The sequence below is a fragment of the Natator depressus genome, chromosome 6, assembly GCF_965152275.1.
Source record: "Natator depressus isolate rNatDep1 chromosome 6, rNatDep2.hap1, whole genome shotgun sequence".
NCBI classification, from domain to species: Eukaryota; Metazoa; Chordata; order Testudines; family Cheloniidae; genus Natator; species Natator depressus.
Genome location: NC_134239.1, coordinates 101,226,518 through 101,370,696, shown reverse-complemented (window position 1 = coordinate 101,370,696; position 144,179 = coordinate 101,226,518). Strand labels below are relative to the sequence as shown.

The following is a 144,179-nucleotide window of genomic DNA, read 5'->3' as shown; positions in this document are numbered from 1 at the left end:
TTAGAGAAAGCAAAGTGCTAGTGTACACTTAAAATTTTAGCTCAAGCTAGTTATGTCACTCAGTGGTATCAAGCCCCGGAGTTTAGCCAATCTAATTTCTGGTGTAGATGCAGCTAGAAAGATGGAAGAATATCCAGGTTGAGTAACTAGATTGCAGGCCTATTTAAACCATATTAGTTTAAAAATTGAGCAATATTTCTACATTTATCTATTAATAAAGTAATCTTATTGCTGCAATCTACAGTAAGGATGTAGGAAAGCAAAGGGAAAAACAGTAAAACACTAAATCTATGGAGCACCATGTTCAAAACTCTAATTTTCAGTGGAGGAAATAAACATACTTCAGATCAAAGAAATTATCTTCATTTTTTCCCACCTGCCTTTGCCCTACCTAGTTCTGTGTTGCACATCGCACTCCCACTCAGCACGGAATGGTTTACATTCTTTTATGTAGTTAACAAAACAGTACTTCACAACATGAGGGGGGGGAAATCAATATTTATGCACTACAAGCTCAAAGCAAGAGTGTCTCTCAGCACTTAGTCAGAACCTAAATGACTTTAACATGTATAAAGCATTACAGCTTGATCTAATAAGGGAGGACTTCACTTTTTGTCACAGATTCTACAAAACCATTGCTTTCAGTAGCTCAACTCAAAATGTTCTGTTTGCAGCAATTTTCCCAGTCCCCTTTAGGCCTGGTCCACACTAGAATAGTAAGTTGGCATAACTACATTGCTCAGGGGTGTGAAAAATCTACATGTCTGAATGGCAAAGTTAAGTAGATTTTAATCACAGTGTAGACCGTGCTAGATTGACAGAAGAATTCTTCTGTTAACCTACCTACTGCCTCTCAGAGAGGTGGATTACCTATGCCAACAGGAGAATCCACTATTGCAAATTTTCTTTACTCTACCACTTCTCCCTTGCCCCTTTCCAGATATTGGTACTGCGTACTACCCTGGGGGCTCTATATGGGTCACTATAAATATTTGAAGGGAACCGATCCAATGTTTAAAAGACCATCCAGATGAAGCCTGAGATCTTTGTGTAGGTGATGTTTATTTGTGAACAGCAGTCACAGATGGACTTATACTAGAGAGTCTCTGCTTCTATCTTTAACTGCCTTCACCCCTCTATCTTGTTATAGTGTTTAAACAGCTAAGCAATGCAAAAATGTTGGTGTAACCTGAATGCCACAAAAACTCACTTATAAGGAATAAAACTATGAAATCCTTCCTTTGGGAACGTACATTCTGCTCAACACAAGTAATTATCAGTCTGTTAAGTAACTTTAACGCTACTATTACCATAGCATATAGGTGTAGAGTATGCAAGACCCAGGCTCTGCATACTGTGCCTCATCCGCTAATTCCTCATGGTCTGGGTCTGGCCCACATAAGATGTTTAGCTTTGCATCATAAAAGAAATGGATGAAAGTTTAAAATTGAGCTCTACTGACTTTCTTATTCTTAAAAAGAAAAGGAGTACTTGTGGCACCTTAGAGCAAGTACTCCTTTTCTTTTTTCTTTTTACGAATACAGACTAACACGGCTGTTGCTCTGAAACCTTTCTTATTCTTGGGCCCTATCCTGTCTTCTTTGTCCCTCCCCCCTCCATTTCAGAGGGAGTTTGGAGTGTGCAAGGAATGTATTTTCAAGCCACTCCTGCATTAATATGTATATCCAAAGAGCTAGTGAAAGTTTTTTAAAGCATTTATTCAATGTCACTTTGAACTTGCTTTGGAGGCTTTTGTATTGATTTCCATTGACTCTATCCATCCTCATCTGCTTAGCTGATGACAAAGCTGTTTAATAAAAGAGGATAACTGTGTCCACAGGAAAGCTGCAGTGGTATGCAATTGAAGGGGGATTTGTTCCAGCAGCGCAAGTTCTGGCTGCCTCCTGGACACATCCAGGACTGCATAGAAATCAGTGAAAATGCTTTCTTTTTTTTTCCTTTGAGAGGGTGTCTCCACCCACACCACTATCATTTTCTTCTTTTACTTAACAGCAGGAATCTGAACTCTCTCGTATTATGCATCTCTGTGGGGATTGCAACTATTTACTCATGGAGACTGACTAAGTTAATAATGTGGAACACAACACCGACAATAATAAAAACAATTGTTCTGAATTCAAAGCAGGAGTGAGCAAAATGCAGGTTGTTTTAGTATGTCGAATTGGTGGTAAACTTAAACCTTTATCTGCACTGGCTTATTAAAGTTCAAAGTGTCATTCTCTGGTAATTTATGCCTTGAAATTTAAGATTTTTTTTTTTAAAATGCAAGTCCTAATATCAACAGGAACACTTTCATACAGTGAATTTCAGAAAATAGCTTGTGTTGAAACGTGGTGTTTTTATTGTACTTATGGTAACATGGAGCTGTCTCTGCCAGCCCCATGGCACAGTGGAATTGAGACAGTTTAGATTTTAATGCCTAATATTTATTATGCATTTATTATTTCCTTTTCAATCTTGGTTAAATGTGTTCTTGAATTTTAAAACCCTTGTTGACCTAGACATAACTTTTAGGGCCTGATATTGTGGTATTCATTCAGGCAAAATTTCCATTGACTCATCTGGGAGCCATCCCTCACCGCCCCAACTCCAAGGGCTGCAGGGCTAGGCCTAGAGTGTCTATGAGTTGACTCAATTATGATCTTTTATTGCACCTTACTGACAGACGGAAACCTTTTTCCTTTACAGAGCTTCCTGCTAGCACATGGGGTTTTCTGAAAAATACATAATCTTGGCTAGTTATGCAATATAGTGCAGTCTAGTGCCAGCTCTTTGTTTAAGAAGGGTGTGAAAGGATTTGACCAACGAGAAGGTGATGCCAAATGTTAACTGCAACGTCATTCAAGCACCTGCCTCGTGCATAATCCCGGATCCTCTCACAGATGTACGTACACTTGGAACGCTTATCAACTTAAACATGAAACCAGCCATAAAAATCACATGACTCCTTTTTATCTTTAGTTACTACACTAAATAAGAACTACTTTTGTTTTATATGAACCTTGAATGAAAAGGACTTAAACATTTAGTACTTATCAAACTGCTTTAAACTGTATGTTCTGGACAAATTCCAACTGTAATAATTACATTTTGCCATTGTAAATTTCTCCTGCTGTTTCATTTTGGTACTGCAATCTTCACTTCCCATCTTAAGCTATTGTGTAGTGTTGCAGGGTACTGCTAAACAACTGTGGTTCACATCGGGGTAGCTGTTCTTCAGTAGTTGTCAAAGTTATTCCTATCTCTTCCTTTCTTGAAGTAAAAAGCTGTCAAGCGCTTTAGTTGTGCTTTACCAATGCAAAATTATTGAGCAAGGCAACAGCTGAGAGTCTTTTTTGAAGGACCTGATGAAAATGGATACTGAGTAGTCACAAGAGATTTTGATTCAAAATTTTATTTTCTAACAGTTTTGGGTCCTCCTGCCTTTGCATGTTTATATTTATCTAGGTTAAAAATGTCAATGGGTCAAATCTGCTCTTAGTTACATTGGTGTCTCTTTAGTAACTTCATTGACGTATAACTGAGTGAGTGAATTTGGCACAGTAAGCAAACTTCAGGTTTTGTATGTGTTTGGGCAAATATGTAGTGAGTACTTTTAGCAATCTTTAAGATGAAAAGCACTATGTGAAGCTAAGAAAATAGTACAGATTTTAAAAGATTTACTTCTGTATTTACTGTCTATCTAGTCAAGGGCTGGGATTTTTTATGTAAATAAAGTTTAGATATGAACAAAGAAAGGGATTTAACAAAACGTTGAGTGTAAGTAAAGCTGCTTTTTGAAATAGTTGGCTTAGAGCTCAGGCTAGTGTTAGGACTCAGGGTAGGGTCCTTCAGTAAACAAGTACTGCCTTCGCTATTCAGTCAGTGATTATGAATCATTTAGAATGGTCAGGTTTCAGAGTAGCAGCCGTGTTAGTTTGTGTCCGCAAAAAGAAAAGGAGGACTTGTGGCACCTTAGAGACTAACAAATTTATTTGAGCATAAGCTTTCGTGAGCTACAGCTCACTTCATCGGATGTTAGTATGCTCAGCAATGTAGAATTCAGAGGAAGAGGGTTCTTGTTGAAAGGTGCAATTTTGTATTACAATTGTTTTTAAAAAACTCCAGATTTATAAAATAACAAAATTTTTAAGATGGGAAAATATAATATAGGTGTGAATTAGTGAAACCATTATCCCCTGATACAACAGTTAAACATGCTTCAAAGGAGACCAAGGTCTGTCATAACTTGTGTTTACACACACACGCACATCTCTGGTATTCTGAATGTGTCAGAGACACTAGGATTCTCTGTTACGAAGCTCTGTGTGTATTTATAAAATGAAGTTATAGGTGGGGCTGGTAGCATTTCCTGTTAAGGTTGCCTGACACTTCCCATTATAAGACCCTGTTCTCAGTTGCTCATAACTTTGCTAAATTTTTATGGGCTGGACTAAAATTTTCCTTGCTGGATGTCTGCCTCAGGCTGAATTTGTTTTAGAAGACTTCAGCTGGTTTCAAGAATAAGGCCAGGGAAAAATACATGTGTTTTGTTTTTTTTTTTAAATGACCTTTTACTTGAAATACTGAAGGGCCCTCTGTTTTAGAGTAAGGACTGGAAAATCGGTAAGGTGGGGTGACCTTTGTATCATGGATGTGCCTTTTGCCATCCCCACAAAGATCTGTCCCAATTTTGACAAGTTATAAGCTTTTGAAAAATCACAATTTGTACATGCCTAGACACTTCTTAGTTTTAACAGCTTAAAATCTCCAAAGTCCATCCCCTCAGCTGACCAGACTGCACAAGAGCAACTGAATATGCTCCAGACCACGGCTACAGAGATGAAGCAAGACTTGTCCTGTAATTGCTGCTACCAGCTGCTCCTGATAACAGCCAGGCACAGAGAATAAGGTGCCTGTCGACCCTGTGCTCTCAATGATCCGCTATCCCTGCTAGCACCCACGCAGTATGGAGCAGGAAGCCATGTAAGAGAGGGAAAGAAGTAGATTTGGAAAAGGGGTCTGATGAGATTGGGGTGGAAAGAGAGGAAGAAATAGTGTTGTCAATTTTGGTTGGATCTATTCCTGGAGGTTTCATCATATGACAATCATTAATTCCTGGAGATTTCAGAACAATCCGGAAGGGTTGGCAACCCTAGGGAGAGAAACTATGACTGACAGTTGGAGGGAGGAAACTGGGCCTGGCTGGTCAGGGAGACTGTGATCAAGAACCAGCAGAGGGGGAGGAGAAGAGAGAGGTCTGAGTAGCAGCAGGGGAGAAACGGAACTGGCTGGGCAAAAAGGCTCCTATTGGAAAAGGGAGGACAAGAGACTGAAGGAGGCGAATAGGACTGGGTAGACTGGGACAGGAAGCTGGTGTGGGGAAGAGACAAGCCTAGGACAGGGACAAATTGGAGGGGATGGAATAAAAAGCGTTAGAATTTTGGAAAAATGAGCAAAAGGTCTGTGTTAACTAGAGCACACTCCCCCCTGGAGCGGACCCCAAGATGCCTGAGTCTCTCCATTCCTCTGCTGCGAGCAAATATCTGTGAAACCCAGTAGCAACATGTGTGCCCCATCCCACGCTAGTGCCAGTCCACATGGAAAATGACAACCTACTATTCCTATCATTTTCTCCTTTAGCTCAAGTCTCCATTAGCTCAAAATCTCAAGCGGAGGTCTGTGCCTTGGATCTAAAGGTTCGAACCCTGCTGATGATCCATGTAAGTGATCCATCCAATAAGATGCCACATGATGGAATTCCTGTGGCTTTTTGTTTTTTTTGTTTTTTTTTTTTCAGTTTGCTTTTATGAAAATCTAGGACACTTCACAGGAAAAATGTTAGAAGAACATTTAGGTTATAAAGTCAAGCACTCAAAAGTTAAGAAATACAAGAATTGAGGTTGCCCAGGTGCATTATGATATCTTTAGTTACGTGATCACATACTAATTTTTTTCCCCACAGGCCCTCCACCTCCTTGAGTACACAAGGTAGACCGGCTTTCAGGATGGATCAAGGTTGTGTAGTGAAGGAGACTGTTGTCTGACTGAACCCTTGCTTTATTTATTGCATAAGATGGAAGCTGTGTAGTGAATGAGGCAGGGAACTACAGAAAGAAGAAAAGATGGTCTCATGGTTAAGGCAGTTGAATGCTGCTCTGAGAAATTGGATTCTAACCTTGTCTCTGCCACACTGTTCCTGTGTGTCAAGTCACTTAAACCAGACTTTTCAGAGGTGGTCATTAATTGTAAGTTCCTCATTTTGTGTGTGTTTGACGTCAGACCATGAGGGTCTGATTTGCAGAAGCTCTGCGCACTTACACAACTCGATCTGATGTCAATGGGAGCTGTATGCTGAACGTAATACTAAGTACTCCAAAAAAATCAGGTCCTAGGTATCTCACATCAGGCACCCAAAATTTGTGGTGCTTTTGACTCTAATTTCCGTTCCTCCACTCATCTGTAAAAGGTGGATGATAATGTTCTGTCACCTCACAGGGCTTTTATGAAGATAAATTGTTTCTGAAGCATTCAGATACTATACTGATGAGTGCCAGAGAAAATCCCATGAGGAAGGGGTGAATAGTGTGCAAGAAATAAGGCATGAGGCCACACATGCAAAAATGAGGATAAAACAAAACATTGAGTAGTTGCTTATTAAATGAGCACTGTCCATCCTATGCACTGAATAAGGCAGCTCTGTAGAAACACTAGAATGTGATCATGTAACTGAAGACTGTATCATATGCATATGCACAAGGGCACAAATTAAGGTTGCCCAGGTAACTTTAATACTGACATTTCCTAGCTTTTGAGGGCTTGACTTTTCAACCTTTAATGTTTTTACAGTGTTTTGTGTATTATATGAATATATGGGGGGTGTCTGTGTAAAAAAAAATAAATAATATATATATATATATATATAGGATCAATAATTTCAAAAGCTATTAGTGATTTGGGGTCCTAACTTAAGACACTACAAAGGGCCTGATTTTTTAGAACATGGCTATTCAGCTCTTTCTGAATCATAGACCCCTTTAAAGTGTCAATCATCTCAAATGGGCACCCCAAATCACTATCTCTTTAACATGTTTGGATTTCTTTTAAATTTAACCTTTAACTCTGGATTGATGATGCTTGGTTTTGTGATTATTACATCATTCCTGTAATAGATTTTACCCTAAATTATTGATCTATATGCTCAACCTACCTGTATCTTTAATATAGTTTTTGTCTGGGAATATAATTGCTTGGGTTGGGGGAAAGCTGTCTGATAAAAATGTTGGGTTTTTGACTAAATGCAAATTTGTTTTGTGAAAGTTGCTTTTCTGTGGAAAATTTCAACTTTTAATTGAATAACCAAATACCCCAAAACTATAACATGTTTGATTTTGGGCCAAAACCTGAACATTTTCTATTTGGAATTGCCACTGTGATGCATTATGGGAGTTGTAATTTGGGTTTATCACTCTCCTCAATGGGCAGCGTTTCTCAGACAGACTACATCTCCCATGATACACTTCAGCAGATAATGAAGATGGGAGACTGTGATGTGTCTTAGTCGTTGTAGCCTGGCCAGGGAGCCCAGGTCATAGAGGAGAATGGGGACATGAGGTATCTGAACTAGACATCCTATGAGGCACCATGATATGTCTGAATTTAAATTTTGGGATTTTGGATGAAAGGTTGTTTTTTTGGGGTTGTGGCTGAAAATTGTCACATCTTGATTTTTATTTTTATAAAAAGTCAAATTTTTCCATCAGTGGGCAGGATTTCCAGCCAGCCTTACAAATCGCAGTGGAAATAATGAACATCACCTCCCTCCCGCTCTCCAGTCCCATCATCCTTACTCTTTCTTTAGATATTGCCTTCTCCGAGGATGTAAGTGGCCCTCATGTGTACATTTTAAGGTTTTCATTGAAGGGACATCCCTTCTAAAGTGTTAGAGTTGAGAGGACTTGGCATCTTTCAGGATTGGTGCCAATATTTTCAGCTAAGAGTTCCTCCAATTGACAACTAATTTTCATACTTTAAAAACCCACTAGTTCAGGGTCTGTCTTATAATGATACTTTTGAAGACATAAAGTGCTACTTAAATCTTAAGCAATGTACAAACATGATCTAATCCTCAGAATATCCATTTATGACTGGTAAACAAATAGTCTTACCCCCATTTTACACTATCCTCTTCATCTACCAGTAAGTCACACTCAACATCTGGTTTCATCTGGAAAGAGCAGACTTATGGTAACCTCTAGAGTCACTTGACTCTGATACAAACAATAATTCATAACAGAACATCTGCCTGAAAGACTCCCCACACTTGATGATGGATGTTTAATGGGCCTTAATATACCTTTTATTTATATATTTCTTACTGGGTGGTGTTTAATCTCTCTAAGTATGTCACAGACATAATTCCCCCAAAATATTAGGCTTTCTGGTTTTCTCGTTGTTCCACCCCTCCCCTCACAAGTACATCCTAGCTTTTTATTACATATCAGAGAAACTGTGACCAAGGTCCCCTGTATCAGAGGCAACTTGGATCTATATTTTGCAATAAAAACATAAGAATGGCCATACTGGGTCAGACCAATGATCCTGTCTTCCGATAGGTTTTAGAGTGGTAGCTGTGTTAGTCTGTATCAGCAAAAGTAACGAGTCCTTGTGGCACCTTAGAGACTAAGAAATTTATCTGGGCATAAGCTTTCGTGGGTTAGAACCTACTTCATCAGATGCATGGAGTGAAAATACAGGAGCAGGTATAAATACATGAAAGGATGGGGGTTGCTTTACCAAGTGTGAGGTCAGTCTAACGAGATAAATCAATTAACAGCAGGATACCAAGGGAGGAGAAATAACTTTTTTGAAGTGGTAAGAGAGTGGCCCGTTACAGACAGTTGACAAGAAGGTGTGAGTAACAGTAGGGAGAAATTAGTATTGGGGAAATTAAGTTTAGGTTTTGTAATGACCCAACCACTCCCAGTCTCTATTCAGGCCTAATCTGATGGTATCCAGTTTGCAAATTAATTCCAGTTCTGCAGCTTCACGGTGAAGTCTCTTTTTGAAGATTTTTTTGTTGAAGAATTGCCACTTTTAGGTCTGTTGTTGAGTGACCAGAGAGATTGAAGTGTTCTCCTACTGGTTTTTGAATGTTATGATTCCTGATGTCAGATTTGTGTCCATTTATTCTTCAATGCCAGGTGCTTCAGAGTGTGTGATATTCTATACCTTGGGGGAGCATCCTGTAACCCGCATATTCCTCATTTATATATAATTGTGATATTGCATATATAGCAGGCCGTGTGAGGTATCAGGGGAAAGGTTATGATCTGCTGAAAGTCATTTTTCTACCTAAATATTTATATCATTAATGCATATGAAGTTATGAGAATGTGTTGTATGGTTGTCACTAAAATATGCTGTGGGTTTGGGAGGCACCCAGATACTAGCTCTCCAGAGACAATATCAAGGGAGGTAACCAACACCCAGGTGGGTGCTGAACAGACATCTCCAGCAATTGTCCAGCAGAGGAGTTACAATTCAGTGACTCACTCACAGGAGAGTCACCAGGGTATTGCTTCATCTTGCGACTCCGCAATACCCACCAGACATGCCTGGACTTGTGTTCTCCAAGCACATGGACTAAGGCAGGGGTGGGCAAACTATGGCCTGGGGGTTGCATTCGGCCCTTCAGACATTTTAATCTGGCCCTCAAGCTCCAGCCAGGGAGTAGGGTCTGGGGCTTGCCCCACTCCGGCACTCCAGTCAGGGAGCGGAGTTGGGGGCTTCTCCCACTCTGAGTGGCTCCTGGAAGCAGCAGCATGTCCCCCTCTGGCTCCTACATGTAGGGGCAGCCAAGGGGCTCCGCATGCTGCCCCCGCCCCAAGTGCCACTCCTGCCGCTCCCATTGGCCGGGAACCACAGCCAATGGGGACTTGCAGGGGCAGTGCCTGCGGACGGGGCAGTGTGCAGAGCTGCCTGGCTGTGCCTCCACATAGGAGCCAGAGGGGGGACATGCCGCTGCTTCTGGGAGCTGCTTGAGGTAAGCGCCGCCTGGAGTCTGCACCCCTGGCCCCCTCCCATGCCCTGAACCCCTTGGTCCCAGCTTGGAGCACCCTCCTGCACCCCAAACCCTCATCCCCAGCCCCACCGCAGAGCCTGTACCCCCAGCTGGAGCCCTCACCCCCACACACACACATCCCAACCCCCTGCCCCAGCCCAGAGCCCCTTCCTGCACACTGGACCCACCACAGAGCCCTCACCCCCTCCTGCACCCAAACCCCCAATCTCATGAGCATTCATGGCCTGCCATTCAATTTCTATACCCAGATGTGGCCCTCGGGCCAAAAAGTTTGCCCACCCCTGGACTAAGGGTATAAAACAGAACACAGTGGGCACATGCTTGGCCTTTCTCCTTCCCCCATCTATGCTGCAAACAACAAAGACACTCAAAGACTGAAGACTCCAACAGAGGGGCCCGGCCCAGGTTTCAGGAGTGAAACCTGGATACTATGAACTGTAATATCCCGTGGGGTGAGAAAAAAAACCTGCTTAATCTAGATGTTGCCCAGTCTAATAGGGTTGAGAGTTTAGACTGTACTTATGTTTTATTTTCTTTTGGTAACTAACTCTAACTTTTTGCCTATCACATATAATCACTTAAAATCTATCTTTTTGTAGTCAATAAATCTGTTTAACTGTTTGTCTTTACTAGTGAGTTTGCATGAAGTGTTTGCTCAGGTTTACAAAGGCTGGTGTACCAATTAATAAATTTGCACTGTTCGTCTTGAGGCTACAAGATGACATTTAATATTATCTTTCATTTTCAGAGTCAGACTTTAGGGGGCAAGTCATTTTTCTTCAGAGCCTTAAGGACTAGAAATTTGTTTTGTTAAATAAGTGATTCTGCAGTAATGAATAGATGCTGTTGCAAATTCTCCAGCCACAAAATTGTGGAATATAGTATAATATTATAAATGAGCAGGGGTGGAAGTAAGGGGGTACAGGCCGGTACGGCATACAGGTAAAAGGTAGCTGCCAGTACCAGCCCATACCACTGACTTTAAAGCGCTGCCGCAGCAGCGCTTTAACATTGCTGCCCCTTTTGCGCCCCCGAGCGGCAGTGCTGCTAGGTCCCTACCAGCAGGGCTGCCAATGTGGGGGGGGGAGGGCGCAAAAGGGGCAGCGATGACCCGGTAAGGCAGCCAATGAGAGTAGGGTGACCAGATGTCCCGATTTTATAGGGAGAGTCCTGATTTTGGGGTCTTTTTTCTTATATAGGCTCACATTACCCCCCAACCCCTATCCTGAATTTTCACTTTTGCTGTCTGGTCACCCTAGATGGGAGGTGCAAAAGGGGCAGTGATGTTAAAGCGCTGCCCCTTTTGCCGCGCCTCACCCTCCCCCAGCTGCCGAAGTAGCTGCCCCGGGGCTGCGATTTACATGTCCTCTCATAGCCAAATAAAACAGTCCCAGCAGTGCAAGACAGAGCCTTATAACCTCTTGTAATGGAGATTAGACTACACAAAAATTGGCTGCCTAGCTCTGGCTGTGGAATTCCAGTACAGGTGCGTGTCTTCAAGATTTGCTCAGGTTGAGGAAGCTGGTTTCTCCACTATGAATAGGTGAAATAGGCTAGCAAAAATCAGTCTCTCTTGATCCTTAATATCTACTACTGGATTTATGTCTGAGAAGACCGGTCCCCAAAGAAATCTTTGTTTAATGATCATTCTGGAGGGAAAAGAGGTGTTTGATGTGTATCGGTCTTGGAGTGTCTGATACACAAAGTTCAGGTAATGCCAAAGTTGGGAGATGTTTGGAGACGGTGTTCCAGTTTTGGCTCATAGAAGAGAACGCAGGGGAAATTTAAATTTGAACCTGGATCAGGATCAGAGTTTTTGGACCCATTGTTCCATTTCAGGCCCATTTCTGATTTTGTTTTGAAGAATTCCTGAGCTTCCCTGAAAATGAGCACTCAAATTTAAGGGCATCCACTCTGCATTCAGAATTTTTCGTTTAATTAACTATGGGATTATTATTTGTATTGCCCAAGGAATTTACAATCTAAAAACATAACTGTTATAGAATTGGTTGGGAAGTTTTCAGTGAATCATTTTATTCAAAAAATGCAAATCTGTCTGTTTTTGAAACAGGGTTGGTTTCAGTGAATCTCCCAACTTGAAGAAAAAGAAAAAGTATCAAAATTGTTTACACCTTCTGCTTTTGATGCTTCCTAAATGAAAAATTCCAGTTTTCCAATTCAAACTGATTTTGTTTTCAAATTAAATTAGGTAGACTGAAAAAATGTTTTGGAAAAAATCTTCAAATTAGAAGCAAAATGTTTTGTAATTCTCAAAACAAAACATTGATGCACACTGAACTCTTTTTTCAGTTTTCGATCATGAACATTTTCAAGATTTTGACTTTCCAGATTTGGGATGGGAAAATTCTTTTAATTGAAAATATAAGATGGGATAACCAGAACAAAAAGTTCCTGTCCAAAAGAGTTTACAACCTAAGCATGAGACAAGAGTCATCTGCTATTGTTCTCTATTCCAAGGAGACAATTTGAGTGCCTATAAACTCAAAACTTAAAGGAAATCCCATTGTATACAGTAGTTTTAATATGATGGGGGTCAGTACACTTATTCTGGATTAGCACAAAAGAAGTCAATGGTTGATGTACCAGAGTTAGTTGTAGAGTAAACTTTGGGGGGGGAAAAATCTTACATAAATCAATTTACCTGGCTGTGTTGAGGTATACAAACCCCACACTGGGATGGAAGGGGTTAAAGGGAACTACTGGGCCTGGCTAGCCCCACCCCTCCCAATCTGCAGGGCATGCCCCAACTGGATACAGGGTTGAAAAGGCTGCAACCCAGCTCAGAAGGCTGGAAAGGAGTACAGACCTACCCTGCTGGCTCCAGCCAAAAGGGGATAGAGACACTTCCCTAAAGTACTGGGACTATATGCTGAGTGCAGGTGGGGCTGACAGTTTGGTTTCCTTTTTATTTTTCCTTATCTGGGACCTGAAGTGTAGGGAGCAGTGCTTGAATTAGAAAAGAGGATTTAAATACTAATCAGAGAAGGCAGGGACACAATAATACTCTGAAGGGTACAGTGCTACCTGAAAAGTAAGGCATGAAAAATAAGAGCAATAAAAATGTCAAAGGTAACTAGATAGTCAAACCAATTAATGTTAACAACAAGGGGGAATGAACCGCAACCCAAAATAAGGGAAGAACGCATTAGCAACTTATTTGGATAAGTTAGCTGTATTCTAGTCTGCAGGGCCTGATGCCATTCCCTTCACTAGGTTACCCTTCCTTGTCAAGGGACTCATCATGCTTTGAAGTAGCTGCTGCAGCATGTGCAATTGCTTATAAAGTTCTAGAGGATTTTTTGTTGCTCAGCCTGCTAGCTAAGCAAAGCCTGTCTTTCCAGAAGGTGGGCCGGCTGAAAGGCTTGTAGGGCCTTTTGCATTTCTTTCTGCTGTTCAACCACCATTGCAGGGTCTCCACCATGGTCCAGGCTAACTATCTTCACCAGCAACTTTGTCAGGCCCTCCATTTGTACGGATAAAGGCAGAGCCCGGACAAGCTCCCATGTGACAGGGTAAGGTCCCGCCCATTCTTCCTTCTGTCTGCACAGACTATTTGGAGACCTTCAATTCTTTAACACCACCATGTAGTTTATATACATTGCTCCTCTCACCACCTTAGTGAGCCACACCACAGCTTTTCCCTGCTGAGGAGAGGGAAGAGATCTCTCCACCCAGAGATCCTTCTTGGTTCGGGCACGACTAGCCTATCTCTCCCCAGTGCTTCCTGCCTGTGCCTTCTCCTATCCTCTGTTTTAATGGGCTAATTAGCTTATTGACTAGCTAATTAGCCCCCCAACTCAGTCTAATTAGGCAGTCATGTCCATCCTGCTGGAATTAATTGGTGTTTAAGTGATCAGAGTGCAGGTTCAGCTGTTGGTTCCCAGCACCCTGTCACAGTGATATATCTTGATTTTAGTAAGGCTTTTGACAGTCCCACATGACATCCTCCTAAGCAAATTAGGGAAATGTAGTCTAGATGAAATTATTTCAAGGTGAGAGCACAACTGGTTGAAAGATTGTACTCGGAGTACAGAGTAGTTATCAATGGTTCCCTGTCAAACTAGGAGGCTGTATCTAGTGGGTCCTGCAGGGGTCCATTCTGGATCCAGCACTAGTCAATATTTTCATTTGTGTCTTGGATAATGATGTGGTGAGTGTGCTTATAAAATCTGCAGATGGCACGAAACTGGGATTGTCTGCAAAAACTTTGGAGGACAGGATTAGAACTGAAAATGACTTTGACATGTAGAAGAATTGATCCAAATTCAGTAGAGACAAGTGCAAGGTACTACACTTAGAGAGCAAAAAAATCAAATGCACAACTACAAAACAGGGAATAACTGGCTAGTTGGTAGTACTGCTGAAAAGGACCTGGGGATTCGAGTGGATCACAAATTGAATATGAGTCAACAATGTGATGAAGTTATGAAAAAAGGCTAACCTAATTACGGGATGTATTAACAAGAGTGTTGAATGTAAGACATGATGATATTTAATTGTTTTGGTCTACCCAGCACTGTTGAGGCTTCACTGGAGTTCTGTGTGCAATTCTGGGTGCCACACTTTAGGAAAGATGTGGATAAATTTCCAAGAGCCTAGAGGAGAGCAGCAGAAATGATTAAAAGTTTAGAAACTGACCTATGAGGAAAGGTTAAAAAACTGGGTATATTTAGACTTGAAAAAGAAGACTGAGGGGAGACCTATAACGGTCTTCAAATATGTTCAGGGCTGTTACAAAAAGGACGTTGATCGATTGTTTATGTTCAATGAACATAAACAAAAAGTAATGGGCTTAATTTTCAGCCAGGAAGATTTAGGTTAGATGTTAGAAAAATGTTTCTAACTATAAGGACAGTTAAGCACTGGAATAGGCTTCCAAGGGATATTGTAGAATCCCTGTTTATTGGAGGTTTTTAAGAATTAGTTGGACAAACACCTGTTGGGGCTGATCTAGGTTTACTTGGTCCTGCCTCCGTGCTTCAGGACTATCAATGTCCCTTCTAGTCTGAGGTTTCTATGATTCTATATTTTAAATAAGCTGTTGTTGCTATCTGAGGTCGCTGCCTCCCTCACGCTGATTTTAGCTGATGCTTAGGGGTTATGTTTCCATTTATGTAGTATTCAGAGCAACAGCCGTGTTAGTCTGTATTCACAAAAAGAAAAGGAGTACTTGTGGCACCTTAGAGACTAACCAATTTATTTGAGCATGAAGTGAGCTGTAGCTCATGAAAGCTCATGCTCAAATAAATTGGTTAGTCTCTAAGGTGCCACAAGTCCTCCTTTTCTATTTATGTAGTAGTGGCACTATTGGCAACTCTTATTTTCCCCAAACAGTTTGTGCTTCAACTTGTACACTGTAGGTGCTCATTTATTTTTCCATTCTCTATAGTTTGGTTTTTATCTTGAGTGACTGACCTCTTTAGTGCTTTTATTACCAGTTATTTGAAGCTACCTCTAATTGACACAATTTTTTCCAGCTATGTTGACATTCCCATCTATGGACAATGGTTTATGACTGCCCTGCCCTTGGCCAATTTGTGTAGCTGGTGATGGCCATGCCTACTGAACAGTACTGCACAACTATTTAGTGATACCATTTTTTTTGTACCCATAGCTCATTTCTCAGTTTGTGCTCTCCTTGTGCCTTCCTGGCATAGGATGGAATGAAAAGCCATCAGTGATGTGCCGCATTCGTTGATTTGAGTGCTCACACTGATGTTGTGGTCTTTCTTCTCCAGACATACAAGAATAAAGATGGGCACCTTCACAGAAAGGTGGCATGTTTAGAGGAAAAATATATAATGTGTGAGACTGTGTTTGTATTTCATTTTTAATGATTCCCATTTGATAAGAGGTGTAAGAAATCACGCTATGAACTCAGTAACTTTCAGGAGCAGATCAGGAAATCCTATACCTCACATCAAGTTATTTAAACTCATCAGGTCTCTTTCACTCCCCCTTCTTGTGTGGATTGGGGAGGGGATGATTTAATGATTGAAATCTTTGAAAACTCGTGGCGAACGTGGGAAGTCCCGGATGACTGGAAAAAGGCTAATGTAGTGCCAATCTTTAAAAAAGGGAAGAAGGAGGATCCTGGGAACTACAGGCCAGTCAGCCTCACCTCCGTCCCTGGAAAAATCATGGAGCAGGTCCTCAAAGAATCAATCCTGAAGCACTTACATGAGAGGAAAGTGATCAGGAACAGTCAGCATGGATTCACCAAGGGAAGGTCATGCCTGACTAATCTAATCGCCTTTTATGATGAGATTACTGGTTCTGTGGATGAAGGGAAAGCAGTGGATGTATTGTTTCTTGACTTTAGCAAAGCTTTTGACACGGTCTCCCACAGTATTCTTGTCAGCAAGTTAAGGAAGTATGGGCTGGATGAATGCACTATAAGGTGGGTAGAAAGCTGGCTAGATTGTCGGGCTCAACGGGTAGTGATCAATGGCTCCATGTCTAGTTGGCAGCCGGTGTCAAGTGGAGTGCCCCAGGGGTCGGTCCTGGGGCCGGTTTTGTTCAATATCTTCATAAATGATCTGGAGGATGGTGTGGATTGCACACTCAGCAAATTTGCAGATGATACTAAACTGGGAGGAGTGGTAGATACGCTGGAGGGGAGGGATAGGATACAGAAGGACCTAGACAAATTGGAGGATTGGGCCAAAAGAAATCTGATGAGGTTCAATAAGGATAAGTGCAGGGTCCTGCACTTAGGATGGAAGAATCCAATGCACCGCTACAGACTAGGGACCGAATGGCTAGGCAGCAGTTCTGCGGAAAAGGACCTAGGGGTGACAGTGGACGAGAAGCTGGATATGAGTCAACAGTGTGCCCTTGTTGCCAAGAAGGCCAATGGCATTTTGGGATGTATAAGTAGGGGCATAGCGAGCAGATCGAGGGACGTGATCGTTCCCCTCTATTCGACACTGGTGAGGCCTCATCTGGAGTACTGTGTCCAGTTTTGGGCCCCACACTACAAGAAGGATGTGGATAAATTGGAGAGAGTCCAGCGAAGGGCAACAAAAATGATTAGGGGTCTAGAGCACATGACTTATGAAGAGAGGCTGAGGGAGCTGGGATTGTTTAGTCTGCAGAAGAGAAGAATGAGGGGGGATTTGATAGCTGCTTTCAACTACCTGAAAGGGGGTTCCAAAGAGGATGGCTCTAGACTGTTCTCAATGGTAGCAGATGACAGAACGAGGAGTAATGGTCTCAAGTTGCAATGGGGGAGGTTTAGATTGGATATTAGGAAAAACTTTTTCACTAAGAGGGTGGTGAAACACTGGAATGCGTTACCTAGGGAGGTGGTAGAATCTCCTTCCTTAGAGGTTTTTAAGGTCAGGCTTGACAAAGCCCTGGCTGGGATGATTTAACTGGGAATTGGTCCTGCTTCAAGCAGGGGGTTGGACTAGATGACCTTCTGGGGTCCCTTCCAACCCTGATATTCTATGATTCACTCCTCTTTGTGATCCCAATCTAACTGTAATTGTCCTTCCTCCCCATTGAGGAATTTTGCTTTCTTTATCCCTTGGAGCAGAGTAAGGGGCTTTGAGCAGGCAGAGAGAACAGAGTATCCGTCGAGAGAGCCATCGTGTGGATCCAAGAGCAGAATTTTGTCCTAAGTTTTTAGCTCTCTCTTTGTCATGCAGTGTGTCTGTTTTAATTATAAAAGGAAAGAAACAGCTCCTGGCCTGGTGCGGGAGCAGCCTGTGTTACAGGATAAGAACCAATGTGTAGATTAGCGTGTGCTCCCTGTTAACTCAGTAATAAAGACATTAATTAAGACAAGCCTGTTGTCAATTATGTGAAAGGGGGTGAACATAATGGCCCCATGCCAGTCAGGATCTGCACTACAGTACTCACTGGCAGGGATTTCTGAGAGCCCTGTGCCTGCTGCTCATGGAAGCATGGAGCAGAAGGGCTGCCTCTCAACTATCTGAGGGGACAGTTGGAAAGGCCAACTGCCATCCTTCAGAACCCTGAAGCTAGTCCCGGGTTAAGGAACTGCTGATTGGTTGCTGCAGAAGATAGCTATGACAGTAAAGCCATGATGAAGAGACCAGTGTCGGGTTGGGGGAAGAGAGGACTGGGTCTATTTTGCTCACTGTTTTAGAGCTGCACTCAGAGGAAATGCAGTGTCTTGAATACACAAAAAAACAAGAATAAAGTGAGCCAAATGGGGACAGTCTAAAGAAGAAAAGATCAAGACATATAAAAGGGAATTATCAAGAGTTGGGAAATCTGGATAGTTAAATGCTGTATATTTATAGAATATCTTCTATCCCAGGGTCTCAAAGTGGTTTATAAATATTAGTTCTCACAATGCCCCTGTGAGTTCCCATTCTACAGCTGGGGAAATTGAGGCACAGAGGTGAAGTCAGTGGCAAAAGTTAAACAGACCCTAGCTACCAATTAGCACTGCCTCTTTTGCAGCATTCTTTCTACAAGAGAGAATTGTATTGTGGGGCATTGCAGGATGGGTAGCGTAATCCAAATTATAAGGAAAGGTATAGGTTTCAGAGTAACAGCCATGTTAGTCTGTATTCGCAAAAAGAAAAGGAATACTTGTGCCACCTTAGAGACTAACCAGTTGCTCAAGATCAGGCAAAAAGCCAGTGCCAGAGCAGGGAGTAGAAGCCAAGAGTCTTGCAAGTCTCTAGCATAATTTTTTGTGAAATGGCCTCAGTTTCTGTAGATCTGATATAATATTCTCATAATATATTGTTAGATTATAAAATGAGGGTGGTTGTTTTTGTTTTAAACAGATGGACTCGCTGGTTTTATATATTGCAGTTGGAACAATTTTAAAGATGCCTAATCTATCTTCAGGAATCACTTATAATGTGGAAGGCAAGTTGTGATATAGCTCTATCAGGGGGCTTTCAGATATGTTAACTTACTGGTAATCAGTGTAGGATGTGAATAGTTATGGACTCACGTTCAGAGATATAAAGTGGTAATATTGAAACTATCCGTATCCTATGCCCATGATGACTTACAAATGTAAGGGGACTGTTGCCCCCTTACTAACATTCAGTGGGGGTGTTCTGGTTCGCTATCTCCCAGTACTAAAAGGGGAAGGGTCGATGGGAAATCAGGACCCTGAGACTGACAGTCCCCAGGAGAGGCCAGTGCTCCAGGTCAGCCTGAATGACAGGGCGGGCAGGCTAATCAGGGAGTCAGGAGGCCAGAGGGGTCCCGTCCTCCGTGTGAGCTGGAATTGCCTGGGTCAGACAGAATGGGGCTGAGCTAAGGAGAAAGCAGGGGCCCAAGCTGAGCTGGGGAGCTGAGCTGTGCCAGATCCAGAGGGACCAGAAAAGCAGCCCAGAGAGAGCAGACCCTGTCCTGGGAGGAGAGCTGCAGCCCCAAAGCCAGAGGCACACCTCAGAGAGAGCAGACTTGCCCTGGGAGGAGAGCTGCAGCAACCAGAGCCAGAGGGGCCAGAAAAGCAACCCACGAAGCAGGTCAGTGCTGGGAGCAGAGTCACAGAAGCAGCCTGCAGAGCAGACGTGTCCTGGGTGGAGAGCTGTAGCAACCAGAGCCAGAGGGGCCAAAGAAGCAGCCCAGGGAGCTGGAGTCAGAGCAGCAGCCGTGCTGAGGCAGAGTGGAGCAGGAGCAGTCCAGAGCCGGGTGTCATGAGCAGCTGGAGAGAGCAAGGGGGGATCCTGGGCAGCGGGCCCAGCACAGGGAGATGCCTCAGCCAGGAGTTCTCTGCAGGCCAGACTCGGAGGGGGATTGGTAACCCTGAAAGGGCTGGGGCAACGCTGGGAAGAAGGGCCCTGCCACCTAGAGCCTGAGAGCGTGTGGCCACCACCAGAGCGAGTGTCCAACACACAGCATCCCTGCAGCACAGCCAGAGCCTGAGAAGGAGGCCTGGGACTTAGAAGGAACAGACTGTGAACTGTCCTGACATTCCAGAGACACTGTTTGTGATGTTTCCCTGCCACAGAGCAGGGTGATGTTTCCTTTAACCTTTCCCATTTTCCCTTATTTTTAAAATTAATTGTTGATTAAATAACTTGCATTTGCTTTAAATTGTATGTAATGGCCAGTGGGTCAGAGAAATGCCCAGTGCAGACAGAGTACCCCGGAGTGGGGACACCCTAGCCCCTGTCCTAGGTGACCACAGCAGGGTTGGGGGTCGAGCCCCCCAGGAGTCCTGGACCCAGCCTTGTTGGCTTTACGAGGACTCTGCCAGACAGGAGAGTGGAAGGGGAGTCCTTAAGGGCAGGGAGGCCTCTGGGTAAAGGAAGTGGGAGCGAGGACTTCAGATCCTTTCGCTAGCCCACTTCTCCGGGGTAGTGCAGAAGCCAGGAAAGCTCCCCACAATAGCGGGACTATTCCCCCGTTTACACAAAGCACTGTCTTATATCATGTGGCGAGGTACCGTAACATTTTTATGCACGTTGGTCTAAACCATTCCTTTGTTCAATCTCATTTGATCTTTCCTATGCGGATCACTACAGCATTTGAGCACTTTACAAAGATTCTATAATACCAATAAAAAGAAAAGGAGGACTTGTGGCACCTTAGAGATTAACAAATTTATTTTTTGGGGGGGGGAAATAGTTTTACTTTGTGTAATGACCCATCCACTCCCAGTCTTTATTCAAGCCTAAATTAATTGTATCCAGTTTGCAAATTAATTCCAGTTCACTGGAGTCTGTTTCTGAAGTTTTTTTATTGAAGAATTGCCACTTTTAGGTCTGTAATCTAGTGACCGAAGAGATTGAAGTGTTCTCTGACTTGTTTTTGAATGTTATCATTCTTGACGTCTGATTTGTGTCCATTTATTCTTTTACGTAGAGACTGTCCAGTTTGACCAATGTACATGGCAGAGAGGCATTGCTGGCACATGATGGCATATATCACATTAGTAGATGCGCAGGTGAACGAGCCTCTGATAGTGTGGCTGATGTGATTAGGCCCTATGATGGTGTCCCCTGAACAGATATGTGGACACAGTTGGCAACGGGCTTCGTTGCAAGGATAGGTTCCTGGGTTAGTGGTTCTGTTCTGTGGTGTGTGGTTGCTGGTGAGTATTTGCTTCAGGTTGGGGGGCTGTCTGTAAGCAAGGACTTGCCTGTCTCCCAAGATCTGAGAGAGTGAGGGGTCGTCCTTCAGGATAGGTTGTAGATCCTTGATGCGGTGGAGAGGTTTTAGTTGGGGGCTGAAGGTGACGGCTAGTGGCGTTCTGTTATTTTCTTTGTTGGGCCTGTCCTGTAGTAAGTAACTTCTGGGTACTCTTCTGGCTCTGTCAATCTGTTTCTTCACTTCCGCAGGTGGGTACTGTAGTTGTAAGAACGCTTGATAGAGATCTTGTAGGTGTCTGTCTCTGTTTGAGGGGTTGGAGCAAATGCGGTTGTATCGTAGGGCTTGGCTGTAGACAGTGGATCGTGTGGTGTGGTCTGGGTGAAAGCTGGAGGCATGTAGGTAGGCATAGCGGTCAGTAGATTTCCGGTATAGGGTGGTGTTTGTGACCATCGCTTATTAGCACCGTAGTGTCCAGGAAGTGGATCTCTTGTGTGGACTGGTCCAGGCTGAGGTTGATGGTGGGATGGAAATTGTTGAAATCATGGTGGAGTTCCTCAAGGGCTTCTTTTCCATGAGTCCAGATGATGATGTGATCAATATAGCACAAGTAGAGTAGGGGCATTAGGGGACGAGAGCTGAGGAACCATTGTTTTAGGTCATCCATAAAAATGTTGGCATACTGTGGGGCCATGCGGGTACCCATCGCAGTGCCACTGATTTGAAGGTATACATTGTCCCCAAACGTGAAATAGTTATGGGTGAGGACAAAGTCAAAGTTCAGCCACCAAGTTTGCCGTGACATTATTGGGGATACTGTTCCTGACAGCTTGTAGTCCATCTTTGTGTGGAATGTTGGAGTAGAGGGCTTCTACATCCATAGTGGCTAGGGTGGTGTTTTCAGGAAGATCACTGATGGACTGTAGTTTCCTCAGGAAGTCAGTGGTGTCTCGAAGATAGTTGGGAGTGCTGGTAGCGTAGGGCCTGAGGAGGGAGTCTACATAGCGAGACAATCCTGCTGTCAGGGTGCCAATGCCTGAGATTATGGGCTGTCCAGGATTTCCAGGTTTATGGATCTTGGGTACCAGATAGAATATCCCTGGTTGGGGTCCCAGGGGTGTGTCTGTGCAGATTTGTTCTTGTGCTTTTTCAGGGAGTTTCTTGAGCAAATGCTGTAGTTTCTTTTGGTAACCCTCAGTGGGATCAGAGGGTAATGGCTTGTAGAAAGTGGTGCTGGAGAGCTGCCTAGCAGCCTCTTGTTCAAATGCCGACCTATTCATGATGACGACAGCACCTCCTTTGTCAGCCTTTTTGATTATGATGTCAGAGTTGTTACTGAGGCTGTGGATGGCATTGTGTTCTGCACGGCTGAGGTTACGGGGCAAGTGATGCTGCTTTTCCACAATTTCAGCCCGTGCACGTCAGCGGAAGCACTCTATATGTAGAAGTCCAGTCTGCTGTTTCGACCTTCAGGAGGAGTCCACACAGAATCCTTCTTTTTGTAGTCTTAGTAGGAAGGTCTCTGTGGGTTAGTATGTTGTTCAGAGGAGTGTTGGAAATATTCCTTGAGTCGGAGACGTCGAAAATAGGATTCTAGGTCACCACAGAACTGTATCATGTTCGTGGGGGTGGAGGGGCAGAAGGAGAGGCCCCAAGATAGGACAAACTCTTCTGCTGGGCTAAGAGTATAGTTGGATAGATTAACAATATTGCTGAGTGGGTTAAGGGAACCACTGTTGTGGACCCTTGTGGCATGTAGTAGTTTAGTGTCCTTTTTCTTTTGTAGAGAAGCAAAGTGTGTGTTGTAAATGGCTTGTCTAGTTTTTGTAAAATCCAGCCACGAGGAAGTTTGTGTGGAAGGTTGTTTTTTTATGAGAGTATCCAGTTTTGAGAGCTCATTCTTAATCTTTCCCTGTTTGCTGTAGAGGATGTTGATCAGGTGGTTCCGCAGTTTCTTTGAGAGTGTGTGGCACAAGCTGTCAGCATAGTCTGTGTGGTATGTAGATTGTAATGGATTTTTTACCTTCAGTCCTTTTGGTATGATGTCCGTCTGTTTGCATTTGGAAAGGAAGATGATGTCTGTCTGTATCTGTACAAGTTTTTTCATGAAGTTGATAGGTAATACCAGTATTCGTCACTCACACTGGATGCCCAGATACTGACACAGGTGAGATGCTTTCTTCCACCTTCAGCTTGCTAGAAAACTGCGCATATTCCTTTAAGATGAAGACTTGACAACAACAATCCATGCATTTGTCACAACCAATATAATTAATGTAAGATTGCTCCTAGAGTTGAAGGTAGAAGTAATACTGAAACTCCAGCTTGCGGAGAATGAAGCAGCCTGTCTTTTCAGCAAAAGAAGCCATTGAGATCACACGACAGATTTCTGCATTCCCCTCTCCCTCCAAAATTGTTTTCAATGCCAATTTCTCGGCTTTAGCATTGTTCTACAAAGCCATCAATGGATCACAACCCAGCTTCATTACAAAATACCTAGCTACCTACATCACCCTGAGAAAACTGTATTCTGCTGGAAGAAGACAGATAATGCCCACAACAGTAGCTAGTGAGAGATTCAAATAACGCCTGCTTGGTTGGGTTGTGAGTATTTCGTGGTTGTTCATTATGATGGGAAAGCTTTTGCAAAAAGATGCATCTAGCCATATTCTTCAAAGCAGTCAGACTTTGGCTCGGGTATTTCATTCAAAATCAGTGCCTTTGGACTCACACACACTCACAGCCTAACCAAGCAGAGCTCCGAGAGTGGCAAAGAGTAGAATCCAATATGAATGTCCATTATGGGCAAAAATATACAGATTTAATTTACCATGTTAATCATTCAGATACCCTTGTGGGGAAGTGTTGTAGAAATGCCAGACAAAAGGAGTGCTGTAGAACTTTTTCTAATTCATACCTGAAAATCAGCAGGCACTCTGAAATTTGTGTCCGGAACTAGAGCCTTAAAGATTGCTTTTAATAGTCACATGATGTTACTGGCATTATAGTGGACCACGAACTAAATGAGAGTCAACAATGTAATATTGTTGGAAAAATAGTGAATATCCTTCTGGGATGTATTAGCAGGAGTCTTGAAAGCAAGATGGGAGAAGTAATTCTTACACTCTGATCAGCACTGATACTCAACTGGAGTATTGTGTCCACTTCTGGGCACCATGCTTTGGGAAAGATGTGAACATACTGGAGAAAGTACAGAGGAGAGCAACAAAAATCATTAAAGGTCTAAGAAACATGATTTATGAGGAAAGACTGAAAAAACTGGATTTGTTTAATCTGGAAAAGAGAAGAATGAGGGGAGACATGATAACAGTCTTCAAGTATGTGAGAGGTTATTATAAAGAGGTGGGTGAGAAATTATTCTCCTTAACCACTGAGGACAGGACAAGTAATGGTCTTAAATTGCACCAAAGATTAGACATTAGGAATAACTTTCTAACTGTCAAGGTATCATAGAATCATAGAATATCAGGGTTGGAAGGGACCTCAGGAGGTCATCTAGTCCAACCCCCTGCTCAAAGCAGGACCAGTCCCCAACTAAATTATCCCAGCCAGGGCTTTGTCAAGCCTGATCTTAAAAACTTCTAAGGAAGGAGATTCCACCACTTCCCTAAAAGTTAAGGGAGGTGCACTCGAACACATTACCTTGGGAAGTTGTGGAATCTCTATTATTAGAGGTTTTTACGAACAGGTTGGACAAACACCTGTCAGGCCTGGTCTACATTTACTTGGTCCTGCCTCAGCTCGTCTGGACTAGATGACCTATCAAGGTCCCTTCCAGTCCTACATTTCTATGATCAGGTCCTGATAGATGAGTGTAATTTTTTTCTATAATGTGCTTGCTAATTTTCCTTATACTTAATACAGGTTAGTACACTGTCTTTTTCCTTTCCAAAATTAATATTTAGCTTTAACAGACATTTCTATAAAGGCTATTTTAATGATTAAACTATATTTTTGTCTCCCTCAGTGAAGGAGAATTCAAGTTTCTCTTGCTATTCTGAACCATTAGATGATGCAAGCCCAAAGCCCAAAGTCATTAAATTGTACCTTGGTTCACAAAATTTGGTAAGTTCCCAATTAAGCTTTATATTTGTAATTGTTCAATGCATATAGATAAAAAGTACAGCACTGTGGTTTACTATTTTATTATAATCCAAGGACTGTGAATTAATTCCTCTTAGGAGTTGAAGGAGTTACCATATATGTAAACTTGTCATGTATAATAAGAACTTGATTAAACGTGAAATAATTCTCATTAGCTTGATTAAATGATGACCTCAAGGTAACATATTAGATTTTAGAGTTGACCTATGGCATTGAAGAGTGCGATGATATGACACCATTCAAAAAGCTAATTTCCCCTAGAGTTGCAACGAATTACTGCTCTTACCTAACATCTCAATGACCAAATGATCTGAGTATTCGTCATGTGTCCATTCTTCATCGGAGTATTTTTACTAATAGATATATTTAACAATAGACTGGAATTAACCCAGGAGAACTATTCCGTCTGTCTGTGTGTGTGTGTGTGTCTCTCTCTCTATGCAAAAGCAAACTTTGGTCACTGTGACAGGGTGGAACTCACCACTGCAGCACATCCGACTGGCTGTCTTGGGAATTAGCTCTGCACCCTCTTCTGGTGGTATCTCGCCCACTGTCACCTCTGCTCCTGGACCCATGTCACTCCCAGGACCACAGCATCCTCTTCATGACACTGCCCTCCAGCTGTGTCACACTCTGGGTTCTCCTCTTCCAGGGGACCTGCAGTTTCCGTCCAGCCACTTTCCTCAGTGACAGCTACAGTCCATTATCCCAGGACTACTTCCCATGCAGCTCCAGCACCCTCTTCTGCTCTTGCCTCAGCCTGCAGGCCCTACTAGCCAGCCTGGAACTCTCTCTAGTTCCCCTGTCTGCTGCCCTTCTTATATGGGCCTGCTGGACCATGATTGGCTACTCCTCTCAGCCCCTTTCTAATTAGCTGCCTCCCTAGGGCTGCTTTTAACCCCTTTTCTGCCAATAAGGGGCAGCCACCCCATCACAATCACCAATGTGACACTAAAAACGGCACATTGATATACTGCATATACAGTACCTCTTTTTAAAATATATTTGGAGTCATACATTTGAATTTCATAGGCAAATACACATTTTCTACTATTGCAGCTGCAAAGACTACTTAATTGCAGACCTGCATTCTGTTCTGTCTTATGCATCAATGGCAAGCTTTCCAGATTTCAAAATCTTACAGCCAGATCTTGATGTTTAAACTCAAGCCTGTACTTTATAGGTGTGTAATTGTGCACCTGCAATCATTTGCAACTGTAGTTTTTGCACACTATCACTTGTAAATTTTGATCATTTGCCTGCACATTTGGATGACCCTGATTGTTCAGACTTGCATGCATAAATTTGTTTTCCTTTTACAGTTAGTGCATAAAAATCATAGCTGTAGTGTGTAAAACTTACATATAGAAGTGATGGTGCATGTGAAGTTGCTTTCACACAGATAGGCAGAGGCCACATTTTGAAAATTAACTTTGTAATAATATCGGGTTTTGTATTTAATTACATTGTAATTACCTCTACTGACAGAATCAGAACTCATCAGCTGACCCTATCCTGATAACTATTAATGAAGATTCTCTTTCAGCTCAAGTGGTAGGGGACTGTGCTTTTGGAACTAGAGAATCTTATTCCTATACCCACGGTTGACTTGCACATTACAGCCATGCTGAACTTCATTGTAGTGATAACTGTGAAGCCCTAGCTGATCATGGATTTACAATATGTTTATTTGCAGGGCAAATTGATATATGCAATCTAATCCCACTAATTAATCCACCTAAATTGGCCTGTTGAGTGTTTGATCATTTTGGTAACTGCAGCATGTTGGGGGAAGAAAGGTGTTCCCCTGCTAAAAGTTTGTGCGTTTTTTCCTCCTCAAAGAAAATCAGCTGTCATTTATATAATGTAAATCAGGAGGATACTTTGGAGAACAGAAAAAGGCTTCTTCTGCAATATACCTCATCAGGGCTTGCTCCCAGCATTCAGATCTTCAACAGTACCTATTCTGGGATCTTCTACTTCAGAATGAAACTGGTAACATTTTGTTCTTTTTCAATGCATGTTTGATAAACAGTAATTTGGCAAGCACTGGACAGTGTAAAAAAAGCAATTTTAGCCAGTTCCTCTCATTTAGCCCTTTTTCCTTTCTACCAGGCTGTTGGATTACCTTTGCATTTGTCAGAATTAGATACAAATACAGAAGAACTGCACTTAAATAAGGCTGAGTTCAATGTTACCCCTTCATACCTGATACCTTTTTATAGTTCAGGAATGAAGTAGGGAGAAATGGTAGTCCCAGCTAAGGGGTCAGGTGCGTGGTGGCTTGGGCTATTTCTGAGATATGAGATGTGTAATTTGGAGCAGTAAGGAATGGAATGTGAGAGGTAGGTGGAGAGAGGGGGCACCAAATAGGGAGGCACAGGCAGAGGAACAGGAGGCAAAGCAACATTCAGGAGAACCTAGAAGAGCTAGCTACAGGCCAGCAAATCAAACCACTAGCAAGCTTCAAACCAATTGAGAAGGAAATGCACTAGGTTGGGATCTGGATGGAATGACAGAGCCTTATCTGCACAGAGAAAGGAAATGCTGCAACCTTTCAAAGTTTCAAGCTATTCCAAATGCACCATTTTAATGGCAGGTAGGAATTAGAGTTAAACCCAGAACAAACAGAAATTCAGGTTCCGGATGCCACCCTTCTTCCCTACACTTCTGAAATGCCTGCAAAGCATGAACGAACAGTGCATTACAACCCAGAATAAATATGACAAAATCTTATTTCCTCCATTTTGGGACATCAGTTGATGAGACAGTCTGAAATTTCAGCAGTGTTGAATCAGATCTGAATGCTAGTCCTGCTGTGGCTACCTATTCAAGCCATCCCCAGAGCTTTAACTAAGGCCTTATCTACACACACAAGTTGTACCACTATTCTGTAACTGTATCAGTATATGTGAAGGGGGCATCAGGCCTTTGTGGCCTCCTGCGGGAGGGCCTGTGGTCCTACTACACCTTGCCCCAGGAAAGGAGCAGCAGAAGTGGGTCCTCCAGGCCTGTCTACAAAGGCTGCAAGGAAGCAGCTAATCAAAACCCAGCAGGCTCAGGTAAAAGGAGCTGCAGGGCCTTAGCAGGCCATTCCTGGCTGGGACCAGAGGGCTGAGGAAGGGTGCTCCTCTTTGCCCAAAGGAGCTTGACTGGCTGCATTTACTGAAACAGGGGGAAAAGGGAGGACCTGAGAACTGTAACCTTACAGTAACAGGTGAAGACAAAGGGACCAAGTGGGAAGAGGCCCAGGGAAAACAGCAGCAACTAATTAAAGGAGGCTATATGGGGCTGCTGTGGATAGGGTCCCTGGGCTGGAACCTGGACTAGTGAGCGCGCCTGGGTTCCCCCACTGGCAAAGTGTCCTAAGCTCTAAGAAGGGAACTAGGCTCAATTTAGAGGACCCGGAGATGGGGCTGATGACCTTGGTGGGGGCAGGCAGTTTAGTGAACTCTTTGCTGCCCCAGAAGTGGTGCATTTTGAATATGGGACTTGGCCAGAGGGCTGCATCACTGAATATTTGTCCAATGAGGCTGGCAACCTACGTGGGGTTCCAGGAGCAGGAAAAGGTTGTATTACTACACCCGCCCGCTAGGAGTCTCTCAGGAAGTGAGTGCCCCTCCTATCATAGTATAGTTGAAGTGATATAGCTCCCCCTAGTGTTGGATGCTGTTATACCAGGATGAAAGTGCTTTATCTTGGCATAATTTATTTCTGTACAGGAAAGGAAATTACTTATACTGCTATAAGTCACCTTTATATCCATATAACTGTGTCCAGACTGGGGTTCGATTGGTACAATTATATCAGTAAAAAAATCACCCACCCCCAGCTGATATAGTTACACTGGAAAAACCTTTGAAATTTAGAGCAGGCTATAATTTTTGTTTGTGTTCAGGGGTGGGGGTGCTACAAAGGCAGCAGCATCAGGCACTAGCTGTAAAAAGCAGTGGGCATTTTGAGCAGCCTTCACTGACTGATCAAGAGCATGTGCTTCACATGGAGCTGCATGCATCCTACACACTTCACCTGGAAGAACTGGTTTGGTGTGATACCAGGATTCAATGAGGTGGAAGCAAAGGATAAAGGATCCAAATGAGCCAAATACATCCTGGTGTATCACCATTAACTTCACCCTAATATAGGCTGAGGCATGCCTACACTGTAGTCACAGGGTGTGGTTGAAGCTCGAGCTGACGTATCTGAGCTAGTTTTAATCTTGCTAATTTGGGTACTGGAGCAGGGAAGCCATAGTAGTGCATGCTTCAGCTTGAACCCTGGGTAATTACTTGTAGGGCCAAGCTCACTCTGCCATGGCTTCATGGTGAGGAATGGAATCATGCTTATTCTTTTCAATGAGTTTTAGCCATCATCTACGTATTGATATAAAGTGTGAATTGTAATGAATAAGTACCATAAAAGAGAGAATCTGACAGCCGTTTGTGTGATTGCAGTGCTTCCATTTCATCACAGATGATTTTAACCCAAAGTTTTTGACACCCTTTGAAAATAATGGGAAAAAGGGAAAAATAAAATGTGTGACTTAGAATCACAGAGAAATAAAATATTGCATTGATTTTTTTTAATGAAAGGAAGAAAATCAGTCTACCTGGACTATTGATATCCCTAGAAGAAATATTGCATATAATACAGGTAAAAACTATATTTTTAGTTACATATATATCACTATCACCATGTTCTCCCTCAACTTCAACTGAAGTTTTCCTCTTCTTAATTTCATCCCATTACTACTAGGTTTACCTGCTCTTTGCCTCATGGTGGGGCGCTAGCGCTGGGGCCAGAGACTGGGACAGCAGCCCGCGGCACCAGCAGGAGGAGAACATGACACCAAGCCGGGGTGGGAGGGGCGGGCAGAGCTCGAGCCCCAGCGGGCCCCCCCTCCACCCTATGGGCACACCCCGCAGCCTGTGCATCCTGGGTGCCTGCTGAGCGGTAAAGGAAGTGGGGGGAGGCAGACTCCCCTAGCCCTATTACTCCCCTCCCCAGGGCATTGGATCCCTTCTGCAGTCCCTCCCCTTCATGCCCCCCCTCCCCAAGGCAACCTATCCCTCCTGTGCCCCACCTCCCCCTCTCCAGGGCATGGAATCCCTCCTGCACCCCACCCCCCAGTCCTTCCTGTCCTGCTCCCCACATCCTCCCATCATTGCCCACCCACCCAAAAGCCAGGGCTCACCCAGTTCTTCTGTCCTAGCTATGCTGCTGCTTTGTACCACCCTATGTAAGTCCTTTTCATTCTTGGCCCCCCTTATAGGCTTATAGATCATGTCCCCATATAGTAATCTCTTACCCATTCTGTAAATAGTTAGCCTTGTTAAACTTTCCTTACAAATCTAATCATTTTTATTTTCTTCACCTTCATTTAATTTGTTAATATCTTTTTGATATTGAGTTATGCAATTCTGAATGAATTTCAGTGACGGCTGAAGGTGCTCATCACTTAACAAATCAGCCCAGACTTATTTAGGTGCCTAATTTTAGGCACCTATTTTTGAATAACCTTTGCCAATGACTATCTTCTCCCTGGTTCAGATTTCATGTCTTCGTAGCCAAAATTATACTGGCATATTGCATTGGAAACTCCTGTTTGTTGTCCATTATCACCTCTGTTTCTTATAGAGTTACGGCTTTCCATGTTCATTCCCTGCCTTGCATATCTGTTTTTCCTATTTGTTTTTCCTCCTCTGTATTGGTTTTCACTTTCCCAATCTGAATCCTTTTGTTATGTTCTGTCCTCCTTTCTAATATATGCAGGAATATTTCTCTGCTGTCACTGGCGTTCACAGTTCCTCCTAATGTAATATAATCTGTTAATTTCATTATTTGGTTTACTCCCACTATTACTTATTTAATAAAGATGTTAAATAAACCCATGTCAGACTAGAGAGCCACATAGCTCTATGTGTTGTATATTAGCAGTTTCCTAGTTGGTGGTCCTTCAGCTCTTTTTCATTCTGTGTGGTAGTGTTTGTATCCAAGACAACGCAGATAAATATTTTGAGTAGGAGTCAGTTAGACGTATCTTTTAGCTTTTTAAAAATCCAGATATACTACATCTTATATATTCTGTGTATTAGGTCACCTTTTTATGTGAGACGTTGAGAAATGAAGTCACATAACGAATGGTCTTTGGACCAGATCCTGATGCGCTTTACTCAATTTTATTCAGTACTTATTTAAGAGACCTTCCCATTGACTTCAATGAGAGTTTTGGCTGAATGAGGGCTTCAGAATTGTTTGGTTCTTTTATAAACAGGGTATCATGGGAAGTTATTCAGTTTGGGTGAATTCAAGTTATGGGAAAACCATTGTATGAAGGCAGCCTGAAGTATGAAGAAAGAACCTTCTGTGCGAATCACTTTTCTGTTGTGTTTTTATAAGACTCTAAATGGTATCCATTTGTATTCACTTTATGTTCAACCAGATATTGCTCCAACAGAGGAATGGTTTGTAAAATTCACCATGCATCATGGATTAAACCTGTTTAGTACTGAAGGAACACTACTAGATGTTTTTAGAGGTAAGAAACATTTAGAAAGAGAATCGTGTAGGATTCTTAAAAAAATAAAATAAAATAAAAACTCTGGTAAAATGGAGTTAAGGATATTAGTCTGAGTTAAGCTTACACTTAAATCTAAACATTTTAAGATATGGAAACATACTGCTAAAGCACACAAGTAACCTAACTCTGCCCTGTAGTGACACCATTAGGGAAAAACTGAAAAAATTCTTTAAAAATCAATTTCTTCTAATCTGGGGCTACAAATGCTAAAATGCCTTAATCATATTCATACAGTTATTGTACAACATCACTACAGGACAGAGTTCATCTAAAAAGTTCTGTCTGTAGAAAGATATAACAAGATGATCAGTGCACCTTTTTCAGTTAATTTTATTAGAAAACTATATCCCTTCTGTAAAGCAAACTCAAGAGCCTTCTTAATTTCTTTATCAAATCTATAGTCTTGTAACATGGTTATTATTGGAGGAACTGGCAACACTGCCTAATTAAGGCTGCTCATACTTCCCATGAAAAATCTCCTGTTTTCAGTTGCTTAGAACTTTGTGAAATTTCAGTGGTTTGGGCTGAAGTTTTCTATATCTGGTGTCCGCCTCAGGCTGATATATTTTTAATTTCAGCCAATATAGTTCAGCTGTTTCCAAGAACAAGGCTAAGAGGAAAATATGTTTTTCCCCATTAAAAAATACTTTGAAATGATCTAGCAGCCCTCCTGCTTTGGAACAGGGACTTAAAATTTGTGTCAGGCCAACCCCTTGTGCTTTTTCCTGACCCTGTGAAAATCTACTCGAAGTGCCTCCATCACTACCTGGTGAACCTCACTGCCTGGCCAGTTCAGATGGTTCATAGTCACAATCATACACCATGCCATTTCTCTTTCACCAAGGTGTGCATTTATTTCCCTCTTTCTTCACAAGAATATGCAACACAGGCTAATAACAAGGACCAGCTTCCCTGCAGCCCTCACTCCCCAGCCCTGGCTCACCCTCTGAGCTGAGCTCTTCTCGCACTGCCCTTGAGTTCCCCTGGCTTCCTGTTTCCTCCCCTTATATTCTTCCCAGTTACCTTGTTAGCTCAGTGATTGTCAGCCAGGTGCTCACAATCCCCAGAGAATGTGTAATTGCCCTCAGCTAGGCTTGCAGCAGGCTGCTGCAATGTCAGTAAACTGGGTGCTGCTGATAGCATCCTGTCACAGTAAGTTATAAACCTTTGAAAAATCACAGTTTGCACATCCTCAGTAAAAAGAAAAGGCGTACTAGTGGCACCTTAGAGACTAACCAATTTATTTGAGCATAAGCTTTCGTGAGCTACAGCTCACTTCATCGGATGCTGTAGCTCACAAAAGCTTATGCGCAAATAAATTGGTTAGTCTCTAAGGTGCCACTAGTGCTCCTTTTCTTTTTGTGAATACAGACTAACATGGCTGCTACTCTGAAACATCCTCAGTAGAGATTGCTTGGCTTTTAACAGTTCGGATCTAGAGATTCCATCCTCACTGAGCATGTGCCACCCCCTCACAGCTCCTAGTGCTGAATACACTACACATACTCATTTACTCTGTGGGTATGGTGTATGCTTCAGTTCAGAGGCTCAGAAGGAGACACTGTTCTGGTCCTGGGTGGGGCTATGCACAGGAAGTGAGATTACAGAGCTCATCTCTCCTGTGCTCTCAATGACACCTTCCCCCCCGCCGGCACCCAAGTAGTGTGGGGGAGGAAGCCATCTGATCTGAATGCAAAGGGGACAAAATCTAGACTGGGGGAGGGAAAGGAGTACGCCAGTAAGCCTCACTTTGGTATCGGGCAGATTGGTTGAAACTATCATAAAGAACAAAATTGTCAGACACATAGATGAACTTAATTTGTTGGGAAATAGTCAACATGGTTTTTGTAAAGGGAAATCATGGCTCACCAATCTACTAGAATTCTTTGAGGGGGTCAACAAGCATGCTTACAAAGAAGATCCAGTGGATATAGTGTATTTAGATTTTCAGAAAGCCTTTGACAAGGTCTCTCACCAAAGGCTCATAAGCAAAATACGTAGTCATGGGGTAAGAGGGAAGGTTCTCTCATGGATTGGTAACTGGCTAAAAGATAGGAAACAAAGGGTAGGTATAAATGGTCAGTTTTCAGAATGGAGAGGGGTAAATAGTGGTGTCCCCCAGGGATCTGTACTGGGCCCAATCCTATTTAACATATTCATAAACTATCTGGAAAGGGGTTAAACAGTGAGGTGGCAAAATTTGCAGATGATACAAAACTATTCAAGATAGTTAAGGCCCAGGCAGACTGTGAAGAGCTACAAAAGGATCTCCTAAAACTGGGTGACTGGGCAACAAAATAGATGAAATTTCATGTTGATAAATGCAAAGTAATGCACATTAAAACATAATCCTAACTGTACATATACAATGATGGGGTCTAAATTAGCTGTTACCATTCAAGAAAGAGATCTTGGAGTCATTGTGGATAGTTCTATGAAATCCACTCAATATGCAGTGGCAGTTTAAAAAAAAAATGTACAGAATGTTGGGAATCATCAAGAAAGTGATAGATAATAAGACAGAAAATATCATATTGCCTCTATATAAATCCGTGGTATGCCCACACCTTGAATACTGCATGCAGATGTGGTCGCCCCATCTCAAAAAATAGAAATTGGAATTGGAAAAAGTTCAGAAAAGGGCAACAAAAATGATTGGGGTATAGAACGGCTTCCAAATGAGGAGAGATTAATAAGACTGGGACTTTTCAGCTTGGAAAAGAGGCGACTAAGAGTATGTCTACACTACGAAATTAGGTCAATATTATAGAAGTTGATTTTTAGAAATCTATTTTATACAGTCAATTGTGTATGTCCACACTAAGCGCATTAAGTCGACGGAGTGCGTCCTCACTCCCTTGGCTAGCATCGACTTATGGAGAGGTGCACTGTGGGTAGCTATCCCACAGTTCCCACAGTCTCTGCCGCTCATTGGAATTCTGGGTTAAGCTCCCAATACCTGATGGGGCAAAAACATTATCGCGGGTGGTTTTGGGTACATGTCGTCAGTCGACTCTCCCTCTGTGAAAGCAACAGCAGATAATCGTTTTGCACCTTTTTTCCTTGCGGACGCCATACTGCTTTCAGCAGATGGTGCAGTAGGACTGCTAATGGTCGTCATCCACCGCTTCCGCTGCAACTCTGCTCTGCTGCTATTGTCTCAATAGCGAGTTTCTCCATGTTGTCTGTCATGGGCTCCCGGGTATATGTGTTCTTCCTCGGGAAATGTGCATGGTGCTAAAAGTTGTCCTCCACTGCTTCCACTGCAACTCTGCTCTCCTGCTCTCATGAATCCACCTCACAGGTCCTCTCGTCGTTCTCTATAAATATCTATTCTCATGGCATTCGTCGTCAGCAACCGCTTCCACTGCAACTCTGCTCTCCTGCAGACACCATACCATGGCAAGCATGGAGCCCACTCAGGTCACTGTGGCAGTTATGAGCATTGTAAACACCTCATGCATTATCCTGAGGATGGCTTTGCTGCAATGGGATTCCCTAACTGTGGTGTGGCAATAGACGGAACGCATATCCCTATCTCGGGACTGGACCACCTTGGCAGCCAGTACATAAACCGCAAGGGGTACTTCTCAATGGTGCTGCAAGCACTGGTGGATCACAAGGGATGTTTCACCGACATCAGCGTGGGATGGCCGGGAAAGGTACATGATGCTTGCATCTTCAGGAACTCTGGTCTGTTTGAATAGTTGCAGGAAGAGACTTATTTCTCAGACCAGAAAATAACTGTTGGGGATGTTGAAATGCCCCTTGAAATGTTATCCTTGGGGACCCAGCCTACCCCTTGATGCCATGGCTCATGAAGCCATACACAGGCACCCTGGACAGTAGTAAGGAACTGTTCAACTTTAGGCTGAGCAAAAGTAGAATGGTGGTAGAATGTGCATTTGGACGTTTAAAAGCGCACTGGCGCAGTTTACTGACTCAGTTAGACCTCAGCGAAACCAATATTCCCATTGTTATTGCTGCTTGCTGTGTGCTCCACAATATCTGTGAGAGTAAGGCAGAGATGTTTATGGCAGGGTGGGAGGTTGAGGCAAATCGCCTGGCCACTGATTACGCGCAGCCAGACACTAGGGCAATTAGAAGAGCACAGCGGCGCACACTGTGCATCAGAGAAGCTCTGAAAACCAGTTTCATGACTGGCCAGGGTACGGTGTGACACTTCTGTTTGTTTCTTCTTGATGAAAACCCGGCCCCTTGGTTCACTCTACTTCCCTGTAAGCCAGCCGCCCTCCCCACTTCGATCACCGCTTGCAGAGGCAATAAAGTCATTGTTTCAAAATCATGCATTCTTTATTAATTCATCACACAAATAGGGGGATAACTGCCAAGGTAGCCCGGGACGGGTGCAGGAGGAGCGAAGCACTGGGTGGGGTGGTGGATGAGGGGAGGAGGGAAGGACAAGGCCACACTGTACTTCAAAACTTATTGAATGCCAGCCTTCTGTTGCTTGGGCAGTCCAGGTGGAGGGCGTCTGGGTGAGGAGGCTATGGAACTTGGGGAGGAGGGCAGGCGGTTACACAGGGGCTGCAGCGGCAGTCTGTGCTCCTGCTGCCTTTCCTGCAGCTCCACCAGATGCCGGAGCATATCAGTTTGATACCCTAGTAGCCTCAGCATTGTTTCCTGCCTCTTCTCATCACACTGCTGCCACCTCTCCTCTTGCTCGTCCCTCCTGTCCTCGCGTTCATTTTCTGCTTTCCTGTACTCTGCCATTGTTTGCCTCCACGCATTCTGCTGCACTCTTTCAGTGCAGGAGGACTGCATGAGCTCAGAGAACATTTCATCGCGAGTGCGTTTTTTTCACCTTCTTATCTGCAGTAGCCTCTGGGACGGAGATAAGAGGAGCGTTGAAACATTTGCAGCTATGGGAGGAAAAAAAGGGAGAATAGTATTTAAAAAGACACATTTTAGAGAACAACGGGTAGACTCTTTCACAGTGAACCAAGCTGTTAACATTACATAGCACATGTGCTTTTGGTACAAGGTCGCATTTTGCCTCTTATATTGAGGGCCTGCTGATTTGGTGTGAGAGATCACACACGCAGGGCCGGGCAACAGAATTTGGCTTGCAGGCAGCCATGGGTAAGCCACAGTCTTTTGGCTTCTTCAACCTTCATAACATGTGGGAATGGTTTCAAACAGCAGCGCCCTCCTTTCCCATACCAAGCACCCGTTGGGTTGGCCATTTAAAAGGAGGGGCTGCAGTTTTTGGGTTAACGTGCAGCACAAACCCAACTAACCCCCCCACCCCCAATTCTCTGGGATAATCGCTTCACCCCTCCTCCCACTGCATGACTAGTATCAGGGAAGATCCCTGCCAGACAAACGTGAACAGCTCAGTGTGAACACTCCACTGCGTGGCTAAAAGCGGGGATGATTTCTTTTCAGCCACAGGCAAGCAGCCCAGCAGGAATGGCCGCCTCTGAATGTCCCCTTAATAATGTCCCTGGAGGATTTACGTTCCATCCCCCGACATGTTAACAGACTTTTCCAGTAGCTGTACTGGCCGCGAATGCATCCCAAGTCTTCAGGGCAAATTAATCATTAAACATGCTTGCTTTTAAACCATGTATTATATTTACAAAGGTACGCTCACCAGAGGTGCCTTGTCCGGCTTCATGGTCCGGGAGCCCGCCTTAGGAGGGTATTGGCTCCAGGGTGAGAAACAGTTCCTGGCTGTCGGGGAGAACGGTTTCTCTGCTTGCCTGTTGTGCACTCTCCTCCTCATCATCATCATCTTCCTCATCCCCAAAATCATCATCCCTGTTGCGTGAGACTCCCCCCTTGCAAGTGTCCACGGACAGGGGTGGGGTAGTGGTAGGGGCATAGAAGCGGCATGTCTGGGGCTCTGACCCGGAGTGGCCGTTTGCCTCTTTGGCTTTTTGGTAGGCTTGCCTGAGCTCCTTAATTTTCACACGGCACTGCTGCGGGTCCCTGTTTATAGCCTCTGTCCATCATGCCCTTGGAGATTTTTTTTCAAATATATTGGCATTTCGTCTTTTGGAACAGAGTTCTGATAGCACAGATTCGTCTCCCCATACAGCGATCAGATCCAGTACCTCCTGTTCGGTCCATGCTGGAGCTCTTTTGCGATTCTGGGACTGCATGGTCACCTCTGCTGATGAGCTCGCCACGCTGGCCAAACAGGAAACGAAACTCAAAAGTTCCCAGTGCTTTTCCTGTGTACCTGGCTAGTGCATCTGAGTTGAAAGTGCTGTCCAGAGCGGTCACAATGGAACCTCTAGGTTAGCTCCCAAAGGCCAATACCGTCGAATTTCATCCACACTACCCCAAATTCAACCCAGCGATGTAGATTTCAGCGCTAATCCCCTCATCGGGGAGGAGTACAGAAATCGATTTTAAGAGCCCTTTAAGTCGACAAAAATGGCTTCGTCGTGTGGACAGGTGCAGGGTTAAATCGATCTAACACTGCTAAATTTGACCTGTAGACCAGGGCCAAGTGGGGATATGATAGAGGTCTATAAAATCATGAGTGGTATAGAGAAAGTAAATAAGGAAGTGTTATTTACTCCTTCTCATAATACAAGAACAGGAGGCCACCAAATGAAATTAATAGGTAGGAGGTTTAAAACAAACACAAGGAAGTATTTTTTCACGCAACGTACTGTCAACCTCTGGAACTCCTTGCCAGAGGGTGTTGTGAAGGCCAGTACTATAACATGGTTCAAAAGGAAGCTAGATAGATTCATGGAAGATAGGTCCATTAATAGCTATTAGCCAGAATGGGCAGGAATGGTGTCCCTAGCCTCTGTTTGCCAGAAGCTGGGATTGGGTGACAGGGCATTGATCACTTGATGATAACCGTCTGTTCATTCCCTTTGGGGCACCTGCCATTGGCCACTGTCAAGAGGACAGGATACTGGGCTTGATGGACCTTTGGTCTGACCCAGTATGGCCATTCTTATGTTCTTATTGGAAGGAAGTCTGGAGAGACTGGAGCTGAAGAAGGGCGAGAAACTGAGGAGTCAGAAGGGGAGACTAGAACGGACTGAGAGAGAAGATGGGGAGACCAGCTTTTGGGAGGGGAGGGTGGGACTGGTTGGGCAAGGAAACTAAGAATGGTAGTTGGAGGAAGAAGACTGGGAGCCACTGAGGGAAACAGGAGGGGAGGCTGGGACCCATTTGGCTGGGGTAGGGGTATACTGAGGTTGGACAAGAAGCTGGGGGAAGGGAAGGCTGGGAGTAGGAATCAGTGGGGGAGGAAGAGGGATAGAGTTCTGACAAGGAGCTGGGATGTGGGGAGAGAAATGGGATTGGCTAGATGGAGACTGAGATGAGGAGCGACAGATTGGATGAAGAACCCCGGGATGGAGACTAGAACTGAGAGTCTGCGTAGGGGTGGGGAGACAGATTGGATGAGGAGTCAGGAAGGAATAACTGGGCCTGGCTGGGCAAGAAAGCTGTGGGGACAAGGAATTGGGGTGAGAAGAGGGGGAACTGGGACTGGTTGGGAAAGGAGACTGGAAGCGGGTGTGGAAAAAATAGTATGTGAGCATTCAATTAAAGACTGTCAATGCATAGAGGGGGCTGAAATAAGGTTGCACTGGTATTTCCTAACTCTTGAGTGCTTGACTTTGCAATCTCAATAATGTTCTTTTAACATTGTTTTGTGTGCATAATTTTATTTTAAGCAGCAGGATATGCATTCTTCACTAAGCTGCATGCAAGCGTGCTTTGCCATTGCACTTTCTTTTTCATGTGATTAACATATTTTGTATTTCAATGGCATCCTTCATTTTAGACCTGGTCTACACCTAAAAATTTTCACACCCTTGAGAGACATAGTTAAGCCGAACCTAAGCCACAGTGTAGACTCTGGTAGGTCAATGAATGAATTCTTCCATCAACCTGCCTACCTCCTCTCATAGGGGTGGATTTACTCTAGTGATGGGGAAAATCCATTGTCACTGTGACAGGTTTAAAACAAACACAAGTATCTATGCTAACAAGTGTCTATGCTACAGCAGCCCAGCTGCAGTGCAGGAGCTGTGCCACTGTAGCGTCTGTAGTGTAGGCAAGCCCTTACATATGCACTTGTCCACATGCACATTCTTTCTCTATTGCACTCCAAATGTGAAGGCACTTTAGGTTCATTTTTTACTTAGCCTCTTATAATGAATTATATTTGTCTTCTGTTTATCGATGAAATATAAAGGTGGTAAGGATGGTTAAATAAACATGCAGTGTATGCTTTGGCATATTTTAAACATCTAGACTTTTTTTTCTTTTGCAGAGCCTCTTCTTCAATGGAGTCTTGGCAAACTAATGCACTCTACTGAAATTAATGCTCTAATACCCAATGTAATAAATATCACAGTGTCAAAATGCCCCTGTGCTAACGATGTGGCAGTAATTGCTCTTATATGCAACGAAACAGTACATGGTAAGTTGTGTATCTGTGTGTTTGAATATATTCACCATAAATCTGTAGACCAGTGCAAGGCAATGTACATTGGATTGAACAGTGTGTACTATTCACATACTCTCCCGGGTTCTGAAATAAATACAACATTTTGCATTACCTTATGTAAACATCTGCACCCTTCCTTCCAAAATTAGACAGATCAGTGACATTGTCTGGCCCAGTGTGCAATCACAGCCAAAAGATGAAAAAAGAAACTTTCAGAAAATACAATGTTTCGATTATGCAAATCAATGATACCTCTTCACTTTGACTGTTGAGCTTAGGGTGCATTCCTTCATTTCAAAAAAGCAAAGCAGAAAGAGAAGAGGTCTGGAAAAAAGCAACTGAAATTGAGACATTTAGAGAGATTAAAAGGCCAGCACTGTTTAGAGGAGAAAGAAGAAAAATGGAAATAGGATTGTCACCTGGCTTAATGAATGGTATAGAAAAGTCTTAATTGGGCACTTCTGTTTTGCTCATTCCCAGAAGAGGGCACTCTGACATGCTTTTTATGCAACACATAAATAACTTGTGGGTCTCAGTGCCTCAGATTTCCGGCTGTAAAAACAATCTGAGGCACTGAGGAGTGATGTAACTTGACCACAATCGTTTAGCAAATTGATGGTAAAGTTGGAAACAAAACCAAAGTTGTCCCCCAGTCCAGTATCCTGTCTAATGTATCATGCTTCCAGATATATGCTGCTCATCATTTGGGTTCAGGAAAATAATTCCCAATAGGGCAGTGTTGCACACTTAGTTGAATTATGAAGGTTTTAAACCTTCCCCTGAAGAAGCCAGCAATGAACCTGTGCTGGAGGATGGACCATTGGTTGATTTTAGTATGGCCTTCTATTATTAGATGTCTTTTGGTCCTGATAAACTTGATCACATTTAGAAAATCACTCTTATACTCTGTTGTACAGTATAGTGAAATTGGCTTTAAATCTCAGACAGACTAGGACGGAGGTGCAAATAAAAGTGAGCACTGCCATCTAATGGTAGATGTAGGAAATGCTGAAACGTAAAAACCAGTACAAACTTGCTTAACAGTAATCTTGTAAAACAAAAACCAAAGAAAAGATAGAGCTATTCAGTAACTTACTATTGTTTAGCTATATCTGTTGGAAAAAGCAGCAGAGTTTATGGGTAATCTGGTCTGTCACACCATCATGGGAAGAGCTACCAAACCAGATGATGATCCATTTTAGAGCTGGGTACACTGATTTTAATATTTATATAGCACCATTGGTATCAAAGGCTTTATAGACATGTAAAATGATAAATTCACAGACCCAAATATTTTAGAATCCAAATGAACAAAATAGAGGTAGGACAGGAGGGAAGGAAAGCAACAGAAAAGCAAAATGATAGAGCAATTTTTAAAATTGTCTTCGCTCACTTCTTGTGATGAGTGTTCTGAGCCTGATGAGTCATCCCTGAGCCTGCATGTTCTGAGCCTCACAAGTCATCTGAGGTCATTATCTGTGAGTCCTAAGGGTCCAGCCAATCCACAAGCCAGGTTTAACTAGGTGACAGCAAGGCAGCTATAGAGGCTGCTAATGAAAGCAGCCACTCCAGTCTGCTCAACATCACTCCACTGAATGCATCCGCATGTTCTCTGCATATATAAAATCTCCCCACTGTATTTTCCACTGCAAGCATCTGATGAAGTGAGCTGTAGCTCACGAAAGCTTATGCTCAAATAAATTTGTTAATCTCTAAGGTGCCACAAGCACTCCTTTTCTTTTTACCTTGTTGGGGATACTCCCAGCTGCCTGGTAGTTCTGACAGAGGGCTCCTGCTCCAGTGACAGCCGGCTGCCTGCCTGTCCTGACACTTCTTAGCAATTCCCTCGTATGCGTCTCTTTAATACATATTGGCCTGAATCCTGAAGTTACTACTTGCTTTTTACTCACTCAAATCAAACTCCTTTTGGCATACACAGGAGTTTTGACTGAGTAGAGACTTCAAGATTCAGTCCATTGTGCTCAAACCATAATATAGAGTAGATGATGGGATTATGAAGAGAGGTCTGAGAGCAGGGACGAGTGAAAGCCTTGCTGAAATAAATACATTTTGAGTAGGGATTTGGAGGAAGGTGAATTTTCAAGGCATACTAGATCAGGGAATCTGTTTCAGACATAGGAAGAAGCATGAAAACAGGTAGTCTCACAAGTGGTAAGAGATGAGAGGTGGTTTTGCACTTGCTTGTCTGCATATATTCCAGTGTTGGTTATCAAGATGAATTTTTTTGCTCAGCAGTCTTCTGGGGCCACACTTGCACCCTATGTGTCTTCGTGCCTCCAACCAAGGGCATAAAGAGTTGATCCACCCCTCTGTTCCTTCTCACCACCTGTGGCTACAGGTCAGTCAGAACTTGCAGTGTCCAAGCCTTTTTTTGAGTTGTGTGGCCTTTTTCTGTATATGTGAATAGTCCTAGGTAGTCTGATAGTTAGCACATACTTAGTGATTAGGATAGTGTTTTTTCTTTTTTTTTTTATTGCATTTCCTTTCATCTCTTTGTGAAGAAATGTTTTATTTTGCTTGGGGGAGGTACTTTCAGCACTGAGTTCAGTCACTTTGTCTGATCATAAATCCCAGGCTTTAAGAATTGCCCTTTGTATAAGGCCATAATGCCTTTAAACTGTGGGCATCCTAGATGCTATTGTGTCTAAGGGAAGGGCACATCATGTGTCAGCTGTAAGTCATGTTCAAAGACAACCAAAGGGCCAGGGAAGCTCAGATAAAACTTTTTCTGATGGAGAGATTGATGCATCCTTCCTCTGATCATGGATCCTGGGTTTCCAGGAACAGAAACATCTGAGCACTCTCATCTGAAAGTGCTCCTGCTGCCTTTTCCACTTGTGTCTCTGATGTTCCTGTGCTGAAGGACTTGTCCTCTTCCTCTGGTAAAACATTGGATGGCAGTGGGAAGAAGGAGCTTTTAGGGAAAAAAGACAGATCTCCTTCTCTGGGTCCTTCTACTTCATGTTTTGCTAAAGGGGGAAATGGGAACAGGGGATGGGGGTGGGGAAATTGGAATCGTGTTTGGCTAAGGGCAGGAATGGGAACAGGGACACAGGTGTAAGGCTCTGTGGTGTCAGAGTTGGGAAGGGGGACACTAAGGAAGGAAACTGGAATCATGCTTGCTGGAAGTTCACCCCAATAAACATCGAATTGTTTGCACCTTTGGACTTCGGGTATTGTTGCTCTCTGTTCATGCGAGAAGGACCAGGGAAGTAAGTGGGTGAAGGAATAAGCCCCCTAGCACTGTGGTTTCCCAATCACAGTATGAAAACAGGTGAAACTTGGCAGTTTCAACTGAACTTTACTTTTGATTTTGGGGTTTAAGACCCAAAATTCAAGTTAAAAGCTCTGAAAAGTAGTTCAAAACCAAAGACAATGGAGTTTCAAACACCTTTGGATATCTGTAGCCAGATCCCGGAGTCCTTACTCAGTTCTCATTCACTCAAAAGTTACCAAGGAGTTTCTGTATTGAAATGATCAGTAAAAGACCGCATTTCCAAGCCTGCAGTGAAGAGTATAGGATTTGGCCTCATATGATTGTACCAGAAGATACTTTTACAAAACAAGTCTGACGTTAACTGTGAAAAATCTGCTTTTAGATTGTCCGTTTTTCTTTCATCGGTACATCAATCTTGATTTTTTTTTATTTTTTTTTTTTTGGTAGGAGTTTATTTAGGAGTTACCAATTCTGGATTTATATCTCGAGATACAGAGTGGTTCAATATGACAGACAGCCTGTGTAGTCTCCTAGACTATGGTAATTCCTTCTTGTTCTTAATAATTTAACAAGCGCAGTGTTCTTGGTTGCTTGGGTGGTACATTCATGACACTGTCATGTGAGAGACTCAAGTCTGCACTTAGACTTGTTGACAGAACCACGCTGGTGGGATGCCCTGACCCATTTCAACCCACATTTGCTCCCCTTGAGGTCAGTAGAGATCATCTTGAATTACATCAAAATATACCACCATGTGTATGTAATTGTCAATAATAAAACTAAAAAACTTAAGAAATAATAATAAAACCAAAATTTATAAATATATAGCAGGCATTCATAGAGAAGGGAGGCCTGCTTAGATCAGTGGCAAGTGGTAGAACCTAATTTGAAACAGTCTTGGTTCCCTTCTTGACTACATTCTCAATCCAGACAAGAGAAAAGGTCAATATCACAGGTAATGCTTTAAACCCTGTCAGAGAGAAGAAAAGGACATTACAGAGTTGCCACGGTTGTCCCTCCTGGCTAACTGAAGTGGAAAGTGTGCTCTGGAAAGGGCCATCTCCCAGTCCTTTGTGAGATCTGAAGTACTGGGTGAGTGCTGAGCTGAACTAGGAAAGTCTTAAAGAGTCCATGCTATAACCTGCAAGGCAAAAGGAATCCTCAATTCCTATGGGAAGAAAGATATGTTTTTTGGAAGCTATTCTGAAGCAGCAAAAACACAACCCTACTTCCACACTACCTATCCTTTTGGTCTTATTTTCAGGTTCAGGCTGGCCAGCTAAATAGCGTTAGTGTCAAATTCTAAAACCTACATGATTTGTAAAAATGTCTCATTTTATATGCTGAATCCAGAAAGGAACCAAGCACTTGTAATGATACCCACAAATGTTCTGAATGGCTAAGTGATTCTTTGGCTTGCGTGTAGACTATAGTCATGACAGGTGTGAATGCACAAAGCAAACGAAGCAGTGATTATTCATAATGCTGTTTTTTCTCTTCCATAAGACTGTGCTGGCCTTTCACTTGTGAATATAGTCTTAACGAATAATCATTTAATAATCCTCACTACATTGGGCCTTTTTATCAGTCAAGATCTACGCTATCCATCTGGAAGGATTTTAAATGTATGTGAGTTTTCTTTTACATTAAGTAACTTTTTAAGCCATATTTGCAAAGTTTAAGACAAATAAGTTTGCACAATTGTGCACAGTTATTTATGGAGAAGTCCTCATGGAAATATAGGTAAGGGAGATTTTAACTTGTGTGACTAGCAGGATTATGTTTTTCTCAGCCTTTTAACATGAGATTAGGAAATTAGGAATAAAGGAAGATGCAGGATTGTTAAAATTCAGAATAAGGAAATACAACTGTCCCATAGCATAACAGTTAATTTGTAGAGTAATCTTATTGTAAAAATGTTTTGTGAGAAATGTAGAACATTTAGTCATGCTCCTTTTAACTATTTATTAGATTAATAAACGTTAACACCAGAAGAGTTCTTTTGGGTCATCTAATTTAAACTATCCATACAAGAAGTTCCTTTACTCTATTAGTCTGAAGCCAGGGTTTTCAATGGACTTGCCAACTTGTATGTTCTGAAACCCACATATGGATGGGTTGACCAGAGTTGCTTTGCCATCACAGCAAAAGGATTGGATCCTCCTTTGCAAATCATTGGCTGTGCCACAAGTACCGTTCATTTGATCAGCGCTAGTAGTAAGTGGAAGGTTGGTTGATCACTTAGAACTTGATGCTGCAAGATGCTGAGCCTTCTGGTCTTCATCCAGCAAGCACTTATTCACATGCTTAACTTTAAGCATGTGCTTAGTTCCACTGAAGTGAAAGATATTAATCCTTACTTGCAGGCTCAATCCTTTTAGTCACACACATATATTCTCTATAAGCAACTTATTTCACTATGTCCCTAACTGCTTACAGTGGACCAAATTCTGAAATCTGTTTTTAACTCCACGCTGTGACACTTTCTCAGGGTGCCCAGGACTGAGAGTCACCTTGTTACCCCCCACCCCTGCCTCAGCGAGAGAGACGTGCTTGTGCTGAATTGGTTTTCTGCTCCCTGACACCACCAGTCTGTTAGCTACTCAAATAGTCTCCTTAGAGCTCTACCTGCCCTCACTTTGCCTTGCAGGTAACAAAAGGTAGACCCCAGCTCTTCAGTCCCTCTAAAAGCAACCCCTGCAGTGTTCAGCCCCATCACTGGATACTTTCAGAAATTATCAGGTTCGCTGTCACCAAAGGGAACTATATACAGTACACATCAGCTTGTTTGATTTACCTAACACTTTGCTTAATAACACACCACTGAGATGTATTTTTATAATAAAAACAAGACTAAGTTTATTCACAAAGAGCAGAGATTCAAAGACTCAAATGAGTAGAGAGCAAGAATATTGGAAACAGAAGTATAAGATGCTTCTTAGAGTCTAAACTTAACTTTAAGAAGCTCAAATCCTTGTCTGAAGTAGGTTCTCACCTAAAACAATTTCCCAGCACCACCACCCAGCATGGCTGGGATCCACTTTTTATGAATACAAAATGTGCTGTCCTTTTTGCTCCCTCAGTGATGGATAAAAAGCTGTTGTTCCTTTCCCCCAGATGTAGTCCAGTAAACCTTTGAAGTGTATTCTTTTGAAGTGCATCCCCAGATAAACCACTTCTCCATTGTTCATTTTCCTGGGTGCTCCTTTCCTGTTGACTTCACAGGTCTCTGATAATTTGGAATGTATACGTAGCTTCACCATATGTGTTTGCCTCATCATGCTTAATTTACATCAGAGACAGGGATAGGTGAATAGGCATGCTTTGTCCGGCAGAAAACTCATTTGTTAACTCTGCCTTGTTACAGACTTTACAATATATTTTCAGTGTGTATACATAACTCCTTATACAGTGTCAATACATACATTTCACAATGATATTAATGACAAGTGTGTCACTGGCTTTTATTTAATACCTTAAACAACACTATTTATGGATAAATACCATGGAAGCAGTGTGTTAGGTGTAGTGAGTGCATCAGGCTTGATAGGAGTTACCGTTACAGAGCAGCGAACCCTTTGTCAGTAGGCATTGTGGGTTCTGAGGGTCACACTCACTCACTCACTAAATGGTAATTTTGCCTGAGTAAGGATTTATGGATTAAGATTTAAGGATTTGACCTGATGTGATTACTAATTTACCTTGTTTAAAGCTCAAAGTACATGTCACTAGCCAAATTTTGCCCTTATTTACACCTGAGCAAATCAATAGAGATTTGTGTGAGTGTAGCTGCAAACAGAATTTGGCTCCATGTACTTCTATATACTTACAAAATGAAGCTATGAGAATAAAATTAGACTGATTTGTAACTGAAATATTTATATAATTAAAAACTCCTAATTACAAGTTGTCAAAACAAATCCTATTAACTTTTAAATAATTTGTAATGTACATGTTTCTACAACTTATTGCAGACTGGATAGCCAGTGATTTTCAATCAGTTTATATTGGAGAGAGGCCTAAATCAAAACCCTGGATTCAAATGTCCCAACAACTTGAGGAAATTCAAAACCAAATTGGGATCTGAACTCTGGAGCTCAGACCCATCTGTCATTTCTGTTAATCATGAACATATTTAATAATAAGTGATAGGAAAAGCATTTGTTGATTGTTAATGACTGGCTGGAGAATCTGAATATGCTTAATATTATTATTCATGAATTGTCAAGAAATGCCCTCCCCTATTGATTATTTTAATATGTATATTACATACAAAAAACTATGCTAAAAGAACATTATTAAGGTTGCAAAGTCAAGCATTCAACATTTAGTAAATATCAAAATTAAGGCTGTATGTGCAACCTTAATTTCATCCCCGGTGCACATGCATTATGATGATCTTTAATTACATGATAACATACTAGTATTATTAATTTTTTGCTTTCTTTTTTCCCTAGTTCACCAAACCGAGCTTCTGTGGCTTTGAAAGGGTGAGAATCTTGGAAAAGCAGCTTTCTTAATTTTCTGTTTGTTTTCCGTGTTTACAGTATAAGATCACTTTACTCCAATGAATTAATATTTTTAAAAACCCACAGAAATATTTTTAATTTCTGGGTTAGAACACCACAATTGCCTAACAGTTCACAAAATCATTTTAAGTTAGGCCAGCCTACTAAGAATAATACAGCAGAGGGAATTGTAGGCACGCACAATTTACTTTCTCAGATTTGAACTTGGCTGTGGACACTGAGTAGCATTATCATGGGACCTTTTAATAACTACCACTTATCAAGACTTTGGTTTCACATGTTTGAAAAATTACACCTCCAACAGCTTTATGTTCAGGCCTTGCTTATTCCTGACTTGGAGATTCAGGAAGTGGCTGTATTCTCCAACTCCTCTTTTTCCATCAACCTGTATTTATTCTTATCTACATTATTGATCAAGCCCAACCCTCCTTGCACCTTCCAGTGTCTTTGCAGGATTCTTTAATGCAAACTAAGCTATTATTTATGTACAGAAAAATTATATCACAAAGGGATGCAATTATTTTAATTATGTATTTCCCTCTGTTTCTCATAGGATGATTATTTCAGAGCAAATGTATGGTATAATGTGCAATGTCTAGCTAACAAAGAGAGCTATGAAGGTGAGAAGTTCAGATGTAAAAATTTTTAAATCTATGAAATGGGAGAAAAGTCAAAAATAGTAAAGCCTAGTTAGGAACAGAGTTGTGTTCGGGTTAATCACTTAACCTGGGGTTTTCACAGGAGCCAAAGGGAGTTAGGCATCCATATCCCACTGAATTTCCATGGCATTTGGGCACCAAACTCCCTTAGGATCTTCTGAAAATCCCAGCCTTAACTATAAAGTGTCTTTAGTTTAGGGGCTGATCCCCCAACCATTCTCCCACAACTTATCCACCCATGAAAAACGCTAAAAAACAGTAGAAGTGCTGTGGCTCTTCTTTGAGTGGTGTCCCTGTGGATACTCCACTTTAGGTGCACATGTGTGTCTGCACCTTTGATGGGAGATTTTTGGTAACAGTGCCTGTTCTGCCCGTGCATGTGCTCACACATCCTTGTGCCACATACCAAGGCTGCATGCGCAAACCGTCCTCAATTCCTTCTCAACTACCTGCATCCAGAGATGGAGTCTAGTATGTGCCTGTTCAATGTGTTCCTGTTCCCCCCCGCCCTTTTATTAGTGTTTTAGCTTTATAGTTAGTTCTGAGTCGTAGTAGGTTTAGTACCTGATAGTTGGAATGTTTGTTTTCTTTTCTTTTCTTTTTTTCTTAAAATATGTACATGTGCATGCGCGCGCACACACACGCACGCACACACTTTTGTTTTCTTTTTCTTTTTCCCCTGTTGAGGGGTTTGAACAACTTTTTCTTCTGTTGGTGATGCTGGGCTCCCTGGGATGTAAAAGGCCCCTCTCTTGTCGACAACCAATCCCTGTTAGTGACAGGCATTCCCACTGCATTCATTGTTTGGGAGAGTCTCACATTCCCAGCAAGTGTAAAATCTGCTTTTCTTTTAAGGGAAGATGCTGTAAAAACAGGGAAATTAAGTAGAGATTATTAATAATGGAGCATGCCTTAAGACTGGCTTTGGACCCAAGTACAGAAAACCCCCTGTACAGGGATCCTCTGTCTGTCAGTGCCCCATCGTCATTGAGATCACAGTGATCGAGAGCTTCCAAGGGGAACACAGCAACAAAACCCTGGTCTCCAACACTCTCTGTAAGGGACCAGGGCTAGGCAGTCTGGCCTAGCAGTCACAGCTGGGCTGGCATCCACAAGTGTCAGGGACTGTAGTCAGTGAGCATGAGTCACAGGAATTGCTAAAGCTGGGTTCATTAGGCAAGAATCTCTGTCAAAGTGAGGTTAGGATCAGAGACCGGAGATCAGAGGTAATACCAGGCAAGAGTCAGGGTCAGAGTCAGGCTGAAATCGGAGGCTGGAGTTCAGGAAACAATGTGAGGTCCAGAGTCGTAGCAGGCCCAAAAGCTGTGGTGTTGCCCAGACAACTTCCTGGGGCATTCTCCAGAATTAAATAGGATGATTGGCCAATCAGAGGGCCGCAAGGTACTGTCACTCTGGCTCCCTTGGGAGGTACTTCCTGTGGCAACTATTCTCCACAGTGCTTCCTGGGGTCCTGGTGGCCCTGTGGGAACATCAGCCATCACTGGCTCTACAAACCAGTGTTTTAGCCCCTGTATCCTTATGCTCTCCTTGAGTACAGTACTGATTACTATACTGCCAGTACTTAGAGCTTCCCACTCCAAGTATAAGGAAGGGGATAAGAGGAGCAAAACAATGGAGAGTTCATCATTAAAGAAGATCCGGTCGCCAGAGACCTCAGGCCCCAAGAGGAGTGCTCGTGCAGCTCCGAGTATTAAGCATGTTAAGTCTTCAGCTAAGTCCCATACTTCTTGGTTAAGGGCTTGGTATCAAAGACTACTACTAACAAGAGACTGAATCTTCAACCTCCTTAGTGCCGCCATTAGTGCCTCGCACAGTGGCCTCTGCAATATCATTGGTGCCAGTACCAAGTTCTGTTCTGCTGCAGGAATTCTGGTAGCTGAAAGACCTTATGGTACCAGATGAGCCTGAGTCTCCTCTTCTTGCAAGCTCTGGATGCCTCTCAGTACTGAAATTGGCTGGGTCACTGACTGCTCATGTTTGTGGGAGACCTACATCTTTGACTATCTGTGAGGAGGAGTTGTCACGTTTGATACAATCTGTGGAGGAGCATTCTGACTCAGACTCTGAACTTTCTCCAATTCATTCCAGGAGAAGTTATTCCCGATTGCAGATGCAACAGAGACAGGACAACAGACCCCTGCCTTCCAACAGTTGAGATGACCAGCGCTGGATTCCTCCCTCTGTGCCTTAAGGTCTCCCTCATTGGCCTTACTGTAATCCATGATCAGAGTACTGCCAGCAATTTCAAGTGGCCTCAATTCAGTCCCACAGGGAACGCAGAAGATCTTGTTCCCCAGTATTATTCATCCCTTTTCCCCATTATGAGCGTGAGGAGACCTTTGAGGAGCAAGAGGCAGGGGCAGACAAGGCCGTGACCCCCAACTCAAACATCTCATCCTCACTGGATGAGTCAGTCAATAGTCGTCCCACCATCACTATCATTAGCTGACAGCTTTAGATCATTCCAGGACCTGATGAAGTGGGTCACTGACACCCTGTAAAATCCACCAGAAGATGTCCAGGATTCCCATCACAAGCTCCTGAACATATTGCACAGCTCTGCCTGAGCACAGATGGCACTGCCAATTAATGAAGCCTTCCTGGAGCCAGCCAAGTCCATCTGACAAACTCCACCAACACCCCCACCCTCCCACATGCAAGAGGGCTGATAACAAAAATGCTACATCCTGGTGTCTCAGGACTGTTAATGTACCCAACAAACTCAGTCTGGTATCTGTACCCAGTCAGGTCCTACAGTCGGTCACCTGGTGGATGAATGCATCCAAAGTTTGTGGAGGAATCCTTTTCAACCAGAATCCCCCTGTAGTCATATTAACATTGGACATTTCCCTCTGGGAATGGGCAGTACATTTAGGGTCCCACACAGTCCAAGGCAAATGATCACAACAGCAACAGCCCTTGCACATCAATCTGTTAGAATTAAGGGTGGTCAGAAATGCTTGTCTCCGCTTTCTTCCCCTACTCAAAACCAAGTCTATCAAGATCATGACAGACAACATAGCATGCATGTATTATATCAATTATCAGGGCAGAGTGCATTCCCCTCACTCTGCACCAAAGCAATAAAGCTTTGGAACTGGTGCATAGCCAATCTTGGCTTCTTACCTCCTGGGTATACAAAACACCATGGTGAACGACCTGAGCAGACATTTCTCCCTAAATTACATATGGGAGCTTTACCAGGCTGATTCCCCACTCTAGCACTTTGAGTGTAGAAGGTGAGGGCCCGCAAGGATTCTAAAAATTAATACTGGCCACTCCAGGCTTGTATTAAACCCCCAGCTTTTCTCTGACCTTGGATGAGTAGATGCTGCCACCACCCAAGTGCAAAAACCCCTTTGAGAATCCTGGAAGGCGCACTTGGGAATTTCTTCCTGTGGGGTACTGTCAAGCCCTTTCACCCACCCTCTGGGGAAGACCTGAGAGAGAAAACAAAGGAAATCAGCTGTTGCCACCAGCTAATTAAAGGTGCATAAACCTCTTAGGACACAAAATCGAATCCTGTTCTTAAAAAAGGTAAATTTTATTAAAAACAAAAAGAAAATACATTGAGAACTCAGGCTATTGCTAGATATAAAAAACCCACTTACAAAAATTCAGCATCAAGAATGACCTTCTTGAGGACCAGCTTAAAGGTTACAAGCAAAACAAAATCATTTTGGGTTAGCACTGAGGAGTCCACAAGCCATAAAGAAATAAACCTAACTGTGTCTTCCTAGACATTTCCTGATCTACTTACATATCTGGGGGTTTCAAGTGAGTAGTTTCGAGGTATGATTCAGATGATTTTTCATACCTGTCCCCAAGCTTCTTACACCATAGTTGCATTCCCTTCTCTCCGGGAGAACAACAGAGACAGACAGACAAAGGGGAAGTTTTTTCCCAGTTTTAAAAAGTTCTAGCCTTCCCACTGGCTCTTTTTTCGTCAGGGTCCCACTCCCTTTCTTTTACCTATGCAGGGAGACTTTTTAACCTTTTACAGGTAAAGCAAGTAAAGAACAACTACAGTAACTCCTCACTTAAAGTTGTCCCGGTTAACATTGTTTTGTTGTTACGTTGCTGATCAATTAGGGAACATGCTTGTTTTAAACTTGCGCAATGCTCCCTTATAACATTGTTTGGCAGCTGCCTGCTTTATCCACTGATTGCAGGAAGAGCAGCCCATTGGAGCTAGTGGTGGGGGCTTGGAACCAGGGTGGACCGGCAGCCTCCCGCTCCCCTAAATTCCCTGTGTGGCAGCCACCCCAGGCTATCAATTGCTGGGTAGTTCAACTGTCCCTCCCCACACTGCCATGTGCTCCTCGTGCCCTCTGCCTTGGAGCTGCTCCCGGGAGCCTCCTGCTTGGTGTGCAGGGTGGGTGCGAGAAGGGGGATAATGTCAGGGTGTCCCCCTCCCCCCTGCTCCTGCGCCCCGCTTACCCCATCTCTGTAGAGCAGGGGGGACACGACAGGGCTCAGGACAGAGGCAGCTTGCTGGCAGCAGTTGCTGCCTCAACTTGCTGATCTAATTAAAAAGGCAGTGTACTTAAAGGGGCAATGCGCATCTCTCTCTCTCTCACACACAGGGTGTGTGTCTCTGTGTCTGTCTGCCATGTTGTCTCCCCTCCCTCCATTCCTGCTGCCTTGTAGAGTGTGAGGCTACATTAACAACAATGTGTTAACCCTTGAGGGCTCAGCCGAGTGCTAGTTCATCATTTAGCAATAAGGCATTCCCTCGGAAATATCCCACCCTCTTCCACCCTCTGACTTCACCACCTCAACCAAGCTTCACAATCATCATTGCTGTGTACAGCATTATACTGTTTGTTTAAAACTTATAGTGTGTGTGTGTATATATCTATATCTATATATAAAAAATTTTAAACCCTTTACATATATAGTCTTTTGTCTGGTGAAAAACATTTCTCTGGAACCTAATCCCCCACATTTACATTAATTCTTATGGGGAAATTGGATTTGCTTAACATCATTTTGCTTAAAGTTGCATTTTTCAGGAACATAACTACAACGTTAAGCGAGGAGTTACTGTACTAAGAGGGATTTTTTTATAGCTAACTGGATGGCTGGGTGTCCATAAAAGGGAGCTACCCTTCCCCCCTTTTCATGTATCACAGAGCTGGACTCTCGAATCCTTAACATAATACTTGTAGCTTGAGGATTTCCAGAGATCAGTCTTCTTGCCACGTCAGCCAACACAAAGAGCAGGAAATTCTGTTCCTGGCAGGACTCAATCACCAACCTCTAGGAGACACTTTCCTCTTTCCATGTACAAAGGGTCTTTTCTATGCATATCCTCCAACTCCATTGCTCTTAAAGGCCATTATCAAGATCAGACAGGACCAAGCCAAAGTCATTTTGATTGCATCATAAGAACAGCCATACTGGGTCAGTCCAAAGATCCATCTAGCCCAGTATCCTGTCTTCCAACAGTGGCCAATGCCAGGTGCCCCAGAGGGATTGAACGGAACAGGTAATCAAGTGATCTATCCCCTGTCACCCATTCCCAGCTTCTGGCAAACAGAGGCTAGAGACACCATCCCTGCCCATCCTGGCTAATAGCCATTGATGGACCTATCCTCCATGAATTTATCTAGTTCTTTTTTGAATCCTGTTATAGTCTTGGCCTTCACAACATCCTCTGGCAAGGAGTTCCATCAACATGACCATGACAAGTTTGGTTTCCTTACCTCATCAAATTTATCTCTCACACTCCATGGCAGCTCCCAATCAAACCTCGAGTGTTGTCTCAGGATGTGGGTCAGACACTTCACCCCAATCTGAATGTCCTGCAACCTTGGTTCCTCCATGGGCTCTCAAGATTAGAGATCACATGTTCTTTGGAAGTACAAAAGATATTGTTAAATACCAGAAAGGAATCTACTAGACATACTTTTCTTCAGAAATAGAGAAGCGGTGCCATCTTTCTACTGTTCAGTCATCTGTTTCCTCAATCTTGGATTACCTACTGGAATTGAAAAATTCAGGCCTTCCTAGGAGTTTCCATCAAGGTTCATTTAGCGGCAATAGCAGCTTTTCATGTGCCAGTAGAAGGTTTTTCAGTATTTGCTCATCCAGCCACAGCGAGATTCCTAAAAGGATTTATCAATCTTTTTCTGCAGATTAGAGCTCCTACATAGCTTTGGGATTTCAGCCTAGTTCTTAACTGTCTCATGAAACAACACTTTGAGCCATTAACTACATGCTCGCTGCTACATCCGTCTACAAAGGCTGCCTTCTTGGTGGCCACCATTTCTGCTCTAAACGTTGTGGTGGGGGGTGTCTCTAATGGCAGATGCTCCCTTACCTTTTCCTTGGAGAACAAAGTAATCTTTATGACCTCATCCAAAGTTCTTACCTAACGGGTCTTCTGAATTTCATATCATCCAAACTATTCACCTTTCTTTTTTTTTCCCTTCAGCCAAAGTCTACACAGTCGTCTGCTTTTAATGCACTAAATGTTAAGAGGACATTAGCCTTTTACTTGGATAGAACTAGGCCATTCAGGAGGTCCCCTAGACTCTTTGTTTCTACTGCAAATAGGTCTGAGGGAGAACCTGTCTCTACTCACAGACTTTGTAAGTGGATCTTTGGATGTATTATTGCCTTTACGGATTAGCTGAGGTTACACCTCCTCTAAAAGTGACTGCACACTCTACGAGGTCACAATCTACATCTGTAGCTCTACTTAAAGACATTCTGGTTGCTGAAATCTGCAGGGCTGCAACATGTTCCTTGATGCAAACGTTTTCCAACCACTATGCCCTAAATCGTGCTGCAAGATCAGATGGGGTAGTAGGCAACACAGTTCTTTCTTCAGTGGTGGACTCTGTTCTTAAACTCCCACCTTCTTAAAGGGTTATTGCTAGGGAGTCACCTAAATTGGAGTTCCCCCAAGGACACTTCTCGAAGGAGGAGATGTTATTCACCTTGTACACTAACTGGAGTTCTTCGATATGTGTCCCCGTGGGCGCTCCACTATCCATCCCCCCTTGCTTCGGAGCTGCCTTTGTGATAAAGAAGGAAATGAGAGCAGCTTGCCCACATAGACCTATATAGCCTCGATGCAGGACACAAGGATGTGTAGGACATGTGTGGGCAGAACAGCCACTGCTACCAAAAATCTCCAACCGAAGGTGCAGGGACGAATGTGCCTCTAAAGTGGAGCACCGCAGAGGCACACACTTCTCAAAGAACTCCAGTTACTGCCCAAGGTGAGTAACCTCTCCTGCTGCATGAGGGATAGGCAGTAGAGAGGCTGCATGGAAGAGAAACCTGTGCCTTCTCAGTGCCCTACACCACTGCTGTGCAGCAGTTCTCTGCAAGGCAATGCAGCGGTCCTGCTGGGATGGGCAGTGAATCTATAGACTTCACAGATCCACTGATCAGAACACTATTTAGTGGACACAGAACAAGCAGCAGCTGCTCTTATAACCCAGACACTGCTGTAGTGGCCACATAGTGGCTGCTCTGAAACCTGGCTCCAGGTTAAGGTGACAATTCTTCCCCACCTCCCTGTGTAAAGCCCATTCACTCAAGCTTTGAAAAGGGAGCAAAAATTTAACCCAGACGATTACACACTGGTTTAAACTATTTACAGGTGTATTTGTGTAAACAGTTACAAGAGGTCCCTCATCTCCCATCCTTTGCATGAGCATATGGGGTAAAAGAGTTTTTCTAACACCAACGGATATTTTCTATGTTCTTAATTTTCATTTGTACTTGTATGTGAGTGCACAGTAGCTATTTTACACAGGCAGATTGAAATCAGCATTCCACAAATCCAGTTCACAAACTCTATTCCATGTAAATGCAGTCTATAGACTAAGCTTGTCCATATACCAGATTTGTCATTTACCTTACCTGTTTGTTCAGTTGGTTATCATTTCCCAGTTCTCCTTTTATTCATTCAGTGGACTACTTAGCATAAGAGAGGGGAGTGGAGGAAAAAGGATTAAAACAGGAGGTATGGAACAGAATACAGTAGAACCTCAGTTATGAATACCAGAGTTACAAACTGACTGGTCAACCACGCACCTCATTTGGAACCGGAAGTATGCAATCGGGTAGTAGCAGAGACAACAACAAAAAAGTAAATACAGTACAGTACTGTGATAAACGTAAACTACTTAAACTTTTTTTTTTAAATAAAAGAAGATTTGACAAAGTAAGGAAACGGTTTCTGTGCTTGTTTCATTTAAATTGAGATGGTTAAACGCAGCATTTTTCTTCTGCATAGTAAAGTTTCAAAGCTGTATTAAGTCAAAGAACCACCATAATGTTTTGTTCAGAGTTACGAACATTTCAGATTTACAAACAACCTCCTTTCCTGAGGTGTTCATAACTCTGAGGTTCTACAGTACAGTATCTTCTTGTAGATCCACCTCCCCTCCAAACCTCTTCGTCAAGGGGAAATGAAAGAAACAATTATCCTAAAATTGCTCCCCATGTAGCTAACTGTCTTTTAGCAGTGCTTTGTGACCTTTTAGCCATTTCCTGTTCTCACTTGGTGAAATGAAGGCTTAGCTGTAGGAGATTCTAGCTTAGCAACAGAGCTTTTCACTTTTTCATTTATAGCCTTTCCGGTTATCCGTCAACTGAAAAATACTTTTCATATCTTAAAAAATACAAATTTCTTTATTTTACTGCTCTGATCCTCAAACTCACAGATTTTGAAGAATTCTCCTGATGAGAGGGACTGCCACTTAAAGGCTTCCTGTCTCTCCACTAGTGCAGAGCCAAACTCCCAGCAGCCTTCTAGGAGTTCCCTCAACCAAAGATGTTATTTAACCAGAACCCTGAAGGGGATTTTCAAATGGTGGAGGCAGACACAATGTAACTTACCTAGACTCTGGTGGGATGAAGAATCAGGTGGAACTGGAACCCTAAAGAGAACCCATGGAAGAGTCCCTATAGAGTTGGATGAAATGTGGCACATACCACAGAGGTGATAGTTCCCTTTCCAACCTGCCTAAACCCAAATCAGCTTGTACAGGTTCCCCCCCTGAATAAGGAACAGAGTTGGTGGTGTGTGGGGAGTATAACATTTTTATTTATTTTTTTATATTCATACACATACACACACATTATATGAGCTGATATAAGCTTTTATTTTCAAAAGTGCTGAGTATGTTCGGTACTTAGCTGTTTTGAAGAACTGGCCCCAATTCTGGGAAATCTGTCCCATAAAGATGAAACCATATTGGTCTTTTTATAAAACTATATTACAGCTATTTCATGCTGACTTTGACTTTTAGATAATACCTTTTTTTTTTCCCCTAGTGGATTACATTAGCCTCTTGTTCAACAAAGATAAGACATTAAGCCAGGTATGGTAGTGCAGTAAACCAGGTAAGGTTTGCATTGGTTGTTCGTAACTGCAGTACTAATGCAACAGTATTCCCACTGATATCAGTCTATATTTTTTAACTTCCTATTTCTTTGCCATTTTTCTGTCTGAACATGTAAAGTCTTGATGTCACAGCTCATTAGTAAAAAGTTGGCACGCTATATCTCCCCTAGTTAGTTTCCTAGCTTTAAAATTGCTTTCCAAATTAATATGCAATAACATTTAGCTCATACTATGACCCTGTTGATACTTCCATTGGGTGATATTGGTGGCCCCAGCACCAGTGTGGATCCCACTAAAGTCAATTAGGCTCCACATGGGCACAAAGGGCTGTCTACGCGAATCTAGTTGAAGATTAAAGGGTCTAAAGTTGCAATTGTTTACTTGAGCTGCTTCCTTAATCCTCCAGGAAAATTCTCATTAACTTCCACTTACTTACTAGTTCCCATTTGTCCATATCACAGATCCAATATAGAGGTAGGCTTGGTTTCAGATGGTTGTCAGTTTCTGCCCAAAAGAAGAAATCCAGGACCCGAGTAAGACTAAATCTGGTCTTGCTGAAGGGATTTGTGCGAAGGCTTGTGCAGTTTTGTTAGTCTAATGCTCACAAGCATTCCATTGAAGTCAATGGAGCTGAGCCAGTTTACACCAGCTGAGGATCTGATCCTCCATTTTGTTCTGAAACCAAGCTTATGATACACTATATAAAAACCCATACAAACTTTCACCATATTGAGTTCCTAATCCCATATTTCCTTCCTCTTAGGCATCTACCTGTTTCTATAGTAATGATCCATATACAGAATGGTACAGTTGCTTACCCCGTAGATTTCATGGTGGAAAGACACTTTCTAGACGAGTAGTGGCATTTCTTGTTGACTATCAGCAGAACACTGGAATAGGTCTTATAAATGTTCAGGTACAGTATGGAACCGCAGGCATAATTTCTGCCTCTTAACACATCTGAACTTTAATTTATAATTTAAATTAAATTGCCCATCCTTCATGCCATTCTGTTGTTCTGTCCAAGACCATGGCTTTTGGATAAAGGATGCCAAACTGTATCAGTGATTATTAGAGGAGGGGAACTGAAACTTAGGAGATCTGAGTTCTGTCCCTGACTCTTTCACGGGTTTGCTTTTTGGGCAAGTCACTTCACCTTTCTATGCATTAGTCTCCCCATCTGTAAAATGAGGATAATAAAAATTTATTAATCTACAGTGACATTCTCCCCTGTGCAGAAGTCCAGGGCAAGGCCTGTGTTGGATGGAAGTGGTGCATTGGCTTGGTGTTGGACTTCTGCACAAGGATGAACTTCACCTTAGTGTTTGCAGGCCCTTTTTGAAATCCTTGCATGGAATGTGCTACAGAAGTGTGAAGTAGTAAAGGTATATTTCTCCTTTATTTCTGTATATAAAATGGGTCCTTCTTTAGGTGCGTTGCACTGAAAAAGGTTATCTGTGCAAATGGCTCTTCATGAGCAACTATATTTTGATGAGGAAAATCTAACATTTTATTGCAGTTTCCAGGGTGTCTTGCAGCACAGCTGGAAACCCAGCTCTCCTGGTTCCGAGTACTCTGCTTTATTCACAACCCCTTTTCTCCCTCTTCAGAACTTAAGTTTTAATCTTTTCTAAATGCCACAAAAGCCTTTCCCTTCAATTACAAGAAATTAGGGAATGTTTCTATTTGACCAGTCAATGAAAAGCAAAAATTTGTGCCCAGTTACACAATAATGTGCAGGTTTCTCTCTCTAAATTCTGTGTATTACTGTGTATGACATAAATTTATAACTACTTAAATGTGCTATACATTCTTTCTCTTATGATATTCTGTATACTAGTGTTTTAATGACTGTGCACAAATTGTACATGTCTATAGTTAATATTTTTTTTCTCTTTAGAATAAAGCAGTGGTCTCAGTGTACAAGATAACGGACCACAAATTGAACAGGCAAACAAAATTTCCAGTATTCTGGTTTCCAGACCCTACGTTTTTGCCTTTTGGAATGTTTTTTCATCCAGGAAGTCACTTTCTCTATGTTTATGGAAGCCAGGTGTGCATTTATGGGAATATATATGGAAGTGAAGTATAATTTTAATGGTGATTTTTAGGAATGAAAGATCCAGTTCTGTTCCCCTTGAGGAAATTTTGTAAAACTATCGACTGCAGCAGAAGCAAGATCAAAATGAGAAACTGTCATGCATTTTCTAACTGTGGGAAGAAATAACTTTTCTCACAGGGCCTCATTCTGCAGCCCTTGCTACCACTGAACAGTGTCTGTGAATGGTCTCATTTAAATCACGTGTGACTTTGTGGAGTGAGGTACTGCTCATCTTAAGTAAGGATATTTCCTCCCTCCCGCCCATCTTTAATTGGGGTGGGAGGGAGGAAATACTCAAGTAGTGAATAATAGTTAATTATGAACAAATTTTAGTTACAGGGAAACCTTGTAATGCCAGATAGGGGTTATTTTCTAAAAACCTCAAGTTGTAGATATTGAGACAGCTTGGTATTTCTGTAATACTTATGTATGTATGCAATAAAATGTATTGCATTTTTATAACTGTGAGGCTGGGGTGTTTACTTTGATTATTTCCAGCAAATGTTAATTTGAAAAAGATTCTGTCTCTATAATACTCTATGAACAAGCTGTGAATGCAGATAGCAGTTCAACAGTCACAATTGTTTCTTTTCCATAGGTCTGGTTTTCTGAGGATGGAGGCAACACTTTTATGTTGTTAATCACTCTGGAGAATGAAATAGTTATAAAAACAAATACATGTGTTTATAGTCACTCAATTGCATTTGTGACAGACAAGGGAAGCATCTTCTTTGCTAAGGCAGGTGAGGAATTCAGAATTAGTTCTGCAGTGGTCAGGAACTGACCCAGGGCAGCTGCTTTGCTAACCATGCTCCGGAAAAAACAATTAAAGCTAGTTTTTTGTTACATTATTTTACAGTACATTGGCTGACGGGATTCAAGAAATCTTTTAAACTGCTACAAAAAATATTGTATTCAATTCATATCTTCTGTTAAGTTTTGAATGAACTGTCATTTGGTTGGAAAACTCCTTGTGTTACTAACATTAACATACACATCTAAAACTGCAAAGCAGATAATCTGATTGGGCTGAGCATCAATAATGGTATGCTCTACACTGTGATAGAAGTCAGTGGGAGTTTTGTCATTGACTTAACTCATTGCAGGACTGAGCCTTGGGGCTTTGAGCCTGCAATGAGTATGTATGCATGGATCCCTTGACCCAGGCAGAACCTCTTTGACGATAATGGACACAAGGGCCTATCCCAGTGCTCAGTGCAGGATCAGGACCTTAAATAGTATGTGCCTTGGGAGATAATCATTCAATTACATTTGTTTGTGATTTTGCTCTAAACAGTTTTTATTTATTAACCTTACCATAAGCTTGTTTCTTCAAAGATTTTTGAAAACAGAGGCTTCATCCTGAGCCATCACAGCTCCCTCAGAAGCCAGCAGCACCCTTCAGCCCTATTGCAATAAACCTAAACTCACTATGCTACCAAGTTTTGCTTGTGCAGGTGCACATTTTCAACTTGTTGTCCTATGTTCTCTCTCTGTAGGTTTAGAAAGATATACCAAGCTTACGACATCAGCACACAATGTTTTCAATTTGTACTACGACCACTTGGGGTCTTTAAATATAATTTCTCTGAATGAATCAGTCTCTGATAGTCTGGAAATAAGACTGCTTGATGTTATCACTCTAATGCAGGTTAGTTGTATAACCAAATTATCAAACTGTTGTAGAATACTTTTAAAACCACTCCTCCCTCCCAGTGCACAAAGTTCAAGGAAACTGGGTTTCATGTGAGGAGGTGGATGGACAACTGCAAGGATGCTGTGCAGCGCCTGCTTGGGTATTTCTAGTCCACAACCTGGAATAAGTCACAGGCCTTTCTTACTTTTACGCTGAGCACACTTGAGTGTGGATCTAGTAGTCCATCTCTCCATTCCATCTCAAACAGCATCGTCTGACCATCCTGTGGGTTCAGCACAAGTTTGCACAGGCATTTCCCCACTAGCAGATGGTGCAATGCTGTTCTTGAATAGAGCAGAGGGCTTTGAGTGTGCTCTTCACACATAAGTGGATTTCACCTTAAATGGAAGAGAGCTGAATCACCCAGTGCTGCTCACACATAGAGCGGGTGCTGGTAAATTGCATTTCTTTTTATATAGTATCTTTCACGCAAATTATTTCTCAATGCTTTGCAGAATTTGAGTTTAAATAGTAACATTTTACTTAAGTGAGCAGAGCAATTCCCATGCATATGGTGAGACAGAATAATGTACAGAATAATACCAAAAGAAGAGAAGGTATGAAGGTAAGAACTATGAGGAAATGAGCTTTCTTTCACAGTAATAGAGAGAAGCGCATGATGCGGGAATAAGAAGCAGGAGGTTGAGTGGAGTTTAGTCACTCATAGGTAAAATCTGATCAGTCTATGGGCCTAAGCGACATGGCTAACCTAAAAAAATAATCACATTTCAATTATAAATATTGCAGGAAATGTGACCCTGGTCCATAGGTGCTAATAATGATGCAGTAAGAAGTTGGCATAATACCTGTTAAATCAAATGGGCAACAAGTAATTGTCCAATAATATAGTCCTTGTACTTACTGGGTTTTTTTTCTTACTATTTAAAAAAAATTAGTGAACTCAAAAGAAATACCTTTGTTGCCATTTAAAAACATTTGCCGACAGTTACACATCTCGGATGCTGCAGTTTTCCCTTTACTTAGCAAAGAAAATGACTGCTGTACCTCAAATACCACTCTCTTAAACTTGGTTACTGTTGCCTTTTTAATGGGGTAGTATCTATTTTTAGAGACTCCTGTAGGTGTTAGAAAATATTTGTAACATTTTATGTGGGGAGAAAAAACAGATTTTAAATGTGCTTATTTTACTAATTTGTCTTTAATCAGTTTTCAAGGCATCAGCTCAATTTTCTATTTTACCTTGTTTAGGCAAAGAATAAAAAGAAAAAGGATAATCACCAACATTTTCCCTTCATTCTAGGAGGATGACATAGGTTTTGATGGCCCATTGTCTCCACAATACATCACTGAACAGCAAATGGTATTTTTTGAACATATCCCATTGAATGGAAAATCAAGAAATATTCGAAAGTCAAGATTTTCTGATCTGCACAAAGGCAAAGTGTTACAATATCGGTAAATAGATTAACTCTTGATATATTATTAGTATCAAAGAGCATTCAATATTTTCATGTTTTAATCATTTAAAAGGGCATTGCTAAATACTTTTTTTCATAGTTTGTATTTTATTAAAATGTTTTAAATATCATTTTAGGAACGTGGAAACATTAGGCAAAGAGTTGCCCTCAATCATACTTTGCAAACCTACTGGCTTTAATAGGGTTACCTGGGTATAACCAAGGGCAGATTTTAGCTGAATATAGATTTTTCTGTCAATTTTTACTTTTTCCATTCTGCAAAGGATGGGTCCAGTCTTGGTGTATTGCAAGCAAAGCTTGCACTGAAGTCTAATAGATGCTCAGTGGCCTTTGGAAAGCCTTTCTTTGCCAGATGGCTAACAGCAAACATTGGAAATTTGACCCACTTGCCCTCTGATTGTCCAATGAAGCAACGATGGCAGCAAACAGTCTAGGTAAAATAGCAAAGTCGTGAAGGAAGTGGTGTTTACTAGGAGACGAGTAAGTCCAGTGGGAGTTCAATGGTAGTTTTATTTGATTTCGGACTGTAGTATCTAGCCCTTACATTTGTGTGTGTGTGTTTTAACGGAGCTTGGATTTATTGCAGCTTTTTATTTACTTCCTTCTTGTGTACACTAACGTCATGTGTTAAATCAGCCCAACACTGGTGTGAAGGGTTTTTAGAGATAGTTGAGACCACATAAAGCTTCATTTTGGTCTAGTTCCTGTATTGCTTCTGGTTATTTTTGGTTTTAAATTTTGTAAATGAATGTAATGCTCATGAAAATGTCCTAATACTGCTCTGCCAGTTTACATCAGCTCTGCTTCTTCAGCCCAGTGCCTCATTTTCACAGCAGCAGACAGTCATAACCTAATTCTGTGTTGACTTTGTGTTGTATATAAATGTCTACTAGAGCATTCAATATCATTAGAGACAGTTTCTCTGTCTAATGAGCTAAATCTTACCTTCTGATTGCTGTGTGAAGTACATTGTGGCAGTACTAATGAACAGGCACCCACCTGACACAAACCGCCACCAGTACAACTCTTTGCTTGTCTCAGCAGACAGGCAAAGGGCTGCATAGGTAAAGAAACAAATCAACTGTGTCAATCAGCAGTTATAATTTAAATATGCTTTAAGCTGTGCAGCAAACCAAGCTTCCCCACTCTACCCTTGCCAGCAGTCACCTGTCTTTCTTCAGAAATAACAGTAGAAATCATCAGTACAGCCTCTTTCACTCTTCTTTCCCTTTACATCTGGATTGATTTTTTTCAGCTGCAGCTTTCTGATGCACCAAGAATTACTTCAAGCTTTGTCTACATTATGGAATTGTTACAAAAAAAATTCCTACCATTTCTAAGACCAGTTCAGCTACAGTAGTGCTGGGACCACGGGGAACCTTAGTGTAGATGTTTCTCTGGCTCTGGCAGCATTTTTAGCACCATGTGTGTTAAAACAACATGGTGATTGAAAACAGCTACCATCGTGAGAGAGCCTCTGCACTAAGTCGTCCAGAGGCAGGAACATAGTAGAAGAGGAACAGAGTGGCAGTGACTGCTTTTGTAGTCCATGGGCTGGAATATCAACTTCAGAGGGGTTGCACTGGAGCTCCACAGCCTGCCTGCAGGTTAGGAAGTGAATTCTATCTCTGCAACTCGCACCCAACATTGTACACAGTCCAACTGTTCTGGCTTTGTGCTGGAAACAGACATGGGTAATTTCTACTCTAATAGACCTGACTAGCACCCCAGTTCATGAACGCATATCCATTCAGGAATGGTGGTTAAACATATGCTTAACTGTCTAAACTTATGCTTAAATCCTATTGAAGTCAATTCGATTTATGTATGTGCTTAAGTAGGATTGTGAATAGAGTTGGACTTAAGCATGTGTAAATTCTTTAATTAGCAAATTGTCTAATGTCATAACGAATATATGCTTCCTGCCCATGTAGGCCATTCGGATCAGCTACAATAGTCAATGTTTTCCATCATGGATATCCTCCACAATATTTATCCTCTGTTGTCGTAGACATTCTGGAGAGGTTTCCCTTTGAATCTGAAGGTAGAAGCCCTTTTGTAGGTAATTCTTTACGTGTACTGAAGGCACCAGACATCACCAAAGTTAAGCTTCAGCTTGTTCCTGAACGTAAGTTACAGATACTATTGATTCTGTACAGTAATGAGGTCCTTTTTTTTTTTTTTTTTTTTTGGAAGATAACCTGTTATATATGACCTTTTACAAAAAGAAATTCCCCATTCTAGCTGTCTGAATGTACACTATATTTAACCTGCAGATAAAGGAATTCATATTTCAGTGGGGTTAGTTCTCCAAAAGTGTAAAACTGAATTTCTTTTCTATTTCTTCATGGCTAGATATCTCAAATTCTTCTCTGAGTCCTTGTCTTTGCTTTGACAGGCAAGCAAGTCCTGGGCACCAGCAAAGTGGTCGGTTCTGAAGAGTTATTCAGTATTGGCTAAATCAATGATTCCACTACCAGTACCAGCTACCTCTTTCCATGTAGGATTAATATAGAAGTGCCTTCTCCTCAATTGACACCAGCACTAGATAGATTTATTCTACCCCAGGATCTCCAGAGGAATTGAAATCCCTTCTTTTGTCAGGAGACATGCACCTGTCAATATGAGTCACAAGACTGTCATCAAAACCAACTGAATCTTCAGTACTGACCATAGCTTAGACTTTACCACAAATTACTCCGCCTTCTACTGCATGCCCCACTTTTGAATTTGATGTCTCTTATCAGATTCACAACACAGAGATGAGAACACACTACCTTATTTTCCTAGGAGTCACTTCCTAGACTATCAGTCAGAAAGGGTATCTTGGGTGTCCAGGCAGGATAGGGACGAACAATTCCACCCACAGCAAATGCCCTCATGTCAGTCTCCATGGTTCTATAGTACAGGACATTCTAACAGCAGAAAACCTTTTACAAGGGAAATGAAAGAGGTTCTACATTTGGTCTGCTTCCTCTTGAGTCACAGCTATCTCATGTTTTAGATTACTTATTCCTAAAAAATGGGGGGCTGTCACTGAGTTCAATTAGAGTGCATTTGGCAGCTATTAGCAGCTTCCCCTCCATTAGATGGTTTCTTGATTTTTTTTTTTTCCCCTCGCCCAATGACATAGGTTTATCAAGTGGTTACTGAAACTTTTTTTTCCTATTAAGGTAAATTACCTGCACTTTGGGATCATAATTTGGTCCTTCTAGCACTTGAGTCCCCTGTTTAAGCTTTAGCAAGACGTTCTTTCCTACATTTGCAGTGAAGACATCTTTCCTAGTAGCTACTATGTCAGCTAAGACTAAATAGTATCCAAATTCTAGCTTAAGACATTCAATGACCAATATTTTACCCTAAATTTCATGCCAATCTTGAAGAAGCAAGATTTCACTCAGAGAGTATTAGCCTTTTATTTCCAAAGACTAAAGTCCTTAAGAACCTCCCAGATGCTCTTTATTTCATTTGCAGAAAGGTTCACCTGTTTCCACTCAGAGTATTGAAGTGGGTTTCAGGGTGAATAAGAACATGTTATAAAATCATGACATTAGACCCCTCCCCACCCAGACTATTCTTACAGCTCACTCCACTAGACTTCGGTCTACATCTGCAGCCTTGTTGAAAAGTATCTCTATTATAGATATTTGTAAAGAGGTTATTTGGGGCTCTATTCATACCTTCTCGAGGCAGTAGGCTAGAAGTCCAGAGACTTCTGGATTGGAATCCTCTTTTGGCAGTGCAGTACTTCATTTGTACTAGACAGGATGCTGAACACCCTCTCCATAATTAGTTTACTGCTTGGGTGGCACTTTCAGTGGAAAATCCATAGGGACAATTGCTTGGAGAGTTTACCTGTACAGTAACTGGTAGTCTTTAAGATGTCTTGTCCCTGTTGATGTTCTTCTACCCATCTTCCTTCACCTCTGCTTCAGAGTCCCTAGCTTATGCTGGGTACTGTGATGCAGTGGCGATTGGTCCTGCCACTCTGCCCTTTATACCCTTGGAATGGAGCACAATGATAACTAGGATGCATGTGTGGACCAAACAGTTAGTTATTCCTGGCAAAAATCTCCGACCACAGGCATACTGGGTGCATGCACATCTGAAGCAGAACACCCATAGAGACAATGCATCTTGAACTCCAGTTACTGTACAGGTAAATAACATCTCCTTTCTTTTCCAAAATCTGAAATGTCTGAATATCAGACAGGTGACGATTTCAAATTGCATTACTCTATTCTCTGCCCCAAAACTCCATACATTAATGTTCTCTAATAGTGGTATTTCTAGTTAATAGGATTAAAAAAATAATTTAAAACTTGCTAGTTTCACTTTTATTTCAAGTTATCAACTTTTAAATTCCATCTGCCTTCTCTGATAACTTACTTCATTACTTACATATCTGCCTTCCATAGAAAAGTTGGGGGACAATTATATGGGTTTATTATTACTTAACATTTATAGTGTGGTAGCACCTAAAAGCAACAACCTCACTGAGCTACTTTCTGCAAGGCTCTGTATAAATACAAAATAAATGATAGTCCCTGCCCCAAAGAGCTTACTGTTTAGGGCCAAATCCTTTAACTTGGAGAATTCAGGACCCGTGTAGCAAGGAAGGGTGGAAACATCTAAAGGAGGGGGAGCAGGAGCGGCTCTGAGAATGGGAAATGTAAGACCCAGCCTCTAATTTGGAAGAAGATGACTCTCCTTTCGCTGACCACAGAGGTGCCATTCCAGATGGTGCCAGCAATTGGTGCAGAGGAGGAGAGGTCCATAGAGAAGTGAGCATCATGGGTTTTCTCATTCACAGTACCAAAGTAAGAGCCATTCGGGTTACATGAGGCTGGCATGGTACCGTGCTCTGTAATGATCCTGCTAGTTCTCCTGTGTCCACCAGCACCAATAGCACTGGCTCTTGTACTGCTGGCAATATTGGCACCGACAGGATCAGGAGATCCCTGGCAACCACAAATGCCTCCGGCATGGCCGGTACTGAGATAGTGTCAGAGTGTGGTGCCACGGATGTGGAAGGAGTTCCTTCTGGCTTCGGACTTGATGGCACCCCCCTAGGCACCAGAATCAATGGTTCCATCTTCTGCGGTACCAAAGCAGAGGAGTACTTAGACTGCACTCTACTCTTATCCCCATGCCTAGTAGACCTCAGTGCCAACAATCTCCCCTGCTTCTTATGCCTCTTCTTAGGCTCTGGTGATGGTGAACACTGTTAGGACTCAGATATGGTATGCACATGTGCATCACTCAAGAAGAACAAAAGTATATATACCCATTATTTAACAATGAAATCAGAACTGTATTTTAACAAAATTTGAGACAATTTTCTCTTCCTTCATTGTTAATTATTGGTAAGAAATATTCATATGTAATGCTTATATTATATAGTGTCCAAAGGCCCCATAGTGCTAGATGATATACAAACACATATGAAGATATATAAACCCTGAAGATCTAAGGAGACAAGTGACATATAAAGAGTGGAGGGAGAGAGTGTTACAAGCACAAATGTGCTGAGAATTCTGAGTTGTTTGCAGACTTCCTCATTTTTCTTTCAGAGTAGCCAAATGAGCAATATTACATCCACCGTTAACATATTTTGAAAAGCCATTGTATTCTAAACCCCAATTTTCACTCCCTCTAAAGACTTCCTTTGAGTCTGTAAGTCCACATGTTTTTTTCTCAGCCTCAGGCTGAAACTGAAATTTTACAACCAGTTCAGAAGAGCTGCCCGGGAGTTATACAAGCATGAAAAAAGTGTCTGTTTTTTTTAATATAGATATAGATATATAATTTTTTAATGGAGTCTAGCTTGAACTCCACTCAAAATGGGGGTTTTTTTGTTTTGTTTTTTTAAGAAATGCCATAGACTTAGTTTTCCAAGAGGAAAAATGACTATGACATACTTAAATAAATTTTATATACAATAAATTATAAGCAATTGAAATGGTGCCACTGAAAGAGAGTGTATTGCCACCCTTAAACTTATTCCAGAAATGGTCATTTGTATCAGTACTGAAAGCTGAAAATTCACACATCCAAAAATGCCGTTCTGTAAACCTAGGGCTGGATGCTGCCTCCTGCTGCTGTACACAAACCACCCAAGGATTTCCTCAGTATCAAAACCCCGTGCTGGAGTAGAATTGGTAGTGCAGTTCTTAAGTCATGGTAAGAGGAGGCACACGGCATTTCACACAATCAGAGCCTATGTTTAATAAAATGTGTCATAGTTATAACTAACACAAATGTTTGAAATCCAATATGAGGTTTTATTTCTAAACTATTACTTATGAGCATTCTTTATTGAAATTACGAGCCAGATTCTGACACCATGAGTCACATTGAATAATATGTTAATTTACATATGGTCATACCAGTGAAGGAATAAGGTACTGCTCAATTTGAGTAAGGTCTTGTCTACACTACGAAATTAGGTTGAATTTATAGAAGTCGGTTTTGTAGAAAGTGTTTTTATACAGTCGATTGCGTGTGTCTCCACACAAATGCTCTAAGTGCATGTAGTCGGCAGAGTGTGTCCACAGTACCGAGGCAACCGTCAACTGCCGGAGCGTTGCACTGTGGGTAGCTATCCCACAGTTCCCGCAGTCTCCACCGCCCATTTGAATTCTGGGTAGAAATCCCAATGCCTGATGGGGCTAAAACATTGTCGTGGGTGGTTCTGGGTACATATTGTCAGGCCCCCCTTCTCTCCCTCCCTCCCTCCATGAAAGCAAGGGCAGACAATCGTTTTGTGCCTTTTTTCTTGAGTTATCTGTGCAGATGCCATACCACGGCAAGCATGGAGCCCGCTCAGGTAACCGTCACCGTATGTCTCCTGGGTGCTGGCAGATGCGGTACTGCATTGCTACACAGCAGCAGTTTATTGCCTTTTGGCAGCAGACAGTGCAGTATGACTGGTAGCCGTTGTCGATGTAGTCCTGGGTGCTCTTTTAACCAACCTCAATGAGGTCGGGGCGCCTGGGCAAACATGGGAGTGACTCAGCCAGGTCATTTCCCTTTTAAGTTTCGTCTCATGGTGATTCAGTCCTACCGGCAGTGCACTGTCTTTTAATCTGAAGCCAGCAGAAGACAATGGCCAGCAGTCATACTGCACCGTCTTCTGCCAAGCACCCAGGTGATGAAAATGGCTAGCGGTCGTACTGCACAGTCTGCTGCCAGCAAGATGTATAAAGATAGATGAAGTGGATCAAAACAAGAAATAGACCAGATTTGTTTTGTATTCATTTTCTCCTCCCTCCTTCCGTGAAATCAACGGCCTGCTAAACCCAGTTTTGAGTTCTATCCTTGAGGTTTTGAGTTCTATCCTTGAGGGGGCCATTCTGTTTCTCGCAAAGCCACCCCCTCTGTTGATTTTAATTCCCTGTAAGCCAACCCTGTAAGCCATGTTGTCAGTCGCCCCTCCCTCCATCAGAGCAAGGGCAAACAATCGTTTCGCGCCCTTTTCCCTGGATTGCCCAAGCAGGAGTAGATGCAATAGCACAGCAAGCATGGAGCCCGTTCAGCTCACCGCAGCAGTTATGACCATTGTAAACACCTCATGCATTATCGTGCAGTGTATGCAGAACCAGCACCTGAAAAACCAGGCGAGGAGGCGACGTCAGCGTGGTGATGAGGACATGAACACACTTTTCTCTAAAACTGCGTTCCCCTGCAATTTGGAGATCATGGTGTTAGTGGGGCAGGCTCATGCCATGGAACGCCAATTCTGGGCCCGGGAAACAAGCACACAGTGGTGGGACCACATAGTGTTGCAGGTCTGGGATGATTCCCAGTGGCTCCAAAACTTTTGCATGCGTAAGGGCACTTTCATGGAACTTTGTGACTTGCTTTCCCCTGCTCTGAAGCACAAGAATACCAAGATGAGAGCAGCCCTCACAGTTCACAAGTGAGTGGCAATAGCCCTGTGGAAGCTTGCAACGCCAGACAGCTACCAGTCAGTCGGGAATCAATTTGGAGTGGGCAAATCTACTGTGGGGGTTGCTGTGATGCAAGTAGCCAATGCAATCATTGAGCTGCTGCTATCAAAGGCAGTGACTCTGGGAAATGTGCAGGTCATAGAGGATGGCTTTGCTGCAATGGGATTCCCTAACTGTGGTGGGGCTATAGATGGAACGCATATCCCTATCTTGGGACCGGACCACCACGGCAGCCAGTACATAAACTGCAAGGGGTACTTTTCAATGGTGCTGCAAGCACTGATGGATCACAAGGAACGTTTCACCAACATCAAGGTGCGATGGCTGGGAAAGGTTCATGACGCTCACATCTTCAGGAACTCTGATCTGTTTAAATGGCTGCAGGAAGGGATTTACTTCCCAAACCAGAAAATAACTGTTGGGGATGTTGAAATGCCTATAGTTATCCTGGGGGACCCAGCCTACCCCTTAATGCCCTGGCTCATGAAGCCGTACACAGGCACCCTGGACAGTAGTCAGGAGCTGTTCAACTGTAGGCTGAGCAAGTGCAGAATGGTGGTAGAGTGTGCATTTGGATGTTTAAAGGGTTGCTGGCGCAGTTTACTGACTCAGTTAGACCTCAGTGAAACCAATATTCCCATTGTTATTGCTGCTTGCTGTGTGCTCCACAATCTCTGAGAATAAGGGGGAGACGTTTATGGCGGGATGGGAGGTTGATGCAAATCGCCTGGCCGCTGAATACGCACAGCCAGACACCAAGGTGGTTAGAAGAGCATAGCAGGAAGCAGTGTGCATCAAAGAAGCTTTGAAAATCAGTTTCATGACTGGCCAGGATACTGTGTGACACTTCTGTTTGTTTCTCCTTGATGAAAACCCGCCCCCTTGGTTGCCTCTAAATTCCCTGTAAGCCACCCCCCTTTGATCACAGCTTGCTTGCAAAGGAAATAAAATCACTATCATTTAAAAAACATGTATTCTTTATTAATTGGTTATAAAAATAGAGAGATAACTCACAAGGTAGCCTGGGTGGGGTGTGGGAGGAGGGTAGGAGGGAAGGAAAAGGCCACTTTAAAACTTGTTGAATGCCAGCCTTCTGTTGCTTGGGCTGTCCACGGGGGTGGAGTGGTTGGGTGCCTGGAGCCTCCCACCCCGCGTTCTTGGGTGTCTGGGTGAGGAGGCTATGGAACTTGGGGAGGAGGGAGGGCAGTTAAGCAGGGGCTGCAGCAGCAGTCTGTGATCCTGCTGCCGTTCATGAACCTCCACCAGACGCCGAAGTATGTCCGTTTGATCCCACAGTAGCCCCAGCATTTCCTCATGCTTCCTCTGATCTTCCTGCCGCCACCTCTCCTCACGTTCATCGGCCACCATCCTGTACTCTGCTATTGTGTCCCTCCACACAGCTCTGTCAGTGCCGGGTGACTGCGTGAGCTCAGAGAATGTCATCGTGCGTGCGTTTTTTTTCACCGCCTTATCTGGGATAGCCTTTGGGACAGAGGAGGGAGGCTTGAAACATTTGCAGCTACTGGAGGAAAAAAAGGGAGTGAAGTATTTAAAAAGATACATTTTACAGAACAATGGTTATACTCTTTCACGGTGAACAACGCTATTCACATTACATAGCACATGTGATTTTGATACAAGGTCGCATTTTGCATCTTATATTGAGTGCCTGTGGCTTTGGTGTTAGAGATCACACACGCAGGGCCGGGCAACAGAATTCGGCTTGCAGGCGGCCATGGTAAGCCATAGTCTTTCGGCTTCTGCAACCTTCATAACAGCAGCCCCCTCCTTTCCCATACCAAGCAAAGCCCGTTGAGTTGGCCATTTAGTGCTGCAGTTTTCCTGTTAACGTGCAGCAGCAGAAACCAAACTAACCCCCTCCCCCCATCCAATTCTCTGGGATGATCGCTTTTCCCCTTCCCCCACCACCTGGCTGGTATCAGGGAAGATCCCTGCTAGCCAAACGCAAACAGCTCAGCGCCAGTGCCCCCACCCCACTGCGTGGCTAACTACGGGGAGGATTTCTTTTCAGCCACAGGCAAACAGCCCAGTAGGAATGGGCACCTCTGAATGTCCCCTTAATCAAATTCCCCTATTTCAACCAGGTTACCATGAATGATATCACTCTCCTGAGGATAACACAGAGAGATAAAGAATGGATGTTGCTTGAATGCCAGCAAACACCGGGACCATACACTGCCAGGCTTTGTCATGCAATGATACCAGATTACTTGTTACTAGCATGGCGTGATAAAGTGTCCTACCATGGAGGATGGAATAAGGCTGCTCTCCCCAGAAACCTTCTGCAAAGGCTTTTAAATTACCTCCAGGAGAGCTTCATGGAGATGTCCCTGGAGGATCTCTGCTCCATCCCCAGACACGTTAACAGACTTTTCCAGTAGCAGTACTGGCCATGAATGCATCCCAAGTCCTCAGGGCTACTTAATCATTAAAAAACGCTTGCTTTTATAACATGTATTATATTTAAAAAGGTACACTCACCAGAGGTCCCTTCTCCGGCTTCGTTGGGTTGGGAGAGTATTTCAGTCAGGGTGATAAAAAGATCCTGGCTGTCGGAGAGAACGGTGTGCTGTGTGCTCTCCCCAAGCTCGTCGTCCTCCTCCTCATCTTCCCCATCTGCAAAATCATCAGCCATGGTGGAGAGTACCCCATCATCGGAGTCCACAGACAGGGGTGGAGTAGTGGTGGCGGCCCCCCCTGGAATTGCATGCAGCTCAGCGTAGAAGCGGCAAGTCTAGGGCTCTGACCCGGAGTGTCCATTTGATTCTTTGGTTTTCTGGTACGCTTGTCTGAGCTCCTTAAGTTTCATGCTGCAATGTGTTGTGTCCCTGATGTAGCCTCTGTCCCTCATGGCCTCTGAGATTTTTTGAAATGTTTTGGCATTTTGTCTTTTGGAACGTAGTTCTGATAGCACGGATTCCTCTCCCCATACAGCGATCAGATCTAGTACCTCCCGTTCGGTCCATGCTGGAGCTCTTTTTCGATTCTGGGACTGCATGGTCACCTGTGCTGATGAGCTCACCTGGCCAAACAGGAAATGAGATTCAAAAGTTCCCGGGGCTTTTCCTGTACACCTGGCCAGTGCATCCGAGTTCAGAGTGCTGTCCAGAGTGGTCACAATGGTGCACTGTGGGATAGCTCCCGGAGGCCAATACCTTCGAATTGCATCCACACTAACCCTAATTCGAAATGGCGATGTCAATTTCAGCGCTAATCCCCTCGTTGGGGAGGAGTACAGAAATCGGTTTTAAGAGCCCTTTATGTCGAAAAAATGGCTTTATTGTGTGGACGGGTGCAGGGTTAATTCGGATTTAAAGCTGCTAAATCCAACATAAACTCGTAGTGTAGACCAGGCCTAAGGGTGCCATAATCTGTCCCTAGATTTGCATACTAAAAATTATTGCACAGAAAATGTAATTATTCTGTTTTCTTAATTTAGATTATAATGGTAGGCTGAAGGTTGTTACTACTCCATTTAAATCTTCTGATATTGAGAAGACTATGGTGATTCCTGGCTTTAGCAGCTTCCTGATTGTTGAAGTTCTGGATAATCTGACTGCTTTGGCAGATGCTACCATGCCTGAGAGAGTGCCTTTCAACAGAACCTTTGGCTCAGCCATGTGGTTTGTGTATGACTTTGGCACTACGAATGGAAGAAAATGGAAGATTATAGTAGGCACCTGTAGATACTGGGTACGAGAGCTTGATGATAATCTACCACTGAATGCCATTAAATACTTGGATCTTACCCAAACCTTAAATTTTGGATTCAGAGTAACCCCTGTTGATACAGGTGAGACATTTTGAATTTTGTTTTTATTTCTTGAGCTCTATAGTCTGAACACAAAATGTAAAATAGATATGAGGCTGGTTTGGGTGAATTTTACATGATAATGGCCAGATACTGATTTCAGTTAGATGTAAATTTGGAGTAACTCCAATGAAGACAATGTCCTACATTTCAAGCTCTTGCCACTTGGTGGAATTATAAACTGAAATTATACATGGTTGTTTTTGGACAAAAGGAAATTTTTGAACCATATTCTATTTACCTCCACTCTCTCCTCACACCCAAAGCCAAGCACCTTAGTATGGCCATTGTAACATTTACAACATTTTGACAGATGGTTTTTCTTTGCACTCATGACTGGGTTAATTTTAAAACTTAAAACTTCCTATATGTGAAGGTTCGGTCCCAGAGACACCCTTGGGACTGTCACCTGATGTGCTAAAATTACCTCTGAGCCTGTTTTCCCTGCCAGCTTGCGACTCCAGAACCCCGCCTTGTGAAACCAGACATGCTAGCCTGTTGCAACACAGACCCAGGGTCCGGGCCACACCCCCAAAGCTGTAGGCTTTAAGTGAAAACAGCTCTGCAGGTTACCTGATTCCAGCACCCAGCTCCCAATAGGATCCAAACCCAAAATAAATCCATTTCACTCTGAATAAAGCTTATACAGGGTAAACTCATAAATTGTCCGCCTTCTATAAAACTGATGGAGAGATATGCACATCTGTTTGCTCCCATAGGTATTAATCACTTTTTCTGGGTTTACTAATAAACAAAAGTGATTTTATTAAGTATAAAAAAGTAAGATTTAAGTCAGGGGCAGGCAAAATTTTTGGCCTTAGGGCCACATTGGGTTTCCAAAATTGTATGGAGGGCCGGTTAGGGGAGGCTATGTCTCCCCAAACAGCCAGGCATGGCCCAGCCGCTGCCTCCTATCCGATTTCCCCTCCTCCCCGCTTCTTGCCCCCTCATGGCCCCCCCCCAGGACTCCTGCCCCATCCAACCCCCTTGTCGCCCCCCCCCCAGGACTCCTACCCCATCCACCACCCCTTGTCCCCTGACCACCCTGGACCCCCCACCCCTGACTGCCCCCTGCCGCCCAATCCAAACCCCCCCCCCTCATTCCTGACTTGCCCCCCGGGGATCCCTGCCCCATCCAACCACCCCTTCTCCCTGTCCCCTGACTGCCCCCGGAACCCCTGCCCCTGACTGCCCCCTGCCGCCCCATCCAACCCCCCCTCCTTCCTGGCTGCCCCCCGTCCAGGACCCCTGCCCCCATTCAACCCCCCTGTTCCCCTCTGACCACCCTGACCCCTATCCACACCCCCGGCCCCTGACCACCCCCCAAACTTCCCTGCCCTCTATCCAACTCCCCCGCTCCCTGCCCCCTTACTGTGCTGCCTGGAGCACCAGTGGCTGGTGGCGCTACAGCTGCGCCACCCGGAGCACTGGGTCAGGCCGCGCTCTGCAACCACGCTGCCCAGCCGCCCAGAGCATTACACTGGCCACATGGCTGCAGGGGAGGGAGGGACAGCAGAGGAGGGGCTGGGGATAGCCTCCCGGGCCAGGAGCTCAGGGACCGGGCAGGAGGATCCTGCGGGCCGGATGTGGCCCACCTCTGGTTTAAGTAGTTCCAAGTAACAACAGACAGAACAAAGTAAGTTACCAAGCAAAATAAAGCAAAAACGTGCAAGTCTAAGCCTAATACATTAAGAAACTGATTACAGGTAATATCTTGCCCTCAGAGATGTTCCAGTAAGCTTCTTTCACAGACTAGACTTCTTCGTAGTCTGGGCCCAATCCTTTCCCCTGGTACAGTCCTTGTTAGTTCCAGCAGACATCTTAGGTGTTAACTAGGGGTTTTCTCATGACTGGCCCTCCCTTTGTCCTGCTCCACCCCCTTTTATAGCTTTGGCACAAGGTGGGAATATTTTGTGTCTCTGAGTCTCCACCCCTCCTTCTAAATGGAAAAGTACTAGATTTAAGATGGATTTCATTATCAGCTGACATGATCACATGTCCCTGTGAGACCTCATTCTTCATGACCCATGGGCTGGCTCAAATATACACAGGAAGGCTTGCAGGTAAATAAGCCATTTACAACCAATTGTCCTAGTCAATGGGAGCCATCAAGATTCTAAACCACCATTAATGGCCCACACTTTGTATAATTACAATAGGACCTCAGAGTTATACTTCATATTTCAAGATTCAGATACAAGAATGATACATGCATACAACTAGGATGAACACACTCAGCAGATTATAAGTTTTGTAATGATACCTTACAAGAGGCCTTTTGCATAAAGCATATTCCAGTTATATTATATTCACATTCATAAGCATATTTTCATAAAGCAAATGGAGTGCAATGTCACACTATAGTCTTAAGGCATGATCCAAATTTCATTAAGTCAATGGGAGTCTTTCCACTGACTTCAGTGAACGTTGGATCTGGCCTTCTGTTCTCAGCAAAGACAAGTTGCTTTTGACATGCTTGGAGAAATATGGTTGAAGAAATTTAATGCAAAGGTGAAGCTGATTTTTTTCTTTTAAAATGTGTTTTCATTGATTTTTCAATTACATATAAGCACCAGATGATACCCTGACCTTTGGACCATACTTTTAAAATAGTTGGCCAAATAGATGCATGACTAAGTCAAACCAATGGAATAAAATAATAACAGGAAAGAGAACATGAAGTGCCAGGGGCCAGAATGATTAAACACAGTTTTTCATGTAAACAGTACAGTATGGGTGATTTTTCCACTTTTGTATTAATCCCCAGTGTCGCTGGGCCAGGCTTCTCCCCACCTCCAAAATATATGCTGCCATGCCCATTGTCTTGCAAGGAGGCTTACTTTCTTAATAGAAACCATCAAATAAACAGAAAAACAATTTTAATTCAGTCTTTACTTTCAGGTTGCTGCTCCACCCCTCTCAGGGCCCTCTGTCAGGCTCTCAGTTCTGAGCAGCCTCAGGGCACCAACCCCCACTTTGTTCCAGGGTACCTACCAGGAGTTAGCTGTATTCCAGTTTTCAGAGCAGCAGCCGTGTTAGTTTGTATTCGCAAAAAGAAAAGGAGTACTTGTGGCACCTTAGAGACTAACCAATTTATTTGAGCATAAGCTTTCGTGAGCTACAGCTCACTTCATCAGATGCATTCAGTGGAAAATATAGTGAGGAGATACTTGTGGCACCTTAGAGACTAGCCAATTTATTTGAGCATTAGCTCACGAAAGCTTATGCTCAAATAAATTGGTTAGTCTCTAAGGTGCCACAAGTACTCCTTTTCTTTTTTCTGTATTCCAGTGTGGCTCTCCCTCCCCAGGCACAGGCTGTGTCAATCAATCCCTCCTCTTGCTGCCCACTACCAACCCTTTATAGGTACAGGGGTAGCTCAGCCCTCTTTAATTGGGTACATTAGACTCACCTTCTTGGTCCAAGGGAGCTGGGCATAGTCTATCCTCAGGGACTAGCTGCCTTTTGATGCCCAGTAAGAATCAAAGAAAATTAACCATTGATGAGAGTGTTAGAAAATTAGTGTCAGTACTTTAGGACTGGTTCCTGCACATGAAGTAGCTTCAGTCATGTGAAGAGCATCCTCACATAAATAAAGTTACTTACATATATAAATGTTTGCCAGCTCAAGCCATTAAAAAAATAACTATCAGAATCCCCGGTATAGATCTCTCCCATACATGCCTATGTAAGTGAATGGAGTTGCATGGGTGTATTTCATAACAGGATTTGACCCTAAATCTGCAATTCAATCCCAGGTTGAAAATTTTAACCATATGATAATGTGGTTGATGATGTACAAAACAAAGAGCAGCACACTACCTAGGCAAGGATTTTACATCCTAATTAGGGGTACGTAACATCCAGTGGGATTTTCCAAAGCACTCCGAGAGATATACAGGTCCCATTGGAAATTTAATGAGACTTGTGCTCCTAAATTACTTAGGTGCTTTTGAAATCCCATCATAGTGCAATATATTAGCAGAGGACGGTCAAATTTCAAAGTGATGCAGAATTCTTCCTCTTAACACACACACATTGCATTGATGGATTAATGTTGGTAAACTTTGTGGCAGAATTCTGTTTTAACAAAGAAATGGAATGAAGAATGATTGTTTGGAAAATAACAAGAAGCATGATATTCTAAGCATAAGAGGTGGCATGGAAAAAGGTGCAAAGGCCAAGGTGGGTGAAGCATACCAAAGCTGCATTGCTGAGGGTAACAATATTGGTGAGAAATGAGAGCTGAGATACAGGCCAGCATAGAATTGTGCCAGAGCACTGAGAATGAGGATGAGAAGCTAGACCTTGAGAGGAAGTCTGATTCAAAGACAATGGGAGTGACATGATCGAATGGTGAGACAGGAAGATGATTTTAATAGCAGCCCAGACTGGAAAGAGTGGGATGAGATGCAGGTAGGCCAGAGAGGAAAAAGTCAGGAAATTCTGAGATATGGTTCCCACAAAAATCTGCACTCATCTGTGTGAAGACACATTACAGTAACAGGTTAGTTGACCTGTTCGGCCAAATTAAGAAGCAACTCCTAATGTTGAGGAAGAGAACATACAGAGCTGTGAGTAGGGGATAACTCTTCCCTGTTCACTCCATATGGACACAAATCTCTTCCCTTTGAGTGGAGCATTAGGTGGCAACTCCGAGTTCAAACTTTGAGTCTTGGGCTTAATTGTTCCTCACTTGAGTTTTTCCTATAGTAAGGGAGCACGTGGCTCCAAGTAATTATGATCTTCATTTCTGTGCTTGATTTCACAGCCTATCCAATCTTTCACATGCCACTAATGAAGCTAGTAGTTGGAAATCCATCCCTATTTAAAGTGAAGACAAACGATTACTGGGATGACACTGATAGTTACACGATGAAATTCTCTGTCACTAACAGTTTTTTCAAACAAGTAAGAGTAGACAAGTAGTGAGTAACATACTGGCTCCTACAATAGTATCTTTCATTTTTTATTTAGCAGAGTTTTGATAAAGGGGGACAGAGCAGATGATTATACATTGAGAGAATTTACACTTATGTAGTGACTGGGTCATGTAGAATATCTTTGTTAAAGGACTTTGCTATGAAACATTTTCAACATTTTATCAAAATTTTGTGAATATCTATTGCCTGTTGACCCTCAGTCCTTGTGTGAAGTTCTCATACATGTCACTGTGAGTTCCACCTATGGAATGAGTATAGCTCAAGAATCTATCTATCTAGTATATATAATATAAAATTACTTCAAAGTGCAATATTCCTTTTCACTTGTTTCTGTTCTTCCTTACATCTCTGCCCACAGTGTACTTCGTTATTCATTCATATTATTCATTATCAATACAGTTTATTTTCTAACTTCCTCAGGGCAGAGACCTTGTTATCCTAGTTGTCTGTTTGTGGGTCTACATGAGCATATTGCCTATGAGGTGTGAAAGATTAATGGAGATCAGAATGTAGGCTTTAGGACCGATTAATATTAGTGTGAATGCCCCATGGGGAAGTGACACTGCCATGCCAGAGCATGGAAATCTTAGATTAATGATGGGAGAGTAACCCATCAGGTTTCACCTTGACACTCGCTTTTTTTCCTTTCCGTGTGTTTGGTTTTGGGGTAAAGGCAGTATTTGTCAGGTAATGTGGAGCAACTCAAGAAAAACTTACCCCTTTGTAAAGTTTTTCTTTTTATTCTTTCACTGCCCCTTCCATTGCTGTGGGCTCTTTCACAAGCACAACAAAAGCACGTTAAAATAAAATCAGCACTAGTGAGATAATGACTTGTCTACACAAGTTCATATGCTATATGTACCCACATTAATTCTGTTAATCAGAACATCCCCTCTTTTATCATGTCATAATCCTAACTCACCCCTTTCCCCAAAGTATCCTGGTTCAAAAAGAATGGCCTTTACAGCATGTCCGGAAAATTAACAAGCGTGGGCTGTAGTAGATTAAGTGGGAGAGTGAATTCCTGAGTCAAGGACGCCTCACAGAGCATGTCCTGCCATCCCCCACCATTCCCCTTCCTGTCTAAAACAGATAGCTTGAGTACCCTGCTGATCACAACCATAGTCCTTTTACATGTAGAGAGAGGCAGCTGTTGTGATAATTAAACATATACATGTACCACAATTGTGAGCTCAACTGTGAGAAGTGAGTGCAAGTTCATAAACTGTCACAATAAGCTATACAAATATTGATGGGAAAGGTGCAAAAGGAGACAAACTGAATTAGTCCAAACAAAAAGGCCTACTGATCTAAGTCAGGGACTTTATTAAGATCATGCATGGTAACCAAGAGAAGTGTGGAACCAGAAATCAATTAACCAAAATCGTGTGTCAGAAATTCGTCCTATTGGACAAAATAATGAGGGGATGGACTATTTCACCTGTCATCCCTTTTGGGGTTCTTCAAAAAAATAAGATTGAGGGAGGGAATTCAGATGGACGGAAGTGAACACAGTTATTGCTGACTGCACAACTGTACCAGTAACTGTAATTGCGCAACTTCCTGGTGCAACTACTGGAAGAACCAACCAGGGGCCGTTCTCCTCTTGACCTGCTGCTTACAAACAGGGAAGAATCAGTAAGGGAAGGAGAAGTGGATGGCAACCTGGGCAGCAGTGACCATGAGATGGTTGAGTTCAGGATCTTTACAAAAGGAAGAAAGGAGAGTAGCAAAATATGAACCCTGGACTTCAGAAAAGCAGAGTTTGACTCCCTTAGGGAACTGATAGGATCCCCCGGGAGGCTAATATGAGGGGGAAAGGAGTCCAGGAAAGCTAGCTGTATTTTAAAGAAGCCTTATTGAGGGCACAGGAACAAATCATTCAGACATGCAGAAAGAATAGTAAATATGGCAGGCAACCAGCTTGGCTTAACAGGGAAATCTTCGGTGAGCTTAACCACAAAAAGGAAGCTTACAAGGAGTGGAAACTTGAACAGATGAGTAGGGAGGAGTTTAAGAATTATTGCTCGAGCATGCAGGGGTGTAATTAGGAAGGCCAAAACACAACTGGAGTTGCAGCTAGCAAGGGATATGAAGGGTAACAAGAAGGGTTTCTACAGGTATGTTGGCAACAAGGTGGTGGTCAGGGAAAGTGTGGGACCCTTACTGAATGGGGGAGGCAACCTAGTGACAGGTGATGTGGAAAAAGCTGAAGTACTCAATCATTTGTTTGCCTCTGTCTTCACAGACAAGGTCAGCTCCCACACTGCTGTCCTGGGCAACACAGTATGGGGAGGAGGTGAGCAGCCCTCAATGGTGAAAGAACAGGTTAAGGACTATTTAGAAAAGCTGGACATGCACAAGTCCACGGGTCCAGATCTATTGCATCCGAGAGTGCTGAGGGAATTGGCTGATGTGATTGAAGAGCCATTGGCCATTATCTTTGAAAACTCATGGCGATCAGGGGAGGTCCTGGACATTTGGGAAAAGGCAAATATAGTGCCCATCTTTAAAAAAGGGAAGAAGGAGAACCCGGGAAACTACAGACCAGTCAGCCTCACCTCAGTCCCTGGAAAAATCATGGAGCAGGTCCTCAAGAAAACCATTTTGAAGCACTTGAGGAGAGGAAGGTGATCAGGAACAGTCAACATGGATTCACAACGGGCGATTCATGCCTGACCAACCTGATTGGCTTCTATGATGAGATATCTGGCTCTCTGGATATGGGGAAAGCAGTGGACGTGATATATCTTGACTTTAGCAAAACTTTTGATATGGTCTCCCACAGTATTCTTGCCAGCAAGTTAAAAAAGTATGGATTGGATTAATGTACTATAAGGTGGATAGAAAGCTGGCTACATTGTCGGGCTCAACGGGTAGTGACCAATGGCTCGATGTCTAGTTGGCAGCTGGTATCAAGCGGAGTACACCAGGGGTCGGTCCGCGGGCCTGTTTTGTTCAACATCTTTATTAATGATCTGGATGATGGGATGGATTGCACCCTCAGCAAGTTTGCAGATGACACTAAGCTTGGGGAAGAGGTAAATACTTGGAGGGTATGGATAGGGTCCAGAGTGACCTAGACAAATTGGAGGATTGGGCCAAAAGAAATCTGAGGTTCAACAAGGACAAGTGCAGAGTACTGCACTTAGGACGGAAGAATCCCATGCATGCTACAGGCTGGGGACCGACTGGCTAAGCAGCAGTTCCTGCAGAAAAGGACCTGGGGATTACGGAGGATGAGAAGCTAGCTATGAGTCAGCAGTGTGCCCTTGTTGCCAAGAAGGCTAATGGCATATTGGGTTGCATTAGTAGGAGCATTGCCAGCAGATTGAGGGAAGTTATTATCCCTCTCTATTCGGCACTGGTGCGGCCACATATGGAGTATTATGTCCATGTTTGGGCCCCCCACTACAGAAAGGATGTGGACAAATTGGAGAGAGTCCAGCGGAGGGCAGCGAAAATTATCAGGGGGCTGGGGCACATGACTTACGAGAGGAGACTGAGGGAACTGGGCTTGTTTGCTCTGCAGAAGAGAAGAATGAGGGGGGATTTGATAGCAGCCTTCAACTACCTGAAGGAGGGTTCCAAAGAGGATGGAGCTCGGCTGTTCTCAGTGGTGGCAGATGACAGAACAAGTAACAATGGTCTCAAGTTGCAGTGGGGGAGGTCTAGGTTGGCTATTAGGAAAAACACCCTTCATTAGAAGGGTGGTGAAGCACTGAAATGGGTTACCTAGAGAGGGGGTGGAATCTCCATCCTTAGAGGTTTTTAAGGCCTGGTTTCACAAAGCCCTCTCTGGGATGATTTAGTAGGTGTTGGTCCTGCTCTGAGCAGGGGGTTGGACTAGCTGACCTCCTGAAGTCTCTTCCAACCCTAATCTTCTATGATTCTATGAAAGAGGAAGGAGTGAGCTTTCACCATCATGGGTGCTATCCCCACCATCTCCTGGAATCTAGCGTGACACCATTGTGCTTTTGTCAGCCTGATCTTGAGATGTCCTGGCCAGACTGGGCCAGAGAGAGGGACCCAGATGACAAAACCACTTCCACCGGCTTTGGCTAAATCTTTTCATTAATTTCATCTGTCTTCTTTTTCTTCTCTTGAATAAGCATTTGGTTTAGCCAGTTGGGACTATATATTTTGCAACGTTGCTATAAGCTTTTGTCTAGAAAGGCAGTTAAAAGCAATATCCTACATTGTCCAGTACTGGAACAAGTATGCCAGGTCTCCAAGTGGCTGATAAGATTGTTTATTCAGCAGTGTGGTTGCAAGTGAGATTCAACACCAGGGACAGAAGCTGCATTTTCCATCTTTACTGTTATTTTCTCTTCCTTCTTGTGTGTGTTTGTCATGTTTTGTCTCCTAGGAAAGGGGTTTGGACTTTAACAACAGCTCCAGCCCATCACAACTAAGTTCTTCTCTTTTCTCCAAAAGAACAATTATTACCATCTTTAATTCCATCTAAGAGACTGTCAGACAAAGGTGGTGTGGGTCCTTCTAAAGATTCTCCCCCACTAAAGGGAAAGGGAACAAGAGATGTTGTTAAAAGGAAACCTTTATTTAATGCTTTACATTTCAAATGCTTTAACTATTTTCCCTTCTGTTTCTGTATTTTTAATAAAAGGTTAAAAAGGATTTGTAATGTGTTTCCCTGGTACTAAGCAGGCTGAGGTCTCTGTATACCAAATCCCGAACCTTGTTTAAAACTGTTTAATGTTGAACGGTGAGTGGGTCATGTTAACAACTTTGACTTTTTGGCCCCATATATTCCATCGAAATTAATACAAAAGTCTCCAGAAAAATGGTATCAAGTCATATAGGTTAAAATCATCCCCTTGAACTCCACCCAGCAAACCAGTCAGAACAAATTATGAAGCACTGCTGTGTCTAATGGTACAGATCATTTCCGAAGAAGACTGTATGAGCTATAGGCCATTTCTAGCTTTATTTTCTATGTTCACTGTAATGCAGAGATGGGCAAAGTTTTTGGCCCGAGGGCCACATCTGGGTATAGAATTGTATGGCAGGCCATGAATGCTCACGAAATCAAGGGTTGGGGTGTCGGTGGGGTGAGGGCTCTGGGGTGGGCCTGGGGATGGGGGTTCAGGAGGGTGCTGTGGGCTAGGACCAAGGGGTTCAGAGGTCGGGGGGGGATCAGGGCTGGGGCAGGGGTTCGGGCATGGGAGGGGGTCAGGGGTACAGGTTCTGGGAGGTGCTTACCTCAAACAGCTCCCAGAAGCAGTAGCATGTCCCCCCTCTGGCTCCTACACAGAGGCACAGTCAGGCTGCTCTGTGCGCTGTCCCATCCACAGGCACCACCCCTGCAGGTCCCATTGGCTGTGGTTCTCAGCCAATGGGAGCTCTGGGGGCGGCACTTGGGTTGGGGGCAGCGTGTGGGAGCTCCTGGCTGCCCCTATGCATAGGAGCCGGAGCAAGCCCAGATCCCAGTCCCTGACGGGAGCTACAGGGCCAGATTAAAACATCTGGAGGGCTGAATATGGGCCCTGGGCCACAGTTTGCCCATCCCTGTTGCAATGGTATATTGTATATGTTTTGGATGTACTCATTTATTTTTACCATATGAACTTCCACAGGGTAAATCTTCAATAGCTGTTGTTCTCACAAAAGCATCACTTGTTTGTGATGTGTCAACAATTGTCTTAACACTGAAGAGTGGCTGTTCGTACAGTAAATCAATGCACTACATTTCTCCAGTTTCAATCTCTGCCCAGAATTGGCTTCATGGGGACCCAAAAGACCCATATGGATTCAAACTCTTAAAACAGTTGCCGGTAAGAAAGATAAGTAGTAAGCAAATTTATATCCAAAGGGAGTAATGTTCAGCTTCCCATTTTGTGAAACCACTTTTGAGACACTGATTTCACAAGAAAAAGTGGATGCATGCTTATTTGCTCACAAAAGTTGAGGAAGTGAATACATAAACGGGTGTCAACATATTTTTGTAGATGATTTAGTTGTGCACAAAAATGTGTGTGTAAAATTAGAGTCCAGGGCTTGAAAGTTAGATCCAAAAATATTATATTTTGTTACAAATATGCCATCAATATTTAGTATGTTTAGGCTGAGTAAATCAAAATGTTTGTAGAGTCCAAGGCCAGAAGGGACCACTGTGATCATCAAGTCTCAATTCCTGTATAACAGGCCATAGAACTCCTCCAAAATAATTACTGTTGAACTCAGGCATATCTTTTTATAAAACATCCAAATTTGATTTAAAAATTGCCAGTCATGGAGAATTCACCATGACCCTTGATAAGATGTTCCAGTGGTTAATTATTCTCACTCCAAAAATGTTTACGCCTTATTTCCAGTCTGAGTTTGTCTAGCTTCAACGTCCAGCCGTTGAATCATGTAAAACCTTTGTCTGCTAGACTGAAGAGCCCATTTTCAAATATTTATTCACCATGTAGATACTTACAGACTGTGATCAGGTCACCCTTAACCTTCTCTTTGTTAAGCTAAATATATTGAACTCCTTGAAGCTACTGCTGTAAGGCATGTTTTCTAATCCCTTGATCATTCTCATGGCTCTTCTCTGAACCCTCTCCAATTTATCAATGTCCCTCTTGAATTGTGGACACTAGAACTGGAGACAGTATTCCTGCAGTGATCACACCAGTGCCAAATACAGAGGTAAAATAACCTCTTTACTCTTACTTGAGATTCCCATGTTTATGCATACCAGGATTGTATTAGCCTTTTTGGCTATAGCATCACCTTGGAGACACGTTTGGCTGATTGTCCACCATGACCCCCATATATTTTCAGAGTGACTGCTTCCTAGGATGGAGTCCCCCATCTTGTATGTCCAACATTCATTGTTCCTAGATGTATACATTCACATTTAACCATATTAAAACTCATATTGTTTGCTTGCACCCAGTTTACCACATGATCCAGGTTGCTCTGTAGCAGTGACTTGTCCTCTTCATTATTTACCACTCCCCCAATCTCTCTGTCATCTGCAAATTTTATCAGTGATGATTTTGTTTTCTTCCAGGTCATTGATAAAAATGTTAAATAGCATAGGCCAAGAACTGATTCCTAAGGGGCCCCACTATACATCCATTTCATGATGGTTCCCCATTTACCATTACATTTTGAGATCTATCAATCAGCCAATTTTTAATCCTTTTAATGTGTGCCTTGTTAATTTTATATCATTCTGTTCTTTTTAAACAAAGAATCACATGGTATCATCTCAAATGTTTTGCAGAAATCTAAGTATATTTCATCTACACAACTAGCTTTATCAATCAAACTTGTAATCTCATTTTTTAAAAAAAAATCAAATTAGTTTGAAAAGATCTGTTTTCCATAAACCCGTGTTGATTGGCATTAATTATATTACCCTCCTTTAATTCTTTATCAGTGAAGTCCTGTATCAGCCACTCCTTTATCTTGCCTGGGACTGATGTCAGACTGGTTTCCGAGTAGCAGCCGTGTTAGTCTGTATTCGCAAAAAGAAAAGGAGTACTAGTGGCACCTTAGAGACTAACCAATTTATTTGAGCATGATGTCAGACTGACAGGCTTATAATTATCCAGGTCATCCCATTTACACTTTTTTAAATATTGGGATAATGTTAGCTTTCTTCTGCCACTTTCCCAGTGTTCCAAAACTTATTGAAAATCAACATTTACAGTCCAGGAAGTTCCCCCACCAGGTCTTTTAAAACTCTTCAATGCAAGTTGTCAGCTGATTTTAAAATGTCTAACTCTAATAGCTGCTGTCTAACATCTTCCTGAGATGCTAGTGGAATGGAAATAGTATCATCATTATCATCATATGATATGACAATATCATCTGCTTTCCCCAAATTCAGAACAGAAATATATATTGAATCCTTCTGTCTTTTGTGCATTATTATTAATAATTGTATCATTTCCATCTAATAATGGACTAATACCATTGTTAGGTTTCTTTTTGTTCTTAAGAAGTTTTTTACTAAAAAAAACTTATTATATTATTGTCTTTAACTCTGCTGGCCATAAATGTCTCCTTGTGTCCCTTGGCTTCCCTTATCAATTTTCTACAATTCTTAGATTCTGATTTATATTTATTACTGTTGACTTCCTTTTTCTTCCATTTGTTATATATATCAGCTTGGAGGAAGAATTTAATCAGAAAAAACAACGATAATTGGGAATTGCTTAATATATAATTGTTCTTAAACAATTTCCAATTATCATTGTTTTTTCTGATGAAATTCTTCCTCCCAGCTGATTTGGTTCATAATTATTTTCAGCTTTGTGAAACTGCTCCTTTTCGAGCACCAAGTCTTACTGATTTGGACTTTTTTTCTGTTGCATATTGCAAATATGATCAAGTTATGATCACTTGTACCTAAGCTTCCATTAATTTTTAGTTCTGTAATCAATCCCTGTTTATCTGTCAAGATGAGGGCTAACATAGAATTCCCCCATGTTGTATGCAGCACTGTTTGAGTTAAGCAATTGTCATCTATAATATTTAGATATTCCGAGGATGTTTTAGTACTGGTAGCATGAGACTCAAATTGAAGTTCCCCATGAAACTCACATCTTTTTTTCCAGACACTTTGTAGATAGGCACTACAGGAGTAGGTCATCCTGTTCTCTAGTGTGATCTGGTGGTCTGAAGCAGACACCAATTAGTATCCTATCTTGTGCATTATCATCTGCTAGGACATTGATCTCTAGGCATTCAAGAGCATTTTTTTCCAAGTTGTCAGTGACTTGGAAACAGGTAATGCCATTTTTGGCATACAAAACCACTCCCTTCCCCTTTTGCCCACTCAGTGTTTTCTAAATAGGTTATAATCATTGCTTTTAACATTCCAATCATGCAGATCCTCTCACTACATGTTAATTTATGATTTCAAGGCTTCTACTTTCCTCCAGAATATTTTGTTTTTTCTCAAGATTCCTAAACCCCACACATACAGGAGCTCTGAAATGGGATTGGAAGCAGGGAGAGGGGCAAGACAGAGAACCAAGTCACTCAGTTATGGTATTATTAACTTGACCACTGAATACTTCTTTCTTAACATTGGTTATCTTATACACATCGCCAATTCATATGACTGAATGGTTCATTTTCTAACATGGCTTTTTAATCATGTGAAATATTCTAGATCAGACTTAATATTGGACAATTCTGTAATATCTTAATTGTATTTAAGATACAAAGTATACAAAACTTTGCATATTGTTAGACCCATATTTCAAACATAGATGCCTAAATAAGACAACCAAATCCCTTACGAGGATCAGCATATAGACATGTCAAATGTGTGTGTATGTGTCAATTTGAACATTCAAATATAGGATCTGAATGTTCCATTTATATGCCCATGTTTGAAAATTGAGTCCACTTTGTTTATAATTCATTTTATTAAGCATTATAATACATATATTTTAAGGAGATAGATACTTTTCCATTTGGGACAACAGTGGACATGGAAATGTGATAAAAATAAATGAACAGGTCTGTTCTGTGTCCTCTGTGGTATTAATACCATATGCATTTCTTCTGCCAGTTATTCTGATGTTAAGAAACTCTTGTATCATCCTTTTGACTACATCTGAATGTATATTTATTCCATATCCATCTCTCTTCTGTTGTATTATACACAGGTAAACTACAGGCCTCCATCTAAACTGGGAATAGCTCTTCCACTCACTGACAACTTCTATAATGCTGACCCCAGCAAACCTAGAATGAGAGATTATTTTGAAGGATCAAAAGTAAGTCTTCTGTAATCATTTCACTGCTGCTGAATGTTCTGGGATCATGCATGCTTTCAATACTGTTCATTTTGTACATTCTGTTCAGTTTTCTATAAGTCACTTTAAATAATCAATACTACAAAAGATCAAAGAGAGGTAAGTTTACAGACAGGACAGTTAGTGATGTGCCAGCTTCATCCTTTTCATCTTGCTCAGGGTAAAATCTTCTTTCCTATATACCGGATCTACAGCAGGGCTTGTGGAGCACTATAGCACCACTAGCATACTTTGATGGAAACTGCAGTGTACAACTGTGGATTCTGCAACAATAGAGAGGAAGGACAATGGGAACTGAATGGCACTAGACCTGCTGGACATTTTTTAAATGGAAAATGTCAATTCCTCAGAAGCATATCCATTTTCATTAAACTTTTGTTGGGAAGGTTTTTCAGATCCAGGATGGAAGTTCTGATGAAAAATGAGGTGAGGTGAATGGAGGAAGAGACCCATCCCAGAGTAACCAGGTGGTTGGGGAACTCACATAGAATGTGGTTCAAGTCCCTACTCTGCCTGCTTTGGAACAGGGACATGTGAGTGCCCAGTTACTGGTCTGTTGGATATTGTAGTGTGGGAATGGGGGTCTCTCTCTCTCTCTATGACAGGTCTGGTCAGTTTCACAGCTACTATTCAATGGCGAGCAGAAGTGAAACTGACAAGGATCATGTCTATTTCAATAGCCACTACCAGACCTTCCAGCATCCCCAGCTTCACTACAGTGGGGGATTCTAGGGAATAAATTTTGTTTTGGAAACACTACGCTCTTCTTCAAGTGGTTGCACAGATGTATTCCACTCAGGTGTGCATGCGTCCAGCACACCAAAAAGGGAGAACTTTGCTGAGCAGTACCTGTCAGGCAGCACATGCACCTCACACCTCCTTTTGGTCCTTCTCAAAGCTACTTAAGGGTGACACTCCCCACAGCTTGAGTCATAGCATTCAGCATGGTCACATTTTGGTGTCTCAGTGGCTTCTTTGTGAACGCTAAATAGTTATAGATAATAGTAGTAGTACTCTTACTAGTTAGTTAGTTAGTTAGTGTGATGCTGCTAGCACTGGTGCCAGCTCTTGCCAAGGCTGTAGGTGTCAGCTGAGCACTGACAAATTCATAGCTGGAATCCAGACCAACTTACGTGTTTGTTAGTATTATTCAAGACGGGTGTTAAACTTGTAAGGCTGTGTTTAGACTCTAAAATGCTTGTTAATTGCTTCATGCATTAATCTTGTAATGTTTGTATCCCACGCTATAAATTAGGGCTGTCAATTAATCGCAGTTAACTCACATGATTAACTCAAAGTAATTAATCGCAATTAATTATTTTGAGTTAATCACACTGTTAAACAATAGAATGCCAATTGAAATTTATTAAATATTTTTGGATGTTTCTCCACATTTTCAAATATATTGATTTCAAGTACAACACAGTATACAAAGTTGACAGTGCTCACTTATATTATTTTTTATTACAAATATTTGCACTGTAAAAATGGCAAACAAAAGAAATAGTATTTTTCAGTACACCTCATACAAGTATTGTAGTGCAATCTCTTTATCGTGTAAGTGCAATTTATATATGTAGATTTTTTTTGGTTATATAACTACATTCAAAAACGAAACAATGCAAAACTTTAGACCCTATAACTCCACCCAGTCCTACTTCTTGTTCAGCCAATTACTCAGACAAACAAGTTTGTTTACATTTATGGGAGATAATGCTGCAACACTCTGATGCAGAAACTACAGAATCCAAACCACCAAAAAAGAAAATCAACCTTCTGCAGGTGGCATCTGACTCAGATGATGAAAATGAACTTGCTTTGGTCTGCACTGCTTTGGGTGGTTATTTCTTTTAGGGCTAACCCAAGTTGTTCCTAGGATGTCTTTGCTTTTGTTTCCTAGCTCCAGCCCTGGAAGAGTTAAAACAGCAAAGTAAAGAAAAATGTCCTGTTAGTTATCTTTCCCTCTTCTGTGGGCTTATCGAGCAGCTTCAGATTTGCTCTGCTTCTCTGTCTCTGGCTCTCCTTTAATACAAGCATTCAGCTGTGGTGGTTTCTTCTGCAGCCTCAGGACTGCCTGAACTGATCTCAGATTGTGCTCTGTTGTTGGTGATGCCTTCAGCACTGCTTAAAAATCAGTGTGCAGAGGCAAAATCAGTCCCTTTTATTGGTACAAAGAGATCCCTTTGGCATTGATGGCAATGTTGCCTTGTGCCGTTTCAGTGCAGACCAGATCTACAGGTTCAATACTAACATTCATTCCAGTGCCAACTGTCTGTGCAGCCTCAGTATCCCTACCGCTACTCAAGGTGCTGGTTACCATACCATCTTTAATACCAGTGTGGCCCACGTTTTGAAGTGCTTGCTGACTCCACAGGGGTGGCTCCTCTGTTGTCATCAGACTATTTGGAAGATTCCTTGCGTTCGAGCTCAAGGTCCTCTGCTGCCTCTCTCTGTCCTCCAAGTACCAATCTTGAAAGTCTTTGAGGCCTCCAGGGAATCACTATTGTTACCAGAACCAGCACCATTCCCACAGTAAGGGTAGGGGCTTGGGCCCCTGTGGCTCCCCTGAGTTCCCACCAGACTCCACTTCAAGTTATTTATAATGTCTTTCTCTTATTTTCCCCTTTTAAGCTCCTCTCTTCCAGGCACAGCAAGCCTTACAGGTGTGCCTAGTTAGTGCTGAACAAACCCAGAAGAGCTCATTAGTCTCCTCTCTACTACAGTGAGGGTGACCTTTGGGATGCTTCTCAATCTTCAAGGACCCGATCCTCTGCTCATTGCAGAGCAAAGTCACTGAACCCTCCTATTGTCCCACTTCCCAACTCAGCTAGACTGGAGACTCATGCTCCCTCTGAGTTATTATAGTCTGAACCAATATTGCAGGAGCAAGTTTTGCCACAGGAGATTCCACTGCTCCTCTTCCTTCCTCACTGGATGATTCCACAATGTCATATTTGTCTTCTCGTGTTGCTCAAGACTGTAAGTCTTATCAGGATCTGCTGAGGCAAATGACTACAGCCTTGGGCATTTAGACAGAGTTTGTTCAGGAGAATACCCATAAATTGATGGACATTCTCCAATCATTAGCTGCAGGAGCTCTCCCTGTAAATGAAGCTCTTTTGAAACACACGAAGCATATGGATAAGCAATATTATGTCCCTAAGCAAGGCTTTGAGAGCTTCTACTCCCATTCCACCCCAAACTTTCTCCTCATAATAGCTGCAAATGGGAGGTTGAGACGAGAGAGATTCAAGCTGATGCCTGAAGATAAGGCGTCTAAAGGGCTAGATTTAATGGGAAGGAATATTTATTCTACCTTGTCATTACAGATGCACATTGGTAATCAGCAGGCACTGTTATTGAAATATGCCTTCCTAAATTGGAATGCCATGTCTAAAATTATAGATAAATTGCCAGAAAACGCCAGTGTTCAAAACTGGGTGGCTTTACAAGAACCAGGATCCAGTCTTTCATGAAAACACCCCAGCTCTACAAGATGTTTCCTCAGTGAATGAATCCACAGTGCCTCTTCCTAATCTGTGTTATACTGAAATAGTCTTTTGTCTCTACTCCTAGGCAATGTGATCCCCTGTCTGTTGTAATGTTCCTTTTTACATCTAGGTGGTTTCAATTGTTTACCATTGTCTCTGATGATTTTCCATTGATAGTTGCCTTGCATCACTGGCTAGCCAGGGAGGGGTGAAAGCTCCCACCTGTTTGAATGTGCCTTCACGAAGACATATTATCCCTTGGTAACTAACTTCACTCCAAGACCATAAAGCATGCTTTCCATATAGTTACATTTTCCTTAAATATTACCCATACATACTTCTCTCAGTGATTATTGGTCTAGTTACAAGCTATCTGTAAATGCCTTGCAGGTTATCCCTATGGATAAATGCTCTTCTAGACGTGTTTGGTCTAGTGAGTTTGTCAGGCCTGAGATGAGAGTTCTTTTCAAAGAAGAGAGGATTCTTTGTGAAGGCCCCTCAATGGGCCACATCTTCACAAAGGATATTGGCTCATTCGACAAGAAACCAAGTGGTTTCAGTCGCGGTTGTTAGTGACATTTCCATATTGGACATTTGCTGGGTCACTACCTGGTCTTCTGTGCATACCTTTACCAAACACTACTCTACGCTACCCTATTATGACTGCATCTAGGCTAGATACAAATTTTGGAAAGTCAGTTCTGCAGTTGCTGTTTAAATAGTCTTTGAGTCCCACCCCCTTCTGTTACTGCTTGTGAGTCAAGTGAGCAAAATACATGTCTGCAACCACTTGAAGAAGAAAAATCGGTTAGTTACTGGACTGTAACTGTTCTTTGAGATGTGGATGCAGATGGGTAGTCCATGGCATATTCTCTATCCCTTCCAGTGCGAAGGAACTGAGGAGGGTCAGGGCAGTTCCATTCTTAAATAGCCTCGGGAGAGGCCAGAAAAAGGCATGAGAGCACATGCACAAAGTTCTCTGTCTTCAGCACGCTGGGCATGTGCACATCTGAGTGGAATGCACATCTGCCCCCACATCTCTAAGAACAACAGTTATGGCTCAGGTAAGTAACTCATTTTTTCAATGTTTCTGAAACAAAATATCACAGGATTTCAGTTTTGTGAAAAAAATTTGGCTTTTTGTCCTAGTATAGAACAAAACATTTTTTCCCCAAACTCAAAAACATTTAAAAAATTTAAATTCCGCTTCCTGACCAGCTCTAGTTCATATAATGTAACATAAAAGCCAAAATGATATGGTTAAGATGAAATTAAACATTAATTAAATATTTTTGGAATATTGCATTTCAGGGAAAATTCTGAGATTTTGATTTTTTTCAAAACCATATGAGATGGAACCATATTTTGCAACCTCAGAATTTCCCACAGAATTGAAATTCTGAATTTTGACCTTCTCTAATACCCAGATTGGTCTCTAGCAAATGACATGTTTACATTTTAGATCTCTCCAATAAATCCAGATAAGTAATTGCATTTGTTTACTCATGTTCTTTCTTTAAAAAAACAAACAAACAAACAAAAAAGTTTTCAGAATGTAGGTAAGAAAGTGAGTTAAACTGTTTTTATGTCCCATCTACAGAATTCTGGAGCCTACAAGCAGTGTGCTAACAAGTCAACTCGAGCAGAATGTAACTGCAATGACAACAAGAAACTTTCCTCTTTTGTTGCTTTCTCAGATTGCAAGGAGAAGGTGAGAACTGTAACAAGACAAGCTTGAAAATAAATGTTTATTAAGACTGAATTCTGCCCTTAGCTATGTCTAGACAACCCTCCTGACTTTAGTAAGAATTGTGTGGATGAAACAGGGGCAAAAAATCTGACTCTTAAGGAGACATCCCAGCTCATCATTGTAGGTATATGAGTGTGGAAGAGCTGACTCTCTGTTAACACTCCCCCTCCTAGCTGGGCATGATGTAGCAGCTCTTTCTGCTCTAGTGCTCCCCTGCCAACAGTCATTCTGGTCCTGTGGTGGTCTCATCTCACAATTCATCCTCTGGCCAAGTCACATTTTAATTGCACCCCTTCTGGTGTAACAAAAGTACAACTGAAAGTCCAAAATGGTTGTAATACAAATTATCCTTTTGCCCCCTCTTGGGCTACTATTTAGCTCTTTCTTGAGGCTTCATCTTCGGCTCTACCCTGGGCTAAACAGTCCTTGGATCAGGATTGTACATGCCTTCTTCAGGGCTGGTTGGAGAACTCAAGCCCACCTTCAACTCTGTGTTCTGGCCTAGAGGACCCTGTCTTAAGTACCTAGGTCTTCTTCAGCCATTCTGCTATTTCCCTGGGCCACATCCTATCTCTGATTCCCACTGTGCTGCTTCCCAGCAGCCTGAGCATAACACAGCCTCTCCTCTGTTTAACCAGGCCTCTAGCTTCTCTCTAGGCCCTCCCAGCTTCTTCTTTCTCTACTTGAGCACCGCTCCTTTGGGACTCCTCTGTGCCATGCTGCCTTTCCAGGGTCCACCGCTGGGATTAATTCCATCCGTGTAGATTTTTCCATCTGCTTTCCCCATGCCCTTCCCAGACAGAGGGAACTCACTACCTTTTCTCTCCTGGTTTCTCTGTCTGGGATCATCCCTGCTAGCTTTCAGTTCCTTCTTTTATCTGCTTATCCCCAGCTTGGTCTAATAACAAATCAACTCTGACAGATCCTCCAGGTGCATCAGGGTGGGCTAATTGAGCTCTCAGACCCGTTAACCTTTGTTCATCTGAATGGGATAGACACCCCCATTAAGGTGAGGCTTCAATGTTTAATGAGTGAATTAAAGAAGCAACACAATCTTATTTTAAATTTAACTAAATAGTAATATGCAACTTCAATTTTAGGCTTTGAGGATGAAGTATCCAGTTACAAGACTTCCAGTCCATTTCAGAGTTGACAGTGAGAATGAATATATACCACTGGTATCTCCTTTTTTTGTAACAGTCACAGAGGTTAACCATAGGACAAACTGGGAAGTTGCAGGTATGGATAGAGGATTTGCAGAAAAGTTTTTTTGATAACAGACAAGGCTAAGAACAAATGTTAAGATCTGTAAAAATTCTCTCTAAATGGGCATTTCTGCTGGAAGTTTACCTTTCCTTTCTCATCTATTTTCTTAATGGATCCAGGCAAGGACTCCTGCTTAGACCCTGATGTATGTACCAGATCTGTCTCAGTGGTCAAGTAGGACAGCAGAGGGTTGTGATACTGAGCATTGTCTGATTTCTCTCAGCCAAGACGTTCCACTGTTAAAAAGACAGGGTAAAAGATGCAAGAGGAAAATATAAAACCCCAGCCAGGCTGATTTGCTGGTTCTTTCCACTCATTTACCATTGACTTAAATGGGAGCAGGATTCAACCCCCTAACATTTAAAATGTCCCATAGGACCCAATTGGGCAGTCTCCTTCCACAGACACATTGAAGACTATGGGAGTTTTACTTGAACAAGGTACTGCAGGGTTGGAGCTATTGAATTTTTGGTCCAATAGAAGTCAATGGCAAAATTCACACTGACGTCAATGAGACCAGGATTTCACCCATGGATCTTCAAATTTAAAAATTATGCAAGCTGTTCAAGGCAGGGACGCTGGCTTTATGTGTATTTGTACTGTGCCTAGTCCAATGGGTCCTGACTCTGATTTGGTTCTCTGAGAGCAATTGTAATCAAATAAAAAATACCTTCATAATATTAGAACAGAAGGATTTAAATTTGTCCAAATTAGGACCCAGAGTATAATCAACCATATATGCTGCCTAGGTTAATCCATTACCATTTCTAAAAGAAACAATTGAACAAAATCGCCATAAATCATTTCTGTTTGGGCCATATATAGTAGCAAAATACCTGGGAACCAACCTTTTGAGCATTGATTAAGAACTGTTGTATATAAATAATAAAATAATGCTCCTGCAAGAATATTATTCCCTTTCCCTTGTTTTCTGTTATTTCTCTTGCTTTCCTACTTCACTATGATTTGTTGTTATTCATTGGAGTATCAATATAATTTATTTTCTAACCTCCTCAGGGCAGGAACCATATTTTTCTCTTTGTCTATCAAGAAGCATGTATTCCTAATGAGAAACAAAAATATTATTATTCATTAAAATTGAGGCACCATATTATAAATTAAAAGAAATTTAGAGAAATATCAGGTGACTCAGCTTACACTCAACTCTCTGGCATTTCTTCTTGCTTGTCTGTAACAATGTATGGAAGAATCTCTCCAGAGGCACTGTTGGAAGTGGTGAGCTCCAGGGAGGAGGGTGTAAAAGGAGGAGGTGCAGTCACATGACATACGGGACTACAGACAGACTTCTGCACAGAAGGGGGTATAGAGGTGATGGGGAGGATACAAAAGGGTGGTAAGGAGAGAGGCTTGGGTGAGTGAGGGGGGAGCATGAGGAGATGCAGGAGGGAGTGGAGCTGGATAGGGCCTAGCAGGTGAAGAGAAGTCTGACCTTGATGCAGGAGTGTCAGGGAGGGCAGTGCAGGGATCTAAAAAAAATGAGTGGCATGAGCAGAGTGGCAAGGGAAGAAGGTAATTTTAGGAGCAGCATTTTAGCTAAGCTGAGGGGAGCAAGAGCAGAGGCACTGAGGCCAGAGAAGAGAGGGCTGCAGGAGTCAAATGAAGAGATGACCAAGGCAGGGAGCAGAGGTTGAGGGGTGGGGATGGAGAACAGAGAGGATTCAATAGCAGCCTAGCCCTAGGTGACATGATGAAGTAAAAGGCAGCATGGAGATTGCAAGTCTGAGTGGTGGGAAGATCAGGGACAGACTGAGGAGCAGGAGGACTCAAAGTAGCAGGAACTGTCTGTAATGAATCTTATTTTCCTACCTCCTGTTGGCCTAGAATCATAGAATATCAGGTTTGGAAGGGACCTCAGGAGGTCATCTAGTCCTACCCCCTGTTCAAAGCAGGACCAATCCCCAAACAATTTTTGCCCCAGATCCCTAAATGGCCCCCTCAAGGATTGAACTCACAATCTGGGTTTAGCAGGCCAATGCTGAAACCACTGAGCTATCCCTTCCCCCACCTACATGGATGGCAGGGTGGACTCTCTCAGGCCTGGAAAGCACGTTGGGATCCTCAGAGGGTGGTGCTCTACGAGGCCAGGACATTCAGGTTCAAGACAGAGACTGCATTCTTGCCACTCCCACACCTGCTTCAGCAGACAATCCTGCTGGGTCCTTAGAAATCACATAAGCTTTGGTTTGAAGGGTTGTGGTGCCACATAGCCAATCAATTCCAACATTTCAGGCAATGCTGTAGCCATCAGAGGGAAGAACCCTATTGAAAATCAGAAAACCTGAAAGCCTGATTTCCACTGTGTAAGTGAGAGGAAAATCCACCCCTCAGAGTTCCCATTTGTTGCTGCAGGCAGAGGAATCTTTATGGTGGCACACATATCCTAGCAGTTTAATATGCTGCTCTTATTCGGTATACAGCTTAGCCTATATAATCAATAAAGTGTATAACTGTCATAAATATAAAGGGAAGGGTAACCACCTTTCTGTATACAGTGCTATACAATCCCTTCTGGCCAGAGGCAAAATCCTTTCACCTGTAAAGGGTTAAGAAGCTAAGGTAACCTCGCTGGCACCTGACCCAAAATGACCAATGATGGGACAGGATACTTTCAAGTCTGGAGGTGGGCGGGGGGGAAGGCTTTTGTCTGTCTGTATGATACCTTTGCCGGGAACAGATCAAGGATGCAAGCCCTTCAACTCCTGTAAAGTTAGTAAGTAATCTAGCTAGAAAATGTGTTAGGTTTTCTTTGTTTTGGCTTGTAAATTCGCTGTGCTGGAGGGAATGTGTATTCCTGTTTTGTGTCTTTTTGTAACTTAAGGTTTTGCCTAGAGGGATTCTCTATGTTCTGAATCTGACTGCCTGAGAGATTATCTTCCATTCTAATCTTACAGAGTGTTTCTTTTATCTTTGTTTTGTTCTTCTAATAAAGTTCTGTTTTTTTAAGAATCTGGTTGGGTTTTTAGGGTCTTAAAAATCCAAGGCTAGTTTGTCCTCATCTTGTTTATTCTCAAGCCTCCCCAGGAAAGGGGGTGTAAGGGCTTGGGGGGATACTTTGGGGGAAGACTTCTCCAAGTGGTCTCTTCCCAGATTCTTTGTTAAATCGCTTGGTGGTGGCAGCGTACCAGGTTTTAACCGAAGCTGGTTCCCAAGGCAAGAAAGAAATCTGTGCCTTGGGGAAGTTTTAACCTAAGCTGGTAAGAATAAGCTTAGGGGGTCTTTCATGCGGATCCCCACATCTGTACTCTAGAGTGGAGAGGGAACCTTGACATGGTGGCAGAGAGGTGGGATCATTTTGAACCAGAGATAATTTTGAACCAAAAGCACAGACCTGAAGAGGTTGTTTTTGTTTTGTTTTTTTTAATTGAAAGCAGTTAGAGTTTTTTCTGTCTCTTTGCCTGGGGGCAGAGGTGTTAGTGGTTTTAACAAAAGGATTTTTCTGTAGGCTGGGAACAGCTATCAGAGACAAAGGTATCAGGTTACAGCACGGCAAATTTTACAAGCCAGGTTTTTTTCTTCTCACTCTCCAGTATAGCTAGGTTAAAAACAGAGGGGCTAAGATGACAGAAATCAATGCCCAACAGAAACTGGAGATAACCAGACTGGAAGCAGAAGAGAAAGAAAAGGAACACCAGAGACTGGTCGAATTAAAGTGACTCGATATAGAGAAAGAAAAAGCCAGGGCAAAGACAGAAGATGCTACCCATGAGGCTGCCCACAGGAGAGCTATGGAGGAAAAAGAAAAAGAAAAAGCCAGGGCTAAGACAGAGGAGGCTGCCCACAGGAGAGCTATGGAGGAAAAAGAAATGGAGAGGGAAAAGGAGAGGAAGCATGCGCTGGAGATAGAGAAGGCAAGGGCTCTGCAGAATATACCGAATAACCCTAACAATCCTTCCCAACAATCCACAAATGAGAGTGACTATGTCCAAAGTATGATGAATCCAGTGATATTGCTGAATATTTTCTCACCTTTGAGAGACTGTGCACACTCCATAAAATTTCTGACGCTCACAAGATGACCACATTGGTCGCAAAATTGACTGGAAGAGCTCTGGACATATTCAACAAGATGCCTATTGATGAGGCTTCTGACTATGATAAATTCAAGGATTTGGTTTTAAAACAATTTCAAGTTATGCCTGAAACTTACAGAGTAAAATTTAGAGCCCTTAAGAGAGGGCCTGGACTAAGTAATGTGGCTTGTGTAAACCAGATGACAGATCTGTTTGATAAATGGCTCAAAGGACAGGATGTAACTAGCTTTGGAGGAATGCGGGATTTGATGATACAGGAGCAATTCCTGAATATGTCCAAGGATGACATAAAACAGCATTTATGGGATAAGAAAATGGACTCAGCAGGAAGTCTTGCTTCTTATGCTGATCAATACAAGCAGTCCCAGACCACCAGAGAGGCAGGGCAAACCAGAACAAAATGGGTGGAGGGAGGAGAGAGAAACAACGCTGATCGCAGTTTGAGCAGTACCAGAAGGGACACCCTCAGACCACACCCTACTACCAGGAGCAACCCAAAGCGCCGACTACACCCCAAGAAAAACCCCAGACACCTTATCGTCTAACCACACCGTTCTCCAGCAACCCACCTCGCCCCAGTGACCAGTCAGCTGGGCAATGTTTTAAATGTAACGAGCCGGGGCATGTAAAGGCCAACTGCCCCAAGAACCCCAACAGATTACAGTTCATTACACCAGGGTCCCACCAAAGGTCCTCAGGCCCAGATGCCTCCCAGATACCCTCAGATCGGAGGGAAACTGTGAGTGTGGGAGGGAAGACGCTTCACAGCGTGAAGGGACACCGGAGCACAAGTGTCGGCTATCCACGCTTCCTTAGTGGATCCCAATTTAATCGACCCAGAGGTCCTAGTGACTATTCAACCCTTCAAGTCAAACTATTTTGACTTGTCTACAGCCAAGTTGCCGGTCCAGTTCAAGGGCTGCTCAGGAACGTGGACTTTTGCAGTCTATGATGATTATCTCATCCCCATGCTGTTGGGGGAAGACTTGGACAATCATGTGAAGCTAGCCAAGAGGGTGGGAATGGTCACCTGCAGCCAGGCTAAGCAAGCTGTCACACCTAGCTCTGTTCTGGAGAATTCTACCAGGACCCAGTCAGAGGTGATGGAACCGGACCCCATGCCAACATCTGCAACAGCAGTAGTGGATCCAGTCACAGAGACCCAGACAGAGCCAGTCCCAGAACTGGAACCGGCGGAACAACCAGAACCATTGCCAGCACTGAATCCAGTGCTTGCAACCCCAACACCAGAGGGCCCCACCAAACCTGCACTGGCAGCCGATAACCCTACACAAGAGGCTCAGCCGGAGCCTGAACCCCAACATAGTGCACCAGTAGAGAGCGGTTCACAGTCAACGGAAACAGCCCCATCACCTGCATCGCTTCCAGAGGGACCAAGCCCAGGTCCACAATCCAATGAGGAACTGATGTCTCCAGCATCAAGGGAACAGTTCCAGACCGAACAGGAAGCAGATGAAAGCCTCCAGAGAGCTTGTACTGTGGCACGGAGCAACGCACCGCCTCTCAGCTCTTCTAATCGATCCAGGTTTGTTGTAGAAAAAGGACTTTTATACAAGGAAACTCCTTCTGGTGGACACCAGGAAGACTTGCATCCTCAGAGACAGTTGGTAGTTCCAACTAAATACCGGGTAAAGCTCTTAAGCTTAGCCCACGATCATCCTACTGGCCATGCTGGGGTGAACAGAACCAAAGACCATTTGGGAAAGTGATTCCACTGGGAGGGAATGGGCAAGGATGTTTCTACCTACGTCCAGTCTTGTGAGGTGTGCCAAAGAATGGGAAAACCCCAAGACCAGGTCAAAGCCCCTCTCAAGCCACTCCCCATCATTGAGGTTCCATTTCAGTGAGTAGCTGTGGATATTCTGGGTCCTTTTCCGAAAAAGACCCCAAGAGGAAAGCAGTACATACTGACTTCCATGGATTTTGCCACCCGATGGCCAGAAGCAGTAGCTCTAAGCAACACCAGGGCTAAAAGTGCGTGCCAGGCACTGACAGACATTTTTGCCAGGGTAGCTTGGCCCTCCGACATCCTTACAGATGCAGGAACTAATTTCCTAGCAGGAACCATGGAAAGCCTTTGGGAAGCTCATGGGGTGAATTACTTGGATGCCACCCCTTACCGCCATCAAACAAATGGCCTGGTAGAGAAGTTTAATGGAACTTTGTGGGCCATGATACTTAAATTCGTAAATGAGCACTCCAATGATTGGAACCTAGTGTTGCAGCAGTTGCTCTTTGCCTACAGAGCTGTACCACATCCCAGTTTAGGGTTTTCACCATTTGAACTTGTATACGGCCGTGAGGTTAAGGGGCCATTACAGTTGGTGAAGCAGCAATGGGAGGGGTTTACACCTTCTCCAGGAACTAACATTCTGGACTTTGTAACCAACCTACAAAACACCCTCCGAACCTCTTTAGCCCTTGCTAGAGAAAACCGAAAAGATGCTCAAAAAGAGCAAAAAGCATGGTATGATAAACATGCCAGAGAGCGTTCCTTCAAAGTAGGGGACCAGGTCATGGTCTTAAAGGCGCTCCAGGCCCATAAAATGGAAGCATTGTGGGAAGGGCCATTCACGGTCCAAGAGCGCCTGGGAGCTGTTAATTATATCATACCATTCCCCACCTCCAACCGAAAGCCTAAGGTGTACCATATTAATTCTCTAAAGCTCTTTTATTCCAGAGAATTAAAGGTTTGTCAGTTTACAGCCCAGGGAGGAGATGATGCTGAGTGGCCTGAAGGTGTCTACTATGAAGGGAAAAGTGCTGGTGGCGTGGAAGAGGTGAACCTCTCCATGACCTTTGGGTGTAGGCAGCGACAGCAGATCAAGGAGCTGTGCACTAGCTACGAGCCAATGTTCTCAGCCACCCCAGGACTGACTGAATGGGCATACCACTCCATTGACACAGGTAATGCTCACCGAATTAGAGCCCAACCTTACCGGGTGTCTCCTCAGGCTAAAACTGCTATAGAACGGGAGGTCCAGGATATGCTACAGATGGGTGTAATCCGCTCCTCTGGCAGTGCTTGGGTAACTCCAGTGGTTCTAGTTCCCAAACCAAATTGGGAGATACGTTTTTGCATGGACTACCATAAGCTTAAATGCTGTAACTCGCCCAGGCAACTATCCAATGGCACGCACAGATGAACTATTGGAGAAACTGGGACGGGCCCTGTGCATCTCTACCCTGGACTTAACCAAGGGGTATTGGCAGGTACCGCTAGATGAATCTGCCAAGGAAACGTCAGCCTTCATCATACATGCTGGGCTGTATGAATGTAATGTGCTCCCTTTCGGGCTGCGGAATGCACCCGCCACCTTCCAAAAACTTGTAGATGGTCTCCTAGCGGGATTGGGAGAATATGCAGTTGCCTACCTTCACAATGTGGCCATATTTTCGGATTCCTGGGCAGAACACCTGGAACATCTACAAAAAGTCTTTGAGCGCATAAGGGAGGCAGGACTAACGTTAAGGCTAAGAAGTGTCAAATAGGCCTAAACAGAGTGACTTACTTATAGAATCATAGAATATCAGGGTTGGAAGGGACCTCAGGAGGTCATCTAGTCCAATCCCCTGCTCAGAGCAGGACCGATCCCCAATTAAATCATCCCAGCCAGGGCTTTGTCAAGCCTGACCTTAAAAACTTCTAAGGAAGGAGATTCCACCACTTCCCTAGGTAACGCATTCCAGTGTTTCACCACCCTCCTAGTGAAAAAGTTTTTCCTAGTATCCAACCTAAATCTCCCCCACTGCAACTTGAGACCATTACTCCTTGTTCTGTCATCTGCTACCACTGAGAACAGTCTAGAACCATCCCCTTTGGAACCCCCTTTCAGGTAGTTGAAAGCAGCTATCAAATCCCCCCTCATTCTTCTCTTCCGTAGACTAAACATCCCCAGTTCCCTCAGCCTCTCCTCATAACTCATGTGTTCCAGTCCCCTAATCATTTTTGTTGCCCTCCGCTGGACTCTTTCCAGTTTTTCCACATCCTTCTTGTAGTGTGGGGCCCAAAACTGGACACAGTACTCCAGATGAGGCCTCACCAGTGTCGAATAGAGGGGAACGATCACGTCCCTCGATCTGCTGGCAATGCCCCTACTTATACATCCCAAAATGCCATTGGCCTTCTTGGAAACAAGGGCACACTGTTGACTCATATCCAGCTTCTCGTCCACTGTCACCCGTAGGTCCTTTTCTGCAGAACTGCTGCCAAGCCATTCGGTCCCTAGTCTGTAGGGGTGCATTGGATTCTTCCGTCCTAAGTGCAGGACTCTGCACTTGTCCTTGTTGAACCTCATCAGATTTCTTTTGGCCCAATCCTCCAATTTGTCTAGGTCTCTCTGTATCCTATCCCTATCCTCCAGTGTATCTACTTCTCCTCCCAGTTTAGTGTCATCTGCAAACTTGCTGAGGGTGCAATCCACACCATCCTCCAGATCATTTATGAAGATATTGAACAAAACCGGCCCCAGGACCGACCCTTGGGGCACTCCACTTGATACCGGCTGCCAACTAGACATGGAGCCATTGATCACTACCCGTTGAGCCCGACAATCTAGCCAACTTTCTATCCACCTTATAGTCCATTCATCTATCCCATACTTCTTTAACCTGCTGGCAAGAATACTGTGGGAGACAGTGTCAAAAGCTTTGCTAAAGTCAAGGAACAACACGTCCACTGCTTTCCCTTCATCCACAGAGCCCATTATCTCATCATAGAAGGCAATTAGATTAGTCAGGCATGACTTGCCCTTGGTGAATCCATGCTGACTGTTCCTGATCACTTTCCTTTCCTCTCCTCTAAGTGCTTCAGCATTGATTCCTTGAGGACCTGCTCCATGATTTTCCCAGGGACTGAGGTCAGGCTGACTGGCCTGTAGTTCCCAGGATCCTCCTTCTTCCCTTTTTTAAAGATGGGCACTATGTGGGTCAAGGAACTATCAACCCCATACAGGCCAAAGTGGATGCTATCCAAAAGTGGCCTGTCCCAAAGCCAAAGAAACAGGTCCAATCCTCCTTAGGCTTGGCCGGATATTACAGGCGATTTGTCCCACAATACAGACAAATCGCCGCCCCACTGACAGACCTAACCAAAAAGGAACAGCCAAATGCAGTTGAGTGGACTGAAGAGTGTCAGAAGGCCTTTAACCAGCTTAAAGCGAAACTCATATCTGACCCTGTGCTAAGGGCCCCAGACTTTGACAAACCTTTCCTAGTAACCACAGATGCATCCGAGCGTGGTGTGGGAGCAGTCTTAATGCAGGAAGCACCAAATCAAGAATTCCATCCTGTCGTGTTTCTCAGCAAGAAGCTGTCTGAGAGGGAAAGCCAATGGTCAATCAGTGAAAAGGAATGTTACGCCATTGTCTACGCTCTGGAAAAGCTACACCAATACATTTGGGAACGGCGTTTCCACCTGCAAACCGACCATGCTTCGCTACAGTGGCTTCATGCTGCCAAGGGAAATAACAAAAAACTTCTTTGGTGGAGTTTAGCTCTCCAAGATGTTGATTTCGACACACAAAGCATTTCAGGAGCTTCTAACAAAGTGGCTGATGCACTCTCCCATGAAAGCTTCCCAGAATCAACTGGCTAAAATCGTCCTTGAGATGCGGAAAATATTGTTAGTCTTTATACAAGTTGTAGTATATGTGGAGATGTATGTGTCTTATTAACTCTGTTTTCTCCTAGAGCTCCAGGAAGAAATCACAGCCAGTGTTTCACCCTATCTGTGATTTGCGGGGCGTGTCATAAATATAAAGGGAAGGGTAACCACTTTTCTGTATACGGTGCTATACAATCCCTCCTGGCCAGAGGCAAAATCCTTTCACCTGTAAAGGGTTAAGAAGCTAAGGTAACCTCGCTGGCACCTGACCCAAAATGACCAATGAGGGGACAAGATACTTTCAAGTCTGGAGGTGGGCGGGGGGGAAGGCTTTTGTCTGTCTGTGTGATACCTTTGCCGGGAACAGATCAAGCATGCAAGCCCTTCAACTCCTGTAAAGTTAGTAAGTAATCTAGCTAGAAAATGCGTTAGGTTTTCTTTGTTTTGGCTTGTAAATTCGCTGTGCTGGAGGGAATGTGTATTCCTGTTTTTGTGTCTTTTTGTAACTTAAGGTTTTGCCTAGAGGGATTCTCTATGTTCTGAATCTGACTGCCTGTGAGATTATCTTCCATTCTAATCTTACAGAGTGTTTCTTTTATCTTTGTTTTGTTCTTCTAATAAAGTTCTGTTTTTTAAGAATCTGGTTGGGTTTTTAGGGTCTTAAAAATCCAAGGCTGGTTTATGCTCATCTTGTTTATTCTCAAGCCTCCCCAGGAAAGGTGGTGTAAGGGTTTGGGGGGATATTTTGGGGGAAGACTTCTCCAAGTGGTCTCTTCCCGGATTCTTTGTTAAATCGCTTGGTGGTGGCAGCGTACCAGGTTTTAACCTAAGCTGGTTCCCAAGGCAAGAAAGAAATCTGTGCCTTGGGGAAGTTTTAACCTAAGCTGGTAAGAATAAGCTTAGGGGGTCTTTCATGCAGGTCCCCACATCTGTACCCTAGAGTTCAGAGTGGGGAGGGAACCTTGACAATAACCCTCTAGTTTGAAGTTGTCATCTGTAGCAACTGTCAGCGTTTCAGGATAACTGCACCTGTATTTCCGCTCCATGGTCCCTCAAGAGCACTCACGTAAGATTTCAGGCTCCCAGCCATCACATCTCTGAGGTGGAGACTGATGCCTCTTTCTCCCTCCTGACAAAGGGTATTAAGGCTGCACAGCCCATGCCATCCACTATGAAATCCCCAGCAGGCCAGGTCACCTAATGGCCAGCATTGTCCAAGGACAATGTTTTTACCAGTGACCACACAGCTCTTCCAAAGCAAAGTACATTTATTCTTAGCCAAAAGTATCACAGACAAAACATATACAGAATCAATGAACAGATTTAAACACGCACTGAACGTTCCAGGAATCAACTAGCAATTTTATGGGGCCCTAGTAAGCCAAAGTCTTTCCAACTTTTCAGCAAGGGCTGGGGTCCTCTCTAGGACCCAAGGTCCTGACCATTTTTTGAATTAAATGCAAGAGAGACACACAAGTCTTTTTAAACTCAGCCCTAAACCAGTATATGCAAACCACCCCATTAGAGAGTACTCCTCTGGAGCTGTTTACAATCTGTGGGACTGTTGTGATCTCACACACACACCTGTTCTGAGTTCCTAGAGGAACTCTGATAATCTTGCCCCATGGAGTTGCATACAATCTTTGGCCTACAATGATACATAAACATTTGTAAACTTAATACAATATGGTCCCCAAAGATATTGCATGCAGTTGCACTAACTGTCACAGCAACCTTAAAGTATGTTCCTTTATTTTGCTTTTTGTAATATTATATAATTGGAGTCCCCAGTCTGTATGTTTTTGTGGATACAGGGAAATTTTTCAAGAAAAGGGGAATTTTTATTTATTTATTTATTTTCGCAAGGAGGCTAAAAATTGTGCTGATTATCCTTTCTCTGTGATGCTCAGAAACTCAAGGATAGGTGAGTGATCAAAACTACATAAAGGCTGGATCCTACAAGATTCTGAGAACCTCTCACAGTATTGAGTGCCCCTAGCTCCCATTCTTTAATGGAAGGTCATGGTATTTTGCATCTCGCAGGAAGCTCTCACCATCTCACAAAGGGTAGGCCTTTAGACTAAATGGGCTAAAACACTCCTCTTCCCTTGTCTGTCTGTTAGTCACAGAACCTATATTACCAACTACCTGTAATATAGAAAATGGAATTATTTAAAAATGTGGGGGAAAGAAAAAATTGACTTACTCTACTGTTTTACAGGTACCAACGAAACACCAAGCATGTTAAAAATGAGAGAATATTTAGCTGATAAACTCAACAATACACTGTATAATCCAGAAGCCCTAGCCCTAAACATATATGTAAGTGGTTTTGCTTTTGTTTTTTGGGGGTTTTTTTCAGATAAAAATAAAAATTTTGGACAAAAATGGGCATGAATCGAAACTACATATCCAAACACCATTCAACTCTGAGGAAGTTCTGATCTGAATCCAAACTTCCTTTCTGTATAAAACCCAGATCCAAGCACACCAGTTCATAGATCAGACCCATCTGTAGATTGGATAAACTGTCTTTTATACCTTATGAACATACCATATGTAGCCTTTAAAGGTGCTGATACTTTAGATAGTAGAGAAAGTATTTGGTGGTAGTTTCACATATGATCCTTTTGACTGTTACTTTATATGTCTTGTTCAAGATCTTACCATCACTCACTTAACCAGCCTGTTGTATATGCAGTCACCAATATGTTCCTTTGGAAAAAATACTGATTACTAAATAAGGGCATATTTGATCTATCAATCTAATCTACTTTATCTATCTAATCTAATCTATCCATAGATTGTTTTCTAAGCAGTTTTAGTAAGCCTCTAAATTGCTGCTGGTATACAAAATTCTGGGTATAGTCTTTAGAAGCCACTTTGGAATATTTTGCCTAAACTTTTAAATATCAAAACTGCATATTAGAGCTGAGCAAAATTTGGAATTTCAGTTCCATCCCATAAGAAATTTTGGGGGAAGTTCTATGACGTGTATTATGCAGGAGGTCAAACTAAATGATCACAGCAGTCCCTTCTGGCCTTAAAATTTTGAAAACATTTGTTTTAATCCTAAAATAGGCTGAAACATTGATATTTCTATATTTTTTGCTGAATGGAAATTCTGAAAATTTTCACTGCAGAAATTTCAAAATGTTTCATTTCAACATTTTTCATTTTTGATAGAATCAAACCATTTGACATTTCTGAAATCTAAATGTTTCATCTGGTTTTGCTGAAATGACCCGAAAGCTTCTTTCAAGTCAGATCAACATTAAATTCATTTCCCTAGCTTGGTGAGCTGGATCCACATTGCATTGTGGGAGATGTAGTCTTCCAGGGAACCCAGCCTACAACTCCCATAAGGCCAAGTGCTAGGGAAATGCAGTTTAAATATTTTATTAACTGATCTGAAGTGAAACATTTTGGGTCAGTTCAGTAAACAAAATATTCTAAATCTGGTTAAATTGACTCCAAAAAATGTCATTTCATTTTTTCTATGGAAAATCAAAAATATTGGCATAACATTTTATTTTTGTTTTCAGTTGAAACATCATTCTGATGGAAAATGCTCAAACCACTCTCCTGCCTAGTACTCTAGCAGCCCTTTCTTCTAAAATGCTTTTTAAAATAATTTTATTAAAATACAGTAGCATTTTATTAAAAATATGCTTTGCGTATTTTAGCTTTTTTGCTTTCTTCTAAAGTTTTCAATCAAAATATTAAAATAAACAATATTAAGCACTGCTTAAAAATTAAATTTTGAAAGATTTTGGTGTGTTTGGGAGAGTCCTACGCTTTTCTTCTGTATGAAAGATTATGGGCCAAATTCAGCACAGGTGTAACTCCAGTGAACTTATGGCCATTTATACCAGGGCTAAATTTAGCACTTGGTTTTTCATTTAACTTCTTTCAGAAGTTAGAAACCAACATTGGCGTCTCCTAGTGAAGTATTCAGGGGACCAGTTATGGCCTCATTTCCGAGTAAATCCACTTAGAGATGCCACTTTCTGAGAGCAATCTGCTCTGCATGTTTTGGAGCAGCAGAACCCATGTCCTCTGCACCTTCAAAATGTAAAAAACACTCTAATTTGTCCTAGTATGCTAATGAGATTTGGAAATACCCAGTCTTTTGATTTCCACATCAGCTGTTCTGAAGTGGAATTGGAAGTAGGCAAGAGTATTCTGTTCCCTTTGCCCCCATGCTGTCCTGCTGCTGAGTCTTCTCTGATAAGGAGGGAAATGAAGATGACCCTCTGGATTTTAGGAGCAACCTATGGAGAAAACATGCAGTTTGCAGTAGCGCTCCTCATGGTCTGCTCCCCAGTCCTTATCAATTTAAGGTTGATGCACACCACAATCAAGAAATCACACACTTAGAGGAAGATTGTTGGCCCCCCGATGGCTCCAATTTAATCCCCTGCCTTACTTGATCTGCAAGCAAGATAGGTTTGTCCCTCACTAGTTGCTCTTACTTTTGCCAACTTTGCATGCAAAACTGCAAAAGAGTTTCAAGGAACCAGCTGAAAATGCTTTCTGTACATGTTTCTGCTCAACAGGGCCTTCAATATGTATTTTCTTTAATGAAACAAATTTTGTTCTTAAAACAAAAATTCCATCAATGCTGCTATTGTTTTGTTTTCACAGGGGTCTGAGCTTTTTCATTTCAGGGTAGCAACTATTCCTGGAGTCTCCTTTTGTAATCTACTTGATGAATTTCAGGTACAGTTAATAGCCCATAATTTCAACAGATGTCACTTTAAAAAAAATGATCACAGCATTTCAAATGAAAGACAAGAGCTATCACAAAAGGTGTACTTGCTAAACTTGGATTTACACATTCTGTAGAACAGGGATACTGCCCCCATGTACTGCCATTCACACAACTGGTCTTCCTCAGATGTGTCCCGGAGTCCAAAATTTCCACAGCATTTTGTGGAAGTTGCTGGGCCTTGCAGCTCTCCAAAGGAGGTACATAGGAATTGTACGATGGCAGCTGAGGATGACCAGATTTCAAGTGACTGAGCAAATTAACAGGAAGTAGATATTGGCAAAAAAAGTGAGTTTCAGCTTCCTGATATAGCTGGCCATTCCACTTTTGGTGGTCCTAAGCCAGAGGAAGAAAGCAGATATCGAATGGGAACACTGTCCCATCCGTACTAAGTCACTACTTCTCTGCAACAGGTCTGAGACTCCTGCCGCTCTGTCCTGGCTCCCTGATCAGTATGGTGCCTGGCCTATCCATTCCCAGAATTCACACTTCAAAAGGGATTACAAAAGACATGGAAAGTTAATGAATATAAATTAAAACAATCTCCAGTCCCCTTCCTGTAACCCTTGGGTGGGCTAGAGTTCACTTCATTGCCGTTCTCCAATGCCTAAAAAGCCCAACTCCCATAGAAAAGTAGCTACAGACCCAGAGTTCAGTCTCTAAGGATTTTCAGCAAGGATTGCAAAGGGTGAATCTCCCCACATTCAAGTCCCAAAAGGAGCTAAAGAAATGAATTTAATTAAATAACTTTATAAAATCTTATGATAAAGAAACAAATAATCTCACTTTTACAGCATAACATGGCTATTTTATAATCCACAGACATTATCTTCACAGTTATACATAAACATAAATAAAGAAAACAAATTAAGATTGGAACAGTTCAGTCCCCAAAGGGTTAGGTTTAGTTCACCTAAGTCTCAGTTAGTCTTTAATCACCAAATCTACACATCCCTCCACTTGCTTCTAGGAATCTTCAGTTGGAATCTATGCAGACTCTTCTTCTGCTGAAAGCACTGTTAGCTAGTCAGCTAACTGATTAACCAATCACTCAGTCAAGTGTATAGATTTAAAGAAAACCATGTTAAAAGAAAATACAAAACTGAGAATAGCAAAATATAAATGACACTTTCCCCATTACTACATTTAAAGAAAAGTTGGTGAATCAGACTAGTTGAGACAATTTAACTAGAACAGTTTGGCTAAAATCAAAACAACATTCAAAGCATACAACTAAAATAGAAGTTATTTTTCCCTCCCAATTTCCTATAATTAATTTGCTATAATTAACATTGCCCATGCTTCCCTGTTTGAGGGTTAACAATATCACTAACCTGCTGCAACAGCCTGCTTTCTACTCCTGGGCTCAGCTTCTCTCAGCTCACACAGGGGACATGTCCCTTTGTAAAGCAGCTGCCCTGACTGCTTGCCCTCATGGAGTCTGACCCCAGCAACAGGGAACCTGTTGGAGCATAACCAAAACTTCCACACCCAAATCCAGAAGCTTCTGGATGTGGAGTGCTAAATCTGCCTAGCAACAATGACCCAGACACAACTCACTCCTACCTCCCGCAATGGGTCTTTTAAAGAGATATCTCCCTATTAGACACAGGGGTTACATTCCCACTTGCAGATGCCCACATCTGCAGAGAGCCCTCCAAGTGGAATGCTATTGCTGAGGCAGCTGATATCAAAGCACTTTAAGAAAAGGTCAATATCATTATCCCCATCTTACAGAGGGGCAACATTAGCGCCTAGAGGCCCAAATCAGGATCAAGGCTCCATTATGCTGAGTGATATACAAATCTATTCAATAGATACATAATCCCTGCTCCACAGTCAAAGAAGACAAGTGATATATTAAGGGAGGGGAGAGAGGGTGTATATAAGAGACTTGGTGAAATAATACACATGAATATTTGGTATAGAAGGGTATAGCTTACTCAGGAAGGACAGGCAGGGGAAAAAGGAAGAAGGTGTTACCTTGTATATCAAAGATATATACACTCAGACTGAGTTTGAGATGGAAACAGGAGATGGACTTGTTGAAAGTCCCTGGGTAAAAGAGGTTAAAAAAAAACAAGGGTGATGTCATGGTAGGGGGTCCACTATAGACTACTTATTCAAGAAAAAGAGGTGGATGAGACTTTTTTTAAACAACTAACAAAATCATTCAAAGCACAGGACTTGGTGGTGATGGAGGATTTTAATTTCACAGACATCTGTTTGGGAAAATAATACAGCAGGGCACAGATTATCCAACAAATTCTTGGAATACACTGGAGACAATTTTTCATTTCAGAAGGTGGAGAAAGCAACTAGGGGAGAGGCTGTTATAGATTTGATTTTGACGAATAGGGAGGAACTGGCTGAGAATTTGAAAGTGGAAAGTGGAAATTTGAAAGTGATCATGAATTGGTACAGTTCATGATTCTAAGGAATGGTAGGAGGGAAAACACCACAATAAAGGTAGACTTTAGCAAACTCAGAGAGTTGGTCGATAAGATCCTATGGGAAGCAAGTCTAAGGAGAAAAACAGTTTGAGAGAGTTGGTGCTTTTTCAAGGAGACATTATTAAGGGCACAAGAGTAAACTATCCCGCTGTGCAGCAAAGATAGGAAGTATGGAAAGAGACCATCCTGGCTCTCCTAGCAGATCTTTAATTGTCTGAAACTCAAAAAAAAGTCCTACAAAAAGTGGAAACTAGGTCAAATTACAAAGGAGGAATATGAACACACAACACAAGCAAAATTTTAAAAGGCCAAGGCACCAAATGAGATTAAACTAGCTAGAGACATATAGGGCAACAAGAAAACATTCTGCAAATATATTAGAAGCAAGAGGAAGACCAAGGACAGGGTAGGCCTGTTACTCAATGAGTAAGGACAGACAATAACAGAAAATGTGGAAATAGCAGAAGTGCTAAATGACTTCTTTCTTTCAGTTTTCACCCAAAAGGATAGTAACAATTGGACATCTAACATAGTGAACATCAGTGAAAATGAGGTAGGATCTGAGGCTAAACTAGGGAAAGAACAAGTTAAAAATTACTTAGCCCTGGTCTACACTCGGGGGGGTGGGGGAGGATTGATCTAAGTTACGCAACTTCAGCTACGTGAATAAAGGAGCTGAAGTCGACGTACTTAGATCAATTTACCATGGTGTCTCCACCGCGGTGAGTCGACTGCTGCCGCTCCCCCATCAACTTTGCCTGCACCTCTCACGGTGCTGGAGTACAGGAGTCAACGGGAGAGCACTCGGGTTGATTTATCACGTCTAGACTAGACACGATAAATCGATCGATCGCTGCCCACCGATCCAGCGGGTAGTGAAGACATACCCCAAGACAAGCTAGATGTCTTAAACCAGGGCCTGATGAAATACATCTTAGCATGCTCAAAGAGCTAACTGAGGAGATATCTGAGCCATTAGCAATTACCTTTGAAAACTCATGTAAGATGAGAGAGATTCCAGAGGACTGAAAGAAGGCAAATATAGTGCCAGGCTATAAAAGGGGGAATAAGGACAACCCAGAGAATTACAGACCAGTCAGCTTAACTTCAGTACCTGGAAAGATAATGGAGCAAATAATCAAGCAATCAATTTGAAAACACCTAGAAAATAATGAGGTGATAAGGAACAGTCATAATGGATTTGTCAAGAACAAATCATGTCAAACCAACCCAATAGCTTTCTTTGACAGAGTAACAAGCCTTGTGGATGGGGGGAAAGCAGTAGATGTGGTATATCTTGATTTTAGTAAGGCTTTTGATACTGTCTCGCATGACCTTCTCATAAACAAACTAGGGAAATGCAATCTAGATGGAGCTACTATAAAGTGGGTGCATAACTAGTAGGACAACCATTCCCAGAGAGTAATCATCAGTGGTTCACAGTCAAGCTGGAAGCCCATGTCAAGTGGGGTCCCACTGGGTCCAGTTCTGTTCAATATCTTCATCAATGATTTAGATAATGGCATTGAGAGTACACTTGTAAAGTTTGTGGATGACACCAAGCTGGGAGGGGTTGCAAGTGCTTTGGAGGATAGGATTAAAGTTCAAAATGGTCTGGAGAAACTGGAGAAATGGTCTGAAGTAAATAGGATGAAAGTCAATAAGGACAAATGCAAAATACTCCATTTAGGAAGGAAGAATCAGTTGCACACATACAAAATGGGAAATGACTAGCTAGGAAAGGAATCTGGGGTTATAGTGGATCACAAGCTAAATATGAGTCAACAGTGCAACACTGTTGTAAAAAAAGCAAACTTCATTCTGGGATGTATTAGCAGGAATGTTGTAAACAAGACACAAGAAGTAATTCTTCTGCTCTTCTCCATGCTGGTAAGGCCTCAACTGGAGTATTGTGTCCAGTTCTGGGTGCCACATTTCAGGAAAGATGTGGACAAATTGGAGAAAGTCCAGAGGAGAGAGAAAAATGATTAAAGATCTAGAAAACATGATCTATGCGGAAAGATTGACAAAAATTGGTTTGTTTAGTCTGGAAAAGGGAAGACTGAGGGGGACATGATAAACTTTTATGTACTTGAAAACTGTTAGAAGGAAGGTGAAAAATTGTTCTAGTTAATCTCTGAGGATAGAACAAGAAGTAATAGCAAGGGCGGTTTAGGTTAGACATTATGAAAATCTTCCTAACTGTCAGGGTAGTTAAGCAGTGGAACAAATTGCCAAGGGAGGTTGTGGAACCTCCATCACTGGAGGTTTTTAAGAACAGGTTAGACAAACACCCATCAGGAATTGTTTAGTTATTACTTAGTCCTGGCTTGAGGGCAGGCCAGTCCTACATTTCTATGATTCTGCAGAAATTCTACATAATTGTTTTTATTTACAAAAGTACATTCCCCCACATCCCCACTCCATCGTCTGACTGTGCTTCCCCCGAGCTTTGAACCTAGCTGTTCTATGCTGGAATATTTGTTGTAGGTGTTGTGACAGGGATGGGTCTAGGAGAGAGATTTGTAAGAAGGGATGAGGAGTGGCTTTATGAATCAGCTCAGGAAGAGCATTCCCTGTTTAAAGAACAAAATGGAAGACGGTGTATAGAAATCTGTCTGACAAGCTGAATGAGACATTGAAGCTGGCATTGCTGGAAGAGGCAGAGAGTAATGCAATCAGAGACCAGAGCAGATAGGTAGGGAGAGGGAGATCCATAACTGGTCTTGAAAGGAAGAACAAGAAACTTGACCTTGATTCAGTGGCTAAGTGAGCATAGGTTCTGGAACTAGGAGTGCTGGGGGTGCTGCTGCACCCCCTGGCTTGAAGTGGTTTCCATCATATACAGGGTTTACAGTTTGGTTCAATGGCTCTCAGCACCCGCACTATACAAATTGTTCCAGCACCCCTGTAAGTGAGAGCCCCATGGTAGGAAGGATCCGAAGAAGGGATGATGATGTGGTCAAAGCAGTGGCCAAGGAAGATGGACATTAGCAGTTGCTTTTTGTACAGACTGGGGAGAGGTGGGGGCTGATTTGAGTATGAGGGAGGCCAGAGAAAAAGAGATTGCAGTAATAAACATGGAAGATGCTGAGAGCATTAGTGCAGAAAGAAATGTTCAGATTTTGGAAATGTGATGGAGGCAGAAGTGGCAGGGTTTGGACATAGCCTTGATGTGCGGGTTAAGAGAAAGGAAAGAATCAAAGATGACCAGGTTGGTGAGCAATGAGGAGGCTGGTGGTGGTGATGACAGTCAGGAAGAAAGGGCAAAGCAGAGAGGGTTTCAGATCATGAGTACAATCTGTTGCTATGTTCCTAACGCAGTTCAGTTCATGGCACTGCTTGATTAAGAACTAAGTTTTTAGGGCAGTTTTGCAGGTCTTCCAATGCAGATGGTTAGAGAAATGAAGCAATTTCAGGGATGGAATACCCAGAAAGATGGTTTTATTTACTAACCATAAATTTGTGCTTGGATATTATGGTCATGAGTGTGTTAGAAATACTTACGTGGGCAGATTAGATAGCAACAGCTTTTATATCTTTAAGAATTATAGTTCGGATTTGATAGGCATCAATGACGCATTGGAAAAATAGGTATGTTTTTTACAGTAAGATAGGTAACACATTGTAAAGTCCTAGTAGGGTCATGTCAAAATGTAATTTTACCTCTGTGTAGCTGGTCAAGATGAACCATAGGCTAAGCAGAATTTCTAAGAGGAAGCTGATGATGAAAGAAGAGATAATGTAATATTTAGCCAAGGAAACCATTTTTATGAGAGATGAGTGTAAAGAAATATTATACTTGTTTAAGAGAGACTGTTTCACAACTTCAAAGATCTTAACAAACATTAACTAACTAGTAAAAGGATGAAAGCATGGAGTTTTATGCAAAAGGATTGCTGTGGGTTTTTTTTTTTAAAGTGTGGACTCTTATTTCACGGAAGCAATTGCTAGAATATATTTACAGCCATAGCCATGGCAAATTACATTCAATAAAGCCGTGCTTTTCAAACTTTTTTTTCTGGCGACCTAGTTGAAGAAAATTGTTGATGCCCGTGACCCAATGGAGCTGGGGCAGAGGGGTTTGGGGTGTGGGAGGGGCTCGGGGCTGGGGCAGAGGGTTGGGGTGTGGGAGGGGGTCAGGTATCTGGGCTGGAGGTGCAGGCTCTGGGGTGGGGCCAGGGATGAGGGGTTTCGGGTGAAGGAAGGGGCTCCAGGTTTGGGGGGGCTCAGGACTGGGGATTGGGGTGTGGGCTTAGCTCGGGTGGCTCCCGATCAGCAGTGCAGCAGGGGTGCTAAGGCAGGCTTCCTGCCTGTCCTAGTACTGCGGACTGCACTGCACCCTGGAAGCAGCCAGCAGCAGGTCCGGCTCCTAGGCGGAGAACCACAAGTGGCTCCACGCAGCTCTTGCCTGCAGGCACTGCCTTCACCCAGCTCCCATTGACCAGGAATCAGCCAATGGGAGTGCGGAGTTGGTGCTTGGGGTGGGGCAACGCGTGGAGCCCCGTGCGCGCACACACGCACATGCGCGCACACACGCACATGCGCACACACCCCTGCCTAGGAGCCAGATCTGCTGCTGACCGCTTCCAGGGCATAGCGCGGTGTCAGAACACGTAGGAACCAGCCTGCCTTAGCTGGGCAGCACCGCTGACAGGACTTTTAACGGCCAGGTTAGCGGTGCTGACCAGAGCCGCCACAACCCAGTGCCTTACATTCCATGACCCAGTACTGGGTTGTGACCCACAGTTTGAAAACCACTGCATTAAAGGACTTAATGGTCCTTATAATAATATCTAAAATCAGTGTTCTCTGTAGGAGAAAAGTATTTCCTTTTATATTGTACAAAAGACTGTCCTGAGCATAACAAATGCAAAATAATGCTTCACAGAAGATGATAGTCTAGAGTATACTAACCAAACTCATCCCTGGTATAACTTCTTTTGTGGAGTCATGTCAGGAATGAATCAGACCCAGGATATCTTACATCAAAGTAAGAAGGCATGTGCATAATCTGAAGTTAGACCACTTTTATACAGTCCAAAATATTATATCTGAACTCTTTAGTTTGTCTAATTTAATCCCCAACATTGGTCCCATTGAAGCAATGGCAAAACTTCTGCTGATTTCAATGGAGCAGAACTGGGTCCTATGATTTTCAGCTCCTGGGGAACAATCTCCCTTTTCTTTCTCTTTGTTGAATACACTAACACTATTAACAAATAATAAATAGGAAGTGTTAAAACTTTGTGTTAGTATTTTAATTGTTAGACTAAGACAATGTAAGGATATGTTAAATGTTTTCTGTTGCAGATTTATGTTGATGATGCTCCTCTGGCCTTCCCAGGACGATATCTTGTTAGCACAGTAACAGCTGTATTAGTAGGAGGCATCATCTTTGTTGCATTTATAATGCAAATGTATGAAATAAACATATGGAACAAAGTGAAAAGTAAACTGAGGAAAAAGAACAAAGTATCGGTGTCTGAAACCTCAGCAACTGTTACTTCTACTTCTTCCTAGGCTGGACAACCACACTTCTAAATGAAATACAAGGTGACACCCAAGAGCAAGTTATTCCATCCCCCTTTATTAAACCTATCTCTTACCTACATTTCCCAAAGACGTACGTTGAAAGTAATTTCCTATTTAATATTGTTATGTTATATATCTTCCTTCATTGATATTTTTGCATCTGTAATTTTTCCATCAGAATTTGGTTTCTTTGTAAATGTATGTATTGAAATCTACAGGAAAATATATTCATTTACAAATTATTTTATTAAGAAACTGTTTTCAGATGTTGTAAAGAACTTTGTTTGTTTGTAATAAGGAACTACTTAATATAAGTCAGAGTGCCAATACAGTAAAAGTGTGTAATAACACTAACACTTTGTTATGAAGAGAGCTGGTAAGCCTTGGCTAGGCAGCATTGCAAGCATTGTTCCGTTTATTCGCCTCAGCGAGGTAAAAATAACAAGAGACCAGTACACTACAATATTGACCTCCCGTGGTTCGGCAAATTCTCTGGTTTGGCACCGGTCAGGTCCCGAGGGTACCGAACTAGAGAGGTTCAACCTGTATAAATTACTCAAACTTGTTGTATTTGACTATTAAAGGGCAGACACAAGAACAGACTTGGATAATTAGTGTTCTTCCATCCAGTGGCTGGATGTGCTTGCTGTGTGCATGCCCTGCATGTTGCTGCAGCTGCAGCTTGCGGCACAATCCTCTCTGCGCTATCCAAGTCTCAAGGTTTTGTTAGTCTTTATTGTTATGAGCACTAAACACACTCTCAACTCTTAAAGCTGAAAAAATAAAACCTGTAGTGAGAGAATAACTACCAGTAGTGGGTGAATAAAGGTTCCATCAAGATTCATAGTTAAAATTCATTCTTCTTGAGAATCCTCACAAGTTTCTGGCATTTTGTTACTTTTACCTATTCAATAAAGTCTATTATGTGGTTCACCTGTTTTTCCTCAGGGAGTTGACCACTTTCACTTTAAATCTTGAGCCTTGGAGCTTGAATATACTTTAGAGTGCAATATAAAATTTAGGTGTTTGAGTTTTAAAGTGGATTTATGGAGCCCAGTAGAAAAGATGGATCCAACAACATAATTTTAAAAATAGGGAGAGAGAAAGAAGGCTGGGATTAGAACTCGGGAATTTTTTACAAAACATTTTTCATAGGAAAATCCAATTTGTCAAAACCAAAAACTTTTTATGGAAACATATTGATTTCAACAAAACATTTGTCTAGGATAGAATTTCAAGCGAGAGAGGCATGCACACACCCCACCTCCATAATATCCAATTGTTCAGTGATTAGGACACTCAGCTGGGTTGTGGGAGATCTAAGTTCAAGTCCCTGCTCTGGCTAATTCAGAGCAGAGACTTGGACTGGGATCTCCCACACATCTATTGAGTATCCTGATCACTGTGTTATAGACACAATGTTCTCCCTTGCATGAATGCTCTCTCCCCTTCTCTCTGCCCCCCCCCTTAATATTATTAATACAAAGTGGAACAACTCCAGTTGGAGAGAGACTGAGGCTATAGCCCGATGATTAGGGCACTCTCTTGGGATGTCTATTGGATATTCTGAGGCCTGGGCTACACTACGAGTTTGTCAGATTTAGCAGCATTAAATCCGAATTAACCCTGCACCCGTCCACACAACGAAGCCATTTTTTCGACATACAGGGCTCTTAAAACCGATCTCTGTACTCTTCCCCAACGATGGGATTAGCGCTGAAATAGACATCGCCGTTTCGAATTAGGGTTAGCGTGGACGCAATTCGAAGGTATTGGCCTTCGGGAGCTATCCCACAGTGCACCATTGTGACCACTCTGGACAGCACTCTGAACTCAGATGCACTGGCCAGGTGTACAGGAAAAGCCCCGGGAACTTTTGAATCTCATTTCCTGTTTGGCCAGGCAAGCTCATCAGCACAGGTGACCATGCAGTCCCAGAATTGAAAAAGAGCTCCAGCATGGACCGAACGGGAGGTACTAGATCTGATCGCTGTATGGGGAGAGGAATCCGTGCTATCAGAACTACGTTCCAAAAGACAAAATGCCAAAACATTTCAAAAAATCTCAGAGGCCATGAGGGACAGAGGCTACATCAGGGACACAACACAGTGCCACGTGAAACTTAAGGAGCTCAGACAAGTGTACCAGAAAACCAAAGAATCAAACGGACGCTCCGGGACAGAGCCCCAGACATGCTGCTTCTACCCTGAGCTGCATGCAATTCTAGTAGGGGCTGCCACCACTACCCCACCCCTGTCCATGGACTCCGAGGATGGGATACTCTCCACCACGGCTGAGGATTTTGCAGATGGGGAAGATGAGGAGGAGGACAAGCTTGGGGAGAACACACAGCACACCGTTTTCCCCAACAGCCAGGATCTTTTTATCACCCTGACTGAAATACTCTCCCAACCCAATGAAACCGGAGAAGGGACCTCTGGTGAGTGTACCTTTTTAAATATAATACATGTTATAAAAGCAAGCGTTTTTTAATGATTAAGTAGCCCTGAGGACTTGGGATGCATTCATGGCCAGTACTGCTACTGGAAAAAGGTTAACGTGTCTGGGGATGGAGCAGCAATCTTCCAGGGACATCTCCAGGAAGCTCTCCTGGAGGTACTCTGAAAGCCTTTGCAGAAGGTTTCTGGGGAGAGCAGCCTTATTCTGTTCTCCGTGGTAGGACACTTTACCATGCCATGCTAGTAGCAAGTAATCTGGTATCACTGCATGACAAAGCCTGGCAGCGTATGGTCCCAGTGTTTGCTGGCATTCAAGCAACATCCGTTCTTTATCTCTCTGTTTTATCCTCAGGAGAGTGATATCGTTCATGGTAACCTGGTTGAAATGGGGAAATTTGATTAAGGGGACATTCAGAGGTGCCCATTCCTACTGGGCTGTTTGCCTGTGGCTGAAAAGAAATCCTCCCCGTAGTTAGCCACGCGGTGGGATGGGGGTCCATTGGTGCTGAGCTGTTTGCATTTGGCTAGCAGGGATCTTCCCTGATACCAGCCAGGCGGTGGGGGGAGGGGAAAAGCGATCATCCCAGAGAATTGGATGGGGGAAGGGGGTTAGTTTGGTTTCTGCTGCTGCACGTTAACAGGAAAACTGCAGCACTAAATGGCCAACTCAACGGGCTTTGTTTGGTATGGGAAAGGAGGGGGCTGCTGTTATGAAGGTTGCAGAAGCCAAAAGACTATGGCTTACCATGGCCGCCTGCAAGCCGAATTCTGTTGCCCAGCCCTGCATGTGTGATCTCTAACAGCAAAGCCGCAGGCACTCAATATAAGATGCAAAATGTGACCTTGTACCAAAATCTCATGTGCTATGTAATGTGAATAGTGTAGTTCACCGTGAAAGAGTATAGCCATTGTTCTGTAAAATGTATCTTTTTAAATACTTCACTCCCTTTTTTATCTCCAGCTGCTGCAAATGTTTCAAGCCTCCCTTCTCCATCCCAGAGGCTATATTAGATAAGGCGGCGAAAAAAACACAAGTGCGATGACATGTTCTCTGAGCTCATGCAGTTGTCCAGCACTGACAGAGCTGTGTGGAGGGACACAGTAGCAGAGTACAGGACGGTGGCCGATGAACGTGAGGAGAGGTGGCGGCAGGAAGATCAGAGGAGGCATGAGGAAACGCTGGGGCTACTGTGGGATCAAACGGACATACTCCGGCGTCTGGTGGAGGTTCATGACGGCAGCAGGATCACAAACTGCTGCTGCAGCCCCTGCTTAACTGCCCTCCCTCCACCCCAGGTTCCATAGCCTCACCACCCAGATGCCCGAGAAGGCAGGGTGGGAGGCTCCGGACACCCAACCACTCCACCCCAGTGGACAGCCCAAGCAACAGAAGGCTGGCATTCAACAAGTTTTAAAGTGGCCTTTTCCTTCCCTCCTACCACACCCCACCCAGGCTACCTTGTGAGTTATCTCCCTATTTTTATAATCAATTAATGAAGAATACATGTTTTTTAAACTATAGTGACTTTATTTCCTTTGCAAGCAAGCTGTAATCGAAGAGGGGAGGGCAGGTGGCTTACAGGGAATTTAGAGGCAACCAAGTGGGCGGGTTTTCATCAAGGAGAAACAAACAGAAGTGTCACACAGTACCCTGGCCAGTCATGAAACTGGTTTTCAAAGCTTCTCTGATGCGCACCACTTCCTGCTATGCTCTTCTAATCGCCCTGGTGTCTGGCTGCTCGTATTCAGCGGCCAGGCGATTTGCATCAAACTCTCACCCCACCATAAACGTCTCCCCCTTACTCTCACAGAGATTGTGGAGCACACAGCAAGCAGCAATAACAATGGGAATATTGGTTTCACTGAGGTTCTGAGCGAGTCAGTAAACTGTGCCAGCAACCCTTTAAACATCCAAATGCACATTCTACCACCATTCTGCACTTGCTCAGCCTACAGTTGAACAGCTCCTGACTACTGTCCAGGGTGCCTGTGTACGGCTTCATGAGCCAGGGCATTAAGGGGTAGGCTGGGTCCCCAAGGATAACTATAGGCATTTCAACATCCCCAACAGTTATTTTCTGGTCTGGGAAGTAAATCCCTTCCTGCAGCCGTTTAAACAGATCAGAGTTCCTGAAGATGTGAGCGTCATGAACCTTTCCCAGCCATCCCATGTTGGTGAAACATCCCTTGTGATCCACCAGTGCTTGCAGCACCATTGAAAAGTACCCCTTGCGGTTTATGTACTGGCTGCCCTGGTAGTCCGGTCCCAAGATAGGGATATGCGTTCCATCTATAGCCCCACCACAGTTAGGGAATCCCATTGCAGCAAAGCCATCCACTATGACCTGCACATTTTCCAGAGTCACTGCCTTTGATAGCAGCAGCTCAATGATTGCGTTGGCTACTTGCATCACAGCAACTCCCACAGTAGATTTGCCCACTCCAAATTGATTCCGGACTGACCGGTAGCTGTCTGGCATTGCAAGCTTCCACAGGGCTATTGCCACGCGCTTGTGAACTGTGAGGGCTGCTCTCATGTTGGTATTTTTGCGCTTCAGGGCCGGGGAAAGCAAGTCTCAAAGTTCCATGAAAGTGCCCTTACGCATGCAAAAGTTTTGGAGCCACTGGGAATCATCCCAGACCTGCAACACTATGCGGACCCACCACCCTGTGCTTGTTTCCTAGGCCCAGAATTGGCGTTCCATGGCATGAGCCTGCCCCAATAACACCATGATCTCCAAATTGCGGGGAAACGCGGTTTTAGAGAAAAGTATGTTCATGTCCTCATCACCACGCTACCGTCGCCTCCTCGCCTGGTTTTTCAGGTGCTGGTTCTGCATACACTGCATGATAATGTGCGAGGTGTTTACAATGGTCATAACTGCTGCGGTGAGCTGAACAGACTCCATGCTTGCTGTGCTATGGCATCTACTCCTGCTTGGGCAATCCAGGGAAAAGGGCGCAAAACGATTGTTTGCCGTTGCTCTGATGGAGGGAGGGGTGGCTGACAACATGGCTTACAGGGTTGGCTTACAGGGAATTAAAATCAACAGAGGGGGTGGCTTTGCGAGAAACAGAATGGCCCCCTCAAGGATAGAACTCAAAACCTCAAGGATAGAACTCAAAACTGGGTTTAGCAGGCCGTTGATTTCACGGAAGGAGGGAGGAGAAAATGAATACAAAACAAATCTGGTCTATTTCTTGTTTTGATCCACTTAATCTATCTTTATAGATCTTGCTGGCAGCAGACTGCGCAGTACGACCGCTAGCCATTTTCATCACCTGGGTGCTTGGCAGAAGACGGTGCAGTATGACTGCTGGCCATCGCCTTCTGCTGGCTGCAGATTAAAAGACAGTGCACTGCCGGTAGGACTGAATCGCCATGAGACGAAACTTAAAAGGGAAATGACCTGGCTGAGTCACTCCCATGTTTGCCCAGGCGCCCCTGACCTCATCGAGGTCAGTTAAAAGAGCACCCTGGACTACGTCGACGACGGCTACCAGTCATACTGCACTGTCTGCTGCCAAAAGGCAATAAACTGTTGCTGTGTAACAATGCAGTACGTCTGCCAGCACCCAGGAGACATACGGTGACGGTTACCTGAGCGGGCTCCATGTTTGCCGTGGTATGGCATCTGCACAGATAACTCAAGAAAAAAGGCACAAAACAATTGTCTGCCCTTGCTTTCACGGAGGGAGGGAGGGAAGGCGGGCCTGACGATATGTACCCAGAACCACCCGCAACAATGTTTTAGCCCCATCAGGCATTGGGATTTCTACCCAGAATTCAAATGGGCGGTGGAGACTGTGGGAACTGTGGGATAGCTACCCACAGTGCAACGCTCCGGAAGTCGACGGTTGCCTCGGTATTGTGGATACACTCCGCCGACTACATGTACTTAGAGCATTTGTGTGGGTTCACACACAATCGACTGTATAAAAACGCTTTCTACAAAACCGACTTCTATAAATTCGACCTAATTTTGTAGTGTAGACAAGGCTTTAGGTTGGTCTCACCCCAGGTATCATTATTGGTTCACCTGGCATGAGCCAACTCATCTGGAATGGTTATCAGCTATTCTGGGGTGGGTCTGTCATAGTTTTTTGTGAAATTTTTTTGAAAGGTCTCATTTTCATTCTGATGTGGAATAAAAACAAAAACGTTGAAATCTTGAATTTTGTTTTGCAAAATGGAATTCTTTTTTACAAAATGGAATTTCCAGCCAGCCCTAGCTGGGATGTTCGCCACAAGGAAGTGGGACGTAAGAAAAGGGAACTAGAAGGAGCTGGTATGACAATACATGAAGGAGCTTAGAAAAGGGGAGAAGCTAGTATATTTGGAGGTAATGAGGGAGGTCAGGGCATGTTAGGTTACAGTAGAGGTCTGATTGAGGAGGGATCTCCTTAAATTAACCTAAAAGAAGACCATCACTACTCAATATGTTCGCCTGATAAGTTAGCTGGAGAATGACACAATGTGCTTCCTTGCTCAAAGAGCTGAGTGTAATGCTTAATATTATGGAAATTCCATATATGACTTTACTTGGCAGGTTTTGTATGTTTATCCAGTTTTGGGGAAAAAGCAAACCATGGGTCTGAAACAATCCTGCATGCTTTCCTCAAAGATTTTCCAAATACAGTCGTCACAGTACTGCACCTGGGTATTGTCAGATGGCATGGATTTGTCTTCATTGCCTGCAAAGCACAGGGACAAAGGATAAAAATGGGAACATTACAGCTATACATAACACAAAATCTCTTTCACATTTGTTAGCTATAAACATGACTTGCTCTGCGTTTAGGATTGTTTCAGTAATTTGTTGAAGACTTTTCTTGGGGAGAGAGGGGCAATCTAGTCTAATGAAATGGAATCTAGAAATGCCCAAGTGCTAACACCTACTTTGCCACTGACTTGCTGTGTGGCCTTGAGCAAGTCAAATAACCTCTTACTCAGTTTCCCCAGTAGCTTTTACTATCTGTAAAATAGTAAGAATTACCTACCAACCTTAAGGCTGTTTTGAGGCATAAATAGTTAATGTTTTACAGCATTTTGAGTGTGTAAATTGTAAAGGGAGCAAATTTAGGCCAACACTGAGTGCTTCTAAAAGTTCTACTCAAAGGTCAAAGATGAGACATTGTGGATGTGTATTTGCATAAAGGCATAGAATAACCTATCAAATAAGCAATTATACTATAAGAAAAAGTTAATCACTCATAAAAAGTTAGGCATTTTTCAAATGCAGCTGCATATTCCAAGACAATATAAATATGTGATTCAAAGTTCTATAAACAGAAATCATATGTGTAGTAACATTTTGGAAAAGTTTTATTTCTGAGAATGATTTAACATTCTAATAAGCTTTTATTTTCATGACCCATGTAACCTCATTTACTAGCAATTTTCTAATATTTACATATGAACTTGTGTCAAGGATCCTTCCCCACTCTGAACTCTAGGGTACAGATGTGGGGACCTGCATGAAAACCTCCTAAGCTTACTTTTACCAGCTTAGGTTAAAACTTCCCCAAGGTACAAATTATTTTACCTTTTGCCCTTAGACTTATCACTGCTGCCACCACCAAACGTCTAACAGGGATATAATTTGGAAAGAGTCCGTTTGGAAACGTCTTTCCCCCCAAATGTTACACCCCCTTTCCTGGGGAAGGTTTGATAAAAATCCTCACCAATTTGCATAGATGACCACAGACCCAAACCCTTGGATCTTAAGAGCAATGAAAAAGCATTCAGTTTCTTAAAAGAAGAATTTTAATAGGAGAAAAAGTAAAAAGAATCACCTCTGTAAAATCAGGATGGTAAATACCTTACAGGGTAATTAGATTCAAAACATAGAGAATCCCTCTAGGCAAAACCTTAAGTTACAAAAAGACACAAAAACAGGAATATCCAATCCATTCAGCACAGCTTATTTTCTCAGCCATTTAAAGAAATTAGAATCTAATGCGCATATAGCTAGATTACTTACTAAGTTCTAAGACTCCATTCCTGTTCTGTCCCCGGCAAAAGCATCACACAGACAGCGAGGGAGAGACTTTGTTTCTCCCTCCCCCCAGCTTTTGAAAGTATCTTGTCTCCTCATTGGTCATTTTGGTCAGGTGCCAGCAAGGTTATCCTAGCTTCTTACCCTTTACAGGTAAAAGGGTTTTTCCTCTGGCCAGGAGGGATTTTAAAGGTGTTTACACTTCCCTTTATATTTATGACAATTTGACTTAAGTGAATAGTATAAATAGTGGGTTTCAGAGTAGCAGCCGTGTTAGTCTGTGTCCACAACAAGAACAGGAGTACTTGTAGCACCTTAGAGACTAACAAATTTATTAAAGCATAAGTTTTCGTGGGCTTTTCATTATAAATAGTAAAACAATAATGGAGTCCTGTTAAAATCCATAGGGAACATCCAGGTCAATCCCTGAAGTTACCAAAGGGCCGAATTCATCCCTTGTGTTCAAATGTCATGTTGGGACCCAGTTTGGAGAAGCAGTGAATGTTTCTTGGAACAGCTAGTTCTGGAGAACACAAGTACTCTTGTTGTAGGGTAATTGACTGCCCAGGTGGCTGATTAGTAAATAAGCACTTGGATCTAATAATGGTTACCCAAGCTCATTTAGAGAAACTCCAGAGGGAGACAAGAGGCTCCCATAGAGGGGAGCTCTCAAGAGGAACCTGAGCCAGAGGGCTGAATACCTAAAAGGTGAACTCTCTGGGGAACCTGCCAGGCTGGGGAGCCTGTAAGAGGAGCTCCTGGAAAGGGGAGCCTCTGAGACAGAAGGCTTTACCATTCATGCCTCCAGACACTGGCTCCAAGCCCAGCCTGGCAAGGATCACCTGCTGTCCCTGGAGAAGAGTCGCAGTGGATAGACCTCCCTGGAACCCAGATTCCAGAGAAGAACATTACTCTAGTGGGGCAAGATTATGGGTAGAGGCTGGAACCAGAGAGGAAGAGCATGGGTAGAGGTGAACATGACTCAGGGGAAGAACATGGACTAAGAATGATCTCATCACTCCACTGGGATGTTGGGGTGAAAGTTTTGTTTATGTTCTGCATTGGCTTTTTTGCTAATAAATTAGACCCTCCACAACAAGGGCCTCTTTAGCACTTATTTGGCTGTTTGGACTTATTGGTACCCTGACCAAGGGGAAGATCAAGTAAGGGCTTGTCTGAAACACTATGCCTGCCTGCAAGGGGGTGAGCAGGGTCAGACTGGAATGGTGACAGGAAGGTTCATGAACACCAGTGCTGGACACACAGGAAAGGTTTATGATGCCAGGGTTTTCAAGAGAGTGGAATTGTACTCGAAAAGGGAAGAAGAGACTTAATTCCCCAGAAACCACATGATTCACTAAGGTGTTTCTGTACCAGCAGTTAATTTGGGGAACCCCGTATACCCACTTCTAACTTGACTAATGTAACAAAACCACAACATCAGTGATCCAACAAAAAGGAAATTTGGTTACAGACTGAGTAGCTGCAGAATGGTCACGGAAGGTGCATTTGGGAAGCTGAAAGCTCATTGACAATGTCTGCATACCTGTCTGGATGTCATTGTGGCCAACACCCTTTGCATAATCGTGGCATGCTGCGCCCCTCACAACATATGTGAAGGGAAAGGGAACTACTTCAGTATGGAGTGGGCACAGGACCAGAGGTGCCAGAAGGGCAATGCCCCGCTTCCCCCACTCTTTACTGGCCATAAGGGTGAGCAACAGGGGGACGGTGTGGAGAGAAGCGAGTGGGGGCTCAGGAAGAAGGGGTGGGGCAGGGCCTCCAGGCTCATGGCCATTGTTCGGACACCTGTGGTTCCCCCACTTTTAGGGTGCTTCTGCCACACCTGCAAAGGACAGAACTAGTTTGCAAAGCTTATGCTAACAACTGGATTTCATTCATGTGAACACTAATCCTGGTTCCAGTTGGGCAAGTGAAATCCAGGATGCAATATATTCTCACATCCTGAGACAGCAGGGAGGGAGATAGTGCCCTCAGCAGAGTCAGAAGTCACTATCTCATCCTGTGGAGCCACTTTTAAAGCAGTAGAGAACACTTGCATAGAGTTGTGAGCCAACATACATTTTTGTAGGTTTTGATCTCCTACAGCCAACATTCTGTACCTATTGACCATAGACAATTGTGTGAGGGCACCTCCTTAAGGTTAACACCTTTAGCCATGTGTTTGTGTGGAGGAGGGTGCTGACACAGTTCCATTACCATAATTGTGCAATGTTTTGTATTATGTTAACACCTCTATTAAGAAGTTCCTTATCAAGAACACTCAATTGGTTTTAACCACTTTAAAAACAGTTCTGTACGTGGTTGTGAGGGGCTTCAGAATATTTCTTTTCACCATTCACTGATAGCCTTGCCTATAGCATTTAGCAGCTATTATGCCCCGACTACGCCCAATGTTTAAAGTAGTCAAGGTTTGTTGGAATTTGGGGGAGGGAGGGTCCATTTAAGCACTGTTTGGTGTCTGATGTCTTTACTGTTTAATTTTCCTTTTTCTGCGTACTAAATTAATATATTAACCAAGCTACAAAGACATATATGTAAACTTTTCCTGTGTGTTTAATTCTGCTGCTGGTGAAAATATCCAGTGCATTCTGATCACACTTCACTTTTTGTATTCCTCCAGTGGTCTTTTTAAAATTATTTTATTTATGGCCCAGGGAGCGGGCATGGGGGGGGAGAGGGAATTCTTTGCAGTGTTATGGCTGCAGTGATTTGTGGAAGTCAGTCATGTACTGTGAATTTTTGGGCCCGATGCCAAATCTGGAGAAAACAGCCCACTGATCATACTTGCAAAGGAGGGCCTACACACAAGCCAAGGGAACAGTAACATTATAAGTGGCATATGGAACATAAAAGTGGGGGGATCTTGACAGAACTGCAAATCCAAAAATCAGGGGTCAGGCTCCCTGAGCAATGTGCACACATTATTGTTGGTGAACCTGTCTCCTTGCCCTTTCCCTCCCCATCTCCTTTGGACTGGCAGTGGAAAATTGTCTGAGCATCTCCTGTGTGGGGTTTGAGGAGGAGACACAAGCTGGGCTTTGGGGAGTGCCATAGGCTCATTGTTCCACCTCTACAGAGCCCTGGGGAGCAGCTGGAGGAGGAGGAGAAGGAGATGGCACCAGTTCCCAGAGAGGCACAGTGGCCTTGGCTGGTGGGCCCCAAATTTGTTTGGCTACCAGCTGAATGAGTGACTACATCAGGGCTTGATCCCATTCCTCGAGACATGCGTCCTGCTTCAGGAACTGGTTCACCAGTGCCTTCTCCTGCTGAAGAGTCTGATCCTCCCAAGCCTTGAGGAACTCAAATTGCTCCTGATTTCTCCTGTTCATGCCAATGAGCTAGACCTCCAGGGTCCTTCTCCATCTGCCTCTGCTGTCTCTGGGGTGCTGCTCCTGTCCACCTTGCAGAAATGGTTTCTATTTGGCAGTGGAAGGTCCTGCCAATTCAAAGGCAAGGGTAGCATTTCATTTGTATTTCCTTTGAGGGAAGCTAATAAATCTTCCCACGCAACATAGCTGTGTTGCCAAAGACCTCAATATGGATACTTTTTAGCAGTTCAGGAATGTAACTGTTACACTCTCCTTCATTCTTAGACTTCTGCAGTCCCCTAGGAAGGAGCAGAGGTTAATAATTGTAAGATACCTGTAGTAATGTGTGAGCAGGGTCTGAACGAGCTCTCCCACACTGGAAGCAGGGGCCCATGCCTGCCTCCCTCCTCCCCCCCCCCACTTTTTAATAAAAGAATCACATGCACGGTGGGGAAAAACATGATCATACTGCTAAAGGCCAAGATGCATGTTGTACTCCTGGAAGAGTTCAGTGCTACTGCACAAGTGCAGAATTCATGTCCCCTGCAGATTTTTCCCTCCACAGAAAAATAGATTATGTTGGGGAGGCACTGCAATTACATCTTTTGCCTACCAAGAGCTGCTGTGGCACCAGAAATGAGGGCAACTGCTCACCACCAAAGCAGCCAGCTGTGAAGAGAGAGGGGACGCTTTGGGCTTGGGCCCTCCACTTCTACAAAGGTTCTGGCACCCTTGGCTCTCCCCTGAAATCTGCTGATGAGCTGGAGGAAAAGATTTCAGAAACTGAGCTTGTTTGCATAGATACACCTAGTCTGCCTAGGTGCACAGCATGGAGCTGTTTTGACCAAATGATCACTTTTGGCTGCTGTTGGATTGCAAGTCACTTGGGCGTTGGGTGCAATGAAAGGTGGTTGTCCTTGTTGTCTGAGCGTGGGGTGGCAGAACTGTGTTTAGCCTGCCCAGGTTGAGGGGGTCACCCTCAACTGAACTGCATTCACTAAGCAGGGGTACGGGTGCTAAATCCCAGTGAAAAGGAAAATGGGTGGGGACAGATAATTGTACCTGGTGGTGTGCTCTTTATCTAAAGAGTCTTGGGGATACCATTTGACCCTTTCCCTCTTCTGCGTTGGATGACACAACTGATAAGACTCACTAGGAAGTCATTTGTTTTGTTACAGAACGGTAGAGCTGAATTCAGTGATCACCAGGTCTAAGTGCTAGGCTTACATCTTCTGTGGGACAGTATCTCCAGTGAAAGAGAATTACCAGCCTATGCAAGTAGTGAGGCTTCCCCCCGCCCCGCGTTGAAATCACTGTGTTAAGTGGTGGGACCTTGAGACAGAATGATGCAGTGGTGGGGTGAATGATGATGTGGCAGCAGGCATTAATGCAGAGTGCATGGCACAGCAGCAGCAGTAGAGGAATTGTTTGACACCTCCAACACACACACTCTGGGGTGGAAGGTGAATGCACCTCTGGATCTTTGCTGACCAAGGACAAAAACTGTAAGTGGGGTGCTGTGGGGGGGAGAGGAGTGAAATGTAAAAGGAACATTTGTTTTTTGGACTTTCACATTGTAAGGTGAGAACCTGAGGCAAAAATCACTGCCCAACATAATCTTGGGTGAGTGTTTTGCTCATGGTCATATGCTTCCAAATCATGCTTGTGGCATTTCCGCAAACTAATGCCAAGTTCTATTCCACTTTTTATTAAAAGTTTTCTTTTCTATACTCTGACTCAGTGCTTGCGAGACAAGAAGTATTGCCTCTTAGAGGCACCCAAGAGTGGAATGTAATTTTCCCAGGTTACCGGATGGGGATTTGAGACAGTTCTGTGTTATGTTGTAAAAGGAACCTCTACATATTGAACCAGGCCATGTTACTGCCAACTCCACCTGGCAGAAGGGTTAAAAATTTTTTTTTAAACTTAGTGTATCAAAGGGGGCTTCCAGGGGGCTTTGTTACTAGTTATCTATTTCTTCTTTAAAAGCTGGTCATCATTTGGAGAACATAACAGTTTTCAAGGTACCAGAATGGAACAGAGAAGTGGCTTTCCAGTCCTGTGGAAAAGATCCAGCCATCTACACAGTGAGATGTTTCTGCTAATGGTCACCCCTCTACACATTGCTGATAGAGGGGTGACCATTTTGTCAGTTATGAAGGTGGACCAAACTCATTTGCATTGCCATTAACCTGAAGAACCAGATGGAATTTCTGCTCCACCAGAAATTTGCTGATGTTTTCTTACAGGACTGAGAGGCAATTTGAGAGAAAATGAACTATATTCTAAGACTAGCAGACGGAGTGTCTATGGAAGGAAGGAAGCGAACCACTGAGAATGCCCAGCCACTCTCAACCAGCACTACCAGAAAATCTGGCCCCTGTATCCAGCAAACATCTTTGAAAGGGACAGGGAAAGAGAGACACTTCAACTTTATTTGTTCCCTGAACTTTCTGATCAACACTGCAAGCCACTAGCATCTCCCCTGCTAAAAGATACCACATTGTGTTTGTTCAGCCACCAGAGTGGATCAGTCACTCAACCCCATTTCTCCCAGCTTCTGCAGCATGAGGCAGAGTGGGGAAAGGCCACACACAAGGTACAAGGAATGGTGAAAACATTTGTAATGTTCATAGAGAGAAAGGACTGCTGTGATTTTCCTTGGACAACCAAAGAGTTTCCTTCCCAGACTTAGGTGACCCTGCACCTAACCCAGCCCCACCCCCTTCAGCCCCCTTATGAATGGTAGCTGCATTGGAGGACTAGAGGGAAGCGGAGGGGTGGTTTTGTGCCTTATAGCCATAAGTTTTCTACTACTGTCCTATCCCTGGCTGGTCCCTTTCCAAACCTGTCTCCTCCCTCCATTCTCCCCGACTCTGTGTGGCCCTAGACTATTGTAGCTAGTGTGCTGGCCCAGAAATGTACAGACATAGGGCACAATGACCATTCATTAATAATTTGTTCTTCGAGTGCTTGTTCATGTCCATTCCACATTAGGTGTGCGCGCGCTGCATGCACGAGCGTCGGAAACTTTTCCCCTTAGTGGCTCCCATCGGGCCGGCGGGGCCCCCCGAGTAGCATCACTGCGCCATGCATATATACCCCCGCTGGCCCGACCCCCTCCAGTTCCTTCTTACTGTCCATGGCGGTGTTGGAACAACCTCTCTCTCTCGTAGAAGAGCAGTCCCTTAGCCTTTAGAGTTATTAGGTGCTTGGAGGCCTCCAGCACCCGCCCCGGGCTGCGGGGCATGCTGCAGGCCCACAGCTTCAAGGCTTGAGCCACGTGCCGCAAACCTATGCCAGTTAGTGAGCTCCACGAGTCGTGTCTACATTGCCTGGGGGACAGACATCAAACTGAATGGTGTAGGATTTGCAAGGCGTTTAAGCCAAGGACAAGGAAAGAAAGAGACTTTCGTCGAAAGCAACTGTTGATGGAGGCCGCATTGTAGCCGCTGGGCCTGGAGCGCCCGACACCAGCTCAGGCTTCCTCGGTGCGTAGTGCCCCAGAGTCGTTGAGAGACCCGGCACTGGCTAAGCACCATAAACTGTCGGCCCCAGAGCGACAGGCTAGGCCCCGGCACCGCTCGTCCTCCCCGGTGCGGCCCCCAACACAGCTGAAAGGAAAGTGCGGTCATTCCCCACACAGGAGGCCGGCGCCTCCCAAGGCCCCGAGCGCCGATAAGAGTGGGAAGGCCGCGGTACCAGTGCTGACACCAGCGGCCCCGGCAGCACAAGCCCCACCGAGCCCAGACCTAAGTGAGCTCAGTGCGGACGATGGGCTCGAGGGCATAACGGATCAGCCCTCAATGCCTGGCACCTTTGAGGCTGCAAAGGACCTCATTGAGCTGTCGGCAGCAAGCCCTCTCCCGTATGGGGAGAACCCTCTGGCACCCATGCCTTGGGTGCCGTCAAGGGGTAAGCCGGCAATGGTGTGCCACTCGAGGACACCGTCCCAGCACCAGTCCCGGAGTTGCTCCCGGCCGAGCTCCGACTCCGCGGACTCACACTTGCCAGCGGCCCAGAAGGAGGTTTCGGCACCGGCAGCGGGTCGGCACAAAAAAGCACTGGAAAGGGCATGCCGCTCTCTAGCACCACCCAGAGACCGGCACTGGGAGGAGTTGAGACAGCCTTCACCAGAGGACTCCGGCAGATGGTCCCAGTCCAGGGAACGCCGGTCCAGATCCTGGTCCTGGTCCTGGGGATACCAGTACCGCTCCCAATCTCGCTCAGCCAGGAGCCGATCGTTCTCCCGCCGGCACAGATCGTTGGTACTGCCATGTACTTCGCGATCGGCGTCGCTGCAGTCTGGTGCCAACTCCGGCCGCTATAGCTACCCGCACGGGGTCCCAGACAACAGGGACCCTCAGGGGAGCTGGCACCCAGGGGTGCCACCAGGCCATTGGCCATTCTGGACCCCCTGGGCCTAACAGGAGCGCCAAGGGGCCCCATCCAGGGCAAGTTACTCGGTGCAGCAGTCCTGGTCCCCACACCAATGCCAGATAGTGCCGGAGGCTACAGTATCCAGGCCTCCGGTATCCCCCCAGCATAAACTGGAGAGACCAGCACCGAGCCCGGTGCCATCCCATGGACTTCTGCCCCGGCCTGAGCCAGAGGCCCCTCCCACAGGAGAAGGGGAGCAGGAGGACCAACCAGAGGGGGTCAAGCAGCAGCTAACCTCCTCGTCTTCGCCCCATGAGGTGCTGGCGGGTACAGAGGTGTCTGGCCCTCTGCCGATAGACCATAGGGCCCACCAGGAACTGCTGCGCAGGGTCGCCCAAAACTTGGGATTGCAGGCTGAGGAGACAGTTGAGCAGGAGGACCCCATGGTGGACATTTTGATCCCCGAAGGTCCATGCAGAATAGCGCTCCCGCTCACTAAGACCATTCAGTCCAACTATAAGACTATATGGCAGACCCCGGCCTCCAGCGCTCCAACGGCCAAAGGAGTGGAACATAAATACTTTGCCCTATCTAAGGGCTATGAGTTCCTGTTCTGCCACCCAAGTCCGTGCTCCCTAGTAGTCTCAGTGGTAAGCGAAAGGGAGCACCATGGACAGCAGGCCTGGGCCAGCAGGCCCTGGCCCCTAAGGCCAAGGAGGCGAAACGCCTGGACTTTTTTGGCAGAAAGGTGTACTCATCTGGGGGCCTTCAGTTGAGAATTGCTAACCAGCAGGCCATCCTCAACAGGCACAATTTCAACTCCTGGGTGGTGGTGGGGAAGTTTAAGGACAACCTCCCATAAGGTTCCCAACAGGAGTTCATGGCCCTGGTGGACGAGGGCAAGGCAGTAGCCAAGACCTCTCTCCAGGCCTCCCTGGATTCAGCAGACATGGCGGCTAGAACAATCACGTCAGGGGTGGTCATGAGGCACTTGGCATGGCTCCAGGAGTCAGGCCTGCCGCGCAAGGTCCAGAATACGCTCCAGGACCTCCCCTTCGAAGGGTCCGGGCTCTTCTCGGACCAGACAGACACGAAGCTGCACAGCCTCAAGGACTCGCAAGCTACACTGGGTATGCACACCCCGGCGACCAACAGGAAGCTCTTTAAACCGCAGCCTCCCCCTCAACGCCAGTACCAGCCTCACCATAGGCATGAGCCTTACCATAGGCGAGGCAGGGATAACGGGCGATGGTGCAACAACAATAGTAACAATAATGCACCGGGCCAGAACCAAGGCCAGCACAAACCCCAGCCAGGCACTAAGCCAGGCTTTTGAAGATGCGCTTGAGGAGAGCGTACCAGACCAATCACTGGATCCATCCCTTTGTTTCCTGAACCGCCTGTCCCGTTTCTCCCGTGTGTGGTCCACCATTACGTCAGACCGTTGGGTCTTACGCATGGTGCGGAACGGGTACTCGCAGTTCGCTTCCCTCCCTCCCTCCCACCCCCTTCCCTGTCCCTCTTCAGGGAGCCCTCTCACGAGCATCTCCTAGAGAAGGAAGTCCGCTCGCTGCTAGAGGCGGGGGTGGTAGAGGTGGTGCTGCACAGCCTAAGGGGGAAGGGGTTCTACTCCCGGTACTGCCTCATCCCCAAGGCCAAAGGGGGCCTTCGCCCCATCCTAGACCTGTGCGGGCTCAACAAGTTCGTGGTCAAGGCCCGGTTTCGCATGGTCTCTCTGGGCATCATCATCCCTTCCCTGGATCCGGGGGACTGGTACGCTGCCCTCGACATGAAGGATGCGTACTTTCATCTCGCCATCTTCCCAGCACATTGACATTCCTATGCTTCACTGTGGGCTGAGAACATTACCAGTTTGCGGTTCTCCCGTTTGGTCTAGCCATGGCCCCAAGGGTGTTCATGAAGTGCATGGCGGCCTTCTTACAGAGGCAGAGAATCCGGATGCACCCGTACCTCGACGACTGGCTCCTGGCGGGCTGATCCGAGGTGGAGGTGCGGGGCCATGTGGAGGTGGCCCTGAGATTGTTCCACGAGCTGGGGCTCCTGGTCAAGGTCCCCAAGTCCACGCTCATACCCACGCAGAGAGTGGAATTCATAGGGGCGGTCCTGGATGCGGTGCAGGCCAGGGCAAGCCTTCCTGAGGTGCAGGAGGTACTCCAGGATTGCCTGCACTGGGGCCTGGCATGGCCGCACCTGTCGGGGTTCACACCAACACGAGAACCTTTTCCACTTGGTCATATAGGCCGCCCTGGTAGAGGGCAGTAGAAAGCCCTCTACTGGGGCGGCCTATATGCACCTTTCCTGGAAGGTGGCATTTCTGGTTGCCATTACCTTGGCCAGAAGGGTGTCCGAACTAAGGGCCCTCACCTCTGAGCCACCGTATACAGCATTTCACAAGGACAAGGTGCAGCTCTGGCCGCACCCCAAGTTCCTCCCTAAGGTGGTCTCCCAATACCATTTGGGCCAGGATATTTGTCTGCCGGTGTTCTTCCCGAAACCCCATACAGACCCGAGTCACCGCAGCTTGCACACCCTGGGTGTGCGTCGAGCGCTGGCATTCTATTTGGAGTGCACCAAGCCCTTTCGCAAATCCACACAGCTGTTTGTGGCTATAGCCGAGAGGATAAAAGGCTTCCCAGTGTCAGCGCAGCGGATTTCGTCTTGGATTACAAGCTGCATCCAGGTGTGCTATGAGCATCCAGGTGTTCCGGCCCCAGCAGTCACGGCCCACTCGACCAGGGCGCAAGCGACTTCCACGGCATTCCTGGCACAGGTCCCGATCCAGGAGATCTGCAGAGCAGCCACCTGGTCCTCGGTGCACATCTTCATGACCCACTACGCAGTCAACCAGCAGGCCAGAGAGGACGCGGCGGTTGGCAGAGCGGTCCTCCGAGCAGTTGTTCCGTGACTCCTACCCTCCTCCAGAGGTAAGTTTGTGATTCACCTAATGTGGAATGGACGTGAACAAGCACTCGAAGAAGAAAAAACGGTTACTTACTTTCTGGTAACTGTTGTTCTTCGAGATGTGTTGTTCACGTCCATTCCACCACCCACCCTCCTACCCCTCTGTCGGAGTCGCCGGCAAGAAGGAACGGGAGGGGGTTGGGCTGGCTGGGGTATATATGCACGGCGCAGTGGCGCCACTCCGGGGGGCCCGACGGGAGCCACTAAGGGAAAAAGTTTCCGATGCTTGTGCACGCAGCGCGCGCACACCTAATGTGGAACGGACATGAACAACACATCTCAAAGAACAACAGTTACGAGAAAGTAAGTAACTGGTTTTTTTTATAGCTTTTGCTAAATGCATAATGTGGCCCATGGGAATTCAATGAAATTCTTGACTTATAGCCATGTCCTGCTCAGGGACCATTTTGGAGTGGAGCAGGGACTGGGGTTCAGGCATGTAGCACTGGGACAAGATGGGATATGGGTGGGAGCCCATTGCAACTTAGCAGCCTCAGGTTCTGGTTCCTGCTGCAGCTCAGGGTCCTCCTCAGGCTCATTGTTGGTGGGAGGAAGGGGCTGCCTGCTCAACCAGCTCCATCGGGTAGAGGTACAGAATGACATGCTTCTCTTCCTCTGGGGCTTCCAGGGCTTCCTTCATGCTATCTCGACACCCTAGCCCCTACTGGCATCCCATTGTACAATAAGGCAGTGGAGTTGAGGAAGGGGTCATGAGATACTGAAGGCTACTACTGGGAGCTCTGGAGAACACCAGGTCTAGGTCATCATAGCATGGGCACGTATGAGGGTCTGTTTTGGAATGATTGTTGGAGTCCTTTACCCTCCGGTATTGGAGTCTCGGGTGTTTCATTCATTCCTGCCATTGGGCTGGAGTCCTGTGAATTCCTGCCTCCTCCAGCCTCCTTGAAATCTCCCAGCTCAGGTGAATGTTCCTGCTGCTCTGGGAGAAGTCCTGGAGGATATTGTAGCCTAACCACACATTGTGATCAGTGCCCAGGTATGCTTGGCAGACAATGCGGCTGCAATCAGAACATGATCCATGTTCACCTGTATTCATCAAAAGAGTGCAGCAGAAAACTGTTCTGAAGTGGTCAGCCCAGTTTGCTACTACCACTGGCAACAGAGTCACAAGGCTTTTATATAGATGTGGTAAGGGTCAAGCAGAAAAGGGTTCACTGCACTGTGGGAATGGGTCTGGAGGAATACTGAAACTTGGGATCTGGTACATGCCTCTTGCCCCATCACACACTACACTCTACCATGGGTACAGATCCATGCCACAGTGGAGACACATGCATACCGACACCCTCAGGCATGCTAGCTTCCTTGTCCTGTACTTGCCTTCAGACTCATGCTTCAGGGATTTAGATGTGGGCAATGTGTGTGTGTGGGGGGAAGTGCACATGGAGACATTTACAGTCACTAGTATTGTAGCCTAAGAGACACTGTTTTCCAGAGTACAGTCCCCCATTCTGTTGGTATGACCTGCATTCTTTGTTCCTAAATGTATGACGTTGCACTTGTCTGTACAAAAATGCATTTTATTTATATGGTCCCAGATTAACAAGTGATCTACATTACTCTATATGACTGCCCTGGCCTCATTGTTATTTATCACGCTGCCAATCTTTGTGACAGCCACAAATTTTATAAACCATGACTTTACATTTACTTCCAGATCATTGATAAAAATGTTGAATAGCATTAGGCTTAGTAATGATCCCTGCAGAACCCCCCTAGAAATACCACATTCAATGATGATTCCCTATTGATAACTACTATTGGATATCTGTCAGTTAGCCAGTTCTTACCCCATTTGAGTTGCTCTGGGGTTTGCTGCCCTGGCAATGAGAGTAACCTGTCTCCTGGCCAAAACTAAAAATTTGGCCTGCCTCTCTGACATCTCCCTGTGGATGTCTAAACATCAGCTCAAGCTCAACATAGCTAAAATAGAGCTCTTAAATCTTCCCCCAAAGCCTTCCTTCCTCCTCTTTTCTCGATCACTCTGGACAACACCATCATCCTGCCTGTCACTCAGGCCTGTAACCTGGGCATCATCTTTGACTTGGACCTCTCTCTAGGTCCTTACATCCATCTAGGTCCTTACATCCTTACATTTATTTCTAAATCTTGCCAATTCTTTTTGCATAACATCTCAAAAATATTCCCTTTCCTATCTATTCACACAGCTAAAACTTTCCTCCAAGTTTTCATAATCTTGTATCTTGATCTCTGGCCTTGATAAATGCTCATGTCCATTCTGCAAACTTCATTCTCTAGCTAATCTCTTTGACCATGTCACTCTTCTCTTCAAATCCTTCCACTGACTCCCTCTTCTCTATTGCATTAAATGTAAGTAGCTTGTCTTCACTTTCAAGACCCATAGTGTGTATCATTCTCCACACTATCTTTCATCTCTTATTGACTATTAAGATGTCAACTCCTCCCTTCGATCAGTTCATGATGCTAGCCTCTATTACCCATTTGTTAAATGTTCAAACAAGCACCTTTCTATTTTTTTTTTAGGACACCCCTCATACTTCGGAGGATCTCCCTATAAATATCCACAAAACTAACTCATTATCACCTTCAAATCCCTACTTAAAACTCTCCTTTGGTGAGATGCCTACAAAAAAATTTGACAATGGCTAGACCATTGTTATGCTGAGCCCACTGCCTGTCATACTGACCAACATTGCCCCATTGTTTCCTTGTGCTCCCTCATCTGCATGTCTGTATCTATCTAGTGTCTCGTCTTCTACTTAGATTGTAAACTCTCTAGAGCATGGACTGTCTTTGTCCTGTGTTTGTACAGGGTTTGTACAGTGACTAGCACAATGAGGTCCTGGTCCATGACTGGGCCTCCGAGGTGCTACACTAACACAAATAATAACAATCTGCACCTTGTTCATGTTAATTTTCTCACATCTTCCGCTACTCCCCGTTCTACACACCATCCCACTGCTATGCTGTCTTTCCTAGTATCCAGCACCCCAGTCTCAGGAAATGGGGCAAACCTTTGGCTTATTTTCCTACCTTGCTCTGCTCTTTGGTTTAGTTGCACATTTCCACAGGTCTGTAGAGTATACCAGTTCCTATTTGTATGTTTGGTCTCTTCTGGATCTCAGATGGTCCAGTCCTACATGACAATTGCCAGTGCTGTTAGATACATTGCATATGTGTCAACAGTGTAATGCTGTTGCAAAAAAAAGCGAACATCATTCTGGGATTTATTAGCAGTAGTGTTGTAACCAAGACACAAGAAGTAATTCTTCCACTCTACTCCATGCTGATTAGGCCTCAACCGGAATACTGTGTCCAGTTCTGGGCGCCATATTTCAGGAAGGATGTGGATAAATTGGAGAAAGTCCAGAGAAGAGCAACAAAAATGATTAAAGGTCTAGAAAACATGACCTATGAGGGAAGATTGAAAAAATTGGGTTTGTTTAGTTTGGAAAAGAGAAGACTGAGGGGGGATGATAACAGTTTTCAAGTATGTACAAGGTTGTTATAATGAGGAGGGAGAAAAATTATTGTTCTTAATCTCTGAGGATAGGACAAGAAACTTAAATTGCAGCAAGGGATGTTTAGGTTGGACATTAGGAAAAACTTCCTAACTGTTTAGAGTAGTTGAGCACTGGAACAAATTGCATAGGGAGGTTGTGGAATCTCCATCACTGGAGACTTTTAAGGACAGGTTAGACAAACACCTATCAGGAATGGTCGATAATACTTAGTCCTACCATGAGACAGGGGACTGGACTAGATGACCTCTCAAGGTCCCTTCCAGTCCTATGATTCTATGTGCCTTGCCTCTGTGCATGGCATGAGGATGATAGTGTTTGGGGAGATCAAGCCTATTACTCTGTGGTTTCTTTGGTCTGTCGTGTCATTTGTTCTCACCTTATATGTACCTTTTAGTGTTCTGTATATTGCCTTACTATCTTTTTTTCTCCCTCCCTTCTAGCATCCTATATTAGGAGATGTAGTATGGGCTCATCTTTGCCAAGGGAAGAGGCCACTGGTTCTTTCTATGTTGGCCAGTCAGTTTTCCCTATCCTGCCTCTCTACCTAGTTCCAGTGGAGCCACTTGTGAAGACAGGGGATGACTACCAGATGGCCAAAAACTATAGGAAGGTAAGTGTCCTTCCTCAAGGCTGTTTCAGATGACCTGGGGAAGGAGCCCACACTATGCACTTTCATTGATGTACTAATTATATCTTATGTGTATCAGCATGCTGGAGGGTTTAAAGTGCTCCTCCAGAGATGCCTGAACATCCCACATACACCAGTTTCACATTTTTGAATGCTTGGGGTTGGCAGTATTGCCATATATATATGGCAATAGAGAAGAATGAGGGGGGATTTGATAGCTGCTTTCAACTACCTGAAAGGGGATTCCAAAGAGGATGGATATAGACTGTTCTCAGTGGTAGCAGATGACACAACAAGGAATAATGGTCTCAAGTTGCAGTGGCGGAGAATATTAGGATGGATATTAGGAAAAACTTTTTCACGAGGAGGGTGGTGAAGCACTGGAATGGGTTACCTAGGGAGGTGGAGGAATCTCCTTCCTTAGAGGTTTTTAAGGTCAGGCTTGACAAAGCCCTGGCTGGGATGATTTAGTTGGGGTTTAGTCCTGCTTTGAGCAGGGGGTTGGACTAGATGACCACCTGAGGTCCCTTCCAACCCTGATATTCTATAAGTTTCAGAGTAGCAGCCGTGTTAGTCTGTATCCGCAAAAAGAACAGGAGTACTTGAGGCATATGTTCCATTCTATGCATTCGATGAAGTGGGCCGTAGCCCACAAAAGCTTATGCTCAAATAAATTTGTTAGTCTCTAAGGTGCCACCAGTACTCCTGTTCTTTTTATGATTCTATATGTGTCTTTTGGGGTGGGTGGTGGTTGTGCAGCATCCCATATCTGTCTATCTTGTAACTTGTATCGTTAATCACCTTGGTTGAATTAGTTGTTTTTCAGACTGAACCACAGGGAACTGTTCTCCTTCCTTCTTTCTAATACAAAACAAAGTTTTAGTTTTGTATCAGCTCTGTGTCTTTACTTTACTTTACGTTGGCACCAATACTGCCACCCCCAAGCATTCAAAAATCATGAGACAGTACCCAAAATCATGAGATTGGCCTAACCATCTTGAGATGTGAAGAGGTAAATAACACTTTCTTCACACCATTCATGACTTTATAGATCTCTGTCATATCACTTCTTAGTCATCTCTTTTCTATGAACAGGCCCAGTCTTTTTAATCTCACCTCATATGGAAGCTGTTCCATACCCTTAATCATTTTTGTTTCCCTTCTCTTATCCTTTCCATGTATAATATAACTTTTTTGAGATGGGGTGACCAGAACTGCACACAGTATTCAAAGTGTGAGCACTGGATTTATATAGTGGCATTATGATAGTTTTCTGTCTTATTATCTTTCCCTTTCCTAATGGTTCCTAACAGTGTCAGCTTTTTTGACTGCTGCTGCACATTGAGCAGATGTTTTCAGAGAACTACCACAATGACTCCACAATCTCTTTGTTGAGTGGTAACAGCTAATTTAGACCACATCATTTTGTATGTATAGTTGAGGTTATTTTCCACCGTGCGTTGCTTTGCATTTATCAACATTAAATTTCATCTGCCATTGTGTTGCCCAGTCACCCAGTTTTGTTAGATCCCTTTGTGACTCTTAGTTAAGTCCAAAGTAGACTGCAATCTTGAGTAATTTTGTATTGTCTGCAAATTTTGCCACCTCACTGTTTAACCCTATTTCCGGATCATTTATGAATATGTTAAACAGCACTGATCCCAGTACCGATCCTTGGGGGACACCGCTATTTACCTCTCTCCATTCTGAAAACTGACCATTTATTCCTACCTTTTGTTTCCTGTCTTTTAATCAGTTGCTGATCCATGAGGGGACTTACCCTCTTATCCCATGACTGCTTATTTTGCTTAGAGCCTTTGTTGAGGGACCTTTTCAAAGGCTTTCTGAAAGTCCAAGTACACTCTATCCACTGGGTCACCCTTGTCCACATATTTGTTGACCCCCATCAAAGAACTCTAATAGATTGGTGAGGCATGATTTCCCTTTACAATAGCTGTGTTGACTAAACTCCAACATATTGTGTTCATCTATGTATCTGATCATTCTCTTCTTTACTATATTTCAGCCAATTTGCCTGGTACTGAAGTTTGGTTTAGTGGC

General features: G+C 43.5%; 1 protein-coding gene across 1 annotated transcript; it reads left to right on the top strand.

Moving 5' to 3' along the window:
* The first annotated feature begins 23,473 nt into the window (after nt 1–23,473).
* On the top strand, nt 23,474–118,799 carry CATSPERB (catsper channel auxiliary subunit beta). The gene is made up of 26 exons (XM_074956694.1): nt 23,474–23,708; nt 25,128–25,225; nt 27,107–27,259; nt 29,857–29,917; nt 31,707–31,802; nt 40,120–40,269; nt 43,982–44,074; nt 45,041–45,159; nt 47,992–48,024; nt 48,617–48,683; nt 58,044–58,090; nt 58,877–59,029; nt 60,014–60,166; nt 60,813–60,957; nt 61,714–61,865; nt 63,172–63,326; nt 65,284–65,477; nt 74,762–75,115; nt 79,905–80,044; nt 85,674–85,871; nt 89,718–89,828; nt 94,959–95,069; nt 96,209–96,347; nt 108,274–108,374; nt 110,700–110,774; nt 118,590–118,799. The coding sequence occupies exons 1-26, from the start codon at nt 23,474–23,476 to the stop codon at nt 118,797–118,799; spliced, it is 3,543 nt and encodes a 1,180-aa protein (XP_074812795.1).
* The last annotated feature ends 25,380 nt before the right edge of the window (nt 118,800–144,179 follow it).

Excerpts from the sequence above, each read along its gene's own strand:
- CATSPERB (XM_074956694.1), top strand. The coding sequence starts at position 23,474 with ATGAAGCAGCCTGTCTTTTCAGCAAAAGAAGCCATTGAGATCACACGA. Across the intron at positions 63,327-65,283 it reads GGCAAAGTGTTACAATATCG|GCCATTCGGATCAGCTACAA; the intron begins GTAAATAGATTA and ends CTGCCCATGTAG. Across the intron at positions 95,070-96,208 it reads TCTCAGATTGCAAGGAGAAG|GCTTTGAGGATGAAGTATCC; the intron begins GTGAGAACTGTA and ends CTTCAATTTTAG.